A 114362-nucleotide genomic window follows, 5' to 3' on the forward strand; every position below is an offset into this window, starting at 1 on the left:
GAGATGTGATTGCCCGGGGATGGTGTGATATGGGTGGGGCTTTCTGTTTAATTGGTGTAAACTGCTGTCCAAACTCCACCTCATTCCCTGTTCCCATATTATTTCGGTTATGTACTCCCACTTTTCACTCACTTTTTCTTTCAGTACCGCCAACAAATATTGGTTCAATATAATAAAGTGGAATAAAAAGAAAATGCTATAAACATTTGCAAACACACACTTAAATAGCATATGTATGACACTACGTGCACCACATACAGTATGTCCTTGCCACATGGCCCAACTTTGCACTCATTAGTAGAATTTGATAAATGGGCCTAACGATGACCAAGTTAACCTGTGCGAAACATAAAGAGGTAATGAAATGTAAACAGTAAAGCAAGAAATCTGGGGATTGTTAGGACTGTTTGTTCTGAGCATCCAATTAGTTTCCAATGCATAAAATGCAATTCATCCAGCTCGTGCCTCCTAGCAGCATTCACACTTCTGCTTTGTATCATCATGCATACTACGAGTGCACAGTCTTACCATAATCTGATAAATTAGTGACATCAGTTTTGCTAATGTAGTGTAAAAATCACTGACATGAATAAAATCACATTACTGTAATAAATATCACATAATCTCATTAGCATGTATATCACATTAGTAACTTTCTAATAAAACACAATCTGTAAATGGTAAGGAGTTTGCTGACAATCTGCAGTTCCCTAATACAATTTGAATCTGTAACTGTATCTCATCTCACTGTCTTTTTAGATGTTACCTGGAAACTTGTGTAACAGAGTCCCCCTCCTTACCTCCAGTGAGGGGTAACTGCTCCGCTGCTCAGCTGGTTGGCGGAGCGCCACGCAATCGGGGAGTTTGTGGGGGCTGCCATTTTGTGAAGAGAAACAGTAGGAAAAAGCAGGCACCAGTAACGCAGGAAACAAAAAATAAATGAAGGATATCCAAGGGAGCATGTGCCCATTAAAAAATAAATTTAATGGAAACTACAAAAATAACAGCAGGATTACGAGGTACAGGGCCCCACACCAATACGTTTCGAGCGCAAGCTCTTTTTCAAGCTGCCATTTTGTGGCCAGGCGCGCATGTGCAGTGTCGGGAGTGTCGGCCATCTTGTAATGGCTCCGCACGGACTGAAACAGGACTACAAATCCCAGAATCCTTGGGGGGAGGGTTGATCACATGGGCTGATCCAGATAATGGAATGTATGCAGCCTCGAGGAGCAGGATATCCTCTGTGTGCGGAGAACCCGCGAATCAGTTCTGATGGAGGCGGCAAGGGAAGATGTAGAGTCTAAGTGTCCAGGGAGCTAGTAAGCCCCTGGACTAGCCCAGACTTTCCCGCAGGCCCCAGTTAGGCCCTGATCCAAATTCTAGTTCTGTATTGTTAGGGAGAAGGAGTGGCTCAGTGAGTAAAACCACTAACTGGCACTGAGTTTGAAGAAGGAGAACCTGGTTCAATTCTCGGTGTCAGGTTCTTGTGACATTGGGCAAGTCATTTTATCTTCCTGTGCCCCAGGCACCAAAAAAAACATAGATTGTAAGCTTCCAGAGGCATGGACTGTGTCTGCAAAATGTCTCTGTAAAGCGCTACGTAAAAATTAGCAGCGCTATACAAGAACATACTATCGCCCAGGCTCCTGTACCTATCGCCTCTCAAGCTAAGTATTGCCTTATCTTGTGTATGACCTCGGATCTGTCCTGAACTTTTCCTTTCCTAATCCATCAAGATACAGTACCTTGCCCGCTAGTTTGTGTATGAACTCGGATTTGTTCTGAACCTTGCCCTCGACTATAACCTCAAGTCATATTGCCTGATAGCCTGTGAATGATACTGGATTGCTTTTTAACTCTGCTCTGTCTAACACCCTTTACCATAATTTTCATTCGTGAGTCTCTGTCATCTCAGTGTTCTCAGAGGAATGCATTATCTCTATTACTCTCTCTTCCACTGTCAGCTAGAACAGGGAAGCACAAACTTTTGAAGCTGCATCCCCCATCTTCCCTTCCCCGGCTCTCGCGTCCCGTCCCCCACCCCACCTCCGCATCAAATGACACTGCGGGGTCATGTGACATGGCAAACGCGTCACACAGCCGGCTAAATCCCGGTAAGTGGAGTGTTGTAGGGGCCTCACGCGATCTCCCTGCATTTAATTAAATGCCTGGGGGAAGAGCGCGGTGCCTCTGCAACCGCCCTCGCCCCCTCAGAAAAATCTAAATAAATTGAGCAAACCCAAACAAACAATGATCTAGCTGAAATCAATATAAAGCACAAGCTCAGTGAACAAAGTCCAGATCCAGCAAGGGAATGTAAATAGATTCTCAAAAGATACACAATCCTTCCGTAAAGGCCTCTGTCTGTGTCACGTTAATTCTCACTCTCTCTCTCTTTCTCCTGCTGAGTGGGGAACGCTGAGCTTGTGCTTTATATTGATTTCAGCTAGATCAATGTTTGATTGGGTTTGCTCAATTTATTAGGGTCACAGGGTTTAGGGAAGTACCTTTTGTCCTTCTGGACTTGAGGCAATGGGCCTGAGGAAGGGGTCTTGACCCCGAAACATTGCCCCCCTAATTACCCTTCCCCCCCACCACACATCCCCCCCTTTTTTTTGTTCCCTCCTCCTCTCCCATTGTGGTTTCCCCTTCCCCTGTGTTTTTCCCCCACACTACTTTATTTAGGTTCCATTATTGTATTTTCCGCTTGTGCGGCATTGTTCCAAGTCTATAACATTTTTTGTTTATTTCATTCAATCTTCTTTTTGGCATATTCCTGGTTTGACCATTTTTCCAATAGTCAGTAAGTGCTGGAACACTAGTATATTATTGCATTAGGAGGAATTAGAGTCCTCCTTGTTCCATTGGCACCCTGCAAATAGTTCACAAATTGCTTATTTAGAGTGCTGTCTATTATTATTATTTGCAGCATATAAATAGGTGCACAAGCTTGTCATAGACCTTTTTATTTAAAGCAAGAGATAACAATCAATTTTAAATTTGCGGTTGGTTTTGTGTGTTTTGAGCTATATAAATGTGAGGTGATTTATACTATGCACTTGCTAATACGTCTGGGTTACAAATGTTGTTAGTTAGTTGGTTTACCTCATCCTGGTGAGGAAACTGCTGAGAGGGAGAGATGCATGACAGAGGCCTGTTTTATCTACCTCTTGGTCCAGGTTGATGTATAATTATATCCTCTTCTCTGGAAGGAAGAGCAATTGTTTGGGTTTATTTTGTTTTTTTTTATTATGGATGGCAAGGAACCACGCAATTATTTGTTTATCGTTTTAATAAATAGATATTTATTCCAGTTATTCCACATATGTGGATTTGTGTCCTATTGGTTGAAACGCTGGTGGCAGGGCCCCCGCAGGGAAAAAAATGTAACACTAGGCAAGCCACATTTAGACCTCCTCTACCAAACAAACCTCCATACATACAAACTTTCCACAACACAATTACGGTGTCCATTCAAGAACAATGAATACTGGAACTAAATCATCCTACTGTTCTATTTGCATATTGTCAGTAACAGAAATATAACAGCTGCAATATGATGTGGGATCAATAAGATGTTCTATCTGGGGCAAAAATTGTGCTAATCTACAGAAACAGCTTCTCATAATGATTTTGTTGAAAAATTGTAAGGCTAAATGTATCTTTTTTTCATTTTTTTTTTTTAAGTCTCAACCTGGACTCCTTTTTATACACAACCTGAGATCAAATTGCCACAAGACATGAAAATTTCCCTGTATTAATTCCCAGCTCAAACAAGACATATGTCAGTTTAATGGAATTAATTCTATAGACATGCAAAATAGACAGAACAATTGGTGGTGGGGGGGGGGGTTATATGTCTCAAGATGAGGGTGATCTTTGAAATAGCCAATGATAATATAGAGATTTGTGGTTAAATCACTGCCTCTAAAGCTGATGAACCCAGTTGAAATATTGACATTGAGTGAGTCCTTTTATCTCCTTGTACCTGTAGCACTAAAATCAGATTGCAAACTCTGTGGAAACATCTGGCTGAAAAACAAAAATCATTATTTTTATGAATTAAACTCCAACATGTGTATACAACTAGGGTTGCAAAAAAAATAATTGAAAGAATTAAAACTAAGAATGAACATGTCAACAGTAAACCAAAGACCCGCCACAATCTAACTAAAATAAATACTAGTGTTAGAGGTGCCAGAATTAGTCTCAAAAATGAATGCTATATATTGTACTCAATGAAACAATGAGACTTAAAACTACACACAATAAGGTCTATACAGTATATTAGGAGACAAACTAATAAAAAATAGCTGATGCAAAGTATAATTTATTATACAAAAATAGCAGGAGACATAACTTACATCTTGAAAAAAAATATCACAGGCAAAAAATATTAGACAAAAAAAAGGTTTGTGACGCATTGCTGAAATTTTTAGACAATCCGAGAGGCCCATGCTAAAAAGAACCATGGGGTACATCCTCAGAAGTGCGCTAATTTAGTGCAAATAGTGTAACAACCCCAAAATTGTTAATGGACCTTAATTTCTTACATATTAACAGGGATCCTCCAAGGTAATGATATGCAAAATGAAGGTCTATTAGCAAAACGACCAACGTAACATTACCTGGATAAACGGGGATTAACGTGGGATTAAACAAAATGCACTGCACGTGCGCCATGGTTAAACTTTAAGGAGTGTTGTTAACATACGCTTTCACATCGCCCAACACACATGCACATTTAATCACAGTTCTAAACATGCTCTCTAAATATAGTAACACGCATATTAGCTTTCATTAGTGCGCATGTGCGTTACATTACAATTTTTAAAAAGTTATAAATATGACAATTAACGATCGTTACACAGATCCCCTACCAAAATTAGGTAAGCAACATGTTCCAGCCAGCGTGAGCATTCTAAACAGGTAGGTAGGATCAGAAGAGCTTAACATAATATTCAATGACATAGTTGCTAACTATGTAAAGCTGTTTGGTGAGCACACAGGCAAATAAAATGCCATCTGGAGCATGATGGAAAATAGCTGAAGCGCTCAAATGCAGGTATATCTCAAAATGATAATAAGCCAGACCACTGTACCAGGGTACTAACAATTGATATAGTACCTATTGTGTCATATAATGGGTACTATCCTCCTGAAGACAGGTGGTGTGTGGTGCAACCCACTCACCATATGTCTCATTGGCAGGTTCCCCTGAAAAATATGCAAATACTCACATCCTGGTAGGGCAGGCAGGCAAGCTGTGCAGCTACTCAATGCAATACAGGGAAAAGGGAGACCAAAAAGCACACCAGCACAAACGGAGCAGGAAAAAACCAGAACAAAAAAATGATTAAAAGGGCACTTTAATGTGGCAAAAGACCCATCCAATGCATTTCGAACGTCGCAGCGTTCTTTTTCAAGGATGAAAAAGAAATCCTTGAAAAAGAACGCTGCGACGTTCGAAATGCATTGGATGGGTCTTTTGCCACATTAAAGTGCCCTTTTAATCATTTTTTTGTTCTGGTTTTTTCCTGCTCCGTTTGTGCTGGTGCGCTTTTTGGTCTCCCTTTTCCCTGCATCTGGAGCATGATCCTGGAGGCTTGTAATCTTTTTTTGTAATACTGTCAGAACCACTGACATTTTCCAAAAACAGGTATGGCCATGCAAATGGAGAAAAAATAACATGAACTCGTTCACCTTAAGCCATATGAGCAGGGATGATGGAGGCGATTTCTAGCCCACAAGTGGTCAGTCTGGCCACTCTTGTTAACTCTTGCAGAAAATTCTGACCTGTGACAGGAGGAAACAGTTAAGTGATTGAAATAAAACATGGAATAAAACCACAAATTCCCTAAGTTCAAATCATACCTCACAGATTCATCTGGTCCACGCGTGGCCCATCATTTGCACATATATGGTCATAATCACAAAGTGATAAAGATTTATGTTCATTTTGTTCCATTTTGCAGATTATTTTCACCCTTTTCATCCTTTGACATCTTGTGATTATCATGGAATAGTATTTTATTCATACCTAGTTTCGTTTTCTATATGTAGGCCCATCTCATCGACTCCCAGTGCAATCTCCATCCTCAAATGGAAAAATGTCAAAGGTATGTAGCAGGCTTCCCCCTAGCCACCTTACCACCACGGTAGCCATTACAGGATCGCGCGTGCGCAGTAAAGATAGCTCACGCGGTTCCAATGTTAAAGAGGTCCTGAGTGGACTACAATTCCCAGCAGCCTCTGGGGATTGCCCTTTCACCACATCACGTGCAGCCAGCAGCAAATAGGGTTTTGCAGCTTCTTCTGTGGAGGAAGGATACAATGTTGCGGGGACCACGTTTGGCAGTTGGAGCTGGGAGCAGGAAGGGGGAGGAAGTGTGTAAGGAGCAAGGCTCTTACACTAGGCCAGGTTACCCCCAGGTCCCAGGTAGGTCCCACTCCCCACTAGGTTAGTGGGTAAGTTCTTAGGGAAGGCCCCTTAGATAGGGACCCTGCCCTTAGGTGTGTGTAAGTCTTGTCAGTTTACATAGCTGCCGTGCTGTGTGCTCTGACTAGAAGATACAGTGTGGCCTTAAGTGCAGCCACAGCAGTTAGATTTGGCTGTGTCAGTGAGAGGCCCCTCATAAAAAGAAGGGGGGTTGCTTTCTATTAGTTCACAGTGTATGTATATCACCAGTGCCAGTTGCATGTGGTGAGCTGCCAGAGTCTGGGATCAGACAGAAGCTACAGGGAGAGTTCTTCTGCGTGCAGGGACTAGGGTAGAGGTATACCCCAGGGCCCAGTTAGTCCCCTATGACACCAGAGGAAGCAGTATGATATAGGGTCGGCCTTAGGACAGGGACTCCTTCACCATACTCAGAGAGAAAGAGGATTTCTGTCTGACAGTACTTGACTGTCCGTACAGCGTGTATCAGAGACTGTGTTCAAGGATCATTCCGGCTGGAGATTCTTTTCCCTGTGAAGTCAGCATGTGCATCCATTCCTGCAGGGAGCAGCGCAGCACGCCGTGGGATCACTGTGCGGTGTTGCTGAGTCAAAGGATTTTACTGACCAGGACTGGTCAGGGAGGTAGTATACATTAAGTGCACCACCGGGCCCCCACACAGGGAAGCGCTATCCCTCACACACACTTTCTTTACTGTTGTGGACACTCAAGAGACTGAGGGGAATGTGATGATGGACATGTGGGTGAGGGGTTGGTATGCATTCAGAGTAATGCAATGTTATTCATATATTGTTTGATGTTATGCAAAGAGAGTGTTATTGAAGTTACAGATCATGCTCAGTAAATACTGTTTATTCACACGGTGTGTATTTACTGTGTGTGGGTTCTGGTGAGGGCACACTCCCACCCCGTTGGGATCCCTCATCAGTGGAGGCGCTGCACCGAGTGTAAGTACATACCCCAGGTTCCCCGTGGCAGAAGCTCAGCCCTGCTGGTTGCCAAACAGGTACAGCACCACACTGATAAGTAGTCAGATACACCTACCCACCTCAATCTCACTTAGGGTGGGGGTAAGAGGGCTACATTTGGAGGCTCTGCTGAGATATAGATCTGGGGTGCCTGTACTCAGTAAATTATGTCGTTCTCATTATCATTGCCATCCTGCCAAGAAGTGTACGAATGTGCATTAAAGGGGCAAGTCCCGCCCTCACAAACCCTTGCTGTAGGACGAGTTCCTGCTGAAACTCCCTCCTGTGATATTTGCTTAATCTTGGGTCAGTACCCAGGCTTATGGGGTGCAAAAGTCTTAGGCCGCTGCGTAGATGCAGACGGAGTGTGGTGCTCAGTGTTGGTGAGGGCCGAACAAGATTTAATAAGAGAAGGAGGCCCATCCAAAATATTGCTCCATGGAACCCTCACTAAAGTATGGTGTCCTGTTATCTACCCTGAAATGCCAGGAAAACCAGAGGCCCCACCAAAAGGCTACCCCCCTATCTATGCAGAGAGTCCTAGTGTAATTGCTGAGACTGTGATTAAAATGGAGGCTCCCTCAAGCAGGGAGTCACACCTAAGATGGCAGCTCCCGCCAAGTCGGGAGAGCACCAGGACTGTGCAAGAAATTGTTGCAGAGTATTGTCCGGGTTGGGCGCGAAAACCAGAGCCCCGCCCCTGCACTGTGAGTAGCTCAGCACAGAGTCAGAACCACTCCTTGAAAGAGGGTGCTCCGCCTCTAGAGTCCACCAGGGGGAGCCAGCACAAGGATGCTCAATCAGTAACTGCTGTCGCCACTAAGGACAGTACAGGATGCAGCGAACCACATCCGCAGTTGTATGGTGTTTGGCCAGCAGAGGGACTGTATGTAACATTTCTTTTGTGCCCATGCTTACAGAAAGACCTTAAACTCTCTGGTGGTATGAAGTTAGATCCCTATCAGCGACCACGAGGGGTTCAGGTAGTGAAAGTCGAAGGAAAAAGGTACGTCTGGTGCCTATGCCCCAAGTGTGCTTTTCCTGATGGCGAATTGAGCTGGGGACCCAAGTGTGTCTGCTGCGCGGCACAGTTCCTAAAACCAGTGCTGCTGTGTGCTACAGAACCCGCAGAGGAAGATGCGGCTAACCAGCCTACCTCAACTACAGAGGGCCCGTGCGCCTTAACCGCGGTTCCAGATTCGGTTCTAATGCCGGAACCACAGATGGAACCACCGATGGCAAGTGGAGCAGAGGACAAAGAGCCGTTTTCCTCGCCTGCTGTGGGCCCGTGTGCCCTACTATGGCCAGTCCAGCCTAAGATGATGGTACCATCGGCCCTAGGCTTGGGATCAGTACCTAACAACGACAAGTGTGAATTGACTGCCCCAGGGGTGTCGGGTGTGCGCTTCCAGGTGACCGCGGAGCACGGTAGCTTCTTAAGTCTGGCCACCAGGACGATTGGCTCCACTCGGCATCGCGTCCTGGTAGAGGTGTCCCCCTTAGAAGACCGCTGTTCAGTGGTGCGAGTGGACCAGTACCCACCGCCTATCGTCCAGATGAAGAGGAAAGACAGCAGCCAACCAGCCGTGGTGATGCGCCAGCCGGCGGACCACCCTCGTGAAGCTGAAGCATCTGCTACGGACCCTGCTGTGGACCCGCTGCGCATCGACCTCCCTCGGCAGCAAGCGCTGGTGCGGCCAGAGCCGTGGAAGAGTCCCCCGGCCGTGGCGACTCCAGTGTGTCGGAGGGACATCCGGAGATGGGATCGGAGGAAGAGGAATCCATCGCAAGCCAGCAGAGTGGTGAGGAACCTCCTTACTCCCCACAGGCTCCGATGGAGGCAGCTGTGGAAAAGGCCCTAACTAAGGCTCCTGACCTGAGTGTGAGCCCGTGCGCTCTAACCCAAATGGTCCCAGGACTGGGATCCAACACTCCCGAGCTCCCAGAAAGTGAGTGGATTACCCCAGCAGTGACTGATGGAAACAGCAAAGACTGTGCTGTGGCCACTCTGGTAACTATTGCCTTCTTCATGCGCAACATGGAGCATTTTATTCATCATGTGGTGGACAGAGGAAAAGGTCAGGGCCTCCCTGTAAACCGCATATGCGATGCGGATGGCCGGGTAAAGGTCTGGCCAAGAGACACTGTGCTATTCCTTCCACCAGGGGGAGGAAGCAGTATGGAACCAGTGACTGTTGCACCTGACCATGAGTTTGCGGAGGCTCACGAAAGTCAAAGTGAGGTACCCCCACGTTATCAGTTAGGGGCACCCCACAAATGGTCTCAGCAAGCAGCTAACACTCAGCTGGCCTCGGTTATCTTATGTGAACTGAACTGTACCCTATTATTTAGAGTCAAGTGTGATAAGTTGTACATATCATGCCCTGCATTTTTATTGTATAAACTTATGCTGAGTGACGTCGTTCCCCAAGTGGGGTCATTGGATTTTTCACCAGGGGGAGAGTGTAGCAGGCTTCCCCCTAGTCCCCTTACCCCCGCGGTAGCCATTACAGGATCGCGCATGCGCAGTAAAGATAGCTCACGTGGTTCCAATGTTAAAGAGGACCTGAGTGGACTACAATTCCCAGCAGCCTCTGGGGGTTGCCCTTTCACCCACATCACGTGCAGCCAGCAGCAAATAGGGTTTTGCAGCTTCTCCTGTGGAGGAAGGATACAATGTTGCGGGACCACGTTTGGCAGTTGGAGCTGGGAGCAGGAAGGGGGAGGAAGTGTGTAAGGAGCAAGGCTCTTACACTAGGCCAGGTTACCCCCAGGTCCCACTCCCCACTAGGTTAGTGGGTAAGTTCTTAGGGAAGGCCCCTTAGATAGGGACCCTGCCCTTAGGTGTGTGTAAGTCTTGTCAGTTTACATAGCTGCCGTGCTGTGTGCTCTGACTAGAAGATACAGTGTGGCCTTAAGTGCAGCCACAGCAGTTAGATTTGGCTGTGTCAGTGAGAGGCCCCTCATAGGAAGAAGGGGGTTGCTTTCTATTAGTTCACAGTGTTTGTATATCACCAGTGCCAGTTGCATGTGGTGAGCTGCCAGAGTCTGGGATCAGACAGAAGCTACAGGGAGAGTTCTTCTGCATGCAGGGACTAGGGTAGAGGTATACCCCAGGGCCCAGTTAGTCCCCTATGACACCAGAGGAAGCGGTATGGTATAGGGCCGGCCTTAGGACAGGGACTCCTTCACCATACTCAGAGAGCAAGAGGATTTCTGTCTGACAGTACCTGACTGTCAGTAAAGCGTGTATCAGAGACTGTGTTCAAGGATCATTCCAGCTGAAGATTCTTTTCCCTGTGAAGTCAGCGTGTGCATCCATTCCTGCAGAGAGCAGCGCAGCACGCCGTGGAATCACTGTGCGGTGTTGCTGAGTTCAAGGATTTTCCTGACCAGGACTGGTCAGGGAGGTAGTATACATTAAGTGCACCACCGGGCCCCAACACAGGGAAGCGCTATTCCTCACACACTCTTTCTTTACTGTTGTGGACACTCAAGAGACTGAGGGGAATGTGATGATGGACATGTGGGTGAGGGGTTGGTATGCATTCAGAGTAATGCAATGTTATTCATATATTGTTTGATGTTATGCAAAGAGAGTGTTATTGAAGTTACAGTTCATGCTCAGTAAATACTGTTTATTCACACGGTGTGTATTTACTGTGTGTGGGTTCTGGTGAGGGCACACTCCCACCCCGTTGGGATCCCTCATCAGTGGAGGCGCTGCACCGAGTGTAAGTACATACCCCAGGTTCCCCGTGGCGGAAGCTCAGCCCTCCTGGTTGCCAAACAGGTACAGCACCACACTGATAAGTAGTCAGATACACCTACCCACCTCAATCTCACTTAGGGTGGGGGTAAGAGGGCTACAGGTAGATACATCTCAAGGATTGGCAGAGTTATTTAATGGAATTTTGAAGGTAGTGGAAGCTTCAGGTGTGGCTCCTGCAGTGGATGATTCCATTGTTGATGCTGCTATTCTGCTCTTTCAGCAGATGGGAAAATATATATTGGTGCACTCAAAATTATATAGAGGGAAATTGAGTGTAATTATGAATTTAAACAATTAGCCCAATGGCGAGGAGTATAGAGCTCTAAATGTGAAAAAAAGTGCAGCTAGTATAAATTGATGGCTCAAAGCGTCAATGTGAGAGGAAAGTGATAAGGAATAATACCAGCACACAGTTCACATATTAAATCTTTAGTAATTATAAAATACATATAATAAAACAGCACACAAATGAGTGCTACATAGGGAAGTAACAGTATTGCATTGTTAAAGAGACATTGTTACCAGGATCCCATAACACATCACAGGAAGGTTTTGATTTCTGAAGAGAGAAAAAATGCCAAGTTGTAAGGCAGAGTGGACCCTGATGAAGAAGCAGGAGCTATGAAACACGTTGGAATAGATTGTGCACTATTTCCTTACCAAACTAGCCTTTTTGGACATTTCCAAACTTATATTGCTTTCTAAATCGCTTATAATTGCTTAAAACCTTATCTATGCAAAAATAGAAGGTGCAGAGCACAGCCAAGAGAGTGGGTCCAAGAATGGTATCAAAATTATTCCATTATTGAGTTCATTAAAAAATTGAGGTATAACAGACCTCCTACGCGTTTTATGCGTTGCACTTTATGAAGGAGTACTTCTATTTTTGCATATCTTGACTTGACAACAAGCAGCACGCCTAAACAGGGGCACAGGACAGAGACATTTGCATATTTGTGAGAACATCTTTATTATTGCTTCATGTGTTATAAAAGTGGTCCTGGGACTTTTGAAGAGTGGGCTTAGTCCCATTTCTCTCTTCCTTCAGGGTTTTATTGTCCCTTTTCAGGTCTCCATATCATTAGAGATTCATTTATTCTCAAATATACCACTAGCCTCTTATCCTTTGCCTTTGGCTTATGTGCTATTTTTTCTATATATACTGTATACTGTGAGGATCCGGAGCTTGAGCGCTTATACTCAAACTTTTTTATCTAAAACCTTATCTCTATATTGTCTTTTTTGGCTACTGTTTACAAGCTATTCAAGTGACGCTGCTGATTTAAGCCTACTGTAATTACAACAGCTGTGGTTGCAGTTCGGGTGATTCCGCCTCAACTCACTTACCTACGCCTAGCTGATGGAGACACGTCAATGCTGAGGACCGGGAGCGGATGCATTCCCTACCGGAGTTGATCCACGTTCACTGTGCTGCAAGCGCCTGTCTGTTGTGACAATTGGGAATGTGAGCCACATGAAGTTGAACTTACCCCTCTTCTCCACCTTCAACGGGATTGTTTGTACCATAGAGCTGGACCGGAGCCTTCCCTACCGGCACCACCATCTATCCTTGTGTCGACACTCACCACTCTGCCTTACAACTTGGTAATTTTTTTTTCTCTTCAGAAATAGAAACCTTTCTGTGATGTCTTATGGGAGGATTGGGGAGTGATCACAGGGCCATACTAATTGAGTAAAGTGCCTTTTGCCTCTAAACTCCTTGAACGTCTTGTATTCGCTCGCTTGCTCCATTTTCTCAACACCTATTCTCTCCTAGACCCTCTACAATCTGGCTTCCGCACTGCTCACTCCACGGAAACAGCCCTCACTAAAATAACTGATGACCTCCATGCTGCCAAAGACAGAGGTCATTACACTCTGCTCATATTACTCGACCTCTCTGCAGCATTTGACACCGTGGACCACCCTCTTCTCCTTCACATTCGCCATACTCTTGGCATTCGGAACAAAGCTCTATCCTGGATCTCATCCTACCTCTCCCATCGTACTTTCAGTGTCTCTTCTGCTAATACCTCCTCCTCCTCTATTGATCTCTCTGTGGGGGTACCCCAGGGCTCTGTCCTGGGACCTCATCTCTTTTCTCTGTATACACTCTCTCTAGGTGACCTAATAACATCTTTTGGGTTTAATTATCACCTCTATGCTGACGACACACAAATATATTTCTCAACACCCGACCTTACACCTGCTGTACAAACCAAAGTTTCTGAATGTCTCTCTGCTATATCATCCTGGATGGCCCTCCGCCGCCTTAAACTCAACATGGCTAAAACAGAGCTCCTCATACTTCCTCCCAAACCTGGCCCTACTACCTCCTTCCACATTACTGTTGGAACTACGATCATTCACCCAGTAGCCCAAACACGCTGCCTTGGGGTCACACTCGACTCCTCTCTCACATTTGCCCCTCACATTCAAAACATTTCTAAAACCTGTCGCTTTTTCCTCCGCTATATAACAAAGATACGCCCTTTTCTCTGTTGCTCGACTGCCAAAACTCTGACTCAGGCCCTCATTCTCTTCCGTCTTGATTACTGTAACCTCCTGCTGTCCGGCCTTCCTGCCTTTCACCTGTCTCCCCTACAATCTATCCTTAACGCTGCTGCCAGAATCACTCTACTCTTTCCTAGATCTGTCTCAGCATCTCCCCTCATGAAATCCCTCTCCTGGCTTCCGATCAAATCCCGCATCTCACACTCCATTCTTCTCCTCACTTTTAAAGCTTTACACTCTTCTGCCCCTCCTTACATCTCAGCCCTAATTTCTCGTTATGCACCATCCAGACTCTTGCGTTCTTCTCAAGGATGTCTTCTTTCTACCCCCTTTGTATCTAAAGCCCTCTCCCGCCTTAAACCTTTTTCATTGACTGCCCCTCACCTCTGGAATGCCCTTCCCCTCAGTACCCGACTAGCACCCTCTCTATCCACCTTTAAGACCCACCTTAAGACACACTTGCTTAAAGAAGCATATGAATAGCACTGTGGCTATTCTGAACACATGGCACATAAAGCTTGGCCCCCTGCAGATGCACTTACCAGAACTCCCTCTTACTGTCTCTGTACGTTCTCCCTACCTACCAATTAGACTGTAAGCTCCTCGGAGCAGGGACTCCTCTTCCTTAATGTCTAAAGCACTTATTCCCATGATCTGTTATTTATATTATCTGTTATTTATTGGATTACCACATGTATTACTGCTGTAAAGCGCTATGTACATTAATTATATAAATAAAGACATACAATACAATACAATACAATTTTTATTAGCTTTATTTACTGAGTTCTTATGATTTTTACTATACAAGTTATTATATACAGGCAGTCCTCGGCTATCCAACAGAATCCGTTCTGGAAGTAGCGTTGCATAGTGAAACCGTTGTAAAGTGATTCACATGTTAATCAGTGGCGGTGAGCGTTGGATAACGCATTCAGGCGTCAAAAAACAGTCTTTAGGGAGGCATTGTAAAGCGTTGGATATGCCATTCGTTGTCAAGTGAAACGTTGGATAACGAGGACTACCTGTATAGTATGTATGTTATGTTTAAAAATACAGATCAATACCTTTTTATTACAGACTAGTATCTTTTAACACATATAAGTAATGACACAACTTCATATGTATCTGTTGCTATCTTTTTGCCATTAATATGTTCCACTACACTGTATATGTGTTATTAGAACACTTTATAATAAAAGGGTTTAATTCTTCACTCATTCCATTCACATGGGTGCTACTTCAGACCTCCCCTTTTCCCTTGTAGGCTATTTGTAGAAATAATGCAATGCTCCTCAGGGTTTAGAAGGGCAGCATTCAGCAAACACTAAATATCTTGTGTTATTAGCATAATATTAACAGTAACGGAGGTCTGGGGATCTCCGTTGGTAGGTAAAGTGTTCATTACCATATGATGAAGCCTAAGGTCCGTAAAATGTTAAGGTTCCCTTCATTTTTTAGGGAAATGGCTGAACAACGTAGCGTTAAGCAGCTTTGAGCATACGCATTATGGATATGGTTACGTTAAAATGAGATAACGTAACTTTAAAATATTAGCGCACTTCTGGGGATCTACCCCTAAGTTCGCCCTCTCCTGCTCCAAAATAGTGAATATGTTAAAATGATTGTCATGAAGAAGTATGCCCAAGGACTGATATCATATGAGATATCTGTGCTGACAGTCTTAGATAAGAAAACTTGTATTAGTTGAAAAAGTTGGAATGGGAAAGTTCTCACCCACGCACTCCTTGATATTGCTCCATAATGTGAATGGGGAGAAGGTGAAGAACAGCAGTGCTCTGTAAATGGCCCTCTTACCAGGCTCTAAGAAAATACTTCTGCCCACACAAGCTATTCACTGGCTTGCCTACTGTACAGTGGCACTGAATAGATGTAGCTGTGAATAGCCTTCCAATCCTCACGGAAGCCCAAAAAGCCAATCTAGAACTTGAGGGTGCAGTACTGAAGATATCTGCTCAGACAACTATCCGTTGTCACCTCAACTGAACGAGAAAGCAGATTGTTTTTCTGAGATTAAACATGTAAACAGGGACTAAAGCCATGTGTTCAACACGCTGCCCTGGTCACACCATTTCCATCCTCATTCTGAGCAGACATTGCTACATTGGCAACCTGACGAATGTTCCCGGTCACTGTCTACCCGGTGCAAATAGAGACTGGTATTGTGGGCAGAAGTGCATTCTTAGAGCCTAGAAGGAGAGCAATTCCAGAGCTGCTGCTGTGGTGCTGGTCTAACGTAGTTTTTTTTTTATATATATATATAACTGTTTTCTATAGGAGCTTACACTGAGTGATGTTTTCTATAGGAGCTTACACTGAGTGATGTTTTCTATAGGAGCTTACACTGAGTGATGTTTTCTATAATTCTATAAGAGCTTACACTGAGTGATGTTTTCTTACCCTGACTGTTACATGCAGCTAGGTTAGTAAGGGTTATCTAACTCATATACTGTAAAGAATGAGTTTTAAAAAAATTGTTTTCATGACTAGTGACTAGTAGACGTTTTGCTGAACATATGGTAAGTAAAGTTGTTCGTGTTTTTTTAACACATTGTTTTATTCACATTTACATTTAAATTAAACTCATGCAACTGTTATAGTGCCTGCAACATTACTGCTCTTTTTTGTGGCTCTACTTGGTCATCAGCCCTGGTTATACTGTACCTGTATATATCTCCAGAATCTTGTTTCCAGTGAAGAGTCTGAATAGTTATACAGCAGGAATGGTGCATTTGCACATTGCGTTTGATAAGGGTATCAAGAAAACTTAAATTTAAATATAAGTTATTCAGAACCATGCACAACCATCTTCATACTATTTTACTTTTATTTAAGCTTCCAATATTATACAATTAAACTTACACAGGACATAATGTATTTTATCCTGTCTGCTATGGTTATGCAGTATTCTGCAATAAGGGGAATAACAGCACCATCTACTGTTGATGCATAGCTTGTAAATGTCTAAATGTAGCCTTGCTTAATTATGAACCGACCACTTGTATCTCAAAGGGAAAGTTCTTTTAATGTATCCATGTATTTTTATAACTCTGTGCCCAGGACATACTTGAAAACGAGAGGTAACTCTCAATGTATTAATTCCTGGTAAAACATTTTTATAAATAAACACACACAAACCAATAGTAATGTGTAGCTCACATACTGGAAAATGGTAAACCCAACACCATTCAGTATGGACAGCCTATTGTATATTCCAAAGTATTTGTTGGTTTACTGCATTTTTTAAATAATTGTTTAAAAACTAGGAAATCTGGTGCAAATGCTCCTCTATTATAGAAAGTGCTACATGGTCATTTGCTTTGTCGTAACTAAATTCCCAATATATGTTGCTACGGGGGGATTTTGGCCTTTATAAAGCACTAAAGTCAAAATTGGCAGCAAACAGAAGATATCTATCATAGAGTTCAGTTTAAGATGCTTATGAATAGCTTAGTCAACACAGTGTATGTAGACTTTAAGATGAATGGAGTAACAATAAAAGGCCACTGTTGAGGATCAGGATATGTGCTAATATTGACTTTTAATGTACCCATAATGTTTTGAGGTTCACTGTTATTATGACATATTGTATTTTGAGTGATCTTACAATAAAGCATGGATTATGTGCTGTAAGGTTGTGCCTCGTCCTGCTGGTTTAGGATCCCTTCCTGATGATTAGGCATGGGATAAAGTTACATTTTGAAATTTGTGTTCAGATACTCTGAGAATAAAAGAGAGAGGCATATATGCACTTTACAAAGGCACGCAGCCTCGTCTTGGGGTGTCTCTGGCACAACCTCAGTGTACACCATTTAGTTTATCTACACACCAATCCAGGAATGATCTGTGGCACTGAGGTCGGTCGCCCTCTTCTAGATTCCTGTCTCCGTAGCAAATCATGGAGAAAGGGTGGTGACCAATCACAGCAGGGATGCTGCGTGTGGGACCAATCACAGCACATATGCTACGTGGGCCAATTGCAGAGCAAGCTACGTACACCAGTCAGTGCAGTGGGAAATTCAAACTAGCTAACCCCTGAGACCTGAGTCAGTTAGGTCTACACTAAAACCTCCAGGTACAGTTTCAGCTGGATGCCTCCTGTGGAGATGGATAACAGTCCGTGCTGAACAATGTCCCTGCCCTCACAGTCACAGTTCTCCAGGCCTGAGTACAAACCCCTCCCCCTCCGGTCCCAGAATTAGCCATTTCTCCAGACGTGGGCTGAACAAAGGGTTTCTCAGCCCTGCATGACCTTGGCTATGTTTTAAACAAAATGTTATGCTTTCAGTTACATTACACACAGAAAGAAAGGTTTATCCATATACATTCACATAATATATTTGACCAAATGAGCCACAATTGGATGTATATACAGGGCAACTCTGGGCATCACCTTTACTATAAGAGTCTTATTGCCCAATCATCACAATTGGGTCTCTCTTTGTTCCCGCAGCATCTTGACTAATAATTACTGCTTTTTAACCCTTCTTAAGGTAGTGCTGTCTGAACCACATATTTTGTTAGGGAAAGGTACACGTTTCATTTGTTATCTTCCCCAAATTATGTACTGTATGGTGGTGTTGAATATCCTGAAAGGGATATTCATTGGACAGATAAAGGGGACAGATATTCCAACCCATTCTACCCTTGGTGGTGCTGAGAACCATTCTGAATTATTCCAGATGTCATCTTGGGTAGTTCCATTAAGCTTGCTTTCATGATCAGCGTTCATCCTGGTTAATGACAGTGGTCTTTGAAGCAGCATGTTTCTGTATCTTCATAATCACATGTAAACATATAATCGGTGCCTCCTGATTCTGCAAAGACTTCTGCCATTCAATGCAATGTGAAAAGAAAAGCTTTATAACTGCTAGTCTCATGACAGGTAGCCTTGATATATCCATCCATATATTCTCCCATTTTAATATATTTTTTTACTTCTGAATGTAGGCTCCTTCAAGCAGAAATGTTCCCACTTATAGCATCAATATGTGTGTTTGATTGCTATGTTATGTTCCACTTGCCATATGTTTGTGAATTGCATCTTTCAAAGTAGTCAGCTACACAGTATGTTGTCAGGTTCCTTAATATGCTAATACTTTGAAGCTCGTAAGAGGAAGACAGTTTGTGCTAAATCATAGAAACCCATGTAGTATGGGATCCAAAGCAATGCATGAATCTATCCTGTGTAGTTAGTAGAAGCAATTAACGGGGATTTTATCAGGATTACACATTACAGTCCAATGCATTCATGTAAACCTAACTAGTTCTACATGTATTGATTAATTCCACTCCTATGCATGCTTAAAACACAATACTCTATCAAGTTTTATCTTTCTGTAGTAGCTTTCCATTTGCTGCCGAATCCTCCAGCAACTGGAGTGTTTCAAATGACTATATCTGAAAGGTACATCAATCTGTTTTATATGTTTTTCACAATTCTCATAAAAACAGCTGCAAGTGACAATCGCTTTACAAATCCAAAATTAAATACCCCACTACATAGTTGTCCATCAAGACAGAGATTCAACAAACGTAACAAATTGATTAGTGAATATTTTGTAGGTCGAAAAGAAAAATGTAACTATAAGTTGGAAATATTGATTGAAAAATATTGATTTAGGACTCCAGGCTAACAATGGATTACTTACTTTCAAAAGGGATCTCACAAGTGACTTACCAACATTTCTATATTGATACAAAGATTTGTGAGATACTGCAATACCATCAGATTACATAGAAATAGTTATGAAATTGTAGTAATCCTTTATTTTTATATAGTGCTGCATGTGTGGGAACTTTAAAACTAGAGAAAAGAACACATTTAAGAGGAGCAAAATACAAGCCCTAGACATCAGCTTTGGATTCCTCAAAACAACTCAACTTTTGTAGCTATACCCAAGGTAATATTTAGACAAACCTTGTTTTTTTGTCTTGACTCAGTAGTAAATACAATAGCATCATTGGATTATGGACTCCCTAGGATTTGAGGGTTGAAATTAGGTGCTGGTAGAAGATGACTCCTCACAAGTTCATATTGTAAGCTCTCACGAGCAGGGCCCTCTGAACTTTTTTTTATCGGTTTACGTTTATATGTCATTCTTCTTAATATAATTACTGTTTCCATAGTGTTCTGCACTCAAGAATATGTTCGTTTTTTACACATAAATAATAATAATGTATAATGGAATAAAATAGGCAGGTACCGCATATTGGAATAAATTGGGATCAAACATTTGTATAAAGTCAATTACATATTGAATGCAAAAAAATGAAGTCTTTGAAATTTTTCCTTAACCGCAGAACAGGTATTTTTTTTCCAATGTAGCCCTTTTACCATACCCCCCATGACTTGAGATTGGGGGGTATGCTCCTTTCTGGATACTGCATAGGTGGTTGGGCTGTAACCTGTTGGTGAACAGGAGGGCTGAGTGCTCCGTGGTGGTGTGGGGAGAGCCAGGACAGGGACAGGAGGGACAGGTTACCTTGGTCTTTCTCTGGTGCAGTGCCTCCAGCCAGCAAGGATCCCCTGTAGATATTCAGGGGATGTACCCCCAATGACACTCCTTCATCACAGAGACAGGAACACATACACAGCTTGTCTTTTCTGGTATTTATTGGCAGTCAGCTTCAGGATAGAGAATGGCAGGCTTCACATAATCTTCAACAGCATATACATTCTTCCTCTCCCTCTCTCTCTCTAAATCAGAGCCCTGACTTAGGTAACATAATTCCCTTCCCTCCCAACCCCGCATGGGTGGGAGGGAGAGACTTGTCTCTGTGCTAACTGACTTCTTCTATCTCCTCACTCTAACTCTCAACTAACTAACTGACAATTTGGGAGGATGCCACAATTTGTATATCTTTGGGGAGTGTCTCTAACTCTGACTCATAGCAAGCCAGAGCCGGATACAGATTGGCCCACACACACCAGAGGGCGTTCCAACCAATATCCACCCCTCAGATTGACATCCTCAGAGTAGCTAGGCCTGCCCTTGAATACTGATACATTATTCAAGGCTGGAATACACACACACAGGCCTAAAGAAAGAAGTAACCTGTCCACTGCCTGCACTAACAGGACTGACAGAGGAAAGGCCCAGAAAAAGAAGTAACTGCCGGCAGACTATGTTACACCAACATAAGATTGACTTTATCTAATAGATTTATTCTCGTGTTCAGTGATTGCCTTTATTTTTCCATCAGAAGGAGATGTCCTAACACTAGCTATTTTGAGTGCTTTGCATAACCAGGGGACAGTCTGCCATTTGGCAGCAGCAGTTCAGGAAGGGAGCAGATACAGAGAGATGGAGAGATGACAGAGAGGGCAGAAAATAAACCCCAGCTACACAATATTTATTATTCTCTTCAGTGGTTCCGTATTCAGTATGAGCTACCAGCCTTTCTAGTAAATATCCCACAAAAATAATTATGAAAACCAAAGCAGTGTCAAACTTCTAATTTTACTTTAAGTTTTAATATATAGAATAGCACTGATCAATAAATATGGTTTATGGTTTAATACATTTTTAATTCCCCTTTGACGATATGATTTGAAAAGGGTCACCATTCAAAGTAGATAATTGGAAGTGAGACCTATCTACAAGTAAGGTTCAGTAATTGTAGGAAATGCGTGCAGAGGTGAAAACTGATGACAGTTTTGAGGAAAATTAATGTAGGCTTTTATTCTGCCAAAATGACAAACAAAAACTCAGAGTTTTCGTCAGCCAAGATGTAGCAAAAACAGGGCAGCATAAAAAGAGCTTACCTTCAGCATAAGGGAGCAGCAAAAAACAAGCATGCCTAGCTCCTATCTGGAGCGCTCACTATTACCATGGTTTTCCCGATCTACTGCACCGACACACTTTATTCGAGCAAATACCCAGTATGTACCTGGCAGATACCTGGAATGCGCCGCTCCTCACCTCTGACAAGCCCCGTTGCGTTTGCCTTCCCAGCCTGGGTTCATGCCTGGCTGACGGGCGGCTGATCTGTTAAATGATAATGATTAGGATTTAATAGGCTGCAATGCTTCGCGTGTCTACCAGATGGCATAAATTCATGAATTGTAATGCAGTATATATATATATACTGTGCAGTATTGCAGCCAGCGGGAATAAAATGCTTCAATCCCTGCCTGGAAAATAACCCAATGCACTCGGGCAGAAAACAGTCACAAACCTCAATACACCCGGGTATACCCGAATTAGTGGGACTAGCCGAGCTCGAATAAAGTGTGTCGCCAGTGTATAGCTTGGAGTGCTAAGCCCCTTACCAACTATAACAAACCAAGTCAGTGGCACATAAGTTTACCTTCTGGCTCCCGGCTTCGTCCTGGCTGATGTAGGGGTGGAAAGTCCAAGTGCAGCGTGATCTCTCTACAGCGTTTCAGGGTGCATACCTCCCTGGATCAGCCCCCAGACTGCTGTGATCCAGGCATCTAAAAACCCCAACGAGGCAGATGAAAGCTGGTTAATTAACCATACGCCCCACTTCCAAGAAGGCGGTAAACAGGGTAACTTCCGGTGTATGAATTGTTCGGTGTGTTACAGTCTTACTACCGGGGACGTATTTTGTCATCCACATAGTGGTAAAAAAATCACTATTCATAATCGTATTACATGTAGATCTACATTTGTGGTGTATATTATCAGGTGCCCATGTGGTCTTGTCTATGTAGGCAAGACTACACACATGCTTAAAGTGAGATACATTGAACACAAAAGTGTGATACGTAAGGGTACGGACCCTACTGTACTGGTACAGCACTGTGTTGAACACAGACACAATGTGTCATCCCTCAGAGTGATGGGGATTGAACACATAGCACCAAGACAAGGATACCCTGATAGAGAAACCTTTTTACTGAGGCGTGAGGCTTATTGGATCCACACACTGCAGACAAGTAATGGCAGGGGTCTTAATGAACAACAAAATTTCAAATGCTTTCTCAACAGGAGGTAGCGGAAGGACTCTGTAAGGCTCTGTGTGTCTCGCCGTGGACCCCTGCGACCCATTATGTACACTATGCTCCTCTAAGGATTGCTGTATATGCATTTATCTATATGTATCATGTATCCTTTCAGGTTCTATTTCTATATGTAATGCTGCTAGCATAAATACAGTTCTGTACCATTTTTTATACACTGCATTAGGTGACACTGTGGTTATATAATTAATTTGTACACTTTATTTAATTATTTTTTATTTAATAAAATTGTAGTCACATTACACTTGATTGTTTATGTAAGGGCTCTCACCCCTGCACGATCATTCAGTCCTCCTTGAGCATCAGGCTGTCTTTCTTCCACTCCAGGGCAGGTCTGATGCCTGGGGCCCGCCCCCCCCCCCACCCCTCCCCCCGCCCCTCCCCCGTGAGGGCGTGATGACGTCACCAGGGGAGCCTCTGCTGCCAGTGAGGGGGCGGCTCCCTGAGTTTCCAACTTCCTGCAGGACAGCCATCTTAGCCTGTTACAGGCATTGGGGAGGCTGTCTCCTCGTGGAGCCCTGGGATCCTCCCCTGGTGGTGCATGACGTCATCACACCGCGTCGCGCTGGCGCTCTGACGTCATGATGGGGGCGTCGACATCCAGGAGCAAGGCAGCAGTGATCGTGGAGGGGTGAATACCCATTTGTGTATAAATTGTGGTATGTTTAGCATGTTCTGTAGCCCTCTCCTTGTTAAAGGCAATCTATTTGCCAAAACGTTGGACCTTTGGTGGCACAATAAACTGCACCTTTAGAAAGACTGTGTGCCTGCTTCCATTTCTTTGCTCAAATTAACCAGATTAACCAGCTCCCCTCTGAACTCAGTAGGTACACCTATGTTTTCCCTGTAAAGCTATGAGACAGGGAAACCACCATGTCACAGTGATATCAATGTTATAAAAGTTCATAACATGTCACACTAAATAGAAGCATAGTCATTCCAAAAATGAATGTGTCCATCCTACCCCATCTGTCTGTCACAGACATATCATCTTTAATGCCTTACTTTGCAGGTTGTATAATCTCTGTGGGGGTTCAGTTCTATTTTGATAATCCTTTTAATAACTCTCCAGCTGGCACATAACAGCTTCTAACTCTTTAACTTAGGTTTCTTTAATAGGAAGCTACAATAGTCAGAAGGTCTGAAGCCTACAGTACATATTGACTTTTGGATCAGCATGGATTTTTAGGGATGAAGGCAAAAAAAAAATTTTGGTTTTCACAGTTGTGCAATTTAAAAATCTATTCATAGACCATTCATTGTCCTTCCACAAATGGATGGTTTGCCTCCCCTGACCTATGATTCAAATATTTAGTAATGACTGGAAAAGAAAGGTGGAACCCTGGAGATCAGTATCTTTGTTTTCTTTTTTAAATTCTTTATTTTGTTGTTACGCATTCAGAAGTACAATATACAATACAGAACACATACAACATTTTCCACATCAGTATGAGGCAAGTAGCTACGAATATGTTTTCTGACAATGATAAAGATAAAACAACACTGTGAGAGTAACATTTACTAGAGCATTTAACCAACTGAATAACAAGATAGTGGATTCAACCAAATGGGTTATGTATATTAAACAATAAAACAAAAATTGTGAACAAGAAAAATAATAAAAGAAGGCACGAGAGCAGAGTTATGATTGAGGGATATACCCTCATGAAAGTATGGTAATTGTATACTAGGACTGTGTACAAGCACCCAGATCCTTTAAGGGTATATAGAGCAACTGTTGAATGCACCCCACCTTAATATTTCATTGTTTCAGCAAATCCCATGAGACAGAAGGGGAACCCTAGATCCAATATTCTTATCAGACCCTGGATGTATACATCTGTCATGGGAGCCAAGTCTCCTCAAATGTTTCCATGTTGTCCTGCAACAAACGAGTCAATTTTTAAAGAGTATATATGCCCCGTGTTTTTGTTAGACAGTTGTCTTTATAGGGTGGTCTGCGGTTCTTCTAAAATAAGGGTATTATTGGATTCTGATCAATGGCAGTTGGGCCAAATTTTGAATGTGCATACTTAAGGGTTGTTTCAAGATTTGCTCTCACCGGAGGTTGCAGAATATATTGGGCAGAGGTAACAGCCTGCAGCCCTGGATCAGATCGATTTCTCATCAGAATCATAGTAGTTCGAGCATATTATAACCTCTGGCGATTTTACTCAGAGACAGTCGAGAACCAGGCACTCAGCAATTTGCCATTCCCTGAGGCAGTGGGGCTGATCTGCATTCCTTACGGAAATCAGTCCGTGGGCCACGGCTCAATATCCAAGGTAGCCTCACCTGAAGATCCATTAACGGTTCCCCAACTTTTCTTTTGCCCAACGAAAACCCACTTTTTTCTGTAGGGCATAATTGTTTTACCCATGCTGGTCAAATGTTGTGAAAATGCCATTCTAAATTCTAAATTCTAAACTAGGTGGCGAGTAGATTTTTTTGGTTGGGCTAGTAGATTTTTGGGTGATTTGTCGAACACTGCTTATATAACATAGTGCAGCTAAAAACGGGTATAATCCAGTATAGATACTAACATGTCTGCAAGTAAAGTGAATAGTGAAATACAGGGACCTTGGTGGTAGATTATATACCTAGATGGACAATGATCCAAAACATACTGCGAAAGCAACCCAGGAGTTTTTAAGGCAAAGAAGTGGAATATTCTGCAATGACGACCGCCGGGGTGGATGAGAAATGGCCGATTCCCGCTCTGGTGAGTACCGCCCCTTTTACATTTGCTCCAAGTATACAAGCTCATACGTGAGACTTTGGCTGAACACCAGAACTATGCTATGGATCAACCCTTTCCGTCGCCAATAAAGTCTTATATTGCAAGTATGGAGGGGGTACTTCCTTGGGAAGTGGAGCCGATTATAGACAACGTTTCTCATGTTCCTATAGAGACTGTTCTGCCTGAACCGGACATACCAGTGAATTGCAAACATATGGCGAGGTGGAAAAAAAACAGGTTGGGATCTGAACTCTACCTCCAGATACCAGTTGGAGAGGATGTTGAGTTTGAGTGTATTACCTGGGTGAAGATATTACATTTAGCTCCGAGGAGAGTGAGGGGAGTGAGCCTTGTCCCAAAGACTATTAGTTAAGGGCCTTTCTTAATAGAGCCATTAAACATAATACACATATAACTGTTGTTGAGTATATCCTCAATTTTGAGTCTTTATCCCCTTATGCTTCACCGCCCTGGGTTAGTGAGATTATGGTAGGATACCAGTCGAATTGGGGTATGGATAGTTTTGGGATAAACTCCACAGGGTTATCCTGGTGGGATCTTTCTGTTTTCTTAGAGTCCATGCCTACCACCTTGCCGGGTTGTGGGTGCCCATTATGTTACCAGGATTGTTGTTCGGCTCTCGCTTTAGATCCAGTGGATCATGCCATCCACAGACTACCCTAATGGGGTATTTTCAGTGACAGTGTCTGGTCATACAGAGCACTAGTTAGCCACTGGAACCGGAGCACTACTATTGATAAGAAGGTTCTCCAAGTTGGGAGGGACCTTAGTTCTGCAACACAGCCATTCAGGTTTCATTTGACGATGGTGCCCGAAAATGTAGGACCCAAGCGGGGTCGATGGGAATCCACCAGAGGGATGGGCTGGTACACCCTGGTACAATCAGGTTGCCAATAGTTGGTATGCGTTTTTTCCCCTCCCCTTTGGTACTGCACTTGAGTGACAGCAGGGAGTGGTACATTCTGTTGTAGCTGGGACAACGGGGTGCCCGCCTCCTCTCTGTACTTAAGGGCAGGACCACCCTAAAGTTAGTAGGCCTTCCCGTGTGCTCTTCCCTCTGGGGGAGAGTGAGTGCGAACCAGAGAGGGGAAGAGCTAGGATGGTTGTGGGTGCCCTTGGCCTGTAGTGACGGTCCAGGGACCATCATTCAGTGAGAGCTGAGATTACTGCATCGGGCAGAAGCCTGCCGTGTAACTGTGCTGTACAGAGTGAATAAACCATGCCTGTTGTTATATACCTCCTGCCTGGTGCGTGACCTTACTGGTAGAAGAGGTAATAATTTCTACCGTTGGAGATCACCTTCAGTTCCTGGAGCCTACGGCAGATGGAGGAGCTGCACTGCTAAAGAGATATGTGGGGTATGAGCCCCAAAGGCCTGTTCCTGTGTCCCCACTACCATCGGCAGACAACTCAGCCCTCCTGTTACCAGCAGGTATATGAACCATACACAGAAGTAATGGACAAATCTCCCACCAGGTGGGGGAAACACAGTTACACATGAAAATTAGCTACATTATAAATTTAGAGCAGAAAGTATCACTACGAATAAGAAACTGGTACTGAGTCATCACTCCTACCACCATACTTGACAATTAAGCATTGTAGGCTGATTGTAAGATTTAAATTAAGTGAAGCAACTTGTACATGAGGCTCGAGTTCCCTTAGTTATATTGATAATGGGGCTTGTTAATGTAGCCCCCTTTCCTCGTGTCTAAGGGAACTACGTGTGCTGGATAACTGTCTGGCGTACAGGAGGCCTGATCTTCCGCCACTGGGAACCTGGGGTGGTTGCTTTCTATCTGGTGACAGCACCTCCCCGTGGGAGGGATCCTAGCGCAGCTGAATAACCCCTTCCCAGGAACAATACCGGCAGTAAAAAAGACACACACAGGTATCCCCAACTTATATTTACTGACATACTGTACATATACCCTACAATACAATACAATAACAGTGCACAGCCCCACAATACAATAACACCCAATTTGGAACCCCCAAAGTACTCAGGTGCCCTAGGCACCTAAACATCCGGTGTACGCAGAACCAAGCCCACCCAAAGTGTATGGAGTAGCGCTACCCACTGTGTGTGTGGCTGTTGGTGCACTTGTAGATACCTCCGAAGCTCGGCAGCATATGCTGCAAGTGGGGGCCGCCATCTTGAGACCTTCGCACATGCGCAGTGAGATCCGGCGCATGCGCAGTCCCAGAGTGCAGTGGTCATCTTCCCAAATGACTCCGCAAGGGACTACACATCCCAGCATGCTCTGGGAGGCAGGACATGTGATGCTAGTTGGAAGAGGGACCACTGAACAACAAAGGATCCATCTGATCCCACGATGGAAATCTATACAAAGCCACTGCTCCTGGTACGTACGGTCCACCTTTGAGGGAGCTCCGGTTGAAGGGTGTCCCTGTAAGTGTCTCTTAGAACGCCTGTGGTCTGGTTACAGAACGCAGGTGCAGCTCACCGCGTGGCGTCCTGTCACCGGTGTGCTGACACTGTTGGGTGCTATTAGGCAAGTGTCCCTATCTAGGGGCATTCCCTACAACACACCATCTGGAGGGACTCGGGCATATCTGGGGCCTACGGAGCAATCTGGCCTAGCCCAGGGGAGCTCTGCTCCATGGACACTACCTGCTCCGTTGGGGTCCCTCTTCCGACTAGCATGTTCCCCACAGTACGCCAAATGTATCTATGTCTCTACCTGAGAATCTGAGAGCCGTATTGGCTGCTGTGCATCACGTGTCCTACCTCCCAAAGCATGCTGGGATGTGTAGTCCTTTGCAGAGTCATTTGGGAAGATGACCGCCGCACTCTGGGACTGCGCATGCACCGGATCTCACTGCACATGTGCGAAGGTGCTAAGATGGCGGCCCCCACTTGCAGGGTACGCCGCCAAGCTCCGGAGCACCGGACCGCTCTTCACACCAAGCCGGGTCTGCCTGCAGCTCTGGCGGCACCCGGGCAGTCTGGCAGCTCCCCCACCAGTGGTAGAAGTAAACAGGGAGCCTGGCTACATTAATATTATTCCATACAATGCAGTAACATACAGCACTTGCCTGATTATGTACATGCATCTAATCCTAATCACAAAACAGGGAGGGGATAGGGAGTGATCAACTAAGAGCCATACTAATTTAATGAAAATTCGATAATTATCAGGTGGGTGCAAAACTGTGAACTGAAGTGAATCAGGAAAAATATAGAGCACACAAGGCAGTGTGTGTTCAACATCAAGAAAGAGCAAGCAAAGCATTTATCCATTTTTATTCTGGCCCTTCCATACATACATACTGATAATTATTTACCATGCATTACTGTTTTGGCTGTGATATGGGCATAATTGGAGTGCTAAGGGTGAGCCTAACATGCTCTGTCAGCACAGTACCATCATTCAATACTAATTACTCCATACAGTCATTCCACTCTCTGGCACTATATTAGGCTATGCATGCGCACTGTGACTAAACTGACTCTTGTACTATGTTGTCACGCATGCGCACCAGCTATTAGAGCAGTCTTAGTCTAAAGTCTGCACAGCGGAAGTGACTTACCCACCGTCGCGGCGCCACTCTTTGTTATCATTTGGCCACGCATGCGCACTACTCTCTAACTAGTGTAGCAGTGACTATGTTGTGACGCATGCGCACTAGCCGCCAGAGAAACTCCCGGACAGTATCTGCATTGCGGAGGTGGTGAGTCTGCCTCCACTGTATGGTTGTTTGGGGCCAGTTATAATTTTGTTAATATCCTTTTAATGCGTGGGGTGTCCACTATGATCAATAAATATCTAGAATACCATCGTAGAATAGCGATATATGCGCATGCGCAGAGCAAAATTCCTTACATCTTTTTATCTATCAACCTACGCATGCGCAATGTTGCGATTAGGTTGTCATGGTGATTATCCCCTTTAAATAGCTTTGCCTTTCTTCAGCTGCAAAAATGTCCCTGAGGAAGCTCCATAGCTGGAGGGAAACGTGCGTAGGGCACGTAGTGATGTTGTAAGACTCCTACTTGGAAGTCTTTTTACTTTAGCTTGACGATTTTACAGCTGACCAGCTGTTACATTACCATAGGTAGATTTATATCTTGGGACTCACATATTGGCACTATCCTGTTGTGCCTGTGTTTATATGTGTGGTGCTTAAGGTGATTACACCTGCATCTATGTTTGTGTTACATTGGTGCAGGGTTGTTCTGTGATATCAGGATTTTCCACACTTTAACTTAATTATTAAGGGAATTCCCTGTCCCTGATATATACCTCCACTAGATTTCATCTGAGGTTACATTATACTTATGATAGTAACTATGCACCTAACCTGGTAGTTTAATTATATGGCATTTCTTGGTGCAATTTAGTTCTGGTCCTAGGTGGTTTACGTATACCACTGGTGTATCTGCCTTGTATTTCCTAGATCCTTAGTTTAACGTGCTATTTAGTGGTTTACTATTTAGATCAGGTGACAGACAGTTCGTCAAACTAATTTTTTAATTTTGGTTACACCTACATTATCGGTAATATATGTTTTATGTAATGTCAATAAAGGTTATATTTTATATGTAAGTGGTGTGCATTTAAGTGAATTCTCTACTGAGTGCACTGCCTTGTGTGCTCTATATTTTTCCTAATCACTGATCAATTCCATTTTCTGGTAAATATTCTATAAAATGCAATGGCCTGGCATACTCAGGAACATATAGGGGTATCTGGATGGCAATTACAATGGGAATCTACATTCAATTACAGTGGTCACAGCTATCATTTAAAAAAAATGTAGAATCATGGTAAGTGTTTGGGATACTCTGGGTGCATATAATGTTTAGCTTATTTTTTTTCCATCTCAGCTTAGCTTAGTTATCTCACTAAAATACTTTTTGCCTCTCAGTTTTATCATTAGGTATTCACTCAACCCACACTATTTTTGTCCTCACAGAAGGTGTTCACCACAAGACACTCTGTAGCCTGAGAATCATGCATGTTATCAGTATCTGCTCTTTTATAGCCATCAGAAGTCCTGCAGGGCTGCCAACTTGTAAATCGTGTTGGCAAATATGAACGTTTTTTCCTAATGTTAACAGCACACTCCTTGATGTTTGCTTTTTTTTATATAATTAACCTGTTATGTATGTATGTATAATTTTTGTTATATAGCGTAAGCATGCATAGTGCTTTACAAAATTACAATACAAGGTAAAAATGTTTTACAAACTATGGCAATAAGTGCAACCGTAAATGACAGCATAAGGCAAAGGGAGACCCTGCCCCGAAGAGCTTACACTCTAAGTGGTGTGCTGGGTGGTTTACAGAAATAGGGATAAAAGTTCAAAAAGCAATCGGGGCATCTGAAGTTCATAGTAGAGGTGTAGAACATTGAATAAGATGCTTCTTTTAAGAGGTGAATTTTCATCTGGGTTTTGAATATGGAAAGTGAAGGTGCTTGACAAATAGAGTGGAAGAGCGTTCCATAATGTAGGTACTGTAGGGAGAGATTTGTGAAAAGGTTTAAGACTGGAGAGGGCTGCAGATGTAGAGAAGAATGTTGTAGTTTGTATTGAAATTGATAGGAAGCCACCAAAGAAAGTTCAGGCGGTCAGAAGCAGAAACACGTCTAGAAGAGTGGGAGATGATTAGTGCAGAAGTATTTTGAATGGATTGTAAAGGAGTGGGGTGAGGCAGGGAGGCCAGATAAAAGAAAGTTGCAGTACAGGAGAGAACAAGGGCATGCATTCAGTGCCGTCTAAACGCATGGGCACGCTGGGCAGTTGCCCGGGGGTCCCACGAGCATAGGAGTTCCATGCTAATCTATGCACAGACCAGAATTTAACACTAATTTTCCGATCACCCGCCTCAACATTCAAATCTCCCGCTAACTCGGTAGAAGGAGAAACATTACGACTTGTAGCGGAGAGTTGGCATGTCTGCATTCACAAGATAAATTTTGCAGGGCCCAGTGCACTGCTTTGCCCGGGGGCCTAGAGTGCTGTTAAGACGGCCCTGCATGCATTAGTGTGTTATTGGTAGTGGAACATAGGAAGGTGTGTACAGGCATACCCCGGTTTAAGGACACTCACTTTAAGTACACTCGCGAGTAAGTACATATCACCCAATAGGCAAACGGCAGCTCTCACATGTGCCTGTCAGCACGTCCTGAACAGCAATACCGGCTCCCTACCTGTACCGAAGCTGTGCGCAAGCAGGGAGACCATAGAGCCTGTTGCAAATGCGTTATTTACATCAGCTATGCACGTATATGACGATTGCAGTACAGTACAAGCATCAATAAGTGGAAAAAAGGTAGTGCTTCACTTTAAGTACATTTTCGCTTTACATACATGCTCCAGTCCCATTCGTACGTTAATGCGGGGTACGGTGTTCGTCTTGAATCAGGAGGCGGACCCACAGTGCAGAGGTACAGAAGTGCAAATGAGTATTCTAAAACAAATCTGGGGCAATCACCAACGAGACCCAGGTATATGCTGGGTACATGCTGGGTACATGCTGCAACATTTCTGCAGACAGACTAATGGCCCATCGGATTAACAGTGGGGGTCCCTGGCAGTCCCATTCAAACTGAATGTGACTGCCAGGGACCCCTGCTGTGTTAATCCGATGGGCCATTAGTCGCTGCAGAAATGTCACTGAAATGTTGCTGCATGTACCTGGATCTTGTTGGTGATAGCCCCAGATTTTCCAAGGCAAGTTTAAGGCAAGTTTTAGAATACTCGTCGGCGCATCTGTAGGAATGCAGAATAACCGACCAGAGCCCGGGGACAGAGTATTCGTAGTCGGTAAGCAAGCAGGGGTCAGGGCTGGTGGCAGTGGTGCAGAGTCCAGGCAAAAGGTCAGGGCAGGCGGAAGGCAGCAAGGTCGGGGTCACGGTCCGGGGTCAGCAACAGGGATTCCAAATAGGCGAAAGGGTAATGCGTGACAGCAAAGATCAAACGGAGCTGCCGCAAACAGAACTTTGCTCGGCGACTCCCACCAGGAGCTGCAGCCTTACAACGCAGACTGCCAGTACCCATAATGGCCACAGTGAGCAGAAAGGGCAGGAGAGACAGAAAACCTGGACCGTAGTGAAAACCTGGCACGATCGAGCAGAATCCTTATAGTATTGTGGCAATAATGGAAATGAAGAAACAGCAAGATTTAGTAACAGTGTTTATCTGTGGGGAGAAGGAAAAGGAGGAGTTGAATGTAACTACTAGGCAGCATGCTTACAAGGTGGATAGTGGTGTTATTGATTGTAATGGAGAAGGGAATAACGGAACCTGGTTTCGGAGGGAATATGTGGAGCCATCCTTGCTGGGATTGCTGATAGGTACTCTGTAATCTTTGACTGAACAACAGGTCTAAGGTCAAGTGTAGATATGTATAGTTGTGTATCATCAGCATAAAAATGATAGCTGAATCCAAGAGAGTCAATGAGGTCACCCAGCAAGAGCATATATAGAGATAAGAGTAAGGGGCCTAAAATCAAGCCTTGAGGAATGCCTACAAAGTTTCATAGAGGTCACGGTGGAGTTGGCATAACAGACACTGAAGACACTATGAGAGATAGGAGAATCAGGAGAGGGCAGTGCCACAGATACAAAGAGAGTGAAGACTATGTACTGTAGAACAAGAGGGTGGTCAACAGTATTGAAAGCTGAGAGACAGGTCAAGAAGAATCAGAATTAATTAGTTTCCATGAGATTTGGCAATATAGAGGTCATTAGCTGCCTTGGTGAGTATGCTGTGCAGAAGTCTAGAAATAAGAGATGGAAGTTTATAAGCATTTGAAACAACAAGGAAATGAAAGAGGTGAAAAGTTAATTTAATTGCTAACTAATTCCATGAAAAAAATCAAAGTCAAAAAAGAAATAAAATGGGTGCTGAGAGGCTTAAAAAGAGAAGTAAAGTTTATAAGGCTTACAAAAATTAAACTGTAGAACAATAGAGCATAGATTTGACATATGGAAAAGATCAAAAATACTGTAAGTGGTCTATACATTTCTTACCTATTACCTATTAAACAAAGACAATGGGGCTTATTCTGTAAGCTCCGATAGCGATGAACCTTGCGATCTGCACGGAAAGCCCCATTCAAGTCAATGGGTCTTTCCGTGCAGATCACCGGTTCAGCGCTATCAGAGCTTACAGAATAAGCCCCAATCAACAAGGCATATGCCCAAATGGGCTAAAGAGTCACTGCTTGAAATATTACTTGACTAGAAATATTCAGACATCTGAATTATTGTCTGTTGGCTGTGGCCCAACAAAATAACAGCCACGTCAATATATCAAATGAGAATATAAGTGCTAATTCCCCGCATAGGTGCATAAAAACAATTAAGAGCAAAAAAAGTAAATAGAGACAACATCAATGCAAGTTCCAGTATTGTTTCTTTTTAAGTTGCTTTCACACTAAACTGTACATATACATTAATATAAAACTCCATGGCAGTGAGTATAAAGCCTACAAGGCTTTTCAGTAATAACATAAACATGCTTCCATATCTGCAGGTTATAATGAAATCATTTAAGAGCTTTTTGATTTTTATCAAAAGTGCACTTCAAACGAGAGACTCCGAATGCACTGGGGAATTGAAGAGCTTCTGCCTTTAAACACAAACATAGTTCCCAGGCAACGCTAATGTATTTTGGGAACTCAAGACCACCAGCATCTACTAAATAAAAGGAATGAACTCTAAACAGACAGAGCTTAATAAAACGAGTGTTCCAAATCAGAAGAACACAAAAAATGCTGTCTGTGTGTACAGTAGGAGGTCCTCTTTTGCTAGAGGCTCTCCATCCATCAACATCGGAGAAGAGTTCAGGTTACTGGCACATTCCAGAAAAATCAATACAATACATCAGCAGTGACTTACAAATATTGCTTTGCTTGTAGCAAAACGTCTTTATTGATATATATTGGAAAAACACCTGACTGACTTGAGAATATGGAAAGCAATGTGCCAGCCCCTAAACTGCATAAGAGACGTTCTGCACACTGAACCCTTTCTGTAGTGGAGGGGTTACAATTCAGCAACATGTTAAAGGAAACAGGACTGCTTACTCAGCTACATTTCTTCCAGGTTATGGTGTAAGAAGAGTTACAACTGACTAAAAATAACAGAACCCATTCAGAATTTTTTTTTAGGTGGTCAGATAAAAACACTATGAACATAATTTCTGTCATTACTAAATGTGAAGCAGAACTCTGGATCTTTATTCCAAATCTGCTATGAAAATATTATTATGCAAGTATACATTAATAATAGTGTGTGGTGGTATAGAAAGCCACTATTTTAAATTATTTACCTGTGAAAATGTTCAATTTTATACAGACCTGGATTATAAAGGTCTCATTTGAAAACTGGGCATAAAAAAATGAATGGATTACAGTTTTCTACAAATAACATTGGAACACAACTTTTTGCAGATCTATTTCTACTGATACAACAGCAGCATATAATATAATGACAGTTGCTCTACCACCAAGGTAGTCCAGGATAATTACACCATTCAATATTAGCAAAAGAATGTGCTGTGGTACGCCAGGAATATTTTAGGTAAAAGTAATACACATAACAATGTATATATTAACAATCACAATATCAAATATTCCTGGACTGACACAATGTTTTTTCTGCTGCCGGGTGATGCATCCTGACCTATGCTCCCAGCAATGTTAACTTATTCTAACATGTTTATGGATGGTCCATAATGGTATACAGCCTAGGACTTTGGCTGTTCTCAGAAGTATAACTATTTTATTTAAGATACATGGTCCACTGTTCCCTTTGTAATTGGAAAAGTGTGGCAGTCATTCAGTGTTTTCAGTGTTAGCATGGGACGCATTTACTATGGGCTTCATTAAGGCAACAACTATAGAGACAAGACAAAAGCCATGTGCCCAAAAAGTTTCTGTGTGGAGATGAAACATTGGCATTATTAGAAACAAGAGGAGTATATCGCACCGCTCACCGTAGGTTATGTCCCCATAGTAGGTAATATATAAAAAAAGGAAAGCATGGTGCAATAAGGGAAGGTATTAATTAATACAGAGTTGATCCAAATAGAATCAAAAGAATCCCCAATTGCTGCTCTCTATGCGTATGGGAAAACGGATATTGGACAACAATGGTCCACCACATAGTTTGTCTGGAAATAGCAGTCAAAGTGACCGATGGGATCAGAAGTGTTAAAAACAAATATAATGCAAATGTTATTACAATTAATTTATAGGTAGAATGCGAGTAAGCAAACAACAATAGATAGTAATAAAGGTAATAAAGGTTAAAAAGTCCCCTTAGAGGAATGAGTAGATAAGGGTATTAATGTCTATCTGAACATCTCATAGAAACATAGTCATTACGTTTCAGATGTTAGGTCCGCCGTGACCTAAGACTGCCCGATAGGAGTGAGCATTTGTATCATTGAACTGAGCGCTAGGCAGCGATACCCATGCACTATGAACTGACATGACTGAAATATATAGACAGATACTAACAGCGGATTAAAAATACCTGGTGACTCTCTCACGACTATTTGGCACCACAACTGTGAACATACTTATCTACAAACACTACCAGTTGTGTTAGTTTATTTATGTGTGTAACTTCTCAGTTAATGTATGAGAGACTAGTCATAGTTTATGCACAAGAACTAATCCATTGGTGACTATATATAAAATTATGATTGGCATTTGACTTCACTGAGTATTAACTCCTTATCTGCTATATCATTTATCAGTCACCAACAGTGTACTTAACCACTAGTAAGGGTGCTGTCATCCTAGGGGATTAATACCCTCTGTGTGCTCCTATTTTCTTTTCTCACTATCTTATACCATATGTCGCAGTAGATTTAATGGGGACTATCATAGACATCTGAAACGGAATTACTATATTTCTATGAGATGTTCAGATAGACATTAATACCCCTATCTACTCACTCCTCTACAGGGACTTTTTTTTACCTTTATTACCATCTATTGTTGTTTGCTTACTCGCATTGTACCTATAAATTAATTATAATAAAATGTGTATTATTTTTGTTTTTAACATTTCTGATCCCTTCGGTCACGTTGACTGCCATTTCCAGACAAACTATCTGGTGGACCATTTTTTTTTCTTCACATTGGCTATATTACAGTAATAAATTGTTGCAGATAAAAGAGTGATACAGTACCTTCTCTTCCATATTATTTCTTAACTTTTATATGTGTGGGAACTTCCGCATCTTTAAGGCATCTGGTACAGATACATTTTTCTTGGAGTGTGTGGTAGGACAGTGTGTGCTACAACTACTATTTTATGTTAACATACTGTACTTTGCCTGGGCCCCAGCATGAGTCATATTCGATACTGAAGACTATCCTGGTGCTATAGGAGGCCTCCTTGCTACAGGAGGATGGGCTTGTACAGCGTGTGTACCTTGAAGCTTATTCTAGGTTTTAGTGAATATGTTTTTATATAGAATGATCTATGTTTAGAGACATAGATGAAGCACTAGTGAAACAATAGCATTAAGAGGGATTTTACAAAATTCTATCATATTGTACTTTGGTCTCTGAAGATTACATAGATAGAGGCTCTTACACATCATCAGAACTTATGCTTAATGTGTTGTGCCCCTACCAGCCTGATTTATGTATACTTATAGCTAGATTATGATGCTATTAAATATTCATGTGGGAGGGAATCTCCATTAATTTTCCATGGGATCCAGGAAATTATAATTGTTTGAAACAGAAACCAGCAAACTACTGTGAAATATTTTATCTGCTGCATTCAAGTAGAAGTTATTGCATAGAAGTCTAATTAAAAGCAGCTAATATACAAACACATGCTGTCTTATTTTTTCAGGGCATATTTTAGACAGAATTAATCCCAAAAATATACACTGCAACGCATGATATTTATATATTACATTTAATTAAAATATGTCTAGTGGCTCTAACAGTAGAATCAATTTACTCAAAATGGGGACAGTAAAGTAAAATTAATTTGCCTCTTTATTTGAAGTACCATCTATTAGGTTGTCTGATTCCCCCAAGTGGTGTGGGACTTTAAATGATCGCCCCATCTGCATTAGTAAAATAAAAATTAAGGGTATCTTACATTGACCTTCATATATGCACATCATTTATATGGAAAGAATACATGTGGAATACAGTGAAAGGAAATACATATTTATTAATATCAGTTTTAGTTGCAGTACAGAAGTACAAGTGAGACAGGACAAATACAAGTTCTCTGTCCTGAGGGACTCATAGTCATTTAATAAGTCAGGCAACCAGTTCCAAATTGTGCGTTACTATATTAAAATGAAGAACAGTCCTACCAGTATCCTACTGTAGGTGGTGAAGGCAGAGTTGTGCTAACATTGGTGAACTAGTTAGGTCATTAATTAACTTACCGAAGTGAATAAAAAAACACTTGTGTAGCCAGGTCTCCCCAGCCTGTCAGTGCCCCCCTCACCTAGCTGCCGATCGCGGGGGGCGCCGCGTCCAATGGCGGCTCCGTCCGGCGATTGCAGGGGTCAGGTCCCGGGGACGCGTGCGGCCGGTTGCTGGGGCCGCCCGCGCGTCACAGGGATCCCGGCGCTCTCGGAGCACGTGCGCCGCCATTAGCTTTTAGCTCGCGCATGCGCAGTGGTCGCGCATGCGCAGGTAGGGCCCCAGAGTTAGGTAGGAGTCGCGCGAGCGTGAGGCTAGGCAGGGAAAGGTTGAGCGAACTCCAGACAGCTCGAGCATGCGCAGAAGAGAGGAGGAAAAGCCCGCAAAGCCATAGCCTACCAGGGGAGGCTATAAGCTGGGACTACGTGTCCCATGAGCATTTGCGTGCCCCACGTGATACCAGGGAGCCAATAGGGCTTAGGAAGTCTGCAGAGGCAAGTGGATACAATTCGCGGGCTGGCAGCACGTTGGGAGTGAGAGTCAGGAGCAGCCCAGGGAAGGAGGTAGGGTGCAGGAGTCAGGGACTCCCTGCACTAGGCCAGCGGCCCTAAGGTCCAAGTTAGCCCTGATTCCCCACCAGGTTAGTGAGTGTTGCCAGGGACAGTCTCAGGTTAGGGACCCCTGTCACTTGCTATAGTTAGAGCTGGGGAATAGAGAGGGACAAGGGGGCTGAGTGTTGGTCTGCAGGGCGTTGCTGCAGGAATTAGGTGAGGTAAGCGACGTGAGACAACTGGGGGGTTCATAGCGGTAACCAGTCCGGGGAGCCATAGCCCAGGGTCCGTGTTGCAAGTGGCGTAAGACAACTGGGGGGTTCATAGCGATACCCAATCCGGGGGGCCATAGCCCAGGTCCGCGTTGCGCGTAGTATGAGGCAACTGGGGGATTCATAGCGGTAACCAATCCGGGGAGCCATGGCCCAGGGCCCGTGTTACGAGTAGGGTGGGTGCAGGGACCTACCTTGCATAGGATAGGCAACCCCGCAGGCCCTAGGAGTTTTCCTTAAGCCACCTAAGGATGCTGTACTGTAGGGACGGCCTATAGTACAGTGTGTGTCACGTTGTTATAGTGTTAGGTAGGGACTCAGCGGACGCTGCGGTTCCAGTTAAGGAGTTCGGGCCCAAGTCGGGGCCACAGAGAATAACTCAAGGTTGGGATCAGACGGATTCATTGCACGTTTGACCCTTTGTGAAGTGTTGCTGACCCGAGCACCGGAGTGCTCGGCAGGTATCATACAGTCATAAGTGCACCAACGGGCCCTTAGTTTAATTGTGACTGCACAGTCACCCATTGCTTCTCTGCAAGAGTGCGGGACATTGGGTGGGACTCTATGGACACTGGTTGGGATCACCTGGTGTTGGGAAAGCGTCCTGCGCGACGCAGTAGTAAGTGTCTCCTCTAGAGAGGGACACCGGTTATGTTGGTATTGTCATGATATGTGTTATCTTATGTTCTTAAGTAAATAGTATTAGTTATTATACCTCACCGTGTATGTGATTATTGTGATTGTCCTGCGAGGAACCACTCTCCCTCTGGTGGGAGCCATCGCAGGTGGAGGCGCTGAATTGAGTTACCCCTAGTATATATTGCCCCAGGTTCCCCGTGGCGGAAGCTCAGCCCTCCTGTGAGCCAACAGGTAACGCACCACATCTATGGTAACATTGTATATTCCCTTGCACCCCACACTATATCTGCGATTGGGGGGGGGGGGATACCTGTTACACTTGTAAGAAGAGCATCTATGAGTGCAATTGTTTCATCAGAAATATAGAGTTTTTGTAAACATTATAATAAGTTTGAGTGGTACTGTATACACATTTTGAGACTCCAGTACACTTTTCCCTACCTTCCTAAAATTATACTTTTGTGAGGTAAAGTTAACACCTTGCTCACCAAAGTAATTATATAGAGATGGAGGGAGTGATAGTGAATGAGGGCTTATTTACCTATTACCTCCAAAAAGATTAACCTGTACACCACTTGTGGACACAGCTGCAATTTTTTTTCAAAAGTTTAAAATCTATCTGCTTCTTGTTAGAGTAAATTCTGGTTTTGTCACTTTTTTTTTGCGTTTGTAAATACTGTGTTATGATATGCTATGTTAAAGAACAATCCAAGGTGGTGATTTTTTTTAACATAGGATTGAAGCAGGGGTTCTCCAGGGCCGAACCTCGTTAATTTTATTTTGGGGATCCCCTGCTCCCAGTAATACAGACCTCCGTAGAGGGTGCTGGTAACAGCTCCGCTTGGCTAGCAGGCTCCATGTAATGGTGGCGTTTCAAAGCTCCCTCGCCCTGCGAGCCAATAGGAAGCCGTGACATCATTGGGTTCAACTTCTTATTGGCCCATGTGAGCTTTAAACTTGGCCGAGATACCAGCACCCCCTTTGGAGGTCTGTATCTGAGGAAGCAGGAGGTCCATGGAGCTAAAATGAAAGGGGTTCAGCTCCTGAGACCCACTGCTTCAAACCTATGCTAAAAGCATGAATTGCTCCTTTAAATAGGCTAATGGAGCTTTGTTAATCTAGTCCTAAGGGAGTTCTTCAGTAAACTGTGGTAACTGCAAGCAATTGTTTACCATTGTAGCAGTCTAATGAAAAACCCACTTGGATTATGGATTGAATTTATGACAAATTATGTTCAGAAATCCCCATGGGGAATTATGAATCATGAGATGAACTACTGTGACCCAAGTCTAGAATTAATAAACCAACATTCTGTGTGTTGACTCATACTTTGAATAAGATATATAGGGACATTGAATACAGATATTTTGTATTATTTACAATATTTACAATAGAAAATAACCCCATGTAGAATTAAAAAAATAATAATAAGCACATGGAAATTATACTGAATTAGAATAACTGACAAACTAGAACTCCAGCCCCCTTATTCATCCATGCCATAGGATTATTATTATACTTACAATCTAAACAGCTGCATATGCTGCTGAGGGATGATTAACATGCCAAGCAGTCGAGTTGCTGAACATATTCACCAAGTGCAGAAGTGATTATAAAGACATCAGGTGGTTAATTTGACAATTTGTTTTCCAAGTATGTGCCTGGGGAGCCCAAGTCACTTTCCAGATTCATTGATACAGCTCAACCACAAAAGCTTTTGAGACCTCTGGATATAATATAGCATATTGTAAATGTCCTGGTTTGAATACCAGTACCATCTTCTTGGCCATAAGACAATCACTATATCTTTACTGTACGTTTCCTAGGCTCCTCAGAGTAACTTTAAGCTATTTAAGAAATGCTTTGTTTCATTGCAATGATGCACAACGTGGTGGAGCATGTTGAATGTGGTATTGCACATTGCTGGGACTTTTTAGTAAATAATATTTGGAGATAACACATGTATGCATTACATTGCAGATTAATACAATGAAGGCTGGGCTAGGAAATCTGAAAATACATTTAAGAAAACATTATGGTGCATTACACAAACAAGAATGATTTGGGGTATGTAGCCAACTAGTATGATAGTGTATAGTGCCAATTGGGATATTGGGGTGTGATAGTGTATGATGCCAATTTACAGGCTTGGCCTTTACAAAGACATGACCACAACACAGTGGTTACCAACATTTCTTTACATTGTTCACCCTCTGCTAGAAAATATTTGTTAATAAACCTTTTTGCATACTCATCAGACTTTTGCTAACAAAACTGTTTGACTGATCCCAGGCAGTGTAGTGTCCTGAGCTCATGTGGGACATATGCTTAATAAGGCCCCAAAGTGCACCTCAGTGAGTGCAGACATGGGTTCTTTAATTGGCAGCAATACCACCCATGATAAGGTGCTGTTTGGGTCTTACAAAGGGTGCAGTCCCCCACCTAGCTCAGGATCACACTATACAATCTGTATTTGCCATTACTTTTTTTTTTAAAAAACCCTTGCAAACACCTCATGAACCCCTATCAACATAAGTGACAGTTAATAAAAAAGATACATCTAATTCAGTGGTCCCAACTTTTGTGCACCCCCTTCTAAAAAATATTTGTTCCCGAACCCCTAATTGATAAATCTGATTACTCATCAGACTATTACTAACAAAACTGTTTGACCAATCCCTACAGTACAAATAATAAACCAAATAGTTCCCAGCACACAGAAATAGAGAGGACTTGTAATAGGCAAAAATAAATATTTAATGTGAAAGTCCCTTTTTTCATATAAAAGAGGCAAAAACATAAGAGACCATCTAATTAAGACCGTCTTAGGCAGAACAGTCATTAAGCAAACATTCTTAGGTACACCACGAGTTGGTTGCTACAGATACTGTAGTTTTGCTCAATGCAGTATTATGCAGGAAGGAGACACTTTCACCCACCCTATGACAGGTAGGGTACTTGATGACATCACTGAGCACAGCGTCAGGCATCTGGGTAATATCGTCTGCCTCCCGGTCTCTCACTGGCTCAGGTCTCTCAACCTATAGGACACACACACATTCTCAGCTAGCTCAAACTCCTACACCCATCACATCATGAATATATATTGATGTCAAAAAGAGTGCTACTGAGCGTGGCAAATGTATACAACAAAAGACAGAGGTGTCCAATGCTACATCCAATTGACACAACATATATGGTAATAAGTATAAAGTTTAAATACTTCAATAATAATAATTACTTGGCTATTTAGTTAAACCCTTTGGCCAAAGCGTCATAAGCCTGCATACCAACGTCAAGGTGTAACCAAATTAATGCAAGTCCTACACTACACTGTGAACCCTTCCTTTTACCTCTGTATGAGGGGAAAGAACCATAGTTAATCTTATTCTTGCAGCAAAGTGAAAAGACCTCCCAAATTAAAAAGGTGAGGGGTGAGCTCTGGGGGGGAGGTGCCACCTACCTCTATACAACCGTTACCAGTCAGAAATTCATTAACACACACATTCCAAGCTAGCTCAAACTCCTACACCCACCCAATGCTACATCCAATTGACAAAACATATATGGTAATAAGTATAACGTTTAAATACTTTAAAACTAGCAGCGCTATACAAGAACATATTATTATTAAACCCTTTGACCAAAGGTTTAACTAAATAACCAAGTAATTATTATTATTATTGAAGTATTTAAACTTTATACTTATTACCATATATGTTTTGTCATATGGATGTAGCATTGGGCACCCCCTGTCTTTTCTTTTTATGTACTCCATAACCTAGTTCCAGAAGTCCCTTATTTTAGGACATTCCCACATACAATGTTTGAGATTTACTTTGGGGGTTGAACATTGCAGGCTTATCTTTTCCTTTATGATTCATATCAAAAGCAATATACGCTCCATGCGATACCTTAAACGGCATTTCTCTCCATGTTTCTGATACCGTCAATTTCCGCACCTTTCTTGTTCTATCAAGATAATGTCTATATGCTCAATTTCTAAGACGTCTCTGTTCCATTTATTGCATACTACCTTTAAGGTTTTTTTCCTAATCTTTTAGTTTCTAAATAGATTGTATAGATCTGAGATTTAGTATTTCTCCTCCCTCGCTCCCCCACAGAAATCATCAAAAGCATTGTTTTTTCAATACATCTTTGTTATAATTGTTTAAACTCCTGCAGTAGTGTTGTACTTTCCTGTATTGATTGCATGTACATGCATTGTATTGATGTGTGCTTGGTATCTTTATCTGATCTTTTAGCTCTTTGAAGATAATACATCTTTCTTGGCCTTTATTCACTAGTGGTCCTATACATCTTAGCTCTTTTCTTTCCCGCTCCTTGAATGTCTCCTGACTTTGTCCTGGCAGGGATTTTGAGTTTCCTTGAATAGGTAAGAATTTTGACACTGTACTAGACAGCCCCATATTTTTTCTCATTGCGTTCCAGGCCGCATGTGTCCCTTATTAATATATTTTCTTTCATTTCTACTGGCAAGTTACTCCATTTTGTGTAGGATCTCCCTCAGAGATCTTGGCGTGACCATCTGTTGCTCCATTTTTAATGCGAAAGTGTTTTTTTTTTTTTTGTTTGTTTTTTTTCCAGTACCCAATCTCCTATGTATCTTGCAATGCATAATAGATTATATGTTCGAATATCTGGTAAATGAACCCCTCCTGCGTCCTTTGGCAGATAAAGTTTTGTAATGGCGATTCTGCTTTTTCCTTTCTTCCATATAAATCTTTTAATCATTCTGTTCAGCTCAATTAGCTTTGTGTTTTATTAATACAGGGCGCATTTGCAGAGGGTATAATAACCTAGAAAAACTCATAATTTCTACCAGCTGACATCTTCCTATCAAATGTAATTGTATATCCTGCCACCCTTCAAATTTCTTTATTATTTTTTATTAATGTAATTTTAATATTATTGCCATATAATGTTACCAAGGCTGGGTCTAGAACTATACCAAGATATTTTATTGCCTTGTATTTTGTTTTTTTAAAGGTATTTTTTCATCCCATTTTACTAAACAGTATCTAAATAGCTCTGTTTTTGCTCAGTTTACCTTGAATCCAGAAAACTTTACAAATTCTTCCATAACTTGATGGATATCTCCTTAAGATTCCTCTGGGTTGGATACCATTAACAGTAAGTCACCTGCATGCATACAGTTTTTAGTTTCTGCCTCTCCTATTTTAATCGCTTTATATGTTTGTTTGCCTTAAATACTCTGCTAAAGGCTCAATGGCGACAAAGGGCAACCCTGTCTCGTTCCTTTGTGGAGTTTGAATTCCTGCTGACATAATTTGGTCTGCATACATTGCCTTAACAACCTTTAAGAATGTTCCCGTTATTCCCATTCTCTGTAGCATCACGAATAGGTACTCCCTGATTACATTATCAAATGCCTTTTCTGCATCTACTGTAACAATTAAATTGGGGTGTGGTGTTTTTTTTGTCCAACTCATAGCTGCAATTACCCTTCTAATCTTTAAATATAGTACAATCCTAGTCTTAGTGGAATGAACACATATCTGGATGCGCTTTTCATTCGGTTTCCACTCCATTTTCTATGTTTTGGTCATTTTAGCGAGTAGGATTTAGTCCTTGTTGCCCTCCTATTTAACGTTTTAGTCTTCTAAATTTCATATGATCAGTTTTCCCTCTGAATTTGGCGATTCCCTTTGGATAAATGTATATATCTCCTATATTTTTATTTTATATATAAAAATGTTTTACCTGGAAGTAATACTTGAAAACGAGAGGTAACTCTCAATGTCTGTCCTGTGCACAGTATTATTAAAAATAGATGGTTACAGTAAAAGAACAGGGTTATACAGTGAATTCACAGACATTGCATGGACAGAGAGTTAGAAAATTTGGTACAGGGGATAAAGGGCTTGTGAGTTTCAGATTGAAATAGAGCAGCTTTAACATCACCAAATGGCTCACACCCTTTGGCTGCGCCAAAGGGTGTCCACCTTTGGGGCAACGCAGATGTACACTGGGGTGGTTGAGATTGAATCTGTTGCAGCTGTGAACAAAAAGTTATTTGTGTCCTCTTGGCTCATTAACATTCCAGTGGGTGGGGTTGACGTTCCAAAGTTTCTCCATGGTTCCCACACTCTTACAAACATTTGGACTGTGTCGTTTTGTATCCTTGTTAGTTTCTCCATAAAGGCATACTTTCCAAAGTCTTGACTTTACTTGGTCTACAGGTGGCTGTTTCTGTTTCCAGGGCTTTGCTATTTCACACCTGGTAGCTTAATAGATATGCGTCACTAGTTTATTTTCAGTTTTTTCACAAATTTTGAACTAGTCTACATAATAGTGCTGTCCAGTGCGTGCGTTAGTTTGTGCACGCGCATCAGTGCACGTCGGCGTGCGTGTGGTCTCCCTATCCTGCTGCACCGGTGCCCGAGCACAGGAGGCCACTGCGCACGAGCGCCGAAGGCAAAGACCAGTCAGTGTTTTTATGCATGCGCGAACGTGACGGTGCGCGCCTATTACTACCGTGACATCACTTGCGTTACGGTTTTTCGTTACAACGCAAGGATTTTTTCCCATGAAAACCCTGTAGGTGCCAGCAAAGAAGTTTCACTTCAAAAACTCATCTCTTTAAGAAAGTATGTGGGTAGCTCCATAGTGGATACTATACATCAACATTGACTCCTTGCAGACGCACTTACCAGGACACCCTCCTAGTGCCCAAGTTCTCCCTACTTTCCACTTGTATTGTAAGCTCTTTGGGGCAGGGACTCCTTTTCTGAATGCTACTTTTATGTCTGAAGCGCTTAATCCCAATATAAAAATAAAGATATACCTACAGGTACATACCAATTTTTAGGTGGGGGGGGGGGGGGTGGAGGAGAGGAAAGAAACATTGAAGGCTGAACAAAAAAGAAACAATGCTTCATTTTAATGTTTAATTGTACAAATATATTCACTTACATAGATTTAAACATGTACAAAAAAGTCCTCAGGTAATATAAACTTTATTCCAACTTAAGCAGTAAACTATGGTCCCAATGTAAGCACCATTCTAATTATTTATGAAGTAAAATGTCAATAAAATAAAGTAAAACTATATGCACCATAATAGGTCAATAATATAACTTTAATCTCAAATAACTTTTGGCAGTATTAAAAGGAGCAATCCATGCCTTGTTTCCAGTTTGTTTTTTATTTGTTTTTATACAGGATTGAAGCAGGGGATCTCTAGAGCTGTACCCAATTAATTTTAGCTCGAGGGACCCCCTGTCTCCAGATACCGGTACCCCCGCCGGAGGGAAGTGTATCTCTGCAGTTTAAAGCTCCCACAACACATGGGCCAATTGGAAGCCGCACCAGGTGACATCACGGCTTCGTATCGGCCCACAGCCTGGGAGAGATTTAAAAATCCGCTGCAGGGGTATGCATCTCTGGAAGCAGGGGGTCCTCATGGAGGAATTGAATGGTATTCAGCTGCAGAGACCCCCTGCTTCAATCCTATATTAAAAAAAATTAAATATAAAAAACAGCATGGATTCCCTTTTTAAATCTAATCCAGAAACAATGATTCTCCTGAAATGGTTAGTAAGAATTTGATTAGGTTAATGCTATGCACTAAAACCAACAAATAACGTTAGAGGTAAAAATACCAATACATTGTTTATTTAATTTGTTACAACCAAGCAGCATTATTTTGATTTTGCGGTTGTGATGTAATTACAGATTTGCAAAATTGGTGCTCTCCCCCTCCCCCACCAAATCTGTTTCTCCAAACAATTAGGCAACCTTTTTTAATCCAGTTTCAGACCCTGAAATAAAGCTTTTTTTTTTGAGAGTCCCATTTAGTAGACTACCCATTCACTTATATACCTGTCATGCATATTCTATGTTGAGCCACAACGGTGAACACACAACTGCGCTACAGAATGTGTTCGCACTTTACAAATAAACAATAAGCCTATTCGTGGCAAACCAGATTTCTTAATCCTATTCGCTTATTTAAGTTAGCCTTTTTCTCCACAAAATATAAATGACACTATTTGGCATTATACGTACTGCAAGGAGAACTCAATCGATCGTTCGCCTGCCTTCAAAAGCTGTATTTCTGGGTTTAAATTGGCTGGTTATAAGTGCTCCTATCTTGCAATTAAAGACGTAATGTTACAATTTCATGCCATGTTATCATGGGCAGAGGAAAGCAACTGATATGAACTAACAAATATGGATTCAAATATTATTTACAATTTCCAAATATGGTAAAGAGCCATGTTTTTTTTTCTGGTATTTCACATTCACTAACAAAAATGGTTCGGGAACAATATTTCTGGACCAATTCATGTTTTGTTTCCCCATTTTGCAGTATGCAACCAGCATGTTTTCAGTAAATAGATACATGCCAAAAAAGATCCTGTATTTTTCCCAGTGTTTTACTTGTCCAGAGTTATTGTTTGATTATATTCCAGTAAGGATACAATGTATGCTGGGAATGTCCAATGTAAATTCATACATCAAGCACAAAATAGTGTTGATAAAATAAATCAATTCAAAGAATTGGGGGCACAAGCAGTAAGTGCCCGTGTGGGTTATCGCACTCAAGTCAATAATAACGGAAGTCTATGCCCGATGCGACAACCTTTACTGGCACTTGATGCATATGCCCCATTGTTCTAAAAGTGGCCTCACATCTCAAAATGAGAGCATACAAGTTAAAAGATTAAACCTTTTCAAGTTCTCTTATGAACACCAAAAAAAGGTACTTTACTCCAGAAAATAAAATGTTTAAAAGAATAGTGTTGAAATGTCTTCTAAATAAAGCGATTCTGTACTCTAAACAATAAGAAATAATGCATGATATCTGCATGTTGTATCCAACAGGATGTATATTTAAATAACTAAAAAGCATTTTTGATTCCAGAATGCCCAGGAAATGCAAAAAACTTAACACCATTACATTTCAACCATATAAAAACCACCATATAGCTACAAAAATTAGACAATATTCAAAAAACATTTGTCGTTTACAGTGCTTCACATTGTTTTTTAAAAATGTGCAGTTTAACTAAATAATGCTATAAGATTGTCAAAACAGCTCCTTTGTGAAGGATTACAAGAAAAACAATTACAACAAACATAAGGCACATTGATTTCTAATTAGGACATAACTTTTTTTGAAAGAGGAAAACAAATTGTAAACAGCTCTTCACATTTAAGTTAAGTATAGTGTCAAATTATACGACATTCACCACTCGAAAGCATAAAATCATGTCCGATTTCAGGGCCGTTCAAGCCGTACATCCCAAATTGCAATTAGTGTAAAGCTATTTATATTGTGACAGCTCACTAAAACAAGACACTGAACCATTGCATTTAGTGTTTTGATTTAAGTGTAGTGTAGAATAGTATTAACTGATGCAGTAAAAGGTAAATATTCAAAAGTACATAACAGCTCAATATAGACCCTTCCCAGATAATGACATTTTGGTTTGCTTTATTTCCCAATTTGCTCTTGGCGACCCAAAAAGCTTTGCTTTCCAGGACAGTGGGGTTTTATTTGGAAGAGGTAATTTCCAAAATATTATTTAAAGTTAGAACAAAAGTGTTTCTCTCTCTCCTCTCCTTCCCCACTTCATTTTGCCTGAATAAAAGCTGTAACATTACTTTTTATAATAGCCATACACACATTTAAAAGAACTATTGCAAATAATGATTTGTGTATTAAACACGCACAGTATAACCTCTTCTAAATAATTACACGTATCTTCTTCATTTCCGATGGACTGGCACAATGGTTTTCATAGAAAACTGTACACGACGTGTAACAAGGCTTCTGAACCAAGCATTTTGACATGTCAGCTCAGTTCTTTGTGCCAATTAAGTTTAGTTCATCAAAAAGTGTGCTCATTTGCCCAAAGCATCACCTTACATTTGATGGCCTTGCATAAAAATCTTCAATGCTTTTTGTTAGCTGCTTGGTGAATACTTTATGAATCCTTCCACAGTACGTGTTTATTGTTTTTTGCAATTCCAGTTCTAATGGATGTAACAGGGAGCTGACGAGATCGTCTCCAAATGAGTACTGTGAAAAGAATGAGAAAAGGTGTAAGTTGTATGTAACAATTGTAAAACACAAACAAGATGAGTTATCAAGATACTTTTATCTGGTTAAAACTGGTGATGTGGGGCATCCATCATTTGCATGCATTTTTATGGAAACATTTTCTGTCAGTGCAGTGTAATCTCAGATCCCCCAGCACCTCCTTTCATTTTTACTTCCACATGACAGACTGTTATATAGCACCATTAAAATAGACTATTGATTTTTGAAGGTTATATATAAGGCAGCCTCTTACATTACAATGAGTACCAACAATTTTTACAACTCTTTGGTGGGTCTACAAGTAATACATTGCTTATTAGAAGGCTTATGTTGTAGGCTGAAAGAAAGAAATTAGATGTGTGGCTGAAAACCTTGCATACATTTTTAAGTAATAACCTTTACAAAAGTTGGCAAATTAACCGACTATGTCATAAGGATATTTCAAACTGAATGTGTACATAAAAAGGAAAAAAGCAACTTCTCTTTGGTCTCCAATGGAAATAAAACAATTAGTCAGGGGGTGGAAAAATACTGGGCGCCTAAAATGCTACTCCTTTACACCTGTGTTCAAGGCTACCGCTTGTCATGTGTTCTCCCTTTTCTGCAGGGGCTTCTGGGAGATGTAGTACTGAACCTCTTCCAATAGTACAGTATTTAAAGATCGATAAACAAGTTTCAGAATTCCAGGGATGAGCCAATCAGTGCAGAGCTTTGGTAACCACACCCCTTCCTCTAGTATATGTGTGCGCATGTGTGTGTGTGTGTTTTCTTTCTACAGCATGGTTCAACTCCAGGTGTGAGTTCATTGTGACCTTGGGCAAGTCACTTTATCTCCCTGTGCCTCAGGCCCAAAAAACATATTGTATGCTCTACGGGGCAGGGACAGTGTCTGCAAAAATTTTATGCACTGCTTACACAGTCAGTGCTATACAAGAAAAAGAATATATTAGAATATAATCTTTACATATGACAATACTGTATAAACCATGTTGGCTCGTTTCCTGATATTAAACAGATATTTTACCTTGCTTGAAACCATTAATTTACAGAGATTAAGAATTGTGGTGGCAGTCGTACATCTGTGTACGGGTGTCACTGTGTGCGCAACAGATACATAGCCACCGACTGGGGGATGCCATTACAATCAACCCACCCAGCTTTTTTTTCTTCAAATTCTGGCTCCTCAACATTCAGGCTCATATTTTTGTCCACTCCTGTCGTAAGTAAAACTCTTAAAGAGAAAGAACGTAACGACAAGTTTCCATCCACCACCATTGTAGATTGTTTTCTTTGCCATCCAAGACAATCTGAAACGGACTTCATACGGGTTCCCCGTACTTGCAGTATGTTGCTAGAAATGACCAAACTAGACTATGCAAAATATTTGATATTTACTCAAAGTAGAAATGTATACAATTATCTTTCACATACTGCACATCTCAGCACTAACCTATTGCTGCCATGCGCCACTACGGTTTTTATTTGCTTTGACTTCACTTCTTTTCAAAATACACACTTCTTTCTACCAGCCTCATTATGTCTCTAACTCTATTCATATCTCTCCATATCTCCTTCCTTCGCCACTTCAGTTCACATGAACGCCTTTCTTACCTGCATCCTCTGATAACACAGCTATATCCCGCACTAAAACACACCCTTACAAATCAGCCTCACACATTCTTTCTATCCATGCTTTTCCTCCTTGTTTCTGGGGATCTCTCTCCCAATCCTGGTCCCAGCCTTATTTCTGTATGCTCTCGTTCTCGCCTTCCACATACAACGTCTACTCCTTCTGATGTCAACCCCTTTAACCTCATACCCATCCCGTCACCCTCCCTCCTCTCTCCTGAGTCCTCTAGAATGCACACTCCCTTTCTAACAAGTTCCTCTCTGTGCATGACATTTTTCTCTCACTCTCTGCTCCTCTTGCTATAACTGAGACCTGGCTCACTCAGTCTGACTCTGCTCTGGAAGCTGCCCTCTCTTATGGTGGCCTTTCTTTCTCCCACACTCCGCGCCCCGTTGGCAGGGGTGGAGGCGTGGGGCTCCTGCTCTCCTCTGCCACTACAATACCCTGCCTATTCCTCCCTTCTTTGAGGCTCTCACTGTCCAGCTTTTCTCTCCTCTCCCTGTCCACGTGGTGGTCATCTATCGCCCACCTCCCTCTATTCATCCCCCTTCTGTCTCACTTTTAATCCTGGCTCTCTATCCTCAGACTCCACTGTTCTTCTCCTTTGGGACTTCAACTGCCTCTCTCCCTTGGGCTTCCCACTTTCTTTAATTTTTTATTTTGGCCCTCAACAGTGACTGAAGCCAGCACCCACAAAGATGGCCACTACCTAGACCTGGTTTTCACCAAAAACTTCTCTGATTTCTCCATTTCCTCTCTCTGACCATCACTTCATCTAATTTTCTCTCTCTCACTTCTCCCCTTCACCTCCATCTACCCCTCATCTCTGCAGAAACCTGCGCTCTATTAACCTAACCGCTTTTGAGTCCAATTTAAGCTCCTCCCTCTCCTCAACTCCAGACCCGGACAACCTGGTTAGGAACTACAACTCTGCCCTATCCTCCTCTCTTTATCTACATGCCCGCTTTCTCTCTGCCACTCTCGCCCTTTGAACCCCAGATCCTGGCTAAATTCCTTCATATGCATGCTGCGTTCCTGCACTCGTTCCTGTGAATTCCTCTGGAAGAAATCTCACTCTCGCAGACTTCCTTCACTACAAATTTATGCTGTCCTGTTTAAACTCTACCCTCTCTAAATTAAACAAACCTACTTTTCTTCACTGATCACTGGTATCCGCACTGCTCACTCAACTGAAACAGCCCTCACTTAAATAACAAATGATCTCCATGCTGCCAAAGACAGAGGTCATTACACTCTGCTCATATTACTCAACCTCTCTGCAGCATTTGATGCCATGGACCACCATCTTCTCCTTCACATTCTCCATACTCTTAGTATTCATAACAAAGCTCTATCCTGGATCTCCTCTAACCTCTCCCATCGTACTTTCAGTATCCCTTTTGCCAACACCACCACCACCACCACCACCTCTATCGATCTCTCTCTATGGGCGTACCCCAGGGCTCTGTCCTGGGACCCCTTCTGTTTTCTCTTTACACACTCTCTCTAGGTGACCTAATCATATCTCTTGGGTTCAAATATCACAGCTACGCTGATGACACACATTTACTTTTCTACCCATGACCTTATACCTACTGTACAGACTAAAGTTTCTGAATGTCTCTCGGCTAGATCATCCCGGAAGGCCCTCCACTGACTTAAACTTAACATGGCAAAAACAGAGCTCCTCATACTTCCTCTCAAACCTGGCCCCATTTCCTCCTTCCACATTACTGTTGGAAGTACTATCATTCACCCAGTACCACAAGCATGCTGCCTAGGGGTCACACTGTACTCCTCTCACATTCTCTTCTCACATTCAAAAAGGTAGCGCAAAAAAATTTCCTCCGTAATATTACCAAGATACGCCCTTTCCTCTGTTGCTCGACTGCAAAACCTCTAACAGACCCTCATTCTATCCAGTCTCAACTACTGTAACCTCCTGCTGTCTGGCCTTCCTGCCTCTCACCTGTCTGCCCTACAAACTACCCTAAATGCTGCTGCCAGAATCACTCTACTCTTTCCGAAATCTGTCTCAGCGTCTCACCTGCTGAAATCCCTCTCCTGGCTTCCTATCAAATCTCGTATCACACACTCCATTCTCCTCCTCACTTTTAAAGCTTTACACTTTTCTGCTCCTCCTTACATCTCAGCCCTAATTTCTCGCTATACACCATCCCGACTCTTGCATTCTGCTCAAGGATGTCTTCCCCCTACCCCTTTTGTATCTAAAGCCCTCTCCTGCCTTAAACCCTTCTCACTGACTGCCGAACACCTCTGGAATGTCCTGCCCCTCAACAGCCGACTAGCACCCTCTCTACATACATTTAAGACCCACCTGAAAACACACATGCTTAAGGAAGCATATGAGTAGCTCCATAGCTGATAATTAACAGCTCATATTTTAACCTTGGTCCCTTGCAGATGCACTTACCAGAATGCCCTCCTACTATCTCTGTACGTTCTTCCTACCAACAAATTAGATTGTAAGCTCTTTGGAGCAGGGATTCCTTTTCTTAAATGTTACTTTTATGTCTTAAGCACTTCTCCCCTTTGTGTTATTTATATTATTTGTTATTTATATGATTGTCACATATATTACTGCTGTGAAGCACTATGTATATTAATGGCGCTATATAGACATACAATACAATATACAGCAGAGACTGCGACTATTCTAATACAAACCAGTGGCAATCGCCAAAAAGACCCACGTACACCCAGGTACATGCCTTCAACTAGACCCAGCATTTCTGCATTGATTAATGGCCCATCAGATTAACAGCAGGGGTCCCTGGCAGTCCCTTTCAAACTGAATGGGACTGCCAGGGACCCCTGCTGTGTTAATCCTATGGGTCATTAGTCAATACAGAAATGCCTTAAACTAGCTAGGTTACACCCAGCACACACCCAGAATGTAACCGGGCTAGTTTAAGGCAAGTTTTAGAATAGTCGTGGTCTCGTCTGTAGATACACACTATGAATGGATTAAAAAAAAAATGTATGGTAGAGGTATAAATTAGCATCAAAGACTGTTGTTCAATAAATTAAATAGTCCACTAGTCTGTCTTTATATTGCTAAAGAGAAAGGCCTTAACCCAGCATATACTCCTCTGTAAAAATAAAACAGATAAAAGACACCAACACTGAGCAGAAAAGTCAGATCGCCAGGGGCTGATCCCAGGCCGAGATTCACTCCGGATACTTTGGAGGAACTTTTTCTTCAGACAAACAGAAGTACCGCGTTATCTAAAGTATGGTGTGCAGGAACGGGACAGAAGAAATGGTTTCGCCCTGAAACGTTGTCTCCCTTTTCAGTTGTAAGGAATTTTTTTGTCTCCCTGTATTTTTGATCACTTTTGTCCCACCATCCTGGTTTCTCACTGTATTTATTTGTTGTTCTATGTTGTTTTGCTTGAGTGTATTTCCAGCCCATTTTTTTTATAGTTTGCGTCTTATCTGTTCTATTTTTCCCAGAGGAATATATGCTGGGTTAAGACCTTGCTCTTTAGCAATATAAAGACACAGAACAGTGGACTATTTAATTTATTGAACAATAGTCTTTGACAGTGGTTTATTCCTGTAGTATATATTTGTCTCCATTCATAGTGTGTACAAATACATTTTTTGTATATATTTCGACTGTAAATAGAATATGCAAAACGTGCTATTTCTGTGTAATTCCTAGCAAAATAAGTGTGTTGAACGCTATGGCCATTGTCTCTAGGAATTTGAGGGGTCTCATTATTTGTTCCCTTCTCACCTACATACTAGTTACTAATCTGTGCGGTGGTGGTGCTGTCACTACTCTTGTCTATCAGTTGAACTAAACTAAACATTACCCAACACAAGAGTGTGGCAACAATTCATGTTTTACTTATACTGTACTAGAGGTTTCAAGGCATGAAACAAACTATTGTGCCAAAATAATAAAACCACATTTTCTTTGTTCAAGTGAAAAGGGTAAAAACCATTTTAGGCCTACAGTGAACGCTAAAACTATGCCACACGTTAAAAAAATAAAACAGATTACACTAAAATAAATGACCGTTAAAAGGTGTGTGTATGTTTCAATACATACAGAGATGTGTGTCAAAAACAGGCAACAGTTTTTTTTTTATTAATCCTAATAAAAAAGTACACAGACTAAAATGGTAGCTTAATAATATAACTATTATAACCTGTGAAATATAATGGGAGCCATCTTATGACACGGTCTCAAAGGGTGCAGTATATGAAGATTTCACACTATTCACCTTAAAGATAAGAACAAACCTGACAATTCTTTGCCATTTCAATAAGAGGCAGAAGCTTGAAGGATTGCCAAGAACTGAACAGTGTCTCTCTGACCTCAAACACAAACTCAAGACAAGTGTATGTGTAGGCTACTTCTACATTGCAAAAAAAAAAAAAACACCAAACATAAAACCATGATCAATTTGTACCATATGTCCTGTCCTCATTACCTTTAAAGGGTCTCAAAGCACAAAAGTCCATGTGTTCATTTTGGAAATACATCTGATGTGTATGGTTAGCAAATGTGAACACCACAAAATACATACAGCCGAGTTGAGTGTTCTGTGAATTATGTCACATTTTCCTAAAGATAAGCCCATTTGTCCTATAATATGCAGCATTACTATAAATTATGACAAAGGAAATGTCAAGGCTCGCTTTGCAAGTTTTTTCCCCCCAACAAATTATATAGCAGACATTAAACACATGCCTGTACCACAGCATGAACCATAGCTTTGTACTATAAAACATGTGCATCTTTGTTACATAATATGCTACAAAGTATACAAAATAGTATGAATATATGTATTATTTTGCATGTCCCATTGCCGTCACGCACATTGCTGCCACTATGAGGAGCCATCAAAGGCTCTCTGTCATTTTAGAAGTCGGATAAGTTGCCTGAATGTTCAAATTTTAAGCAAAAAAACTAATAAAAGGACGACAATGCCTTGATTTAGCTCTAATACACATTTTGCACTGAACAGTCAGGTTTGACCTTAATATAAGCCTTATTACTGGTATTTACTGAACAGCAAAGTATCACACGCGCTGAATCCAGGGCTTCTAAGCTTAATACAAAGTGAAGATCCCTACTGCTGCTCCAACACCTCCTGCGATCAACAAGGCAAAACTTGAACAGACAAACAAGGAGTGCAACGAGGGATTGGGTAAGTTAAAAAAAAAAAAAAACTTGATTTCTAGACAAATAGCAAAATATTAAAAACTCGCACAGCATTATATACATCGGCACACCCACTGTATTCATCACACTGAAAAGAGGTCTGGCTGGTAGTGTTTCGACCTCCTTGCAATGAGGGTCCCACATGGAGACGCAGCAGCACCAATGGAAACAGTCTCTGATAGAACAGTTAGTCAGCAGCTGAATGGAGGCACTGATAGGGTGACAGAGTGTTAGTGCACGGCCGCTTCACTAGCACGAGGTCACACATCACCCTATCAGTGCCTCCATTTGATAGCTGAATACCCGTCCTATCAGAGACTGTTTCCATCGGTGCTGCTGCGTCTCCGTGTGGGACCCTCACCACGAGCAGGTCGTAACACTACCAGTCAGACACTTCTAGTGTGATTATTACAGTGGGTGTGCCGATGTACACAGTACTATGCACATTTTTTATTTTGCTATTTTTGTCAATAAATTAAATGTTTACTTACCCGATCCCTTGTTGCTCTCCTTTATGTGTACCTCTTTAGTATATAGAGGAACAACAAAGCCTGAGCGTATTCGTTTAAAATGTCTGGCTGTACTAGGTCCATCAGGTGTACTGATGTACTACTGCCATAGCAACTAAGCTACTGTCTTGTTTAACATTCATGATATAGAAATGGCTGATATCTGTCAATCTTCCCCACTGTGAACTGCTATGCTTGATCTTTTTAAAAAAAAAAAAAAAAAAGACTGCCCCTTAAAATCAATTGAAAATGTTTTGCTTAACACAATTCTAAACCATTCATTGGAAAAAAAAAAAAAAGAGATTATACAGGAATCCACTGACCCCAACAAGGTACTGGTGACAACACTTATCTGGCAGGACTTGACCTCAAACAAAAAGATATATCGCAGGTTTACATGGAGGCCGATAGACTTCCAGATTGATCAATTCAAATAGTCTAAAAGAGTAAGTAGTGGGAACATGCTTCATCCAGTCTTTAAAATGATATGACAAGCAAAGTGCCTTACATTTCGTATTGCTTTGTACACCGCTTTAAATGCCGGCTGTTTTTCATCATGGTAAACACCTCTGTTTCCATGAAGAATAAAAATCCCTTCCTCTGCGCCGTGACAATTGCTTCCATAAATGCAGTGATCAGGACGGTAATTCCACTGACAAGGAAAGATAAAAAGACTTTCTATTGAAAATAAAAAAAAATAGAAATAGATCATTAAAAGCAGCACACAATTGTCAACTACTTGCAATTAGTCAGGTAAGGAAAGTGTAACATTTTGACTACAATGTCTTAAGGCAAAATTACATAAAACGAACAACCCTATCTATACTAGGAGTGGCCAACTCCAGTCCTCCAGGGCCACAGACAGTCAGATTTTAAGGATATCCCTGCTTCAGCACAGGTGGCTCAATCAAAGCCCCAGTCGTTGACCGAGCCACCTGTGATGCAGGGATATCACCTGACCTGATGTGGCCCTTGAGGACTGAAGTTATAGTAACCACCTCTGATCTATACTGTAAGAATTCCAGTTCAGTTACATTACTATATTGTAATTGGGTTTGAATTCGGTGTATAAAAACAGGATGCCACGCATGCAGTATAGCATTGTTCTTATTTGCATATGTATTTTTTTCTATACATTATATCGCACATATAGAATAGGATAGTCTTCTAATGGTGGTTAATAAATATCTTTTGTATATTCAGTCACATTAGAATAGAATTTGAAGTTATAATGGGCTTGCAGCAGTGTTGGATACTATTTTTGGGTGAGAGTATTTATCTTCAGAAGAAACTACTTTTTATGTGCTAAAACCAGAACTCTGAGTACTTTTATGCAGGAGTAATCTATAGAAAGAGACACAAAGGATATTTTACATATACAGTGCCTTCCAAGTCTTGGTAAAATATGTAAAAAAAAAAAAAAAGTTTATAAACATGTAGAAAATCGAAAATTACACCCACAACATACCTGGATTGTGGGAAAACACGATATTCAACAAATCCTGGTCACCCCATGTTATGTTTAACTTATATTTTTTAAGCAATGGCATAAGTATATCTCCCCAGTGCAGGCGTGCCGTTGTCATGTCATTCTATTAGAAGAGCAGAAACAAAGAATCCATATGTTAAAATCACCAGCGTAGACTTTTGTGTATTGGTATTATTTACCCTATGCCCAAGTGACTGTTTTGGTTCACTGGAACTGCAAAATAATACTTTGGGAAAGTATTAAAGAGACAGGTTCCTGCACTGAAAAGTATTAAATATAGTAGAGAAACCAGCTGCTGTCTTTATTCTAGACAATCTCATAGCACCACCTCCTGGACACTTCTATGAACATAGTACAACAAAAGCTTCTATTTATTAATAATAATAATAATTATTATTATTATTATAAGAAGTTTTGTAGTAAATGAAATGACAAGTAAAGAAATTGTTCAGTGACATATTTGGGGGGGGGGGTCGGCTATAATTAGAAAGCTACCCTAATAAATATGTGACAGAATAAGAAAAGAATACTGATGAATTGTGGTACCAAGACCAAAGTTAGAATCCCTAAACTTAAAAGTATCATTCAGTCTTAGGTTGAAACGGAGAAGGAGATGGTTCCTGCACTCCACTGTAGAAGCCACATGAAGTTCTACATACATGCTATGCTAGTTTTACCAGCCCAAAACAATATTCCATCTCTTTGGCTATACATATACACCAGTCAAGCAATAAAGATACAGTTAGGATTGTTGGGCTGGGTAAAGTCCTCCATCTGTGACTCTTTGGGTCCTATTTAAATGCGCTATGAAACAAATATCCCATTGCATTCATTTGAACAAAACACAAGATTGCTACACAATATATTAAAGTCGCAAAATGTGAAAATCCTAGATCTTTTTTTAAATAAATCAATACTATAGTATTAGATATGGTCTGCAGTTTTTTTGTTTTGTTTTTAACACCTGTAATTTATGATTTTTTTTAATGTACTGATCAACCTTTAGTTGCTTCAGCAACCATTTAAAAAAAAAATCATAGCCACTTTGTCTTTTGAAACAGGCTGACATACTTTGTAGCCAAAAGGATGAGTTTTAAAAAAAAGGCATTAAACAGATCTGTTGGGTGTGCCAAACAGCAGACTGTCTATTACGCTGAAAGCTGTGACAATAATGTTACACTTGGTAATATAATGTTGCATATGAGCTGCAACATTTCAGACTGCAGCACAGTTACAATGCAGAATTATACATTGTCATATGCTTTACATATAAAATTAGAAAAAAAATAAAAGGGGTGCAATGTAGTATTGCTGCTTTAAAGCAGCAATCCAGGTTGCATTTCTTGCTTTTTTGTTATAGGGTTGAAGCAGGGGGCCTCCAGAGCAGAACCCCATTCATTTCAGCTGGGGGGCAAAACAAAGCTTTCAGAGTTATTTTACTTTTGTAAGTGCTGCCGGTATCTGTGAAGTTTAAATACCCAGATCATACGGTCCAATAGGAAGCAGGAAGGGATGACATCACAGCTTCCTGTTGGCCATTTTAATGCCGCCATTATGTTAGGCACACAAGCTTCCTGGCTGCAAAGATCTTTTCATAAGCAAGGGACATTTAGTTAGATTCTTTGGTCAAAGTATTTTAAGGGGTATTTTAAGGAGCTGCAGAGAGGAGAGGAGAGAGCTGCAGAGAGGAGAGGAGAGAGCTGCAGAGAGGAGAGAGCTGCAGAGAGGAGAGGAGAGAGCTGCAGAGAGGAGAGGAGAGAGCTGCAGAGAGGAGAGGAGAGAGCTGCAGAGAGGAGAGGAGAGAGCTGCAGAGAGGAGAGAGCTGCAGATGCCGGGTAAGTCCTCGCGCGGCAGACATTTCGCGGTCTCATTATGTGGACCCCGAGCACGTGTTATAATGGGGTTCAGCTGTACTATGTGATAATTGTTACCAGGACTATAATAGTTACCAGAACTACGTTTGCAAAGGCACAGTGTAACAGAACATACCTTAAATGAAGGGGATATTCAAGAGCATGTTCTATATCAGTGTTTCCCAACTCCAGTCCTCAGGGAACCCCAACAGGTCAGGTTTTAAGGATATCCCTGCTCCAGCACAGGTGGCTCAGTCAAAATGACTGAGCCGCTGATTGACCCACCTGTGCTGGAACAGGGATATCCTTAAGTCCTGACGGGGTTCCCTGAGGACTGAAGTTGGGAAACACTTTATCTATATTTGTTGTATTTGGTTTGTTGGAAATCACCTTAAAAATCCATTAAAAACAAGTTTTTTTTAAAAAAAATTAAAGAAAGGTTTAGTAACAGCAGACATTTTATGTCATGAGAAACCATAACACAGCAAAAACTACAATGAGGTTTCAGGCAAAGATGCGAACAACTTATTTTGCCAATGTAGCATGCATACAAATACTACAAATAGTCACCTTAAACCTTTCACCTACCTTAAAATGCTTCCTTCTCATACGGGTCATATTCATTAACATGACTCCAGAATTTATGCCAGTTTTTCCATAGTAAGGGTGCCTAGCAAAACGATTATACCACCCTATATGTGGTTCCTCATGCTCCGGGGCCATAGCAGCAATTTGAGTGGCATTGAAGGCATTCAGAAAAGACCAGATGTCATCCACTGGGCGCAAGAAGAGGATGTCCGTGTCAACATATAATAAGGAATCCACTTCTTTAAGGATTAACTAAAGAGAGATGAAGATTATTAAAACATGTATGTCTTCGCTGTTAAATGCTTCTGTAATAATGATGTTATTTTTACAATATGAAATACATATACAAAATCAACTCTAATTTTAATCATTACAGTGGGCAGCCAATTCAAAAAGTTATTAAACAGAGCAAACTAAAACAAAATTAAGTTTACTTTATGGGATCTCGCCCAAACAGCATTGCCCTGACATACATGGTTCCCAATATATTTCTTTTATTTTTGAGATATATATACAGTAGATATTAAAAAAAAAATAAAAAAAATGTTTCATATTGCGACTGGTCACTTGGTGTTTGTAAATAACAGAATGCTCTCGATAATTATATTAGAAATGTAGCAAAGTATTTTATATTTTTGTCCATGAATGACAATATCTGTTCAGTAAGAACATTAGATTTGTAAATGAATATAATATAATAAATATAATATATATATAATATTTGAAAGCTATTTAGTGTAAACTTTTTTTTACAAGTTAAAAAGTGTTTTTAAATGCATTATACAATTTATAAACCAAAAATATGTCCTTACTTCCACCTGTCACTTATCAGAGATGGGGAAGGGGCTAAAATGAAGGTGGGAAACCTAGGCTGCAATCACAGAGCTGGAGGCCAGAGATTTGCACATTTTACACACGAGTTAGCAAACCAAATATAACAAGATTTTGCATAAGGTTTGGCGGAAAAAAAATGATTTTGTCCCAAAAAAATTAGACAAGCATTCAAGGTGTGCAGGTCATGGACTTTTATATAATTGCCATGTCATCAAAATTCTTGCAAAAAGTGGTCATGGTTGGTGAAAATTTTGCGCAACTTGAATTTTTGCCAAGCATTTCCCCATAAGAAAATAGTGGAACATTTCACAAAACACTTCTGAACGCATTTGCACATCTCTCTTGGGGAGTAAAGAATGTAGGGTGCTGGGACCCTTTTTTACATTGGCAGACCTGATTCTATGAGGCTGCAGCATCTTAAACTGCATGTTACCAACTGTACCTATTATGTCAACGATTCCCCCGTGACTGACATGAATATCTCATTAAAAAAGTAAAATTTTATATATATATAAAAAAAATGTATTGCCGTGATATCACGACCGTAGAATACACACACACTTATTTTTTTTAAGATAAGCTACATCCAGACATCAGCGTGCTGCAGAACACCATTTGTTGTATTAAGGGGGTGTGGGATATGCTTGGTCTAAACATTAAAACACTGTCGCCCTGACCACGTCCCATGTCACGGAACACCCACGTCACAGAACGCCCACATGACTACAATTAACATTGATCAATTGATTGGTTGTTCAGCTCAAATTTGTATGCTATATTTTTCCTTCAATCTTCCTGCAATGCAATCAGAAGCAGCCAGCAGGTTTTTGAGAAAACTGTCAACTACTCTGAAAATACTTAATTTTATTAACATATTTTCGGTGCATACTTCTCCCACTGACATAGCGATTTACCCAAGTAAAAAAAAATCACACATTTCTCACCATGAATATTGTAAAATTCTAATATCCAAGATCTGAACTTCAGTCCTGTACAGTGATTTTTATCTCTATAATTTACTGCAACCAGAACTACAAAACATGAACCACATTCTGGGTTGATTTTTGGAGCAATGTTGTGGTTTTATTAGTATATTTTATATATGTGGTTAATTTTTAGGGTTTATGTTCGTAAGCTGCCTCTTAATGAGCTTATTTTATTGTATTTGTATACTTCTATGTATTTTTATTGAAATGTTATTAAAGTTCCTCTTATAGACAAACAAGATTCTGATCACAAAGATTTTGATCACTGATTTGAGTCCTCATTGAGAGAACCTGTGATCAAATTACCAATGTAAATTGCACGTGCTATATATTTCTACCCCACCATGGGGGAATATACTGCTCCTGACGAAGCTGACCAGTTCAGCGAAATGCATAGAGCTATGCCTGTTGAGACGCTAGGAGGTTGTGCCAGGAGGACTTGCCCATCCACCGCTTCATTCTATCTTCTGGATCCGACGTTTATCCAGCCGGGAGTGACGCCGTACGCCAAGCCGGAGAATCCCCCAGCTACCAGGAACCACCTCAGAGACCGGGAACGGCGCCAATTACATCCTCCACGGCGCACGACGACCACACGCGTCCAACACTTATTATGTGCCTGTACTATATGTACATATTGATTGCATCTTTTATATAGATACAAATTGTCAGATAAGTCTGCATCATTGTTTTCTCCATTTTTCCCGAGATCATACTCCAACTTCACATCTGATCCTGAAACTAGAATACTACATTCTCTGCTTACTAAATACAGATACACCAAGTAGGTCCTCTGAAAGAGCCATGACCCCCCCACCCCTTCAGAACTTTCAGACAGTTGTGCACTATATTTTTCCTTCTTTTTTGGGGGGTGATCCTGACAAAACGCTCCCTTTGGAACTCGGATGGAAATGAAAAAAGGACGCGAAGAAAAACAGCCACATTATGTATACAAAACAGATTAATAAAATAGGGCATAGGTGCAGTACATGTAATAAGCTTTTGTATTATGACAAAATATATACTTTTAAAACATTACCATGGATGAAGGAAATAAAACCACTTACTGGCAAGAACAATCTTTGTGATGCACAGGGCTTAAACAGTTTCCTCCATTCTGCTGCATTCTCTGAGGGAAATGTTATTGGGTATAAGGCATACTTAAACTTCTGTGGAAATGACCAACTATTAAGCTGCAGGGGGAGAAAAAAAGAGAAGTGTTATTGGTTTCTATTCTACATAATGGGTCTCAATGCTCGGTTTGAATAAAGATAAGGTCCTTTATAAAGGCCAATGATTTTTAAATATTACAAAACAGTACCTTAAATGGGTGCACTATCTACATCCTATGGATCATGTCTAATACTTCATACTTAAAAGAAAGAAGTTTGGATTGAAAAAATAAAAAAGCTGTAATACGTAGAAGCACGATGATAAATCATTAGTAAATAAAAAGTTAGGGTTCTGTCACAGTAATTAATCACTTAAAGCTGCAGTTCAGTCTTTTTTTTTTTTTTTTTTTTTTTAATTCAATAGTTTCATGTGGGCAATCTCTTATTACCTAAAGAACTGTATAGCTGCCAGTCAATTCGTTCTCCATGTATTGATCGGCAAAATCTTTAGATATGGCATATGTTTTTAATCTGCTTCTGTCAGTCAGTGGAAGCTCATGAATATTCATGAGCACTCCTGCACTGACATGTGCAAGAGGGAGGGCAGGGCTGACAAAGGGGTGTGCCAGGGCTTGAGACAGGACATGAAGGGGCAGTGCCTTAGCAAATGCTTGTTAAAATAGAATACAAGAAAATTGGTCTTTCAAAGTTGTTTTTTTAAAAACAGAAAATGCTAAAAGTATTTTTTCTTACTACAGAACTGGTTTATTAAAAAAAACACACATGCAGGATATTGACTGAACTGCAGCTTTAAGTTCATCATGTAAAATAAAAATAAAATCACAAAAACTGCTCTGGAACACTCTTCGAGAACTTTCAGTAAAAAGGTGATTTTAATAATAAACCCAACAAGACAAAGGATTCATTATAGACCCATAATTCTGCAACTTCTACATTTGATCATGTTTGAAGTGGGCCCTGAGGTTTATTTGGACATAGCTAGTATACATACCCTTATTTTTATTGCACAAGTAGTTGTCAAAATTCATATATCTCTTGCTCTATCATCTCAGACCAAAATACCCAACTTTTACCATGATACAACGCAAAAATATATATATAAACTTACAATAGTTTTGAAGTCATTGTGTAATTGATCTTCTGCAAAAATATGAAACTGAAGAAATTTTCTACTAAAAAGAACAGCAGATTTCAGCATTGTAACAGTCTCCTCCAACCGATCCCCACAGGCAACAACAGCCAGATGCAAGGTTTCCATGCCATGTTTCCCAGGATGGTTGTATCTGTAAAGGTAAAAATACATCACAATCATTACATAGTTGATGAGGATGGACGTATGTCTTTTTTCAACAAGTTCAACCTATGCTAAATTTAGACAACAGATATTTTATCCTATATCCATACTTACTTATTGATCCAGAGGAAGGAAAACAAAAAACTCCAGTGTTATATCATCCAATGATATCTCATAGGGGGGAAAATAAATTCCTTCCTGACTCCAAGAATTGGCAATCGGATTACTCCCTGGATCAACATTCTTCCCAGGTTTACTTATTTGGTATATCCCTGTATACCTTTCCCTTCTAAAAAGATGTCCAATCTTTTTTGAACAAATCCATTGTATCTGCCATCACAGTCTCCATGGGTAATGAATTCCACCTTTTAACTGCCCTTACTGTAAAGAACCTATATAATTTCCTCCAACCTAAAGGGATGCCCCCGAGTCCTTTGTACTGCCCGTGGGATGAATAGTTCTTTTGAAAGCTCCCTGTACTGTCCCCGAATTTATTTGTATATAGTTATCATATCCCCTCTTAGACGCCTCTTTTCTAATGTAAATAAATCTAATTTAGCTAGCCTCTCCTCATAAGAGATTGTCCATCCCTTTTATTAATTTGGTTGCTCTTCTCTGCAATCACTCTAGTTCCATAAATGTCTTTTCTAAGGAGTGGTGCCCAAAATTGTACTCCATATTCAAGGTATAGTCTTACTAATGCTTTATAAACGGGCATAATTATATTTACTTCCCTTCCATCCATTGCCCGTTTAATGCAAGATAAGATCTTTTTTGCCTTTGCAGCTACTGCATGACTTTGGGCACTATAGCTAAGCCTGCTGTCTACCAGCACTCCAAAATCCTTCTCCATCAAGGATTCCCCCAATTTATCCCCATTTAGTTTGTCAGTCGCCTGTTTATTCTTGCTTCCCAAATGCATAACCTTACATTTATCTGTATTAAACCTCATCTGCCAATTACCTGCCCAAGTTTCCAGTCACTACAAGTCCTTCCGTAGAGAAACTACATCTTGCTCTATTCTACTACCTTACACAATTTAGTATCATCAGAAAAGATGGACTTTGCTCTCGACGCCATTAATAAACAATTTAAAAAGCAGTGGTCCCAGTACCGATCCCTGAGGCACTCCACACACGACCCTAGCCCAACCTGAAAAAGTTCCATTATGGCAACCCTCTAGTTTATCCTTCAACCAGTTTTCAATCCGGTGCATTTATTTTTACGGAGTCCAATTTGCTTTATTTTGTACACCAACCTCGTGTGGAACCGTATCAAAAGCCTTTGCAAAATTTAAGTAGACCACATCAACTGCATTACCCTGGTCTAAATTCCTACTTACCTCCCCAAAGAAAGAAATAAGGTTAGTTTGGCATTATCTATCCTTCATAAATCCATGCTAACTATTACTAATAATTTTGTTTTCCCATTAGGTTTTCCTGAATATTATCCCATATTAAACCTTGAAGTAGTTTCCCCTATATTAAAGGTCAGGCTTACAAGGTCTGCAATTCCCCGGTTGTGATCTAGCTCCTCCACTTTTACACCTCAAACAAAAGGAAAAATATATAGATATATGAACAACAACAAAAAAAGAATTTCCTTGAAAGAGCACACGGGTATACAATTGCAAATGAACAACATTTTATTAATGTACCATTAAAAATGTGAAGAAAATGGTAAAATGGAGCGGGACTCCTAACCATAAGCTATCATGGATAAGCAGATGCTGTAGGACTGTATTAACAATTCTGCTACTACTCATAAGGTGAAATAATATGAACTACACAGCACAAACGGCAATAGTAACCATGAGATAGAAAAACACCTTATAAAGGCACAATGGCCTAAAAGTGAAATGAGTGAAAACAAATAACCGCACACAAAATTGTTGTGGCAAGATGTAGCAAGCTAACATACATTACATGCGATGCTGATAACGTTATCTACCTCATCCAATGCCCCTGTAAAAAAAAAAAAAAAAAACCAATGTGTGTCGCACAACAAGAAAATAAAAAATTAGGTTAGCTGAAAACAAAAAAATCAGCAACATTCAAAAAGTCTTCCAACAGCATACCCAGGGGAGCGCAAACTTTTCACCGTGCGCACCCGACTGCTCTCCTTGTCGCCTCGCGCCCCCCTGCTCAACCCCAGCGTTATTTGATGCAGGGTTAACAGGACGACACATCGCGGAAAGGTAAGTGTATTATAGAGGCCTCGCATTGTCCCGTCATATCATTTAAATGCCTGAGGGGAGAGCGTGGGACCTCTATAATTGTCGCCCCACTCCCCCCACAGAAAATCTAGCGCCTCCCCACCCCGGGAGGCGTGCCCCTCAGTTTGCGCACCGCTGGCATACACTATCCAAAAATTTTAAAGATTTTCATTCCCAGGATCCTACGGGATTAGTAGATAGGGCCATTGAGAAAGCAAAGAATCCCTGGAGAGGTGACAATATTGTTCAAGTTTCAAAACAAGAAACTAGATGGATCCACGCATTGAAACTGCTTACCCCCATGGGTTAAATGCAGAAATAGACCTGGGGGCCTTTGAAATAATGTTTCTCAAATCTAACAGGGTCTAATTCCATTCTAAGATTGTTGGCCGTCTTTCCTCCTCCTCTCTTTACATTATGACTACTCTAGACCATGTTAAAATCATTCATATTATTCTAAATAGATCTAAACACATATTGGGCATATCATATTCACATGCGCACAAGCACTTACCTAGATTTACATTTTGTATTTTTTATGTTTATTCTATGTATTAAATATGTTATATTTCTAATTTTATGCAAATTGTGTCGATTCTAATTACACTACCAACAGGTACATCTATTTAGGGTATATAAAGGGTAAGGACATACCACGTCATCACCCCTGAGAAAGCGGTCAAGTGAAACGAGTAGGGTTAACGCCCTGGACTGCCTGGTGTGTCTATATCAAGTAATCTGCACAGCTAATGCAGCTGGAAAGCCACCCGTTACAGACGTTGTCAACTATGACTCCCGACATCCCCAACTCACATCATCAGTGCAAGCGGAGAGGCATAGACTGCCAAGACGAACGCTTCCTGTGCGGTTTTGGCAGCCAAACACCAACGAGACTAACTGTTGCTGCCATCAAAGACCTTGCTGAGCAGTTCCGAGTACCTGCTTTTATTTTATCGATATCCTGTAAGTTCAATTTATACTTGCGCAACATATATTTTTATACAGAAATACACTATGTTGCCATTTTCTTTTTAGGAGATTCCGTTTACCTGGACGGACGCTTAGGAGATCGCAAACACTTTTTTTTTACTACATGTATATAAAAAAAAAAAAACTATCAATAAAGGACTTGTGACTATCTATTAAAAGGTACCAGTACTTACACTCATGTAAGATTTATTCGACACTTAAACTTAAGTTATGCATGTACGGCATTTCTTACAGTCATGCATTTTAAAAATAGGGACAATAGCTACAGGAAGCAATAGCTAAAGATACCAGGTTCCAAGACACGGCTATATTTTACATTTCTGTTTTCGCCTCATCACCCAAGGTGGGTATAGGCGACTTCCACAGAAATTCCGTCTCCATTGCTTGCGATCTTGGGCTAGAGTTGTTGGGTGGTATAACCAGTCTTCATTAAATGTTCTCCGGCTAAGGTTGAAAGGGTGCATAACCAGGTCCTCCGCTTTTCGCTTAAAGTATCTCAATGTTGTAATGCTTACGCCGCCCTTCGGTCGTTTCCATGTCGGACCAGGTTCAGTCATTAGGATTATTTTTAGAATTCTGTGTGTCGGCATCCGCAATGTGTGGCCTAACCAACTTTTAATATTTTAAATGCAAACTTACAGGTTACAATGTGCCAGGTGTTATCGGTCCCAATCTTTGCTTTGTGTTGCTTTGACCCACCATTCCTTCCAACACAGGAAAAACACTGCACTTTCAGAAGGGAGAATAATTAAACTCCTTAAATTGCTTCCTCTTCCCTTAAGCTAAATTACCTAATCACACAAGTTCCCTTCAGTAGAAACCTAACCCACCAGCCTATGACACTAATAAATAAAACCATGGAGGGGGGGGGGGGGGGGAACAAAAAAGTTACAAAGCTGGTATACAATCACCCACTGAGAAAAAAATTATTTTCCCCCTCAGTTAAAAGGAGGGGTGGAGGGGGGGAAATGAAAACTGCTAATGGAAAAAACATTGATGTGGTTTATACTTTGTAAAATATAACTCGGGCACAAGATGGCACCATTTTTCAACAATAGCAGCAACATTCATGTTCTAAAACCGGTGTATATGTTTTATGAGGAGCAGTTCCCCCTGTTTGTGTGATGTGGCTGCCCACCAGCATGTAGGAGAATTCAATACTCAGAAGTACCAGCGGTAAATTCTCAGAAATCTGTGGGTCAGCAATGCTAAAAAAAAACAACAAAAAAATAGAAGGTGAGGGTGATCCAAAAGAAAATGTTTGTTTTTTTTTAGGGAAGATCACATCCTGGTTTCATATGGCGCTCAGGACTCGATCAAAAGTGATGGAGGATGGCTGGGGGTGTAAGAGGACATGTGCAGAGGTACACAATGGAGACTGTTTTAAGGTGAAATTAAATAAGGCTTTATTGTGCCTGTCGCTTTAAACACCGTAAAGAGCAACTTAAGAGAAATTGTGAGCCAAACAAAACCTGCTCCACTTTGGCATATATGTATCCTTATATTCCAGACCTTTTAACTGGGTGGCTACCCAAGCTATTCATCAGCCCAAGTCATATAGATATGTATATATAGACAGCAGTCATTGGAAAATAAAGTCTTATCTGTTTGCTGGGTTGCTGCCTTTTCTCCGGATAATCAGCATCCAGGTTTAGAAGTCTTATTTGTCAGCTCCAGAGATCTGTGTTCACTCAGTCAGTCTCACCTGGGAGACTCAGGAACCTCTGCTCTGTCTCCTAGTTCAGCTCACATGTGAGCTTAGGAGTCTCACTTCCTGTCTCAGAGGCAGGCTTTTTCTAACACCTCTAATCGGCCAGGTGCTGGTCAATTAACCAGCACACTGTTGGGTTAGAGGCAAGTTTTCTGAACAGGGTAAGTCCCCTGTTACATACCTCCCCTGTTTGTGGGAAGCTCGGGCTTGCCACGGCCAAAGCCCATCCTTCCACTCTCATTCGAGATATCTCTGTGACTTGAATGAGAGTGGATGGAGGAGAACCCTCAGTCCTGCTGGGATTGGAGCCCTTCCTCCAGTTTAGTAGTGTCTCCTCCAGAAGGTGCTTGAGATCAGCAGTCCTCAGTCGCTCGAGGAGAACTTTTTCCAAGTACAGTCTTTCTACTGACCACGTGGTTACATAGTTACATAGTAGATGAGGTTGAAAAAAGACGTACGTCCATCAAGTTCAACCTATGCTAAATTTAGACAACAGATACTTTATTCTATATCTATACTTACTTATTGATCCAGAGGAAGGCCAACAAAAAACCCCTTCCTGACTCCAAGAATTGGCAATCGGATTAATCCCTGGATCAACATCCTTCCCATGTATACTTATTTGGTATATCCCTGTATACCTTTCCCATCTAAAAAGATGTCCAACCTTTTTTTGAACACATCTATTGTATCTGCCATCACAGTCTCCATGGGTAATGAATTCCACATTTTAACTGCCCTTACTGTAAAGAACCCTTTCCTTTGTTGCTGGTGAAATTTCCTTTCCTCCAACCTTAAGGGATGGCCCAGAGTCCTTTGTACTGCCCGTGGGATGAATAGTTCTTTTGAAAGCTCCTTGTATTGTCCCTGAATATATTTGTATATAGTTTTCATATCCCCTCTTAGACGCCTCTTTTGTAATGTAAATAAATCTAATTTAGCTAGCCTCTCCTCATAAGTTAGAATGTCCATCCCCTTTATTAATTTGGTGGCTCTTTTCTGCACTCGCTCTAGTTCCATAATGACTTTTCTTAGGATTGGTGCCCAAAATTGTACTCCATATTCAAGGTGTGGTCTTACTAATGCTTTGTAAAGGGGCATAATTATGTTTACTTCCCTTCCATACATTGCCCGTTTGATGCAAGATAAGATCTTGTTTGCCTTTGCAGCTACTGCATGACATTGGGCACTATTGCTAAGCCTGCTGTCTACAAGCACTCCTAAATCCTTCTCCATCAAGGATTCCCCCAATATATCTCCATTTAATTTGTAAGTCGCCTTTTTATTCTTGCATGCCAAATGCATAACCTTACATTTATCTGTATTAAACCTCATTTGCCATTTACCTGCCCACGTTTCCAGTCTCTCCAAGTCCTTCTGAAGAGAAATTACATCCTGCTCTGATTCTATTACCTTACACAATTTAGTATCATCAGCAAAGATGGAGACTGTGCTCTTAATCCCAACCTCAAGGTCATTAATAAACAAGTTAAAAAGCAGGGGTCCCAGTACCGATCCCTGAGGTACTCCACTCACGACTTTAGCCCAACCTGAAAAAGTTCCATTTATGACAACCCTCTGTTGTCTGTCCTTTAACCAGTTTTCAATCCAGGTGCATATATTATTACTGAGTCCAATTTTCTTTATTTTGTACACCAACCTCTTGTGAGAAACCGTATCAAAAGCCTTTGCAAAATCTAAGTAGACTACATCAACTGCATTACCCTGGTCTAAATTCCTACTTGCCTCCTCAAAGAAACAAATAAGGTTAGTTTGGCAAGATCTATCCTTCATAAATCCATGCTGACTATTACTAATAATTTTGTTTTCCATTAGGTATTCCTGAATATTATCCCGTATCAAACCTTCAAGTAGTTTCCCTACTATTGAAGTCAGGCTTACAGGTCTGTAATTCCCCGGGTGTGATCTAGCTCCCTTTTTAAATATAGGCACCACATCTGCTTTACGCCAATCTTGTGGTACTGAGCCTGTGGAAATGGAGTCCTTGAATATTAAATATAATGGTTTTGCTATTACTGAGCTTAACTCCTTGAGAACTCTTGGATGTATGCCATCGGGGCCAGGTGCTTTATTTACTTTCATTTTTTCAAGTCGCTTATGAACTTCTTCCTCAGTTAACCAATTGGTCATTAATATGGTGGTTGTGGCTTCCTCCTGTGGCGCTACTATTGAACTTGATTCTTCCCTGTTAAACACAGAGGCAAAGAATGTGTTTAATACCTCTGCTTTTTCCTTATCTCCAACAATCTGCCTACCCATCTCACACTGAAGGGGTCCTATATTTTCTTTTCTCATTTTGTTGTTATTAAGGTACTTAAAGAACTTTTTAGGGTTGACCTTACTTTCTATTGCAATCCTTTTTTCATTATCCATTTTTGCTAATTTAATTGCCCTTTTGCAATTTTTGTTACATTCCTTATAATTCTGATACGATGTCTCTGTCCCTTCTGATTTAAAGAATCTAAACGCCTTCCTCTTCTTGTCCATTTCCTCCCCTACCTGTTTATTTAGCCACATTGGTTTTGACTTACTTCTTTTATACTTATTACCCAAGGGTTTACACTGATAAGTGTGCTTTTCTAACAATGTTTTAAAGACTGCCCATTTATCATCTACATTTTTCCCTGCAAAAACATCATCCCATTGTATTACTACTAGATTAGACCTCAGTTTATTAAAATCTGCCTTTCTAAAGTTTAAAGTCTTTGTTGAACCCAAGTAATCTGTTTTTTGATAATTTATTTCAAATGAGACCAGGTTATGATCACTGTTACCCAAATGTTCCAAGACTTGAATATTTGTTATTACTTCTACATTGTTTGATATGACCAAATCCAGAACTGCCCCTCTCCTGGTTGGTTCCTCAAAAATTTGGGTCATATAATTATCTTTAAGCACCCCCAAAAACCTGTTTCCTTTTGTTGTAACGCTAGTCTCATTGCCCCAGTCTATGTCTGGATAATTAAAATCCCCCATTATGCAAACATGACCCAGTTTTGATGCCTTCTCCATTTGCAAATGTATTTTAGCTTCCTCAATCTCACAGATATTTGGTGGTTTATAGCATATTCCCACAAACATTTTCTTTATTCTTTTACCTCCACTGCTAATTTCTATCCACAAGGTCTCTACATTTTCATCATTCCCTTCATAAACATCATCCCTTATAATAGGTTTTAGATCTGGTTTAACATATAGACATACTCCACCTCCCCTTCTATTTGTTCGATCCTTCCGAAAAAGAGAATACCCCTTTAAATTAACTGTCCAGTCATGAGTTTCATCCCACCATGTTTCAGTAATGCCTATATCATCATACTGCTCCCTTGTAGCTATTGATTCAAGCTCCCCCATTTTATCTGTCAGGCTTCTTGCATTAGCAAGCATGCATTTAAGTTTTTTTTCAGCCTGTACTATTATCTTATCTGCTCCTTCCTTTCTGCTCCCACTTGGTTTAGTCTTTAGAAGTTTTCTAGTATTATCTCTATTTACTATGGGTATCTCACTGCTTGTCAAACTTGCACTTGCCCCCATTCTACCTCCATACCACCTTGTATCCTCATCTATTCCATTTAGTTCATTCTGTTTCATTCCCCTCCCCCCTCCATCCTAGTTTAAAATCTCCTCCAATCTTTTTAGCATTCTCCCCCCTAGCACAGAAGATCCCTCTTCATTGAGGTGCAATCCGTCCCTAGAATATAGATGGCACCTCTCAGAAAAGGAGTCCCAGTGCTCTAAAAACCCAAACCCCTCCTTCCTGCACCACTTTCTTAGCCATGCATTAACCTCCCTGATCTCTGACTGTCTCCCTGCGGTAGCGCATGGCACTGGTAGTATTTCAGAAAATACTACCTTGGAGGTCCTTGCCTTAAGCTTTTGGCCTAGATCCCTGTAATCATTTTTTAGGACTCTCCATCTTTCTCTAACTTTGTCATTGGTGCCAACATGTACCAATGGTCTTGAGCTTTCCCCTGTATCGGGCACTCCTCTTTTTGTAGGCAGACTGTATGGCGACAGTCGCAGAGCGCCTATGCAAATCGCTCGCTCTCGCCATCCTTCCCATGTGCTCCACTTTAGCACCAAATGTCCATTTCCTGGTATCACAAGAGCGCCCAAGAACAGCCACTTGAGCCCTCAGTTCTTGAAGCTGTCTTCCTGCACTTTTCCCATTCAATGTAGTCGCCAGTTCAGCTTCTTTGGGATTGAGTTGCGATTCCAGCTCCTTTTCCAGAGAATGTCCTATCTTTTCAGCTTCCTCAGCTAAGGATTCTTCTGGCTTTGAATCTGCACTCCTACCTCTGTTTGTTGCCTGTTGAGCGGCAGCAGGTTTGGCTAGTGCTTTCTTAGGTGGCTCAAACTTCGTAATCTTGTTTTGAAGGTGAGTGGTATCCCCAGTTCTCACTGTACCCTTGTCCTCACGGGCCCTAGTTACTGTGGGATACCGAGGCTTGGGTAGAGTCAATACCTTTTCCCGTATTGGAGGCATCTGTAAGTTACTGGGCTGTAGAGTCTCACTCTGAGTGTTTCCTGCCATTCTCCTTTCAGGGTCTTTATTTCTTCCCTGTGCTTTCTCTGAGCTTGCTTCCACCTATCATTCTTTATTTTGTGGAGCACTGTGAAATTCTTCGCTTGGGCCACAGATACTCGTCTCAGTTTCTGGACCTTTTTGCGCTCCCTCTTGTACCGAGTCACCTGGCCTCTAAGCTTAGCCTCTAGCGATGCTTTGGTGATGGTCAGGGTAGCCTTCAGTTTATCCTGCTGCTTTGAGAGGACGCACTGGGTAATCAGACGTTCCTGCAGCAGTTGTATTTCCTTAGCAGCCTGCAGATTTTCTTCCTGCAGAGTTCGCTGCTTCTCCTCGGCATTATGGAGGTGTGTACGCAGACCTTGCAGTTGGTTCTGCAGTCGGTGCTCTGCTTCAAATTTTTCATCTTCCAACCGTTTCTTTATTTTTTTCAAGCTCGTGCAGCTTTTCATTCTTCCCATTGACGTGGTTTTTCAACTACGAATTTTCTTTTTTTAATCTTTAATTTTCTCCTTTTTCAGTCTCTGTACTATTCAGGGCCTCCTTGCAGTCCACCTTCCATTTTTGCACATCTGCTTGGAGGCCGGCTGTCTCCTGGCGTGAGACTTCCATCTCCAGGTTTAGGTTCTGAAGCGCCTTCTGAGAGACTTTGAGATCTAAGTTAAGATGGAGGATAGTTTTCTTTGAAATGTCCAGCTCCTCAGTGAGACTGTAAAGTTCCTTTCTGGAGACTTCCAGTTCTGTGCGGCAGCTGTTGATCTCATGATGTGAAGCATCCAGTGCTCTGCGGAGTGTATGAACCTCTTTCTGAGATACGTCCACCTCTGTCCGGACACTGTTGACCACCTGTTGTGAGGCATTCAGCTCTACGCGAATTGTGTGAACCTCTTGCTGGAAGACTGTCATCTGCTTCAGTGCCTCTCATACTTCCGCTTCAGCTTAGCCATCATTTTATCAGATTGGCTCTGCTTTTCATCCATGGCGGAAATAGTAGCGTTTGCAGTATCTAGCTCAGTCTTGAGATCATCCCACTTCTGACACCATATGTAAGAGGACATGTGCAGAGGTACACAATGGAGACTGTTTTAAGGTGAAATTAAATAAGGCTTTATTGTGCCTGTCACTTTAAACATAGCAAAGAGCAACTTAAGAGAAATTGTGAGCCAAACAAAACCTGCTCCACTTTGGCATATATGTATCCTTATATTCCAGACCTTTTAACTCGGTGGCTACCCAAGCTATTCATCAGCCCAAGTCATATAGATATGTATATATAGACAACAGTCATTGGAAAATATAGTCTTATTGCTGGGTGGCTCCCTTTTCTCCGGATAATCAGCATCTAGGTTTAGAAGTCTTGTTTGTCAGCTCCAGAGATCTGTGTTCTCTCGGTCAGTCTCACCTGGGAGACTCAGGAACCTCTGCTCTGTCTCCTAGTTCAACTCACATGTGAGCTAAGGAGTCTCACTTCCTGTCTTAGAGGCAGGCTTTTTCTAACACCTCTAATCAGCCAGGTGCTGGACAATTAACCAGCACACTGCTGGATTAGAGGCAAGTTTTCTGAACAGGCGAAGTCCCCTGTTACAGGGGGTAACTCCTCCCCTTCCATTCTATCATTACTGACAAAGCGGTCATGTGATCGATTGTACCAGAGGGGCCGCGGCACTCTAGGCCTACCGGCATTCAATGGGTTCAAACAAGCTTGGCGCTCCATCTTGCACTAAAGAGGGTTATTTTATTCCATGTATTACTGCACTCCCAGTCTATTTCAGCATGTGAATTGAAACAGAAGTTCCTTGATAAATATATACAGTACAAAAAATAAGCATGCATGGCTGACTGTTAGATGAACAATATTTGAATGACCATCTATGAGGAATAATATTCTTAAGAGTCCTGGAGAAAGTCAAGGAACATATGACAAGTAGATACAAGGATGCATAGCTGTAATTTAAATACCAAGGAGTTTTTTTTCTCACTCTTTAGATTTTAAATACTGGGACTCTCTAAGCCAGTAGTGGGCAACATGATCTATATGACCCTGAAAGGGCCGCTTATAATCAATTGCCACATATAAACGCTCCGATCCTATTGCTTCATACAACCATTCTGTATATAACATCTCTCCCACCTCTCTCTCTGTGTGCTGCTCTCTCACCATTATTTCCGCCCCCCCCCCTCTACTCTGTCATTCTGCGATTGGCCTGTGGCTCCGCCTTGACACCTAGCCCCACCCCATGCTCTTGCAGCGGGCCAAAAGTTGGGAGGAACAAAAACAGGAAGAGATATGGGGCTGCCTGTTGCCAACCAGTGCTCTGCACAATATATAAGGAATATATATATATATATATATATATATATATATATATATTTTATATATATATATATATATATATATATATATATATATATATATATATATATATATATATATATATATATATATATATATATATATATATATATATATATATATATATATATATATATGTTCTTAAGGCCGCGCTTATAGTCCTGGCTACGGCGACGTCATCTGGAGGCAAGAGACGGTGACCGAGGTGTGTGGCCGTGAGCAGTTTCGCCCTCATTGGTTGCACCGCTCACGTGCCCGCTGACGTCACACGGCGGTCACAGAAAAATCAATTTTCATTGACTTCCAGCGATCGCGACCAGGCCGTCGCGCCTACTATAGGCGCAAGCGACGGCTTCAGTAAACTTGTTTTGACGCAACTTTGCGTCGCCAGGACTAAAAGTGTGGCCAAAGAAGCGTTGTGCAATATGAAACAATTCGATGTGTAATTGTATACCTGTGCTGTTTTTCCCCCCCCAGAGAACTGGTACCAGATGTATGCAGTTTATAAAAACTGGTGATTGTGTGTGGAATAAAGGATTGCTTATTTTTTTAGAGTAGTTTCTGGACTATTCATTTTGTGGGAGGAACCCAGAGTGCACTCTAGCTCTGTTCCCCTATTTATATTGAATATGTCTGTAGGAGTTTCATAGAAACAGATATATACAGCCGACGGGTTTCAGACCTAGGCACTTAGATCAGTGCTTTTCAACCAGGGTTCCTAGACACACTTGGGTTCTCTGGGAATCCCTAAAGGGTTCCCTGCAATTTTCAGGTCATTTGAAAATTGGACCAAAAACAGAAGAATTTACAATGCATCTGATCTCAGACGCACTATTAGAGAGGGTTGGGGTTCCTTACAATGCATCTGATCTCAGAATTCCTTCAAATTTCACAATATAATTACTTGGGTCCTTAAACAAAAAAACAAACAAAAAAAAAGGTTCAAAATAGATTATGCCCTTACCAGGCATAGTGCACTTAGACTAGAACAATACTACCATAGATAATTACCATATCTGATACAACTACAGGTCTACACCTCAATAGTATACATTTTTGCTAGACAGAGGATTGAAGTTCTAGTTGCTTTTCTATACAAGGTTTCATTTATTTAATTTGTCTGCTGCAGGAAGTACTTAAGTCTTACAGGCATGGAATACATACTTTTATTACTTGGAGAATTACTAGATATGTAATTCCAGTTCACTAATCTCTACGTCTAAAGGCTGTTATATATGCGTGCACGTGCCGCATGCTTTTCGTAAATATAGTGAGAGGGGCAGTATACTTGGAAGGTACAGTGTTTGTGTGTGTGTGTGTGTGTGTGTGTGTGTGTGTGTGTGTGTGTGTGTGTGTGTGTGTGTGTGTGTGTGTGTGTGTGTGTGTGTGTGTGTGTGTGTGTGTGTGTGTGTGTGTGTGTGTAATTTATTATTTATTTAAAAAAAAAAAAAAACAATTGGTAAAAATAAAATATTTATTAAGTTTGTGCAGACACAGACACACACACACACACACACACACACACACACACACACACACAGCGGCGGTCGCGAAAAGATTCTTTTCCCTGTCTTCCCCGCTCCCTGTCGGCTCCCCTCTCCGTGCCGTGCGCGGCCCTCGTATAGAAGGGCTGACTCACGTCAGCCAACTAAAATTCCGCGCGCACACGGCACTATAGAACGTGCCTAAGACGTTAACCACTCACTGATGAACCCTACTTTCCAGTCCTCTACTTAAATCCATGCCCTATATATACCATCAAATGATGGCAGACTATATCAAATCAATGAAGGGTAAGCAGATGTAATGGGCACAATGTCTTAGTTTTAAAATAATTGTATTTTAGTAATTGGTTAAATGTCAACATATTTTTTTAAATAGTAAACTTATTTTTTTTAATATATTTTCATTGTTTCAATTTCTGGGGCACAGAATGCATTAGAGGAACCCTTTTTCTCATCTTTTTTCTTGTGTGGACTTGTCACTCCTCGCTAGCGCCACCCAATATACAAAACATACATAAATTATATAGTAGACCTTGATTAACTGCGACTAGGTCTGTAGGAGTTGTAACACCACAAAATATTGTGTATGTTTATGTGCCCCCTAATTTTAAGAGTATAATTCTTTGGTTTGAAGCAGAAACAAGGTTTTTTTTTTTTTTTTAAATTACAGTATGCAACACGATCTGCTATGCAAACATTCCTCCCCTCCCTCCGGCAACTATCCTGTGGCATAACACGTCTATATAAACATCATGGCCTACCTAAAAGCAGCTTCCCAAAAGCAGTCCATTCCACATACACCAGTGGGCAGCATCCAATAGGGATTCCAGAAAGATTCAGAGATATCATTACACCTGACAGAATAAGACACAAATATTTCCTGCCGATTAGGTGTTTTCTAGAATAGTGTTAAGGTTTGTAGCATGTAATTAGTTCACAAGACAAAGGAAACATTTTTTATAGTGCTTTAATTAAGCAGCCATTCAGGATCTGAAAAGTATATTGGTCCAAGATCCAGGACCAGAAACTAGATACAAATAGAAGTGGTTTTATAAAAGAACCTTTGCCTGTCGACATTAAATATTATATCGTTTTAAGAAGCTATGCATAATGTAATAATCTATTCCGATATTTAAAGCACACCTTATGGCTTCATGCCAGCAGCTTATTCCACCATTACTTGCTCCTTGTATTTTTGGTCCCTCCCCTATAGGGAAGACTGCTTGATAGCATACTGAATGAGGGCCTTTGTGCATTCCTATTTACTCTGTCCTGTTAACAGAGAAATCTCCCACAGTCGGACAGAAAAACGTTTGTAACTAATTCACAGTTTAATTGGCTTTCCTAAACAAATATAACCATAATAGCATAGATTTGGGGAATTTAGTTACCAGCTGAATGTCCTACGGGCTTGTCGCAGCCAGATCATTCCCAAAATGATAGACAAAATCCTTAACGGAATGTTTAAAAACACCAAAGATTTAAAAAAAAAAAAAAAACACACATTTGAACTGAAAATAATGCCCTGACCAAATATAGGACAATGGCTCTCTTTCTCTCTCCTCAGACTCCCCTGTTCTTCTCCTTGGGGACTTCAACTGCCCTCTCTCCCTTGGGCTTCCCGCTTTCTCTCTCTCACCTCTTCTTTTGGCCTTCAACAGTGGACTGCAGCCAGCACCCACAAGGATGGCCACTCACTACTTAGACCTGGTTTTCACTAAAAACTTCTCTCTCCGATTTCTCCATTTCCCCTTTTCCTCTCTCTGGCCATCACCTCATCTCATTCTCTCTATCTCCCTTCTCCACCTCCATCTACCCCCCGGTTCTGCAGAAACCTGCGCTCTATTCACTTACCTGACTTTGAGTCCACTTTACGCTCCTCCCTCTCCTCGCTCAGCTCTGCTACAGACCCTGACAACCTGGTCAAGAACTACAACTCTGCCATGTCCTCCTCTCTTGATCTACATGCCCCGCTTGCTCTCTGCCGCCCTCCTAACCCTAGACCCTGGCTAAATTCCCACACGCGCATGCTGCGTTCCTCCACTCGTTCCTCTGAACGCGTCTGGAGGAAATCTCATACTCTCGCAGACTTCCTTCACTACAAATTTATGCTATCCTGTTTCAACTCTGCCCTCTCGCAAGCTAAACAAGCCTTCTTTTCTTCACTAATCAACATGCACAAGTCTAACCCACGCCGACTGTTCTGTCTATGATACTCGACTCAAACCACCCTCAGCTGCCTCTCCTTCCTCCATCTCCGCTCAGGACTTTGCTGACTATTTTAAGGAAAAGGTGGAATCCATACGCCAGAACATCCCCTCTGTTTCTTCCTCCCATCCTACACCTCTTCCTAACTCTCCTCCTGCCTTTCTTGACTATTTTCCCACTGTCTCAGAGGAGGATGTGTCGCTGTTGATCGCCTCTTCTCCCTCTGCTCATATTACTCAACCTCTCTGCAGCATTTGACACCGTGGACCACCCTCTTCTCCATACTCTTGGTATTCAGAACAAAGCTCTATCCTGGATCTCATCCTACCTCTCCCATCGTACTTTCAGTGTCTCTTCTGCTAACACCTCCTCCTCCTTTGATCTCTCCGTGCGGGTACCCAGGGCTCTGTCCTGAGACCTCTTCTCTTTTCTCTGTACACACTCTCTCTAGGTGACCTAATAACATATTTTGGGTTTAAATATCACCTCTATGCTGACGACACACAAATGTACTTTTCAACACCCGACCTTACACCTGCTGTACAAACCAAAGTCTCTGAATGTCTCTCTGCTATATCATCCTGGATAGCCCTCTGCCGCTTTAATCTCAACATGGCTAAAACAGAGCCATTGGATACATACTTCCTCCCAAACCTGGCCCTACTACCTCCTTCCACATTACTGTTGGAAGTATGATCATTCACCCAGTAGCCCATGCACGCTGCCTAGGGGTCACACTCGACTCCTCTCTCACATTCAAAACGTATCTAAAACCGGTTGCTTTTTCCTCTGCAATATAACAAAGATACGCCCCTTCCTCTGTTGCTTGACTGCTAAAACTCTAACCCAGGCCCTCATTCTCTCCCGTCTTGATTACTGTAACCTCCTGCTGTCCGGCCTTCCTGCCTCTCACCTGTCTCCCCTACAATCTATCCTAAACGCTGCTGCCAGAATCACTCTACTCTTTCCTAGATCTGTCTCAGCATCTCCCCTCAAGAAATCCCTCTCCTGGCTTCCGATCAAATCCTGCATCTCGCACTCCATTCTTCTCCTCACTTTTAAAGCTTTACACTATTCTGCCCCTCCTTACATCTCAGCCCTAATTTCTCGTTATGCACCATCCAGACTCTTGCGTTCTTCTCAAGGATGTCTTCTTTCTACCCCCTTTGTATCTAAAGCCCTCTCCCGCCTTAAACCTTTTTCACTGACTGCCCCTCACCTCTGGAATGCCCTTCCCCTCAGTACCCGACTACCACCCTCTCTATCCACCTTTAAGACCCACCTTAAGAAACACTTGCTTAAAGAAGCATATGAATAGCACTGTGGATATTCTGAACACATGATACATAAAGCTTGGCCCCCTGCAGACGCACTTACCAGAACTCCCTCCTACTGTCTCTGTACGTTCTCCCTACCTACCAATTAGACTGTAAGCTCATCAGATATGGAGTTTCTTACACACTAGCAGAATTGTTTGTAATGTTTCTTCCTTCCTCTGTGTGATAGAGAAGGCACCTTGCTCAGCTGGTATATAAATGTAGATTGAACATAAGGTGCATAAACAGGATAGGTATGAGAGATTGTCACGAGAAGGGAAAGTGTCTGTATGTTGCACTCAGATGTAACGAAGAGTTGGTGATAGGAATATAAACATTAACTTTTGATACATAAAGTTAAAATGAAGTCACATTAGACAACAAAAACTTGACGGTGAATATATACAGTGAAGCAAACTAATTAAAAACGGTGTACAGAAACCAAGGGCTAAAGTGTGACAATGTCTTAAGTATGGTGAACCATACAGTATACACCAATTAACAGCGTAAATAGTATATACTAAAGATAGTAACCACTAGTATTGTGGATATCACCCAATCATAGTTTAGTGGATAAAGCCCACTAGTGGAATTAGGTAAAGCTTCGTTCTATTTAGACAGTTAAGGATAATTAGGGTCTCTATCCTCTGATCAAGAGGTGCAAGTGTGACTCCCCTTTCGATCTTGTAGAAGGATAGATAGATAATAGTAAGGGTAAGCAGTATTGTTATATATATATATAATATATATATATATATATATATATATATATAAATAATATATATGCAGGGAGGGGTAGGGAGGGGAGGGGCAAAGGGCAGGGAGGGGCAAAGGGCAGGGAGGGGCAAAGGGCAGGGAGGGGCAAAGGGCAGGGAGGGGCAAAGGGCAGGGAGGGGCAAAGGGCAGGGAGGGGCAAAGGGCAGGGAGGGGCAAAGGGCAGGGAGGGGCAAAGGGCAGGGAGGGGCGAAAGGGCAGGGAGGGGCGGGGGGGGCCAAAGGGCATGGAGGGCAGGGGGCAAAGGGAGGGAGGGCTGGGGGTAAAGGGCAGGGGAGGGAGGGAAGGGGGCAGGGGGCATAGGGCAGGGGGGGGCAGGGGGCAAAGGGCAGGGGGAGGGAGGACAGGGGGCAAAGGGCAGGGGGAGGGAGGGCAGGGGGCAAAGGGCAGGGGGCAAAGGGCAGGGGGAGGGAGGACAGGGGGCAAAGGGGGGGCAGGGGGCAAAGGGCAGGGGGGGCGGGGGGCCAAAGGGCAGGGAGGGGTGGGGGGGCCAAAGGGCAGGGAGGGGCGGGGGGGGCCAAAGGGCAGGGAGGGGCGGGGGGGGCCAAAGGGCAGGGAGGGGCCAAAGGGCAGGGAGGGGCGAAAGGGCAGGGAGGGGCGGGGGGGAGGGCCTAAGGGCAGGGAGGGGCAGGGAGGGGCGGGGGGGGCCAAAGGGCATGGAGGGCAGGGGGCAAAGGGAGGGAGGGCTGGGGGTAAAGGGCAGGGGAGGGAGGGAAGGGGGCAGGGGGCATAGGGCAGGGGGGGGCAGGGGGCAAAGGGCAGGGGGAGGGAGGACAGGGGGCAAAGGGCAGGGGGAGGGAGGGCAGGGGGCAAAGGGCAGGGGGCAAAGGGCAGGGGGAGGGAGGACAGGGGGCAAAGGGGGCAGGGGGCAAAGGGGGGGCAGGGGGCAAAGGGCAGGGGGGGCAGGGGGCAAAGGGAGGAGGGGCAGGTGGATGGTGGCAGGGGACAAAGGGCGGGGGGAGGGAGGGCAGGGGGCAAAGGGCAGGAGTGCAGGGGGCAAAGGGCAGGGGGAGGGAGGGCAGGGGGCAAAGGGCAGGGGGAGGGAGGGCAGGGGGAGGGAAGGCAGGGGGCAAAGGGCAGGGGGAGGGAGGGAGGGCAAGGGGCAAAGGGCAGGGGGCAATGGGCAGGGGGAGGGAGGGCAGGGGTCAAAGGGCAGGGGTCAAAGGGCAGGGGGCGGGAGGGCAGGGGGCAAAGGGCAGGGAGCAAAGGGCTGGGGGGGCAGGGGGCAAAGGGCTGGGGGGGCCAGGGGAGGAGGGGCAGGTGGAGGGTGGCAGGGGGCAAAGGGCAGGGGGAGGGAGGGCAGGGGGCAAAGGGCAGGGGGCAAAGGGCAGGGAGGGGGGTAGGGACAAAGGGCAGGGTGAGTGTTGGACGCGTTAAATAACCCATTCCCTGGCATTTCCTCACCTTGCACACGTCCGCCCTCCTCCTCCACCTCGGGCTCCTCCGCGGAGAGGCTGAGACGCTCCGGTGAGGAGGTGCTGTGCCTCCCGCGGGGAGAGGCAGAGACAGCCGGAGGAGAGGCCTCTGGGGGACGGGGAGAGCCGCGTGCTCTGTGTGTGGGGGGGGGGGAGTGGCCTGTGTGAGGGGAGAGCCGCAGAGAGCGTGCTCTGTGTGTGTGGGTGGGGGGGGATAAGCGGGGCGGGGGGGAAACGGGGGGGGGGGGGATTAGCAGGGGAGAGCGGGGGGGAGAGCAAGGGGGGGGTGAGGTAGAGCAACGGGTGAGGGAGTGGCCTATGGGTGGTGAGAGCCGTGGGGTGCGCTCTCGGAGATGGTCAGCTGGGGGAGCGGCCTATGTGAGGGGAGAGCCGCAGAGAGCGTGGGGGAGGGGGGGTGTTTGTGTGTGTGTGTGTGTGTGTGTGAGACCTTTGGCCCGTCACTCCGCCTCAGGCCAATGAGAGGTGTGCGGGGGCGGGCGGGACAAGGAAGCAATCTCATTGGCCTGGCCTATGGTCCAATGGGATTGCCGCTAGGGACACGGGGAGGGACACAGGGAGACACATACAGACACGGACACATAGGACACTTTCACAAATATATAGTAGATATACACACACACACACACACAATAGGCAGCTGATACATGGATAGTATTAAAACAATGTATCTTGAGCCTGTAGTAGTCCTAATAAAGTTTACACAAAACCGGTATCTGCTACACTATTTTGTTAGATAATTAGTGTAGCCGTGGCAGGGGACCAAATCAGCCTGCATTCTGTCTAAGATTAATTTTAAGGCACCCTGAGCACGGCCTTCAGCAACAAGCTTGTTGTATTCCAGGGTAAGTCTCCATCATCATCATCATCTCTCCCCCATCCCCCCTCATCATCTCTCCCTCAGTGCCCATCATCACCCTCCCCCACCCCCCCCAGATGCATACCCGAATAGGAGCAACTCACAGGCGGGGGGTGATGCTGGTATGCTGCGGTTGCGGCCGTCAGCAGAAGAGTCAGAGAAGAGCGGACCGCACAAGGTAAGCGCACGAAACTGCGAAGAGCGCGCTCCTACCCTGCCGTCATCCTCTGACTCAGGGGTGAGCGTGTGAGGGGGAGGGGGAGGAGGGAAAGAATGAGCAAAGCCGTCACGGGCTGCACAGGGAGGCGTATATAACAGTTACACACAAGATTAAAATGTGAGACAGCTTTAGTTTTGAAAGAACTTAAGATTGGTGGCGGTAGTGACAGCCTCCGGTAGATTGTTCCAGTTGTGGGTGCACGGTAAGAGGATGAGCAACCGGATACTTTGTTGAACCTTGGGACCATGAACAGTCTTTGGAGTCAGATCTTGGATAAGTGCTGAATGTGGTAGGGGTGAGGAGCTTGTTCAGATAGGCGGGTAGCTTGCCCAGAAAGTATTTGAAGGCAAGACAGGAGAGATGAACTTTGCGCCTACAATCAAGTGATGACCAGTCTAGTTCTTTGAGCATTTCACAGTGATTCCTTTGAGAAAGTTGCTTAACAGTGGCGAAATGCATCAGGACCCTCCCACATTACCACAACGATCTGACATCACGCAGCAGCGAGGTGTGGCTGAAGCGCGTTTAGAGCGGATTTTGAAAGCCGCGAGTCCCTCTGTGAGCAGCACCTGTAGCATTATTTGGAGTTCCCAGAGTACAGCTCGAGTGTTCTTCTGGTACCAGCAGGCTGCTCTATACATACAGAATGGACCCTTACCGTGACTCTGCAGTTGGTGGAGATATATATTCACACATTGCCTGATTTTTATCTATCCTTGTGACAGAGCTTCCCCCTCCCCTCATTAAATGTATTTTTTACGATATGGGGTGTGCGCTCTCTATTTCTTCTCTTTGTTCATACACAGAGGGCTGTGTACATGCACAATTTCCTTTTAATAAACTTGCAGTAAAAGCAAAAGAATGTAGACAATCATGCTGATAAAAATCAACATGACAACAAAAGTGTCTTTTATAAAAAATGTAAAAAAAAGAAATAAATAAAAAATTTAATTTAAATAAGCCTACATTTAGCCTATAAGAGTAATAATTCCTGGCTGGGTTAAAGACCCTCTGCGTTATCCTGAGTTATAGGTGGTGCTTCCACATTGTTTTTATCATTATTTCTTAACATTCACCTTCTTTTCAATGGTGTTTATATGTTTATTTATTATTGTATTATATGCAGTTATGTCCGTTATATGTTGTTATGTTTCAATATTGCTACTGTGATGTCACCCTGGGATTCCCTCCTCCCCTCTGCTCCGTTTCTCCAGCCTTCCTGACATCCGGGCACCTTGGTGAGCCCCATTGTGATTGGCTGCGAGTGCGTGACGCGGGGGGGGGGGGGGTTTCTCGCTGGCTATATCCAGGAAGCAAATAGTAAGTAGTTTACTCTTTGACAAAGCGCCGAAAGAGTGTGAAACACGTTAGAGAATTACTTTAGCCCACCTATAATTTTCCTGTTTTCTTATTTTGATTAAACAATCCTTGATTTTATGGCACATCAATAGTTGGTCCCCGCTTTTTGTTACTGTGCTTTTCTGGTTTCCTGGTTCCTGTCGGTTCATCAAGGAAACCCTCTGCACTGTTAAATTTAAATAAGCCTACATTTAGCCTATAATAGTAATAATTCCTGGCTGGGTTAAAGTCCCTCTTCTTGGCATCAGGCCTTCAACTCTTCCAGCCAGGGCATTATTGGCCAGTAATGCCCTGTTCTTTGGGGATAATTACTTAAATAACATACCGACTTTTTTTTTTTTAAATAAGCTGCAAAGAATATAGTGCAGCTATGACTGAGTCACAGAGAACCAGACCTAATTTATTAAACGAGTTCTAGGAGAAGCACTAAAATGTATAAATGCTTCTTACTTTCTTCTTAATCCCATAATTAGTACTGTAGCTAGTTTCTTACAGTAAGGAACGCAAAAAGGGAAGGCTGTCAGCATGTGGTTTAGCTTTTGGGATGTTTTGCTCAGAGAAAGTTATGTGTCCCTAGAGATTTGGGCTGTCGTGGTTCACACAGCTCAAGAAAAGTTCTACTTTGTTGCAAACTTTAAGTGCACTAATATCTAGTGGGGGACTGAAATGTCAGGTGCATTCCTTTTTACGTATATGATAGGATTTTGTAAAATAGTAGATCTAATTAAGGAAATCACAGACAACCCTACCATGGATACCTGTGAACTTTTTACTTCTGATGTAACTTCAAGGGGTAGATAGACACTATGGAGTGGATAACCCACATCTTAAGTGCTGCAAAATACCAGAAATGCTCCACTCCTTGCATGGATTCTGTTGCAAATAGAATTTGGTTTGTACGGTCAATGCAAAGTATAGGCTACCTGCGGGGATCGAAGAGTACATTTAAAAAGATCTGGGAGCCATAATGTCTCTATAATTATATTATTGGTTTCGGAGTCCCATCCCAACAATATTGGGCAGTTTTAGGGGGCATTGAGACCCAAGTTCCGATGCATCCAGGGTCCAAGCCTGTGTTAGTCCTGTCAAGTGCAATATTCCAAACATGTTCACTTATTCCCATTTAGTTCCTCACCCGACCCATTCTAGCCATGTGTTGCTTTTCTTTGTCTACACCACTTTAACTGCTAACATTGTTTTTATGTACAATTTTTTTTTATTATTATTAAAAAGTTCAAATAAATATAAAGTGCTTTATATTTTCTTAAATATCTAGCGTGAGATTCGTGTACTCAAGATTGACACAAAGCCGGTCTCAAAAAAATAAACAGTTTGTTTCAGCATAAGCAACATTAAAAGAAGCAGACAAATATAAATACAGAAGTTTCTCCTGGACGGTAGATACTCAGCAAAAGGATCAGAGACCTAAAGCCAGGAACTTGTCCCAGAACTAGCATCTGCAGAAGCTGTGTTTCAGAGCCCATTTCAAAAAAGAGAAAGTGGGTATGAACAAAATCAGGCGGCTCAAACTCAGCCCTCAAGGGACACCAACAGGCCAGGATTTATGGATATACCTGCTTCAGCACAGGTGGCTCAATCTTTGACAGCCACCTGTGTTGAAGCAGGGACATCCATAAAAGCTGGCTCGTTGGTGGCCTTTGAGGACCAAGTTTGAGACCCCTGACCTAAATGGTTGATGTAACAACCAAAAGGATGATAAACACATCAGAAAATAAAATGGCATTAGGAGTTAAGAAAAAAAATGGATTTTTTATGTTTTGCTGCTTGAAAGGCTTTCTAATCAGGGAGCTGCACACCGCATGAGCTCAGCTACCAGGCAGAGACAGCACACACTGAATATGGAGCTGGACTCCACCTAAAGTTTGGTCCCAGGCAAAGCCAGCCCCCTTGAATCCCAGGGAGGATAGTAAGAAGAAGGTTGCAGTAATCCAGACGGGAGAGAATATGGGCATGCATTAACATTTAGTATTTGAGAAACAGCATAAATATATTTAAGAAATCATATGGAAAAAGAAGCAGTAAGATATAGCAATATAATTGGTTGTAGAACAAAAAAAAGAAGATGATTAAAATGACACCTAAACAATGGACTTGAGGAACTGGATGGGTTGCAGCTACAGACTAATGGAAAAGGGCACACAGGGGCTAGATCTGGGTGGGAATAGAAATAGCTCAGTCTTTCACATATTGAGTTAACAGCATCGAGCTGCCATCCGGATAGCAATGTGGAGATTGTTTGATACTTCAGGGCATGCTGTTCCAGTTGACTGAGCAGTGCTAAAACCTGATTGGAAAGGTCTAGAACAGGGGAGCGCAATCTTTTTACCCTGCCGGCAGTCCCGCTCTCCTTGCGCCCCCCCCCCCCCCCCTGCTTACCTCGACTCAGACGTCCTGGCGACATGACGTCACATTACCCCGCTGCGTCATATGATGCCACGGCGACGCGTCACCAGGAGCCATCTGAATCAAGATAAGAAGTTTACAGAGGCCTTGCAGCTCCTCCGGCATTAATTTAAATGCCTTTGGGATGCGCGCGGGGCCTCTAAACCCTGCAGCGAATCCTGCGCCACCCACTTTGCGCACCGCTGGTCTAGAACAGTGTGGGGGGAAATAAAAAATAAAAAGCATGCAGGACTACACAAACCATTCCAGAAGTTTTAAAGCAAAAAGCAGGAGAGCGACAGGGCAATAGTTACGAGGGTTGGTGGGGTTAATAGGGGGTCTTGAACATAGGTCTCGCAAAACAACAGTATATTTAAAGGGAGAAGGAAAGATACCACAGGAGGGGGAAGAAATTTAAATGTGAGTGAAGGGATCAGAGTGGGAACGAGAGATCAGAGGAGATAGGACAGAATGATATAATGCTGCCAAGTACTAGAGGAAGAGGACAAGAGTAACAGATATACCGTACTTCCTCCTCTGTTAAACGGAAGAAAGCATCTAAAAGTAGATATTGGGGAGGGGGGAGGGGGAGAGAGATTTAGAAGAATAGCTGTAGAGGAAGGCACAGTGATCTCGTCTGATAACCTTCTCCTCATCTTTGAAGTAGCCTGAAATGGAAGGCGAGGAGAGGGGTTTGAGGAGAGTTAAGAACAGAGAAAACGTGCTGTGGGTTACAAATGTGATTGTTGATAAGTGTAGAGGAATAACACTGCTTTATGTCAAGTTGTAACAGGACAGGAGGAATTTGTAGTGGAGGAAATAAGCAAGTCTTCCATCCTAGACGCTCAGAAGAGCGTAGAAAGCATGCAAGTATTGAGCCAGGGTTTAGGGTTAGAGTGGAGAGGGTGCTATAGACGAAGTGTGCTGGTGCAGTTTGTTGGGAAAGCGTTGTAGGTGATGACCAAGTTACAGGGCCAGGAAAGGATAGAGAAGAGAGTTTATTGTAATCCACTTTCAAAGCTCAGTAGTTTTATCTGCAAAGCCGAGCACCTTTTTGGCACCCCTGTGACATGCAGTTAAAGCTAGAACTACCACCATAGAGAGTGTGACATTGCCCAAATGAGCGATTTAAAATATGATATTTTATTCAAACGAGCGATTTAAAATATGATATTTCATTCAAACATTTGGGGACATGGGGGGGTCATGCAAGAGCTGTAATAATGATCACATACTTGGTTCCTACAGGTCTGTGGCACTAGTCAGATATAATACTTTTTTGCAGTTATGGACTTTGAACCACTCAAATATTTTTTCTTAATTCTCGTTAAACAAAACTGTTACATCTTCTAAATTCGTGTTACTTACATTATGTTTCATAACAGAAAAATACAAACTGCAAAAATCTCAAGACAGCGTGTGTGACAGTCTACATTCTTTAAGTTTCCAGAGGAACTGTTCCTTTTCGGATTAAGCAACAGGTGTATGAAAGCTTTATAATTTACCTGCTACCGAAGCTGGAATAATTAGTTTAAGAAAGTGAACTGATTCAGGACAAAGCGTAGATTAAAAAGATGGAAATGAAGCATAACTACATGTGCTAACAATGACCAAATATGATTATACCTATCCATACACTAATGGAAAGAATTATGGTAAAATCCTCAAGAGTAGCGTGTCAAACTTACTTTGAAGTTAAAGAAGAGCACTTTCCGTACGCATGTTATATTAAGCACTAGCTGATATACCCGGGATTGCAGGGGCGGGCAGGGAGCGGGAGGGGGCGGCAAAGGGCAGGGAGAGAGGGACGGACGGAAAAGGGCAGGGAGGGGCGGCAAAGGGCAGGGAGAGAGGGACGGACGGCAAAGGGCAGGGAGGGACGGCAAAGGGCAGGGAGGGAGGGAGGGACGGCAAAGGGCAGGGAGGGAGGGACGGTAAAGGGCAGGGAGGGAGGGACGGCAAAGAGCAGGGAGGGAGGGAGGGACGGACGGCAAAGGGCAGGGAGGGAGGGAGGGACGGCAAGGGCAGGGAGGGGGGGCAGGGAGAGGGGGGGCAAAGGGCAGGGAGAGGGGGGGCAAAGGGCAGGGAGAGGGGGGGGCAAAGGGCAGGGAGAGGGGGGGGCAAAGGGCAGGGAGATGGGGGGGAAAAGGGCAGGGAGAGGGGGGGGCAAAGGGCAGGGAGAGGGGGGGGCAAAGGGCAGGGAGAGGGGGGGGCAAAGGGCAGGGAGAGGGGGGCAAAGGGCAGGGAGAGGGGGGGCAAAGGGCAGGGAGAGGGGGGGCAAAGGGCAGGGAGAGGGGGGGCAAAGGGCAGGGAGAGGGGGGGCAAAGGGCAGGGAGAGGGGGGGCAAAGGGCAGGGAGAGGGGGGGCAAAGGGCAGGGAGAGGGGGGGCAAAGGGCAGGGAGAGGGGGGGCAAAGGGCAGGGAGAGGGGGGGCAAAGGGCAGGGAGAGGGGGGCAAAGGGCAGGGAGAGGGGGGGCAAAGGGCAGGGAGAGGGGGGGCAAAGGGCAGGGAGAGGGGGGGCAAAGGGCAGGGAGAGGGGGGCAAAGGGCAGGAGGGAGGGGGCAAAGGGCATGGAGGGGGGTGCAAAGAGCAGGGAGGGGGGTGCAAAGAGCAGGGAGGGGGGTGCAAAGAGCAGGGAGGGGGGTGCAAAGAGCAGGGAGGGGGGTGCAAAGAGCAGGGAGCAAAGGGCAGGGAGCGGGGGGCAAAGGGCTGGGAGTGGGGGGGTAAAGGGCAGGGAGGGGGGGGGCAAAGGGCAGGGAGGGGGGGGCAAAGGGCAGGCAAAAGGCAGGGGGGGAGTCAGGGGCACGTGAAGAAGAAGTTGAAGCCTGGCGACGTGGCTATGGAGGTCTCGGGAAAATAATTTCTCAAAAAAGGCTCCTTGCAGGTCCACAATACAGAGTCTCAAACAATGTCAGCTTATCAGCTTGGTATACATAAACTCTGCACTTTTTCAGACTGTCTTCTGCTTCATCAAGAGTTAGGCTTAGTCCATAGAGCGCGTGCCGTCCGTGGGCGTGTCTGGGGGGCAGGCCAGTGACGTCACGGAGCTGGTTCACCCTCATTGGGCGAACCGCTCACGTGACCGGCCCTGCGCTCCGTGAGCGCCGAAACTAAAGATTTGTTAAGACACACGCTTCCGCAAGCGTGCGCGAGCCCCTGCTAAAGCCGCTCTCATTGCGGCTGCAGGGGCTCACTGGTAAGCATGCGCGCGCCTCAGCACAGGTCAGCGCCGCTCTCTGCACCATGTCCGAGGCCTTAGACAAACACTAGCCTATGGTGAAAAACAGATAGTATAGAGGGCACTATTTGTGAATGACAAAAAAGTGTGAGTAGGACACAATAGTGTGTAGATAAAATTGGATAGTAGGAAAAATAACCTAAAAACAAGAGATGCAGCTAGTCAAAGTAGATGGATCAAATATCAATGACTAGAATTGAATAGAGAAGACAAGCATAAACCCTCATACATTGCCAAACATTTGTTTTAGTATATAAAAAAAAAGCGTTAAAATACACATACAGTTATATAGAGACTTAAGAGTCAGATAAAAGACCATCAAAAGTCATCAAAAATAGCAGATCCTCGCAAGAGTCGCCAGATTGACAGGACCCCGCAAGAAAACCCAGCCAAACTAATGATGGCAGGTAAGTCCCACAAATGCTGCAGCGTTTGAAGAATCTGTTCCGGTAGGGAAAGCACCGATAACGGTCCTAGGCGTTGAGATTCAACTTGCTCAGTGAACGTTTTCAAATTTGCGCTACGTGCGGCTGTTTTGTTCTCTGGACTACTCCTGGGAGGTGACGTCACGCTTGTGCCTTAACGGTTTCCTAAACAGAGGTGATTCCAGCAAAACCTGTACAGAGAGTGGAGGGTGAGGTTTGGGTGCCTTGGACCAGGAGAGGGTACTTTCCCTTCTGGAATAGATACGTCAAACGCTGCAGCATTTGTGGGACTTTACTTACCTGCTACCATTAGCCCAGCTGGGCTTTCTTGCAGGGTCCTGTCAATCCGGTGACACTTGTCAGGGTCTGCTATTTTGATGGCCTTTTAACTGACTGATATTATGTCTCTATTTCACTGTACTGTATGTGTATTTAACACTATCTACTAAAACAATTGTTTGGCAATGTCTATGAGAGTTTGTGCTTGTCTTCTCAATCCAATTCGAACACTAGGCCAGCCAGAGCGGAAAAGAAAAGCCCTTACACAAGGCCTAAAAGATTTTCCCACTACAGACTAGGGCAATCGCCTCATTGCAATCTACAGTCTACAGCAGGACTCAAATCCAGATAAGCTATATTCTTAAACACACTCGTTAATAAGTGCCTTATATTTTCTTTATAAATGGTTTATTAAATCTTGTTATATTTTAAGGTGTTTGCCTTTGGTGCTTCTCATACAAACGAAAAATGTGTCGTGTTTAGATTATGGTTTAAAATGTTAAGCTTTTCCAATATTATATAGACAAAATATATTTTGCTTGTTTCTGATTTACAAAATGAACCACAACAAACATCCAATAATAATCTCCCTGAAAGGCGCATTTAACAATCACACTTCATTCTCAGTTAATAATCCAACAGCAAAATACAGGCAGGATTGTCCTGTCAGCAATCAACCCAGTGATTCAAGAAAGTCAAAACAAACAATGTTACGCCTAGAATTCCACCTACTGTTTTGGGTGTTACCAGTTTTCCTCTTGAAGGACTTGACAAAAAAAAATAAATAATAATAATTCAGCAACAATACAAAGAGAATCCGGTTTCCTGACTATTTGTATCTAAACAACTTGGTTAATAAAAAAATGAACCTTTGTTTCACTCTTACAGAATTGGAGCAAAGAGCTTACAATCTAATAGGTTGTGCCCAAGGCAATAAAGTAACCTGCCCAACGTCACAAGGAGCCGACATTAGGATTCAAACTAGATTTTTCTACTTCAAAAAGGCACAAATCTGGGCAACAAAGTGTGTCTAATATCAGACCACTGGAGATAACTGTGACGGGGAGGAAAGGGTTAATACCTGATTTGCCATGCATTACTGTTGTTGCCCTGTCCCCGCCATTTTTATTCCCCATGTGCAGGCCATTCCCTGTCTGCGAGGGTAAAAGACAAGATGCATTGCTTGCCATACCCTCTAACCAACACATGATAGAAAATCTTAAATGTAAGGCAGGAGGTATTTTTTTGTAAGTCTAAGCAGGAATTACTTGGACATCCAGCTATGATATGGGTGAATGAGCTTCGGTATTTTTATGACCGAGGCTGAAAGGGTTGTAAATATTTTTATGATGGAGCCTCAAAAGGCTCCCACAGATTTAGAGTCCCCCTGTCTAAAAGAGTGTCAATTATGACAATACCCAGAGGCCCATAATGTATACAATACTGGCATACTGATGCACAGCAGATGTCAGGCTACTAGCACCTCTAAGTCAGAGACCAGACACAGTGGCCCCAAGAAATGGGTGTAGCCCAGGTATGCTAAGTGGCATGGGCGTCAGCCTGACCTATGCGCCCTGCCCACCGGACAGCCCTTTTGACCGGTCTTATGAACTGTGGGTCACTTGGCTATTCGTGATTTTTTTTGTTCACACGAAGGGATTGGATCCACATGTTAAAGATAGCTTTGGTCAGTCTATAACTGTGGCTTGTATTTCAGAGTAGATCCCAAAAGGATCAAAAAAGGCTCCCTCATATATCGATACCCTTTTCTTATAACTGTGGCTTCCCAGGTATTTCCCAGTGTGATTCCTGAATTTTAATCCATGATGTAAAGATGCAAGACTTTATTCCAGTACAGCAGCAACCAGTCCAGGAGTGAAGGGGTTAACAACCACATAACCACAGGACTTTTAAAACCAAGGCTGCATTTCTTGCACTGGCAAGCAAAGGACCTTTTCTTTCGTTCCAAGGACAATTTATTTCGTTTCCGGATCCCAGTGAGTGTGGTTTTAAGTGTATTCTGCAGATGTCGTGTGTTTGTCTATTAAAGAAATAAATCACAATTTATTTTGCAACTTGTTCTGTTCAATCAAGTACGCAGAAATATAAATGTGTTGATAAAAGTTGATGTCATCGTGACAATAACATACAGTAGTTAGTTAGGATATTATTTTAATGTGCAATGTTAAGGAAGCAAGAACATGTGAAATCTTATATGTGGGGGGGGGGGGTTAAATAAAAAATCTGTAGTATTAGATAATACTGTATTATTAGATAATACTGTATTATTCTATTATTCATTTCTTAATGCCATTTTTAATGAGTTTAAGAGTCAATCCAAGCAGTTTAAAAAAAATATATCTGTTTCAATACATGCAGCATTTGATTACCTTTATTGAATACTAATTAACTAAGCTATCGATTGATTGGCTATCCCATGATCGATCAGCAAAATCTTGTTTTCTAGAGTTCACTAAATGGTTGCATTTCATTTTCAAATCAATCCTTCAGTCAGTGTAACTCAGCAGCTTCAATGTACCCTTATATTACTACGGTAACATTATCTATTGTTACAGTTTACAGCTCAAATAGGAAATGGTTATAGATGTTTCACTGCTGTATAGGTGAACTAAAGCCTGCTACAGATATCAAAAGATCCTGAGGCTATTAAAACTAAATAAAAATGTCATCAAGCGTTGAATTTTAAAATAAAAATGTTAAGTGTTATCCAATACTCCAGAAACTACAAAAAAAAAAAAAACACAACATGTACAGCATGCTTTAATTTCTATACCAGGTTTAGCCCACCTCCCAAGCAGCTCAGCGGATATTATCACGAGCGCACGCACATGGAGAGATTCTAACAACATCTTAGGGACTAACCCCGCCTCCCGTTCACGTCACCGCGCACGTGACGCGTGTGTACCGCTCCCCAGCTGCGTGTCAACAATCAATAATCTTATCACGCCCACTTGTCTCCTGCACCGCTCCACCTATCCCTGCCTCCCCAGTGGCTGCACCTCCACTCCTCCCCTCTGTCTCATTGGTCCTGATCTCCCATATATGCTCAGCTGTAACCACTTGCACATTGGCAGAGCATAGTTCCTTGTAGCCTTGCTGTTCCCACGTCCCTGTTCCTAGCTCTGTCTTGCTTTGTTTGCTGTTTGACTTCCTGTGTACTGACCCACCTTGACCCTTGGACTCCGCTTCTCTGGATTACTGACCCCGGCTTACCTCTGACCTTCCGTATCTCTCCATCCCTGTACACGGCACTCGGACACCAACTATTCTACTGGCTCCAACCTCGGCAAGTATCATGACTGTTCTTATATCTCCAATCCCGACCCAGCTACCTTGACCATCCACTCTCCCGACGTGCCCTCGTTGCTGTGGGTGGCGTTTATACACTCTCCCACCTCAGTACTGGGGACCCGCCTTGTTCGTGGTGAGCACAAGCGTTACACCACTTTACCTACTTTGGAAACAATATTACCGGAAATGGAGACATCTCATCAGAAATAAATGCTAGAATACAAAAAGCTATAATTGCGTGGGGCTCACTTAAGAAACTTTGGGCCAGTAAAGTCATACGCTTAAAGACAAAAGTCCGCATTTACAAAGCTGTAATTCTACCGATTTTATTATACTGTTGTGAAACCTGGCCGGTAAAGGTGACACACCAACATAAACTGGACTTATTCCAAAATCGATGCCTGCGCCGACTAACAAACAAAATTTACCGATAGGAAGTCCAATGCTGAAATTCGACGAAAATGCGACATTTCCCAAAATGTGTCAGGCATTATAGAACAGACGGTGGCGTTTGTTAGGCCACACATTGCGGATGCCGACATATAGAATTCCAAAATAACCCTAATGGCTGAACCTGGTCCGACCGAAGGGCGGCGTTAGGCTTACAACATTGAGATACTTTAAGCGAAAAGCTGAGGACCTGGTTATGCGCCTTTTCAACCTTAGCCGGAGAACATTTAATGAAGACTGGTTATACCACCTAACAACTCTAGCCCAAGACCGCAAACAACGGAGACAAATTTCCGTGGAAGTCACCTATACCCACCCTGGGTGAATAGGCGAAAACAAAAACTTTACATATACAAACAAGAAAGAGAGGGGGAGTAGTATTGCTGCTTTAATATTGACCTTTATATAAAACTACTAAAAAATAGGGGTAAGAGACTGACACTGACTTTCACAATAATCGTCCCAACTAAGTTTTCGGGAGCAATCAACATGCATGATTGAGGGCACCATAAGGCGTGTAATGTAGTGCGCATGCGTGTATCAATTAAAATTGGCTGTGTCCAGGCCTGACGTTCTATTCTTCGTCCGCGCGCAAGGCAGTGAGCGTTGAGCCGGCAGATTGGGGGAAAGACCTGAAAAGTATCTTTTTGCGCTGCTGCCATTGCATGTCACGCTCTTTAGCCAATCACAGTGAGGCTGCAATACAGATTGAGAAAAACTAACTGAATTGCGTATAGGTTCGCTCCTATGTTTCCATTAAAAATTACAACTATTCCCCCCATTCGCTTCGCTACAAAACAAACCACGATATCCCCTCCACCGAATTCTTCAGATTTCTCCAGGTTAGGCACTATATCCAATCAGGCTACAAGCCAGGTCAACACCATGCTTTGACTTTGTTTGAGAACTGGTGTCTACACCAACCCCACGCAAAGGGCATTATCTCTAGAATATATCACAGTTTATCCTCTACCAAGAACAACCAAACCCCCGATAACTATATGGTATCCTGGGAAAAGGATCTTAACGTCTGTATAGATCTCGATACCTGGACAGACATCTAGGAAGCTGCTTCCAAAACTCATCATGCATTGTAATTAAGGAGAATATTTACAAGTTAATATTTAGATGGTATATGACTCCTGCCAGGTTGCACTCTTTTCTCCCGGGCGTTTCCCCTCTGTGCTGGCGCGGTTGTGGTGAAGTGGGGAATATACTGCACATATTCTGGTCATGCCCCAAAATCCAACAAACATGGACGGAAGTGTTCACCCTAATACACAAGATACTAGAAATCTCTGTCCCACATGACCCAGTATATATATATTACTAGGAAAACCAATGGCTAATATCTACAACAAAAAAAGCTAGAGTAATATCCCAAATTTTAAACGCTACACGGTGTACAATTGCCAAAAATTGGAAACAACCGGCCCCCCCATCCTTAAATCAAATAAACAACAAAATTTGGCATATAGTCTATATGGAAAAACTCTCAGCCTATCTGAACGGCTCTACCTCGCAATTCTCTAATATTTGGGCTCCCTGGTTCCGTCATGCAGGTATATCCCCATATATAGACTAGAATACTTTGAACAGAGTGATACATGTGGTATTTAAATTGTCAAATACAGTGCGATATTGTTACAAATGCTACCCCTTCCCCCCCTCCCCCCTCTCTATTGTTCCACAACCAGTTTATTTGTATTACTGTATCCTCTTTTCCTTTTGTATAGTATGTTGTGTTTACCTCATTTTGTATGTTTGAAAATGCTCAATAAAAACTTAATAAAAAAAAAAAATTACAACTATTTTAATTCTTTTTTTTATATACACAACCAGGCCACCGCTTACAACTTTATAAACGGAACGCGCCTGCACGCGCACCAGCGCCTACTATATTACAAGCCTAACTTCGGAGATAGCACTTCAACAAACTTAGGCCGCGCTTATAGTGCCGGCGACGCGACCGATGACGTCACCCGTCGCCATTGCGATAGTTGCAATTCAAGTTTAGGCAACGTCGCTGGCTACAAGGCCAGTGACTTCATAAAAAAGTGTAAGGCAGAGGGACGGAGGAGCTCTCTGATTGGCCACAAGGGGAGACAGTCGCTGAAAAAAAATCAAAGAAGGCTGCGCTTATAGTGCCAACAAATGCATTGTCGTCGTCGCGTTCACTATAAGCTCACGCGACGGCAACCAGAAATCTGGTAGTCACTGATATTTGATTTTTTTTCGGTGACAGCTTCCCCTTGCGGCCAATCGGGAGCGTCTCCGTGCCCCTGCCTTCCCCTTTTGACATTGCTGGCCTTGCAGCCAGCGATGTCGCCAAAACTCCAAAGACAACTATCGCAATGGCAACGGCTTCGGTCGCGTCACCGGCTGTATAAGCGCAGCCTTACAGCAACTACCAGATTTTTGGTAGCGCTGTCGCTCGGTCACGTTGTCGCCGTCGCGTGCACTAAGCGCTGACGACAATACATTTGTTTTTGACGCGACATCGCGTCGCCGGCACTGTAAGCGCAGCTCAACTTCGGAGATCGCACTTCTACAGACGTATATTACAAGAATGACGTGTATAACCCTCCCTGTGCTCTGGTCTGCAGCTTAGCCCCTAACAAGAAAACTTGTGGAACGGGATTTATTGTCACTTGCTGCTCTGCTTGTGTCACACCAGCAGACACTGACGTGCACATAGGTGAGTGTGCTGTGAATGAGAAGGTGTGTGGCTGTACTACAATATCCACAAGTTACATTGTGCGCCTGTCCTACGAACAGCTATGTTACCTGTCCAGCTCATATCTGTGCGGGAGCCGCCGGTCACCATGGCCTGCTCGTCCCGCCGCTCTCCAGTCCCCAAGCGGTGAGGAGGAGGCTCCCGCCCGGGTGCCTGGGCTCCCCCGCTGTGTGTACGCGTAGAGGAGCGAACAGAAGCCGCAGCCCAGGCACAACAGCACCAGCCGCGCCACTGACCGCCGCATTACACCAACCGCCACCAGGTGCGGGCGGCTGTGCGGGCCCTGCGGCGCGAGCGGCTTCTTTCCGGGGAGAGCGAGACCGTTGAAGTGGGAAAGGCGGCACGCGCACGGCGACAGTCAGAGTCGCGAGTCTGGTTAAAAAAAAAAAAAAGAGGAGGGGGGGCCTCACTCCAGAGCTTGGCACAGAAAGGGGAGGGGCTGGGAAAGTGCGTGGGGCGGACAAGTAAACAAAAAAAAAATTGGTTCTGAGGGAAAGGCGCGCGTGCGCAGGAAAGTGAGGTGGGAGGACGGATCTCTCACTGAGGTCAGAGGTCTCATCTGCGATAACAGCATTTTCATGTGCTGAAAATAGGAGCTGGTTTAATGCTGACCACCCAAATATCTCTTATCAGAGAGACTCCATGACATTAGGTCAAAGAAGTATAATTTTCCTACTTCCCCACTAATAAATGCCCCCGCTTTCCGACACATGACTATTTAAAATTAAGAGATCTCTCCCCCAGCATCCTCTCTTCCCGGAACCATCTTTCCCTGCAAGCGGCAGTCAGTATGGCTCCTCGACTTAAAATGGCGCGCGTTGCCATGACAACGTGACATCGCGGCATCAAGTTGCCATGACAACGGGACACTTTATGGCACCGAAGTGTAACGTGACGCCCTGTTGTCATGGCTGCGTGACGTAGTGACATAACTTAGCATCTTGCCATGGCAACGTGGGGCCATTTGATGTCACGCAGTTATGTTGTTGGGATTTTTAGGGGGAGTTGCCCCCGCCCAGAGATTACTCAGTTCAACCCGTAGCCCGGAGATAAGTGGCTGAAACCCGTAGTCTCCAGGTTGCATGGAGAGGTGCAACCCTGCTTCACCCCCAATCTTTCTGATAAAAGCTTTTACACGTTGGCATGTCTGCTATAAAAGAACTGCTTAATGCAACAGCTCAGGTTCCATTTTGTTGTTATAGGATTGAAGCAGGTGGTATCCGGAGCTGAAACCCATTAATTCCAGCTCTGGGACCCCCTGCGTCCAGAGATACTTACCTCTGTAGACCGTGCCGGTAGCAGCTCTGTGCGCCTAACATAATGGCGGCGTTTAAATGCCCCACATTCCAATAGGAAGCTGTGACATCCTGTAAGAGATGTGTGCAGAGGTATTTAATGGAGAACGATTAGTGGGGAAATTAAATCCTTGCTTTATTGTGCCTGTTCCTTTAACAAGGCAAAACATACAAAAAGAAACAAAAGAAAGGCCTACTCCACTTTGGAGAACAACTAAACCTTTACTCCAGCCATTCCTAACTGGGTGGCTAGCTAAGCTGGTTACTACCCTAAACACATATGTAACCAGGTCCCCCTCTGGTCCGCCGGGTTATCAGAGTTCCCCCTCCCTTCCTCTTACCTCCGGTTGCTAAGGAGGCGAGCAGGTTGCTAGGGAGGCGTGCGGGTCGCTGGAGACCCACGGTGAGGGGACGGTAAAGGGTGCCGTCATATTAGGGAGGCTCGCGCATGCGCAGCAAGTACCCAACGGCCATGACAAACTCGCGCATGCGCAGTGGCAGCAAACAGCGTTGGCCAATAGGAATAGGCCTAGGAAGGGGACTACAAGTCCCAGCAGCCTTGGGGATAGGTCATGTGTCGCGCAAGAGCCAATAGGGCTGTGGGATTCTCACTGAGGCAATTTGATACATTTTCACGCGCTGGGAGCCACACAGGCAGTTGTGATCCGGACAGAGAGGGTGAAGGTAGGGTCCAGGGAGCAGTGCTCCCCTGGACTAGGCCAGATATCCCCCAAGGTCCAAGGTAGATCCCCTGAGTCACTTTAGTTGGGGCATGCTGTGTATGCTGCAGGGAAAGGCCTTAGATAGGGGCCCTTTCCCCAGTAATGTGTCAGTGAGAGGCATCAGCTGCAGGACATCACATCTGAAAGTGAAGTGCGGCCTGTTGCCTGTAAGCAAAGCCAGGACACTTCAGCAGAGACTATTTTAAGGGGTACTGTCCAGCAGGAATCCCCTCCAAAGGCATCCGCCTACGGAGTCTCACAGCAGATGAGCCGGAGGATTTAGGTGTAGAACCACGTCGTGGATCAACGGAGTCTTCTACTAATTGACCTGGTCTGGACTAAGATCAGGGAGGTATTGTTTAAGTGCACCAATGGGCCCCAACACACAAAAGGGAAGCGTGCTATCCCACACATACTCTTTGGGGGAGGGACTGGCTTGTGGACACTACGGGGTAAAGTGCCCAGGCACTCCAGTACTTTGGGGGTTCCACCTGGGAGGTGTTATTCCATGGCTGGGATATGTTGGGGGTGTATCATTTGTGTTAGTAAATACTGTTATCATATACCTGTGTGTGATTACTGTGTACATTGGTTCCGGTGAGGGGCTCCTAACACTATGCTGGGATCCCTCCCGGTGGAGGCGCTGCACCGAGATGATAAGTATACCCCAGGCTCCCAGTGGCAGAGGCTCATACCTCCAGGTAAGCTAAACAGGTGACAGCAGCACGGGTGGTTTCTGTACCTAGGGGGTACAAGGGCTACATATACAACAGTCCAACAAGAAAGTCTCTTTTCTGTTGCTGTTGCTATAGGGGAAGGCCTCTCTGTTCTCCTGGGTCAGCATCCTTGTGTGCTATGGCACTCTCTGTGTCCAGGTATAGAGGTCTGGTCCCTTTGTCTTGCTGTCAGCATACAATCCTTTTGTGTGCATCAAGACATCATATTTTCCTCAGGTCAGCCCAGTTGTGGACTAAGAAAATCTCTGCAGTCCTCTTTCTCCTTATGTCAGCCCAAATGTGAGCTAAGGAATCCCCCTCCTGTTTCTCACATCAGGCTTTTTCTATGAGTCCTAATCAGCCAAGTGGAGTCTGGTTGATTGACTGTGTGCAATTTACCAGCAGATTGCTGGATTTAGAGTCAGTTTCTCTCAAATAGTGATAAGTCCCTGATACACGTCCCCTGCGGCTTCCTATAGGCCTATGTGACAAGGATCTTTAAGGCCTTGTCCATGCTGCTTGCGTGCGTGAGAGAGCTGCACGATGAATCACATTAGGGTATTGTGATCGTGTATAGTGCGCGCAAGGGCACGTGAGCGTTGGCCGGAGAGCTGCTTACAGAGACAAATTATTTTGTATTTGCCGCACAATGGCCGGGTCACGTGAGCGGTTCACCCAATGAGGGCAAACCAGCTCCATGACGTCACGGCCACGCCCCCCGAAACACCCCCCGCGCACGCAACAGCATATTTCTACATGGCCAGGAATTTCACCAGCATCATCAGCGCGTGACGTCACGGCGCTCGAGAGCGAGCATTCAGCATGAACAAGGCCTAAACTTGCCCGAGATACCGGCACGCCCTTCAGAGGTTTCTCGGGAAGCAGGGGGTCCCTAGAGCTGCAATTAAAGAATTTTCAGCTCTGCTTCAATCTTATAACAAAACAAACAACAAAAAGCAAGAAATGCAACACGGACTGCTGCTTTAAGCGGTTTGCATGAAATAAAGCAGAAACTTAGGTGGTCATTAACTTAAATACACAGTCACAAATGTGCTGTTTACCTGTAATATATCGTCAGTCAGTTAAGAGTCACCTCTGATATAGACTTGTTCACTCTGCTCCAGACATTAACGAAGTCTCAATGATAACAATCAGTGCTGTGCCATTAACATTCTATTTTTTCTCCTGCTGTTACAAAGGAGGTGATTATCTGTAAGAAAAGTGGGTGTCAGCAACACGAATATTTACATTCTAATAAAACCAACATGTGTAACAATTGTTAATGCAGAAGAGTCATGTTATTAACTTGATTTACAGTGCTTCAGATAAAGGCGTAGTGGCATTTGAAAACATATTTCGACTTCCATCATTGTTTTAATTATTGCCAAGACTGAGGAAAAGGTCATCACAAATATAAGTATGTGATTGGTCAAACAGCATATGAAATATTCCTGAAACACTGATACTGTAGTTATGTCATGGCTTTTAGCCAGCACTTTTTTCTTGAGGATCCTTAAGATCTTAAGAACTTCTTAAGATCCTTAGAACTTTACCTGCATATGGTTTGGACTGGTAGGTTTTCAAAATGTCACAACACATCCCATTCTTTGCTTTAAGATGGACTAATAAAATGTCAGAATGTTTTATGTAAACCCTGGTGAGATGTATGCAATACATACACACACATTGCCCCCTGTTAAACTTCTCTCCAGTGTGCCCTGAGCATGTGATTCATGATGAACATGGCAACATCCAATGACTAAGGATGTTAGGAGCCTTCAAGAGGGGCTGGCAGAGTTGCATGAGTCAGAGGGATCTCAGCACAGACTGTCGGTGACCATGGGCCAATCTACATTCCGCCCGAGTTAGAGGATGCTGAAAGTTCGAAGTGCAATCGATCTCGTGAGGAAGCCCAGCGGAGCACCCATCTGAGAGCAGCAGGAGGAACGAGCACTGTCAGAGGGAACCCTCAAAAGAAGCCAGATAAAGGGGTACTGAAGCATTTTGTGAAGTACAGGCATGCTACACTAATACGGAGGTAAGAGCTCCAACAGTGTGCCGGCACCATTATACAGGCCTTGATACACAGGATTGGGTGGCCACAGGGAAAAACACTAACATGCACCCACACTGCATTTAGTGAGGAGTGTTATGTTCCTAGGTAATGTGAATGCATGTAATGATCCTTCTGTTAAGGATCATAATGTAGCTGTGTATCCCTGTCTAAATACTTTATAAATACCGTTGTACTATAAACACTACTGCAGTCTGCCTACCTTTGTCTGACTAAAGACCACGTGTGGAATAACGTAAGAAGGAGAACTCACGGCCCAACCTGAGTTGCAGCTGTTAATCTAAGGCAAATAAGAGGGGTTTCATTGGTGGCTCTGCTGAGATTTCTTTTTTGTAGTTGGTGTATGCAAGAGACGTGGAGAGGTATGACCAAGAAGACGGATTTGGAGAAATTAAACAATGGATTTTATTCAGCCAGTCACTTTAAATTATACAGTTTAAGACAAGATAAATGTACACAAAGAAATGAACAGCCTATCCCTTTGTCCATCTCCAGTCCCTATCTGCAGGGCTCGGAGGAAAAGCCTCTTACCAACCGAAGACCCTCAAAGTTCCAAGAGGTACCTGTAAGCAGGGGCCCTTTGTGGCAGTCTTTGAGACTGGTTGGTGTCCGTTGAGCGGCCAGCTCCTGCGTCCTCTGTGCCCAGGAATAGAAGTCTGGTTCCTGATGTTTTGATATCAGCACAGCCTTGTGCTCAAGATATCATCTCCTTCGGCAGCACAGTTTTGACTGTGCTCAGGTGTCTCTCTAAGCAGTTTCCAGCAGGAGGCTATTCTACAGGTCTGATTAGCCAGGTAGAGACTGGTTAATTGTCTATAGCTGCAATTATAAAACATACAGAACACCTACAAGCTCATATTGAACCCCCAAAATACCCACAACATATATATAAGCTTCACAGAGGAGTGCTACTGAGCATGGCAATATATATATTTAAAACCAGAGACATAACATAAAACACAGACAAAGCTTAGTGCACATCTAGAAAAACTTATATACGGTACAGTGCCTAAATAAACATGTATAAATAACTAATAAATAAAATGGTCTTTTAGTTTAACATTTTGGCCAAATTGTTGTAAGCCCTTGAGCCAACTGCACGGCAGACCACGTTTCAAGGGTCCCTACACTAATATAGATTCTTAATAACCTGTGCATTGCCAGGAAGAATGCTTTACAATAAATCTGTCAATATTAGTTGCAAAAGTTCTAATGTACAGGTTAATAAAAGCTTCAACCAGACTTAGAACTTTTGCAACTAATATTGACAGATTTATTGTAAAATCATTCTTCCTGGCAATGCACAGGTTATTAAGAATCTATATTAGTGTAGGGACCCTTGAAACGTGGTCTGCCGTGCAGTTGGCTTAAGGGCTTACAACAATTTGGCCAAAATGTTAAACTAAAAGACCATTTTATTTATTAGTTATTTATACATGTTTATACATGTATATTTAGGCACTGTACCGTATATAAGTTATTCTGGATGTGCACTGAGCTTTGTCTGTGTTTTATGTTATGTCTCTGGTTTTAAATATATAGCTGCAATTAACCAGCTCACTGCTGGAGTTCTCGGCCCACTACAGGGTTATAGAAGCCTTATTTAGACAGAGGTTAAGTCCCTGTTACAGGGTGATACATATGTAGCGGTCATGTAAAATGGCTACAGTCATCTCTCCTGCTGACAGTAAGGCCTGGTAAGTTGTGGGCATGCCAGCAGTAATTATGGAGGTTTGCCCTCACACCCTGGTGGGGTGCCCTGTGTATGGATGGGAGTGGTCACATGCTCTGACTCCATGATTAGTGATGTCAGAGGTGTGTCAGCTTCCAGAGTGTACATAAGGCACAGCACTGTGTCTAAAAGTTAGTTCTATCTGAGTTCTGAGCAGTTCTGCTAAGTGGAGGAGGAGTTCTGAATAGTCTGCAAAAGTTATGTTATAGTAGCTGAATAGGAAGACTGTGTCCAGGGACCTGGCACAGGGTAAAGACATCCCGGCTGGGATAGGGAATCCCTATTAAAGGAGAATTACACCTTTCAAAGGGAAGCACTGAGGGACAATGAGTGGCTAGAGAAACTACTGCGAGGGGCAGCTAGCCCACCTCAACCAATAAAGATGCTCTTAATCACAAACCCTCTCGTGTACATGTGTGGAGTGAATGTACAGAGAGGAGCACCACAGAGGAGTTCCTCGCCAGGACCATCCCCAAGGGACCCTGATGAGGTGGAGGCGCTGCACTGGAACTAGGTAGGACTCAGCACACTACCTCAGCTGCCTGTCTGGACGGGTTCTCCCCACACACCATCATGCGGGAGACTCAGGAGTCCTGTTGCCAACAGGTGCACCACCAGACACTATTACACTGTAATGGGGACCGGTTAGACCCCAGGGGCCAATGTGAGATTGGGTGGGTCAGGCCGAGGTGATTACTCGGATGAGGATCTCCGCGACCTAGCGGAGGTGAAATCGAGGCCCAGGACAGAACCGGGGAGGACGACACCCCGTAGTGTGAATAGCAGCCCGGAAAGCAGGGCGTCCCCCGCAGATCGGCGAGCCGAGAGACGGAGTCCCTCCGCCTCAGGACATGGTGGCGACGGGCGAGAGGCGCCTACACCCCTGCGGAATGGTAAGAGAAAGCCACTCACTTACCTTGCTCCGGTAGACGGTGTAGCGGAAACAAGGCCGTGCCAGGCCCAAGACGCACGTGCGGAGGAGATACCACTTTCGGTGGAGACGACGGCGGAGCTTCCGGATGTCGTCATTGAGGAAGAGATCCCGCATGGGGGTCCTACCCAAGATGGCGGCACTTCCGTTTCCGGTGAGGACATCATTTCCGGTGGCGACGGCGGAACAGACGGGAAAGATGCAGCAACGTTTCGGCAATCGGGTGAAGGTCCCCGATCACCTCAAAGGCCCAAGAGCTGGATGGGAGACCCGCAGACGGATGAGGGTGAGCTATCCTCCTTGGAGCAGTCCATGGACAGCCGGGAACGGGTCGTAGTCCCGTGGCGTATCCCATCTTGCCCCTACGCCCAACCCCACGCCCTAGGTAAAACCCCTGCCCCCATCACATGTTCCCCGGGGTCCCCGCCTAGTCTGGAACTTGTGGACATACCTTTCGGGGGGGAGGAGAGACGGACTGGGGAACGACAGCGCAGTTGCGCTACGGAGGGCATTTCTCGGAGAGGGGGAGAATTAGGCAAGGCCGCGGTAGGCCGGTGGTTGCCTCCTGTGACCAATAAAACAGAGGACAAGGCCCTGGGATCATCACGGTGGTCCGTACCACGGTCGGCACGGACATCGGGGGTATTCTCATGGGGGGATGCGGAAGAGAGTGACTCAGGGGATTCACATAGGTTCAAGGAACACCGTTGGTGGGCGCCCCTCTTTGAAGGTTATGCGGCCTGAATGGATCGTACGCGATTCCTTATTAGAAGGGAGGATGTAGTTGACTTTTGGTGGGCCAAGGGAGAATTCACCCCTGAACAGCGAGACAGAGAGCTGCAGGAACGGTGGTATAAGATTGAGCACAGGGAGATAGAGCCCATGGGTCCCGACACACTGTCAGACCCTGTGGATCCTGACGTACCCCTGTCATGGGTGCTACCTGGGAGGGCAGGTAGGGCTGACCTAATTAGGATCAGTAGAGCGGAACGGGCAATAATGGCTCGATACAAGTCTTCCCACGGGTTGGAGTACCCTTATGTCCCTGAACCCCTCATGGAAGAGATAGAAGAGAACAGGGAAAGGTGGCTTAGGGAAACCATCGAGATGTACCTAGTCAATAAAGGGAGTGACGTTACTGGAAGGAGGGCAGAGGACAGAATAGATCACCTGATGCGAGTGTGGAGTATAGGGAGGCATATACACAAACACAGGGTGACCTATAGGCCCGAGAGGGGACTGCCTAGGCACTATCATGTCACGGTCCTGGACATGGGTGGTAGAGAGGTTAAGAAACCTGACCCGAGCCACTATTATTAGGGGGTACTAAGGCATTTTGCGGGCTCGTGGCTGCTGGTCGGGGCGGGCTTGGCGAGATGTCACTGTGGTAATTTTTTTGTATAATGGACAATCTGTGATGTTAACAATTATGTGTTATGTGTTACAGTGCTTCCTGGAAGAAAGTATTTAAATTTAGGTCCCAGCAAGGTCGATGGGATTCACCAGGGGGAGAATGTAGCGGTCATGTAAAATGGCTACAGTCATCTTTCCTGCTGACAGTAAGGCCTGGTAAGTTGTGGGCATGCCAGCAGTAATTATGGAGGTTTGCCCTCACACCCTGGTGGGGTGCCCTGTGTATGGATGGGAGTGGTCACATGCTCTGACTCCATGATTAGTGATGTCAGAGGTGTGTCAGCTTCCAGAGTGTACATAAGGCACAGCACTGTGTCTAAAAGTTAGTTCTATCTGAGTTCTGAGCAGTTCTGCTAAGTGGAGGAGGAGTTCTGAATAGTCTGCAAAAGTTATGTTATAGTAGCTGAATAGGAAGACTGTGTCCAGGGACCTGGCACAGGGTAAAGACATCCCGGCTGGGATAGGGAATCCCTATTAAAGGAGAATTACACCTTTCAAAGGGAAGCACTGAGGGACAATGAGTGGCTAGAGAAACTACTGCGAGGGGCAGCTAGCCCACCTCAACCAATAAAGATGCTCTTAATCACAAACCCTCTCGTGTACATGTGTGGAGTGAATGTACAGAGAGGAGCACCACAGAGGAGTTCCTCGCCAGGACCATCCCCAAGTGACCGAAGGGACCCTGATGAGGTGGAGGCGCTGCACTGGAACTAGGTAGGACTCAGCACACTACCTCAGCTGCCTGTCTGGATGGGTTCTCCCCACACACCATCATGCGGGAGACTCAGGAGTCCTGTTGCCAACAGGTGCACCACCAGACACTATCACACTGTAATGGGGACCGGTTAGACCACAGGGGCCAATGTGAGATTGGGTGGGTCAGGCCGGGCCAGAAATACCGTTACACATACAATACTTTTCCCATATCATAAGTGTCAGACAAGGGCACGGTTAAAATATAGCCAGTAGCCGATTTTGCCCCATTGGGTTCAATGCTACATTTCTGTGGTGACTTTTTTTGTCTGCAACTAACATACCGATTAGCAGCTATTAGTTTCAAACCAGATAACTTGTCCTCATATTGTGTCACTTTAGTGTCTTCTTTCTGCAACATGCAGATGTATCTATGTACATTTACCAATTGCCACTGTGATCTGACATATGAGGTACTTTGGTCTACCAGTGACATGTGATTACCTTTCACTCTGCTACTTACTACCTGCAAAACATGCAGATGAACCTGGATCTCAATTAGAGAATTGTGTATCATTGTGTGCCATCATCTGAGGTATTTTCCTGCAATTAGCAGTTTAACCCGCTGATCAGCTGGAATAGTTAGTTGCTGTTGATCACCTACGTGAAAGCCTTTTATTCATATTAACCTCTTTATATTATTTTGTTAAGTCATAATATTGTATTTATTTTTTAATCATCATTCAATACTTCAGTTTCAGGGGTTCTCTTTTTTTTATTTCACATTTGTAGCAAAGCATCTTGGCTTCACCCCTTATGCACCAACCTGTTATTCAACTGAGGTGATGCAGGGATCATCTGCTGTTGTCTGATTTATATTGCTAGCAAACATCTTTGATTTTCATCAAAGCACTTTTGGTCTAAGAACAAGAAGTAACCGCACAGAGTGCTGTCCCAATTAGAGCGATTCGCTGTTTATTAAATCACATCTTTATTTGCAGAGCACTGAACACAACGTTTCGGGGGTGATGCACCCTTTTTCAGAAAAATGCACCACTCTGTGGACCAGATCTAGAAGAGGCTTCTAAGCTTTGGCACACTTATGCCCATTCAAGTGAATAGGAATAAGTGCGTGCTAAAGCTTCGCACCCTTTTGTGGACCTGGGCCTGTGCCGTTACTTCTTGTCCTGAGACTGCTGTACGAGAGCAGGGTTGGAAGGATTGTAACGGGGCGCTCTTTTGCGGAAATGGAGTGTATAACATGTGAGTTATAACATGGTTAATAGAAAAACAAATTAGTGATAGTGAATTGAAAAAATATTTTCACACAGTGATAATATAAATAATTGTGAAAAAATGAAATACACAATGAATGTTTCACCATAAATGTGAAAAAGGTTTGAAAATATTGTAAACCAGCTCAAATAAACACTTTTGGGGCCGATCCTAGGTCCATAACGATGCACAGTTTCTTCAGAATAAGGGGAGCGCAGTTTGATATGTGAAAACAAAATAAAGCATGCACAATAGTGAAGCCAATTGACATGAGTGTGAAAAGTGAAAGAAAGGGGTTAGTATTACACTCACAAAGTCCCTTTAAATATGTAGCCTGTCAGAGATCCAGTCTCTCTCTGACTGGAGCAAGGTAAAGGTACCGGTAACAAAAGGGATAGACAGCACTCAAAATGACAATGAACCGAATGCAGGGTGCAAAAGGAACAAAGAGGACCCTAATTCCTCCGAAATAATAACCAAATATAAAAATGTGTTGCAGCACTCACTGACTGATAGAATACTATAGAACGTGGGAGTATGCCAAAAATTAAAAAGTTTTAATAATAGAAGCACAAGATATATAAGTTGGAACAATGCAAGTGAAAATCAAACAAGTAAGAAAATTACCCTATAAATGCATACAATATGGGGGAAAGATACAGGGGAAGGGGAAAAGACAAGAAAAACCACAATGGGGAAGTGGGGGGGAAACAAGGGTGGTGGGGGGGGGGATATAGGGGGCAACGTTTCGGGGTTTAAATCCCTTCCTCAGGCCCATTCCCTCAGGTCCAATAGGACCAAAGGTACTTACCTTACCCTGCATCCCAACAGACTGAGTTAACCCAAAAAAAGATAGTAAAATATAAATGCATTAATGTCCCATGCAAATCAATGAAGTCTTGATGCAACAAAAAGAATGTGTATCCAACTGTCAAAGTCCTCAAAATGTGAAACACCAGCAACTGAAATTCAGAAGAAGCATTAGCAAAACGCGTTGAAACGTTTGTGTGCTGTGATTTGGAGAGCTGGAGTACTGGAAGCCAGAGGTATCCTGTCCAGCTTCTTCCGCCCATACAGCTGACATCACCAGAAGTGACGCGGGAACCCAGAAAGGAGCGATTGACAGAGCTGGAACCGGCTGAGGGACCAGTGAATCTTCATTTATTTAAATGCGCATTGCCATTGTGCAAAATGTGAGTGCACATTTTGTATCTGTGTTTTGATTCTACAATATAAGTATAGACATACTATACCATTGAGAGTCTCGCATTATTTTTGAGATACACTGGAAGAATTTACATAATTTCTGGTTATCCACGACGCTTCACCTTGCTCCAGTCAGAGAGAGACTGAGCCTCTGACATGCTACATATTTAGAGGGAATTTGTGAGTGTAATACTAACGCCTTTATTTCACTTTCACAATCATTTAAATTGGCTTCACTATTGTGTATGCTTTATTTTATTTTCACATATCATCAACGTGAACACCTGTGCTGTATGAGAGCAGCACAACAGGACACTGCATAAGTCTACCTGCACTGGAGGTTTAATAATGGTGCCCGGAGAGGGAGCGATAAACCACCAGGGACTGTGCCAGTTGGTAAATCAAAGCATTTTTGGTGCAACAATTTGTTGGGGAAAGAAAACATGTCTACATCACCAAGAAATAGTAAAGAGTCCACAGGAACATTGCCATTTATGGATTTGTGTTATGCAATTTTATATAAATGGATATGTAGCAATAAATGGAAACATGAAATTCACACCTATTTGAAGAAAGTAGCAAAGCAGTTCCAAAATCTTAATGATCAGAGCTCAAGCAGTGCTGTAATACAGGAGTGCGCAAAGAGATTATCTGCGGGGCTCGGGGTTTACAGAGGCCCCGCACGCTTCCCGATAGCACTTAAATTAAGTGCCGGGGAAGCAGCGAAGGCCTCTGTAAACTTCACTTCTCTTGGTTCAGGTGGCTTCTGGAGACGCGTCGGCATGGCAACGAGGCGGGGGTCATACGACGTCACGTTGCTATGGCAACGTGATGTCATGACGCCCAGAATGCCAGAACCAAGGTAAGAGGGGGGGGGGGCAGAGAGTGGGGACAGCCGGCAGGAGGGCGCAGGAGAAAAAGATTGCGCGCCCCTGCTGCAATACACTGCCACCACCTCCATTCTTATTCCCAGATATAAAGCCTTTAAATATGGCACTGCAGACAAAAAAGTCTCAATAATATGAGAACACTGTATATCTTAAGTTTAAAATAATCGGAGTATTTATTTGCAATTCAATTCCAATCCTTGGAGGTTCATTGAAATTATGATGTGGAATTCTTTTTCACCGCTTGCAGTTTTATTTAAGACGTTACAATATGTTGTACAAAGTTTCAAGAATTGGAATTGAATTACCAATGAGTGTGTTCCTATGATCTTCTCCTCTTTAGGTTTCTAGGAATATAACTTACATATATAACCCCCTACTGAGATTACTATTGTCCATTAACAGGTCGTTAATGTATAAGAAAGGCCTCAGCTAAATGTAACTAATTCCATGTATCTTATTCCATGTGTAACACATGTTTCCCTCCCTCTCTGGGAGATACACTGCATTACTGTGTTAGGCTACGTCCATAGAGGGGGGAGCCGCGCGGACGTTCCGCGATGAGCCCCCTTATCCTCAACAAGGATGTCTTTAGAGGGGGCTCCCGCGAGCGTCTGCAGGAGTGCCGAGGGGCTGGGATTTTCAGCCGACAGCAGAACTCTTTCCAAGCGCGCTGTCGGCTGAAAACCTCCACTCGCAGCGAAGTAGCGTCAATGTCACGGCGCCGTGATGTTGGTGCAGGCTATTGGCCCAGCGACGTCACTTCCCCGCCCCCTCCCTGCTCCCTCCCCGCCCCCCGATCACGCACGCTGGCTCGCCTGCCAGTCCATGAAATCGTTCCTGAGCGAGCCTCAGCGTCAGAGCGGAGGAGCGCAGGCTGAGGCTCAATGGACACAGCCTTAGTGTGGTGCTGAAGCATACCTGCTGGTTCAGGAGAGCTGAGTAGCCGCAATGGTAAGGGGCAACAGGACAGGCTTTTAGGGTTCTCTGGTTCTATATCATCAGTGCTTCAGCGCCTCCAGCTGTGATGGGCTCCTGGGGTGCAGAACATCAGTTCTCACCACAACACTCCTTACCCCTCCTGGCCAGGAACTGAGACCCAGGCAGAGGTATAGTGAGCAGATATACTTATTGGACATACTGCAGCAGTTCTTCTTACAGCATATATGTTGATAATCAAAGTCCCAGGACTTCTGGATGATGCGTACCCCGATAGTATGGGGCCTTGAGTCTTGATGGTCCCCAGGTCTTTCGTCCTGGGGTGGTCCAGCTCATCCATGCCATGGGAGAGTCTGACAGCCCATGCTCTCTCCTTTGCAGGCAGAGCAAGACGAAACTAACTTTGCTACTCCCACTTGGAAGTCTCTGGAAGGAGCGGGCTCATGGACTGTACCTATCTCTGATAGGCTGTACACAGGCCATGAGTCAGCACCTTACTTCCTTCACTTACAAGTGGAGCATAAGGAGGGGGTCACTGACCCATAGATTAACCTGTTACTGCCTGGAGCTAACAGGACTTACATAACAGATATACTATGTGGGAAAGAGAGGTATTACGGGACATACCATGTTACACATGTAACATATTTTAGGTAGCTAGTTATGTTGCCAGAGTAGTCCCTGTCAGATGACTAGCCCCTCCTTAGTTCCAGAACTTGCTGGAACTATCACCTGCTAAAGGTAGATCCTATTGGTTGAGGATGTCTATACATTTTGCCCAGTTATAGGGGCAGAATAATAACATCATTCCGGGGTATAAAAGGAGCTGTAGAAGCTTCCAGACCCCAGGCTCCTGGAGGACAACAGAGGAGAGGCGTCTCAATGTGTTAAGTGTATGGTGTTACTAGTGTGTCATTAATATGTAACTTTGAATGAAGACGTCTATACACCTTTTGTTGCTTTGCATTTAGGGAAGTGTCCCTCAATAAGAATGTGCCCCATATCTATTTTGAAGATGCCATAGCTGCTATCTATCCTTCAAGGAAAAAGTGCGTGACAGTTCAAGACAAGGGATCCCTAAACCAGGGTACCTGGGAACTGTCACAGCTAACGTTGCTCTAACGCTAACTCCATGCATCTGCACACCAGGTTGCTACAGTGAAGACTTCTAGGTCAGTGTAAGGATGATAGGTAGATGGGAACC

General features: G+C 43.2%; 1 protein-coding gene across 3 annotated transcripts; it reads right to left on the minus strand.

The window, feature by feature from the left end:
- Nucleotides 1–46252: 46252 nt before the first annotated feature.
- Nucleotides 46253–99665, minus strand: GXYLT1 (glucoside xylosyltransferase 1). Of its 3 annotated transcripts, none has more exons than XM_075600080.1 (8): nucleotides 99326–99665; nucleotides 79025–79117; nucleotides 64758–64932; nucleotides 63584–63709; nucleotides 60697–60948; nucleotides 58235–58358; nucleotides 57275–57444; nucleotides 46253–49406 (listed from the first exon to the last, which is right to left on the minus strand). In XM_075600080.1, exons 1-8 carry the CDS (start codon nucleotides 99517–99519, stop codon nucleotides 49245–49247), a joined length of 1296 nt encoding a protein of 431 aa, XP_075456195.1. In that variant the 5' UTR covers nucleotides 99520–99665; the 3' UTR covers nucleotides 46253–49244. The 3 variants fall into 3 exon arrangements, with proteins under 3 accessions (XP_075456195.1, XP_075456197.1, XP_075456196.1); XM_075600082.1 differs by lacking the exon at nucleotides 99326–99665 and adding an exon at nucleotides 80800–80880; XM_075600081.1 differs by lacking the exon at nucleotides 79025–79117 and having other exon boundaries at nucleotides 99326–99664.
- Between the last annotated feature and the right edge of the window lie 14697 nt (nucleotides 99666–114362).

This window comes from Ascaphus truei, chromosome 5, assembly GCF_040206685.1.
Source record: "Ascaphus truei isolate aAscTru1 chromosome 5, aAscTru1.hap1, whole genome shotgun sequence".
NCBI classification, from domain to species: domain Eukaryota; kingdom Metazoa; phylum Chordata; class Amphibia; order Anura; family Ascaphidae; genus Ascaphus; species Ascaphus truei.

Bases quoted from the DNA above. Each gene is read 5' to 3' on its own strand.
- GXYLT1 (XM_075600080.1), bottom strand. From the start codon at position 99,519: ATGCGGCGGTCAGTGGCGCGGCTGGTGCTGTTGTGCCTGGGCTGCGGC. The intron at 60,949-63,583 runs GTAAGTGGTTTT...ATCTCTCTTTAG, and splicing joins CACAAAGATTGTTCTTGCCA to TTAATCCTTAAAGAAGTGGA. The intron at 57,445-58,234 runs GTATGTTGTGGG...TATTTTCAATAG, and splicing joins CGTGTTTTCCCACAATCCAG to AAAGTCTTTTTATCTTTCCT.